Source organism: Sciurus vulgaris (assembly GCF_902686455.1).
Source record: "Sciurus vulgaris genome assembly, chromosome: 11".
In the NCBI taxonomy this organism is placed as follows: Eukaryota; Metazoa; Chordata; class Mammalia; order Rodentia; family Sciuridae; genus Sciurus; species Sciurus vulgaris.
The window spans coordinates 98,098,815-98,242,993 of record NC_136472.1 but is presented as its reverse complement, the minus strand read 5'-3'; the positions used below and the strand labels follow the sequence as shown (position 1 = coordinate 98,242,993).

General features: G+C 36.5%; 1 protein-coding gene across 12 annotated transcripts; it reads right to left on the bottom strand.

The window, feature by feature from the left end:
* Positions 1-24,025: 24,025 nt before the first annotated feature.
* On the bottom strand, positions 24,026-141,426 carry YAP1 (Yes1 associated transcriptional regulator). 12 transcript variants are annotated; one of them, XM_079101968.1, is made up of 9 exons: positions 140,153-141,425; positions 136,701-136,951; positions 90,631-90,746; positions 68,009-68,128; positions 51,419-51,612; positions 48,294-48,341; positions 37,433-37,563; positions 33,046-33,158; positions 24,026-31,444 (listed from the first exon to the last, which is right to left on the bottom strand). In XM_079101968.1, exons 1-9 carry the CDS (start codon positions 140,471-140,473, stop codon positions 31,206-31,208), a joined length of 1,533 nt encoding a protein of 510 aa, XP_078958094.1. In that variant the 5' UTR covers positions 140,474-141,425; the 3' UTR covers positions 24,026-31,205. The 12 variants fall into 12 exon arrangements, with proteins under 12 accessions (XP_078958094.1, XP_078958099.1, XP_078958098.1 ...); XM_079101973.1 differs by having other exon boundaries at positions 51,431-51,612; positions 140,153-141,423; XM_079101972.1 differs by having other exon boundaries at positions 68,015-68,128; positions 140,153-141,423.
* Positions 141,427-144,179: the final 2,753 nt, after the last annotated feature.

Here is a 144,179-nt window from a genome sequence, read left to right as displayed (position 1 = left end):
GACTAATCTTTTGAGATACATACAATTTTTACTACTGGATAAATAAATGCCATATCACAGAATACTAGGAACACTCACGATGAGCTGTCCATCAGAAAGTGGGTACTGTAATCCCAGTGACTCGGTGGCTGAGGCCAGGGGATCATAAATTTGAGATCAACCATGACAATTTAGCAAGATCCTCTCTCAAAATGAAAAATAAAAGGGCTAGTCATTGATAGAGCACCCCTGGGTTCAATTCCTAGTACCACAAAAAAAAAAAAAAAAAAAAAAAAAAAGAAAGAAAGAAAGAAAAGAAAAGAAAAAGTGCTATCTGACCCTCTAAGCCATGTGGTTGGGCATGTCCAGTAAGATGCAATCATTAAGAGGAAGTAGCATATACAAGACCAGGCCTGAGCAGACCCTGAACACCTGAGCAAGTTACATAGATAAGTCAGACTTCCACCATTTCTTTCTGTCCCTGCCACATGTCTATTCCTCTGTCAACACATAGTAGAAGGCAGAATAGACAGGCACAAAATGGAACAATGTATATATATATTTTTTAAATTAATTATTATTATTATTATTATTTTTTGGCATTGGGGATTAAACCCAGGGATGCTTAACCACTTAGCCACATCCCCAGCCCTTCATATATATATTTTTTTATTTTGAGACACAAACTTACTAAGTTGCTCAGGGCCTTGTTAAGTTGCTGAGGCGAGCTTTGAACTTGCAATCCTCCTGCCTCAGCCTTATAGGCATAAACCACCATGCATGACCCTGGAACTATAGGTCTTAACAGCCAGCACAGGTGCTTGTAAAAGGGAATTAGAGATGCTCTCATATCTAAACTCTTTTACAGAGGGCAATAGAAAAGGCGAAGATACTTAGTAATTATGAAGTCAAAGACAATGACTTAGACCTAAAGAACTCTAACAGAGAAAGCAGGGTATCAGAGAGCAGCCTGGAATAATTCTCCTAGAGTGGACAACAACCAGGGAATTAATTAAATGACCTCCTAAAAATTAGAGAATCATTATAATCAAAAAACTACCCTTTAATTACTGGGGCAACCATATTAAATGGTACAGAATGTTTAGATAGATTTGAGAGCAAAAGATCAAGGAGATAAGTGTAATATACTTGAGAAATTACTAGGTAAGTTTCTTTGTATATACAGTCATTTTAAGTGCATTGAAGGCATTGTACTGAGGGAACCTGTGAGCTCTTAAGGAAAGGCTCTGTATGATGAGACACACCAATGAAGAGTGTGAAGGACAATGATCCCATGCACCCATTTCTGAATCAGATGATGGGCTAATGGGAAAAATGCTTCCTAGAACCAGGTGTGGTAGCAGACCCCTGTAATCCCTGTGGCTTGGGAGGCTAAGGAAGGAGGATCATGAGTGCAAAGCCAGCCTCAGCAATTTAGGTAGGTCCTAAGCAAATTAGTGAGATCCTGTCTCTAAATAAGAGACAAACAAGGGCTGGGGATGTGACTCAATGGTTACGTGCCCCTGAGTTCAATACCACCACCCCAAAAAAATGCTTTCCAGAGAGAATTATTCAGCAAGATATATTTGAACAATGGAACTTTTTTTTTTTTTTTTTTGCAGACCAAGAAATTGTTGAACACTTCATAAGATAAACATAGATGAATGTGTTGATAAACAAACATCTGGGTTAAAAAAAAGGGATTTTTGATTCTGGAAACATAATATTTTCTGGGATGACCAATTTAGGGACTGGAGATGATTTTTCCTCTAAATTCAGTAGGTCAAGGACCAGTGCTGTGACTATCTTGTTTGTATGTTAATTCTTAGACTCTTTGAAAAGGGATGTTCATAAAAGATACTGCAAAAACAGGCATGAAGACCAATAGAACAGAGTAGAAGACACAGAGACAAACTCACATAAGTACAGTTTTCTCATACTAGACAAAGGCACCATAAACATACACTGGATAAAAGATAATCTCTTCAACAAATGGGGCTGGGAAAACTGGAAATCCATATGTAGTAGAATGAAATTTAACCCCTATCTCTCACTCTGCACAAAACTCAACTCAAAAGGGATAAAGGACCGACACATTAGACCAGAGACCCTGAACCTACTAGAAGAAAATGTAGGCCCAACCCTCTATCATGTCAGGTTAGGAACTGACTTTCTCAACAAGACTCCTAAAACACAAGAAGTAAAATTAAGAATCAATAAATGGAGCCGGATGTGGTGGTGCACGCCTGTAATCCCAGCGGCTCAGGAGGCTGAGGCAGGAATATCACAAGTTCAAAGTCAGGCTCAGAAATTTAGCAAGGCTTTGTGTAACTTAGCAAGATCCTGTCTCTAAATAAAACATAAAAAGGGCTGGGGATGTGGCTCTGCAGTTGAGTGCCCCTGGTTTCAACCCCTAGTACCAAAAAAGAAAAAAGAATCAACAAATGGGACATTATTAAACTAAAAAGCTTCTTCACAGCAAAGAAAACAATCAGGAACGTGAAGAAAGAGCCTACAGAACGGGAGAAAAATCTCTGCCACCTGCATCTCAGATAGAGCATTAATATCTAGGATATATAAAGAACTCAAAACACCTACCACCAAAAAACACGACCCAACCAATACGTGGGCAAAGGAACTGAACAAGCACTTCACAGAAGAATAAATACAAATGGTCAACAATTATATGAAAAAATGTTCAACCTGTCTAGCAATTAGAGAAATGCACATCAAATCTACACTGACATTTGGTCTCACTCCATTCAGAATGGCAATTATCAAGAATACAAGCGGGTTTCAAGATGGCGGCCTAGAGAGTGGCTGCATTTCATGTTGCTCCAGGACTCAGGATTCAAAAGAGGAGATATTGAGACACTTGGGACCAACTCAAAGCAGCCGGGTGAGTCTCTCTCATTGGGGAGGCGTCCCGGATGGGACAGTGGTCCCGGAACGCAGGGAACTTTGTGAAGTAGAGCTGCCGGCGAGACGCCCCTCCCCCCGCTGGAGCAGTGAACTCGGACAACTAGGAGCGCCGAAAAGGAGGCCGCTCGGCACAGCACTGGGACTCGGAGCAACCACTGGGGCTCCGGCGGCTGCCCAGGGGAGGAGTGGCGAGGAGAGCTGTGTGGACTCAGGACACCGGGGCCTGCCCTGAGGAGGAGGAGGAGGAGAGTGGCCGCTTGGATTCGGAGTGACTGCACGAGAGCTACAGGCGGTTGCAAGAGGAGAAGCCGCGCGGCGAGCTGTTTGGACTCAGAACGACACTTCTGAACACCGGGGCCTGCCCTGAGGACAAGGAAGAGGAAGAGGAACGCGGCCGCTTGGATTCGGGGTGACTACACCAGAGCTTCAGGCGGTTGCCAGAGGAGGGGCTGTGCGGCGAGCTGTTTGGACTCAGACCACTTCTGAACCCCGGGGCCTGCCCGGAGGAGTAGGAGGAGGAGGAGGAGGAGCGCGGCGGGTCGTTTGGACTCGCAGTGACTGCATTAGCGCTCCAGGCGGCTGCTCAGAGGAGAAGGCGAGTGGTGAGTTGTTTGGACTTAAAGTGACAGCGCTGAACACAGGGGGGCTGCCTGGAGGGGAAGTGTGGTGGGTCGCTTGGTCTTGAGTGGTCGCACCAGAGCTCCGGGCGGTTGCCCATAGGACCCGTGCAGTGGGTCACATGGATTCAGAGCCACTCAGAGCGACCACTCCTGAACACCCGGGGGGTTATCTGGAGAAGGAGGAGGAACGGGGAGGGTCACTTCGACTCGGAGTGATTGATTGCCCAGGGCTACGGGTGGTTGGTGGGAGGTGGAGGCACGCAGTGAGTTTCTTGGACTCCTAGTGACCGCACCGGAATACTGGGCGGCTGTCTGGAGGAAGAGGCGTGTGGCGGGTCTCTGGGACTCAGAGAGATTGTACTGGGCCCCAGGTGGCTGCTCAGAGGAGGGGCCGCATAGCCAGGCAATTAGGGGCAGAGCAGGGTCCCAGGATCTAGGAGGCTTCTGGGTGGAAGAGCCGCACAGAGACAGGCTTAGGGCGGAGCGAAGGTTCCAGGCCTGCGGGCAGATTCTCTGAGGAGGGGCAGCCTAAAGAGATTCATCTGCGAAGGGTGAGGCTCCCAGGCCCAGGAGGTAGGACGGGCCCCTGGGAACTTTGCAGAGGAAGGCAGCCCAGCCCAGGTGGTAGCTGTAATTGAGGGGAACCTCTAGGAGGGTACTGACCAGCGAGACCTCCCCACCGGGTGAGTCTTCCCTGCCGGGTGAGGTTTCCCCACAAGGACGGTAAAACTAGAGACTCAGGCCCAAACAGGCCTTGCCTCAGCCCGCAGCCTAGGTCCCCTTTGGATGACCATTGGTCAACAAGTGGAGGCACCTCTGCCCAATAGCAGGGATTATACCCCACCTGAAGGCCACCACTCCTAGAGAGGCAGCTTCCTTGTGGAGCACCGCATTATCAACTTCCTCCAAGACTTCAGCCTACTGAAGGCTAAGGGGGGATATATATAGAAATCTTCAGGGATATTGTAAGTCAATAGAGGAAATCTGCAATATCTCAGCGGTCCACTGATACCTGAACAATATGAGAAAACAAGGAAAGAAAATGCTGCAAACAAATCTAGATGTTACATCAATAAAACCTAATGACAGCATGGCAGAAGAAATGACAGAAAAGGAGTTCAGAATGTACATAATTAAAATGATCAGAGAAGCAAACGATGAGATGAAAGAGCAAATGCAAGCATTGAATGATCGCACCAATCGACAGTTAAAAGAGCAAATACAGGAAGCAAAAGATCATTTCAATAAAGAGTTAGAGATATTGAAAAAAAACCAAACAGAAATCCTTGACATGAAAGAAACAATAAACCAAATTAAGAACTCCATAGAAAGCATATCCAATAGGTAGAACACCTGGAAGACAAAACCTCAGACATTGAAGACAAAATATTTAACCTTGAAAACAAAGTTGAACAAACAGAGAAGATGGTAAGAAATCATGAACAGAATCTACAAGAACTATGGGATATCATGAAAAGGCCAAATTTAAGAATTATTGGGATTGAGGAAGGCCTAGAGAAACAAGCCAAAGGAATGAACAATTTATTCAATGAAATCATATCAGAAAATTTCCCAAATCTGAAGAATGAAATGGAAAATCAAGTTCAAGAGGCTTATAGGACTCCAAATACACAAAATTACAACAGACCCATACCAAGGCACATTATAATGAAAATACCTAACATACAAAATAAAGACAGAATTTTAAAGGCTGTGAGAGAAAAGAACCAAATTACATTCAGGGGGAAACCAATACGGATATCAGCAGACTTTTCAATCCAGACCCTAAAAGCTAGAAGGGCCTGGAACAACATTTTTCAAGCCCTGAAAGAAAATGGATGCCAACCAAGAATCTTATACCCAGCAAAACTTACCTTCAAATTTGACGATGAAATAAAATCCTTCCATGATAAACAAAAGCTAAAAGAATTTACAAAAAGAAAGCCAGCATTACAAAACATTCTCAGCAAAATATTCCATGAGGAAGAGATGAAAAACAAAGCAGCAAATCAGCAAAGGGAGGAATTATCCTAAAGGAATTGTCAAATAAAGGAGGAACCAAGTTGTGTCAAACAAATAAATAAATAAAATTTTAAAAATGAACCAAATGACCGGGAAACCAAATCATATCTCTATAATAACCCTGAATGTTAATGGCCTGAATTCATCAATCAAAAGACATAGACTGGCAGATTGGATTAAAAAGAAAGATCCAACAATATGTTGCCTGCAAGAGACTCACCTCATAGAAAAAGATACCCATAGACTAAAGGTGAAAGGATGGGGAAAAACATACCATGCGCATGGACTCAGCAAAAAAGCTGGAGTATCCATCCTCATTTCCGATAGTGTGGACTTCAAGCCAAAGTTAGTCAGAAGGGATAAAGAAGGTCATTTCATACTGCTTAAGGGAAGCATGAATCAGCAAGATATAACAATCATAAACATCTATGCCCCAAACAGTGGCTCATCCATGTATGTCAAACAAATCCTTCTCAATTTCAGAAACCAAATAGACCATAACACAATAATACTAGGTGATTTTAACACGCCTCTCTCACCACTGGACAGATCTTCCAGACAAAAATTGAACAAAGAAACCATAGATCTCAATAACACAATCAATAATTTAGACTTAACGGACATTTATAGAATATACCATCCAACCAAGAGCGAATACACTTTCTTCTCAGCAGCACATGGATCCTTCTCTAAAATAGACCATATATTATGCCACAAAGCTAATGTTAGCAAATACAAGAAGATAGAGACACTAGCATGTATTCTATCAGATCATAATGGATTGAAGTTAGAAATAAATGAAAGAGTAAAACACAGAAACTATTCCAACATCTGGAGATTAAACAATATGCTATTATATGATGAATGGATAACAGAAGATATTAGGAAGTAAATTAAAAAATTCTTAGAGGTAAATGAGAACAAAGAAACATCATATCAAAATCTCTGGGACACTATGAAAGCAGTACTTAGAGGGAAATTTATTTCATGGAGCGCATTTAATAAAAGAAGTAAAACTCAACAAATAAACGACCCAACACTACAGCTCAAAGCCCTAGAAAAAGAAGAACAGAACAGCACCAAAAGTAGTAGAAGACAGGAAATAGTTAAACTCAGAGCTGAAATCAATGAAATTGAAACAAAAGAAACAATACAAAAAATTGACAAAATAAATAGTTGGTTCTTCGAAAAAATAAACAAAATTGATAAACCTTTAGCCACACTAACAAAGAGAAGACAAGAGAAAACCCAAATCACTAAAATTCGGAATGAACAAGGAAATATCACAACAGACAGGATTGAAATACAAAACATAATTAGAAGCTATTTTGAAAATCTATACTCCAACAAAATAGAAAATTTCGAAGACATCAACGGGTTTCTAGAGACATATGAATTGCCTAAACTGAACGAGGAGGACATAAACAATTTAAATAGACCAATTTCAAGTACTGAAATAGAAGAAGTCATCAAAAGCCTTCCAACAAAGAAAAGTCCGGGACCAGATGGGTTCTCAGCCGAGTTCTACAAAACCTTTAAAGAAGAGCTCTTTCCAATACTTCTCAAAGTATTCCATAAAATAGAAGAGGAGGGAACCCTCCCAAACTCATTCTATGAAGCCAATATCACACTGATACCTAAACCAGACAGAGACTCATCAAGGAAAGAAAATTTCAGACCAATATCCTTAATGAACATCGACGCAAAAATTCTCAACAAAATTTTAGCAAATCGCATACAAAAACATATTAAAAAGATAGTGCACCATGATCAAGTGGGCTTCATCCCAGGTATGCAAGGTTGGTTCAACATCAGGAAATCAATAAACGTAATTCACCATATTAATAGACTTAAAGTCAAGAATCACATGATTATTTCAATAGATGCAGAAAAAGCATTTGATAAAATACAGCACCCCTTCATGCTCAAAACACTAGAAAAAATAGGGATAGTGGGAACATTCCTTAACATTGTAAAGGCCATTTATGCTAAGCCCATGGCTAATATCATTCTAAATGGTGAAAAAGTGAAAGCATTCCCCCTAAAAACTGGAACAAGGCAGGGATGCCCTCTTTCACCACTTCTATTCAACATCCTTCCTGAGACTCTAGCCAGAGCAATTAAACAAACCAAAGAAATTAAAGGGATACGAACTGGAAAAGAAGAACTCAAACTATCCCTGTTCGCTGATGACATGATTATATATTTAGAGGAACCTGGAAATTCCACCAGAAAACTCTTAGAACTCATAAGTGAATTCAGTAAAGTAGCAGGTTACAAGATCAATGCCCATAAATCCAACGCATTTTTATACATAAGTGATGAATCTTCAGAAAGAGAAATTAGGAAAACTACCCCATTCACTATAGCCTCGAAAAAAATAAAATACTTGGGAATCAATCTCACAAAAGAGGTGAAAGACCTCTACAATGAGAACTATACAACACTAAAGAAAGAAATTAAAGAAAACCTTAGAAGATGGAAAGATCTTCCATGTTCTTGGATAGGAAGAATTAATATTGTCAAAATGGCCATACTACCTAAAGTGCTATACAAAGTCAATGCAATTCCGATTAAAATCCCAATGACGTACCTTACAGAAATAGAGCAAGCAATTATGAAATTCATCTGGAAGAATAAGAAACCCAGAATAGCTAAAGCAATCCTTAGCAGGAAGAGTGAAACAGGGGGTATTGCAATACCAGATCTTCAACTCTACTACAAAGCAATAGTAACAAAAACGGCATGGTATTGGTACCAAAATAGAAAGGTAGATCAATGGTACAGAATAGAGGACACGGACACAAACCCAAATAAATACAATTTTCTCATACTAGACAAAGGTGCCAAAAATATGCAATGGAGAAAAGATAGCCTCTTCAATAAATGGTGCTGGGAGAATTGGAAATCCATATGCAACAGAATGAAACTAAACCCATATCTCTCACCATGCACGAAACTCAACTCAAAATGGATTAAGGACCTCGGAATCAGACCAGAGACCCTGCAGATTATAGAAGAAAAAGTAGGTCCAAATCTTCACCTTGTTGGTCTAGGATCAGACTTCCTTAACAGGACTCCCATAGCACAAGAAATAAAAGCTAGAATCAACCACTGGGATAGATTCAAACTAAAAAGCTTTCTCTCAGCAAAGGAAACTATCAGCAATGCGAAGAAAGAGCCTACAGAGTGGGAGAATATCTTTGCCAATCATACTTCAGATAGAGCACTAATCTCCAGAATCTATAAAGAACTCAAAAAACTCTACACGAAGAATACAAATAACCCAATCAACAAATGGGCTAAGGAAATGAATAGACACTTCACAGAAGAAGTTCTACAGGCAATCAACAAACATATGGAAAAATGTTCAACATCTCTAGTAATAAGAGAAATCCAAATCAAAACTACCCTAAGATTCCATCTCACCCCAATTAGAATGGCGATTATCAAGAATACGAGCAACAACAGGTGTTGAGGAGGATGTGGGGAGAAAGGTACACTCTTACATTGCTGGTGGGGCTGCAAATTAGTGCAGCCACTCTGGAAAGCAGTGTGGAGATTCCTTAGAAAACTCGGAATGGACCCTCCATTTGACCCAGCTATCCCACTCCTTGGCCTATACCCAAAGGACTTCAAATCAGCATACTACAGAGACACAGCCACATCAATGTTCATAGCTGCTCAATTCACAATAGCCAGACTGTGGAACCAACCTAGATGCCCTTCAATTGATGAGTGGATAAAGAAACTGTGGTATATATATACAATGGAATATTACTCAGCCATAAAGAATGACAAAATTATGGCATTTGCAGGCAAATGGATGAAATTGGAGAATATCATGCTAAGTGAGATAAGCCAATCTCAAAAAGCCAAAGGATGAATGATATCGCTAATAAGTGGAGGATGACACATAGTGGGGGGGAGGGAAGGGTTAGTGTTAGGGTTAGAGTTAGGGTTAGGGAGGGGGGCAAGTATGGAGGAAGGAAGTACTGTATAGAGGGTAAAGAGGGGTGGGAGGGGTGGGGGGAAGGGAAAATAAAAAAAAAAAAAGAATACAAGCAACAACAAATGTTGGCAAGGATGTGGGGGAAAAGGTTCATTCATGCATTGCTGGTAGGACTGCAAATTGGTACAACCACTATAGAAAGCAGTATGGAGCCACCTCAGAAAACTTGGAATAGAACCACTATTTGACCCAGTCATCTCCCTCCTCAGTTTATACCCAAAGGACTTAAAATCAGCATACTATAGTGATACAACCACATTAATGTTTATAGCAACTCAATTCATAATAGCCAAGATATGGAATCAACCTAGGTGCCAACAGATAAATGGATAAAGAAAATATGTATATGCACAATGGATTATTAGAAGAAAAATGAAGTTATGATATTTGCAGGAAAATGGATGGAACTGGAGACTATCATGGTAAGTGATATAAACCAATCCCCAAAAATCAAAATCTAAATGTTCTCTTATATGTGAATTCTAACACACAAGAGGTTGGGGACATGGGCTAAGGTAGAAGAGAAGTTCATTGGATTAGACAAAGGGGAATGAAGGGAAGGGATTGGGGATGGGGATGGGAATAGGAAAGACAGTAGAATGTATCGGAATAACTTTCCTATGTATATATATGAATACACATCCAGTGAAACTCCACATCATGTACAACCACAAAAATGGGATCCTAATTAGAATAAGTTATACTCCATATATGTATATAAAAATACAGTCTATTATCATGTATATCTAAAAAGGAAAAAAAAAAAGACTTGGTGCTGAACTAATGCATCTTCTGAGCAAAAGGATAATGCACTTTACTAAAAAGTCAGTTCAGGCTTTCAAAAGAAAATTGACTCCCACCCAGACATTGAGAAGCCTGTAGCTGAGGTTAAGCAGAACAAGCAGCTGAACATTTAAATCATAATTTGTTTTAGACTTTTAAATTTCTTTGGATTTTAATGCTATTGAATTTTAGCATGCAAGGGAATTTAGTTTTTAGACTTTACTATTTATTTCCTTGGGGATTTCATTTTGAGAGAAGTTTAATATACATGTTTGAAACATTTTTAATATTTGGGGCCTTTTATTATTGGAGTATATTTATACGTAGTACTATCTGAGAATCATCATTTCAAAATGTACTGTCATTGTGTGAACTTTATTTATTTGCAGTGCTGGAGATAGAACCCAGGCCTTCATATATGCTGGGCAGGACTCTACCACTGACCTACAAGTCCAGCCCCCTATAGCGTTAATGTCTAAAATGCTGTTTGACAACATGGCTGGGTGTGTTTTGGAGTGAATTTTTAGCTTAAGAGTGAACTTACTGAACTTGGACCATTCAGGCCCCTTTTAGTACCCTTAGGGGTAACATTTACATGCTGGCTTTCCAGTGATCTCAGGACAGTTCAATGTTCAGGGTGAACAGTCCCTACAGCCTCACTTCTATGAATGGTGAAACCTAAAGTGTTAGAAACAAAAAACTGGGGAAAGTTAAGTAGGAAAAATTCCCAGTCCTGATTACCAGGAGGCGGTTGAATTTGTTATCTATAAACCCGGGAAGAACACACTGGGCCTGGAAAGCTGGGTAACTTTCTCTTTGCTTTCCATCTGTGCCCTATAAGCCCAAGTCCTCCCTTGAGTGGCCCCTTCATGAGGAAGTGTGCCTTGGCCCAGAGCCACCTGCAGCTGGGTGTGGAAGTCTGCGTGGTTAGGCCAGTAAAGCCCGTTTTTCTCTCTCTTTCTCTCTCTCTCTCTCTCTCTCTCTCTCTCTCTCTCTCTCTCTCTCTCTCTCTCTCTCAATGTTAAGTTCTGCAACTTAGCCTTTAGTGGAAACAAGGGGGATATTTTAGCTTTGATACAATTCCCTTGTCCTATTTGTCAGTATTTTCAAAACTGAACTGGGAGAGGTGTTATTTATTGACCTCCCGCCTCTTTTTTTTTTTTTTCTTTTTTTTTTTTAATTTTAATTAAAAATCATAAATTCACATAGGGCAATGTTGTTTGATTCATTCTGTTATTTTTTCCCTTCCCCCGTCCCCTCCCAACCCTCTTCTCCCTCTATACATTCCTTTCTTCCTCCATTCTTACCGCCCTCCTTATCCCTAACCCTAAACCTAACCCTAACCCTAACACTAACCCCTCCTACCCCTCCCCATATGTCCTCATCCGCTTATCAGCGAGATCATTCGTCCTTTAATTTTTTGAGATTGGCTTATCTCACTTAGCATGATATCCTCCAATTTCATCCATTTGCCTGCGAATGCCATAATTTTGTCATTCCTCATGGCAGAGTAATATTCCATTGTATATATATGCCTCAGTTTCTTTATCCATTCATCAACTGAAGGGCATCTGGGTTGTTTCCACAATCTGGCTATAGTGAATTGAGAAGCTATGAACATTGATGTGGCTGTATCTCTGTAGTATGCTGATTTTAAGTCCTTTGGGTATAGACCAAGGAGTGGGATAGCTGGGTCAAATGGTGGTTCCATTCCAAGCTTTCTAAGGAATCTCCATACTGCTTTCCAGAGTGGCTGCACTAGTTTGCAACCCCACCAGGAGTGTATGAGTGTACCTTTTTCCCCACATCCTCGCCAACACCTATTTTTGCTTATGTTCTTGATAATCGCCATTCTAATTGGGGTGAGATGAAATCTTAGGGTAGTTTTGATTTGCATTTCTCTTATTACTAGAGAGGTTGAACATTTTTTCATATATCTGTTGATTGCTTGTACATCTTCTTCTGTGAAGTGTCTGTTCATTTCCCTAGCCCATTTGTTGATTGGATTATTTGTATTCTTGGTATAGAGTTTTTTGAGTTCTTTATAGATTCGGGATATTAGCGCTCTATCTGAAGTATGAGTGGCAAAGATACTCTCCCACTCTGTAGGCTCTCTCTTCACATTACTGATAGTTTCCTTTGCTGAGAGAAAGCTTTTTAGTTTGAATCTATCCCAGTGGTTGATTCTTGCTTTTATTTCTTGGGCTATGGGAGTCCTGTTGAGGAAGTCCGCTCCTAAGCCAACAAGTTGAAGGTTTGGACCTACTTTTTCTTCTATAATCTGCAGGGTCTCTGGTCTGATTCCGAGGTCCTTGATCCATTTTGAGTTGAGTTTTGTGCAGGGTGAGAGATAGGGATTTAGTTTCATTCTGTTGCATATGGTTTTCCAGTTTTCCCAGCACCATTTGTTGAAGAGGCTATCTTTTCTCCATTGCATATTTTTGGCACCTTTGTCTAGTATGAGAAAGTTGTATTTATTTGGGTTTGTGTCCGTGTCCTCTATTCTGTACCATTGATCTACCTTTCTATTTTGGTACCAATACCATGCCGTTTTTGTTACTATTGCTTTGTAATAGAGTTGAAGATCTGGTATTGCGATACCCCCTGCTTCGCTCTTTCTACTGAGAATTGCTTTAGCTATTCTGGGTTTCTTATTCTTCCAGATGAATTTCATAATTGCTTGCTCTATTTCTGTAAGGTACATCATTGGGATATTAATTGGAATTGCATTGAATCTATATAGCACTTTTGGTAGTATGGCCATTTTGACAATATTAATTCTGCCTATCCAAGAACATGGGAGATCTTTCCATCTTCTAAGGTTTTCTTTAATTTCTTTCTTTAGTGTTCTGTAGTTCTCATTGTAGAGGTCTTTCACCTCTTTTGTGAGATTGATTCCCAAGTATTTTATTTTTTTTGATGCTATTGTGAATGGGGTAGTTTTCCTAATTTCTCTTTCTGAAGATTCATCACTTACAAATAGAAATGCATTGGATTTATGAGCATTGATCTTGTAACCTGCTACTTTACTGAATTCACTTATGAGTTCTAAGAGTTTTCTGGTGGAATTTCCAGGTTCCTGTAAATATATAATCATGTCATCAGCGAACAGGGATAGATTGAGTTCCTCTTTTCCAATTTGTATCCCTTTAATTTCTTTGGTTTGTCTAATTGCTCTGGCTAGAGTCTCAAGGACAATGTTGAATAGAAGTGGTGAAAGAGGGCATCCCTGCCTTGTTCCAGTTTTTAGGGGGAATGCCTTCAGTTTTTCACCATTTAGAATGATATTGGCCATGGGCTTAGCATAGATGGCCTTCACAATGTTAAGGAATGATCCCACTACCCCAATTTTTTCTAGTGTTTTGAGCATGAAGTGATGCTATATTTTATTGAATGCTTTTTCTGCATCTATTGAAATAATCATGTGATTCTTAACTTTTAGTCTGTTGATATGGTGAATGACATTTATTGATTTCCAGATGTTGAACCAACCTTGCATCCCTGGGATAAAACCCACTTGATCATGGTGCACTATCTTTTTAATATATTTTTGTATGCGATTCGCTAAAATTTTGTTGAGAATTTTTGTATCGATGTTCATTAAGGATATTGGTCTGAAATTTTCTTTCCTCGATGTGTCTCTGTCTGGTTTAGGTATCAGTGTGATATTGGCTTCATAGAATGAGTTTGGGAGGGTTCCCTCCTCTTCTATTTTATGGAATACTTTGAGAAGTATTGGAATGAGCTCTTCTTTAAAGGTTTTGTAGAACTCGGCTGAGAACCCATCTGGTCCCGGACTTTTCTTTGTTGGTAGGGTTTTGATGACCTCTTCTATTTCTTTGCTTGAAATTGATTTATTTAAGTTGTGTATGTCTTCCTCGTTCAGTTTAGGTAATTCATATGTCTCTAGAAACTTTTTGATGTCTTCGAGGTTTTCTGTTTTGTTGGAGTATAGATTTTCAAAATAGCTTCTAATTATGTTTTGTATTTCACTCGTGTCTGTTGTGATATTTCCTTGTTCATTCCGAATTTTAGTAATTTGAGTTTTCTCCCTCTTTCTCTTTGTTAGCATGGCTAAGGGTTTATCAATTTTGTTTATTTTTTCAAAGAACCAACTATTTATTTTGTTAATTTTTCCAATTGTTTCTTTTGTTTCAATTTCATTGATTTCGGCTCTGATTTTAACTATTCCCTGTCTTCTACTACTTTTGGTCTTGGTCTGCTCTTCTTTTTCTAGGGCTTTGAGCTGTAATGTTAAATCGTTTATTTTTTGATTTCTACTTCTTTTGTTGAATGCGCCCCATGAAATAAATCTTCCTCTCAGTACTGCTTTCATAGTGTCCCAGAGATTTTGATATGATGTGTCTTTGTTCTCATTTACTTCTAAGAATTTATTAATTTCCCTCCTGATGTCTTCTGTTATCCATTCATCGTATAATAGTGTATTATTTAATCTCCAAGTATTGGAGAAGTTTCTGTTTTTTATTCTGTCATTTATTTCTAATTTCAATCCATTATGATCTGATAGAGTACAAGGTAGTATCTCTATCTTCTTGTATTTGCTAACAGTAGCTTTGTGGCATAATACATGGTCTATTTTAGAGAAGGATCCATGTGCTGCTGAGAAGAAAGTGTATTCATTCTTTGTTGGATGGTATATTCTATATAAGTCGGTGAGGTCTAAATTGTTGATTGTGTTATTGAGATCTATGATTTCTTTATTCAATTTTTGTTTGGACGATCTATCCAGTGGTGAGAGAGGTGTGTTGAATTCACCTAGTATTATTGTGTTGTGGTGTATTTGATTTCTGGAATTGAGAAGTATTTGTTTGACGTACATGGATGAGCCAATGTTCGGGGCATAGATATTTATGATTGTATGTCTTGCTGATTTATGCTTCCCTTAAGCAGTATGAAATGTCCTTCTTTATTCTTTCTGACTAGTTTTGGCTTGAAGTCCACATTATCTGAAATGAGGATGGATACTCCAGCTTTTTTGCTGTGTCCGTGTGCATGGTATGTTTTTTCCCATCCTTTCACCTTTAGTCTATGGGCATCTCTTTCTATGAGATGGGTCTCTTGCAGGCAGCACATTGTGGATTTTTCTTTTTAATCCAATCTGCCAGTCTATGTCTTTTGATTGATGAGCTCAGGCCATTATCATTTGGGGTTATTATTGTGATATGATTTGTATTCCTAGTCATTGGACTCATTTTTGTTTTTTGACATGATTTGATTTCTCCTTTATTTGGCTATTCCTTTAGGCTAGTTCCTCCCGTTGCTGATTTACATCGTTGTTTTTCATCTCTTCTTCATGGAATATTTTGCTGAGAATGTTCTGTAATGCCAGCTTTCTTTTTGTAAATTCCTTTAGCTTTTGTTTATCATGGAAGGATCTTATCTCATCGTCAAATCTGAAAGTAAGTTTTGCTGAGTATAAAATTCTTGGTTGGCATCCATTTTCTTTCAGGGCTTGGTAAATGTTGTTCCAGGCCCTTCAAGCTTTTAGGGTCTGGATTGAAAAATCTGCTGATATTCTTATTGGTTTCCCCCTGAATATAATCTGATTCTTTTCTCTCGCGGCCTTTAAAATTCTGTCTTTATTTTGAATGTTAGGTATTTTCATAATAATGTGCCTTGGTGTAGGTCTGTTGTAATTTTGCATATTTGGAGTCCTATAAGCCTCTTGTACTTGGTTTTCCATTTCATTCTTCAGATTTGGAAAATTTTCTGATATTATTTCATTGAATAGATTGTTCATTCCTTTGGTTTGTTTCTCTAAGCCTTCCTCAATCCCAATAATTCTTAAATTTGGCCTCTTCATGATATCCCTTAATTCTTGTAGATTCTGTTCATGATTTCTTACCATCTTCTGTGTTTGGTCAACCTTGTTTTCAAGATTAAATATTTTGTCTTCAATATCTGAGGTTCTGTCTTCCAGGTGATCTATCCTATTATGCTTTCTATGGAGTTCTTAACTTGGTTTATTGTTTCCTTCATTTCAAGGATTTCCGTTTGGTTTTTTTTTTTTTTTTTCAGTATCTCTAACTCTTTATTGAAATGCTTTTTTTGCTTCCCTTATTTGCTCTTTTAACTGTTGATTAGTGTGTTCATTTAATGCCTGCATTTGTTCTTTCATCTCCTCGTTTGCTTCCCTGATTGTTTTAATTATGTACATTCTGAACTCCCTTTCAGACATTTCTTCTGCTGTGCTGTCATTGGGTTTTATTGATATAGTATCTAGGTTTGTTTCGGACATTTTCTTCCCTTGTTTTCTCATATTGGTCAGATGTCAGTGGGACTCTGTGATATTGTAGATTTCCTCTATTGGCTTATAGTGACCCTGTAGATTTCCAGTGTATCACCTACCAGCCTTCAGTAGCCAGAAGTCTTGGATAAATTTGATAATGCAGTGCTTCCGAAGAACGCTGCCCCTAGCCCGCAATGGGTTCCAAGGAGAGACACCTGGAGAGGTCTCTTGCTGCCCAGCCCTGGTCCCAGAGGCTGGTTGTAGGTCGGAGGTCTCCACTGGCTTGGGGCCTTGTGGCTGGCTCTGTGTAGACAGGCTCTCACTGGGCCGTTTGCCCCGAGAAGCTAGCCTAGAGAGGCGCTTCCTGCCGGAGGGGGCTGGGCTGCTTGGGGAAGTCCCTGGCGCCCTATGCTGGTCACTGAAGCAACCTGCGGGCGGGCCGGAGCTGGCCGTGCTGCTTCTGTGCAGAAGGGCTCTCACTGGGGGGCCTGCTCCATGAGGCTGGAGGATCTGTCCCTGGGAGGAACCCACCGCCAGACTGCACAGAGCTGCCTGGGGGAGACGCTATCTGCCCTGTCCCACTCTAATAAGCCACTCGAATCCGGGCCTGCCGCCCAGCTGAGCTTCGCTGGGTGGGGGAGACTCACCCCGTGGTTCTATTTTAGTCCGAGTCTCTCAATGCCTCCCCTTCTTGAATCCTGGGTTCTGGGGCAACTGGAGATGCAGTCACCCTCTAGTCTGCCATCTTGGATCGCCCCGTGGAAACAACGACCTCCCCCCTCTTGAAAAACCACAAATTGTCTTATTATTCCTTTCTACTTCCAGAGTGGATGATGGGTACCTAGCAGATAGAGTCTGTGCAACATTTGTTATTCTTGTTCGAATTAAAAGAAAATATCAGGCTGGTGGTTTAAGTCAGTGGTAGAGTTCTTGCTTAACATGAAGCATGCACAAAGACCCTGGGTTTGATCCGTTAACACTACAAAAATAGAAAAAAAGAACAAGAAAATTACCAAAAGATGGGGTGGTGTGCATTGTTATCACATAGGTAAATGAGAGTGGCATTCACATTTAAAATCTCCATTTCTTTAGAAATTAGAAGAGGCTCTTGGGTTCTTTTGTATTGTCACCAAGAACTCTGGGGAGCTATTTCCACTGAACAGTTCCTTTTCGTCCTGATATCCCCTCATAATGGCCAGTAGTAGGAAGTGAAGGATTCAGTGGTATTTAGTACAGAAGGAAGAAGGCTGAGTCAGGACAAAGGCATGAGAATGAGGTTCCTGCTCCTCCCTCCCACTCCTCTTACAGAGCCAGAGGCAGCAGTTGAGTTTTATTCCTCAGATGTCTCACTTGCCATTCACTATTTAACCCACTGTGATCTGGCTTCCACCATGGCAAAGCTGCTTTTAACAAGTTTTCAGTGACTTCCTAACTGCAAACGCATCAGTCTTCAGTCTTCATGTTACTCGACCTGTTGGCCTTAGTTTAAACTGCCGATTCCCCATCCTCCTTGCCAACATCCTTGACATCACTTTCTCCTGGTTCTCTTCCTTCCTTCTGACTGCTCCTTCACTCTACTCCATCTGTTTTAGTCAGCTTTTTCGCTGCTGTGACTAAAGGACCCCACCAGAACAACTGTAGAGGAGAAAAGTGTATTTAAGGGCTCACAGTTTCAGAGTTCTTAGTCCATAGAAGGCCAGCTCCATTCCTCAGGCCTCAAGGTGAGGCAGAACATCATGGCAGAAGAGTGTGGCCGAGGTAAGCAGCTCACACCATGATCAGGAAGCAGAAAGAGTCTCCATTTGCCAGGTACAAACATGTACCCCAAAGCCATGCCTCCAATCCCACCTCCTCCAGGCACACCCTACCACTTCAGTTACCACTCAGTTAATCCCTAACAGGGCATCAAATCGCTCATTAAGTTAAGACTCTCGCAACCCAATCATTTCTCTTCTGAACCTTCTTGCACTGTCTCTCACGTGAGCTTTTGGTGGACACCTCACATCCCAATCCTAACACCATCCATGTGTGGTACTCTACCAGGTGCTGGAAACACGTTAGTAAACAAAGCAAACATGGAGTCAGCCCTCGTGGAGAAAAACAGACATTAAACGAATGCCTACACACTTGACCCCAAAAGTTCAAGATCAGTGTGCAGAACACAGTGAGACCCTATCTCTAAAAATGATAGTAGCAGTAAAAATACATTTTTAAAAAGGAAAAGCATAACAGAGAGTACCTGTGGGCGTGAGAGCACATACCAGGGGTTTGGTGTACACTGGGGCTCAGTGAAGGCTCCCTGAAGAACAACATCTAAGCTAAGAACTGAAGGATGTGTGGAACTGGGAGAAGAGTCTTCCTGGCAGAGGGAACAGGAGGAAAGGCCCTGTAGGATTTTGGATCCTAAATAGGAGCTGCTAAAGGCAGGAAAGTGACACAACCATGTTTCTAATCTAAAAAGATCACTCCATGTCTAAACTATTTCCCTTATGTGACACCTCTACTTGTTGAAAACCCAGAATCATTCTAGACAATATCTCCTTTACCTTCCATTTCAATCAATCACCAATTTTGTGACTTTTGTCTACTAACTATTTCTAGATATCCAAGTCCTTTTCATCATCTCTACTACCACTGACTCACTTGGGCCCTTATTATTCATCTCTTGGTCTATGCAATAGCCTTTTAACTAATCAGCTTCCAAACTTGCCCCTTCTTCAAGTTAACCTGCTCTCTGAAAACTCAGTGCTCTATCTAAATTGCATGCCTGGCTGTGACCAACCCCCTCACTTCCTGCAAACCTTTCTGAGGTTCCCTGGAACATTGAGACACTCTGTACCCTGTCCTGGGGTGTATGAGGCCCTCTGTTACATGGACCTCTTCTATCTCCATCTATATTGCTGCTTCTAGCCTGACACTGGATAGCCCAGGAAAATTGAAATGTTTGAGGTTTTTCAAACAAGTCATACCGTTTCACCCTGTCTTGTCTTTACTTGCATTTCCCTTCTGCCTGGAATCTCTTCTGATTTTTCTTCCTGTGGCTCTCTTACTCAGTTTAACTAACTGGACTTAGGAGACTGGTGTGGTGTTGCACCTCTGCAATCCCAGGGGCTTGGGAGGCTGAGGCAGAAGGATCAAGAGGTCGAAACCAGCCTCAGAAACTTCTCAGCAACTTAGTGAGGTCATAAGAAACTTAGCAACACCCTGACTGATTAAGTGCCCCTGGGTTCCATCCTCAGTAAAACAACAAAAAACTGGACTTGGGTGTTTGTCCATCTTTCATTGGTTTTGGGTCCCTCCTGGTAGTTAACAATTGGCATTTCTGATGTTCCAAACACAGATCTGTTATGCTTCTGAAGTTAGAAGTCTCTTCAGGTTGAGAGGATATGAATAGGATTATTCACAGGTGACCTCTGGATGGGCCAAAGGGATACAGACCATGCACCTACAGCCCTGTCTATAGGGTACACTTATACACTGGTTTCTATTTTTTGCTTGGAAATAACACACATCACTTTTGTCCACATTTCATAGGACAAAGTAGGTCACAGGGCCACATCTGACTTCCAGAAACAAGAATTCACTCCTACCTTTGCTGGAAAGGCAAAGGGCTAAAAATATTTGGTGCTCAGCACTAATGACCACCACCAAGCTATTTCAAAATTGATAAATGAAAGGAAGAAAAATATTAGACCCAAACCCATTTCCACCTATACAGTTACATACTAGCTATTTATTGAACATTTCCTGCATATCAGGCAATGCCTTATGCTAATATTTCACTTAAATGTACCATTAGGATAAGGCATGTTGACTAAATATTAAAATATCATCATATCAATTGGTATGTAGTGCAAAATAACTTCAATAAGTCATAAAATTAAATAATAATGTTAATTTTGATGGAAATCCTTCCTTTTGAGCTAATTAATTAGAATGTTGCAATAGCAAATGATAAGTGAGCTCCTGTCCCAGGAACATCTGAAAAACCAGAACATTTTATTTTGGAGTTCAGCCCTTGTCAAGCTAGAAACCACTTGTGTTGCATCTTCTCCAGTTTGCAACCTGCTCACCAGTTTATAACTGTCCTCAAATGACATAATCATTGTGGCTCCTTTTTTCTCTCCCCCGTCCTTCCTCATCTTCCTTATCTTTGGCAGTACTAGGGATTGAGCTTTGGGCTCAGACTTTTTTTTTTTTTTTTTTTTTTTTTTTTAAAGACAGGGTCTTGCTGTGTAGTCCAGGCTGGTTTCAAACTTGTGATTATCTTGCTTCAGCCTCCTGAGTCACTGGGATTACATGCATATGCCACCAAGCCTGGGCCATTGCTATTTCTTAATAGTTTAGTTTTTATAGTTTTTTTTGTTGTTGTTGTTAATTCTAGTATAAATTGTAAGAATGCTTATAATTAGGAATTCAGGGACTTAATAAAATGTCAAAAACAAACAGATGACAAATGTGGATACTTTTCCTTATTTGCATTTTAAAAGTCATATACATAAGTCTTCTGTGAGAGAACAAAGCAAAATATTATAATAAACCATAGCTTAGCTGGGAATTATGGTGTGCAACTGTAATTTCAGCATTTTGGGAGGCTGAGGCAGGAGGATTACCAGTTCCAGGCCAGCCTTAGCTATTTAGCAAGCCTCTGCCTCAAAATAAAAAATAAAAAGGGCTGAAGATGTAGTTTAGTGGCAGGGGATTTCTGGGTTCAATCTCCAGTACTGCCCCCAAACCCATAAATGAAACAAAAACAAACCATCAAACACCCACCTCCCCAAACATGAAAGAACCTCGTGTTTGCAGTGTCTTCTGAATATGCAAATCTCAGGAGGTCTTTTTTTTTTTTTGGGTGCTGCTGGGGATTGAGTCCAGGGCCTCACAATGCTAGACAAGTACTCTACCATTGAACTATCTACAGCATCTCCCAGGGACTTCTTTTGATTTGTGCAAAACAAAACAAAGCAAATAATTTTATTTGGGGAACAGAAATAAATTATTTCAAGAAAAAAATGATGTTGAGATGTGTTGGATGTAAAAAGATCCTCAAGTCTTTCAGAGTTTCAGCTAAATCCTTAGATATTTCATTAAAATGGCAACTATGTCTAGTTAAAGCTCATATTTTAAAATAAAAGTTGGGCATAGTGATGCATGTTTGTAATGTCAGTGACTTGGGAGACTGAGGCAGGACAACCAAGTTTAAGGCCAACCTCAGTAAAATTACTAATGAGACTCTCAAAATAAAAATAAAAATAAAAAGGTCTGGGGATGTAGCTTAGCGATACAGTGCTCCTGGGATGACTCAAAAACAAACAAAAAAATTAAAAAGAAAATAATAAAACAAAACATCCTTATCACAAGAAAAAAACTGAGGAAACATCATAGTTTTTTATAATTAAAGCATTTAAAATAATAAAAGTATTTCCAGAAAAATATTCTAGCAAAGAAGTCAACAAAGTAAAAAGAAAGACACTGAGAAAGTGTCATAAATATGTTAAATATAGTAGGAAATCTGGAAAAAAAAAAAACAAAAACACCACCTTGAACTATATTAAGTACCCACTGTCCATCTTCCTTCCTTCCTCCCTCCCTCCCTTCCTTCCTCCTTCCCTTTCTTCTTTCCTTTCTTGTACTGGGGATGGAACCCAGGAGTGCTCAACCACTGAGCTACATCCAGAACCCTTTTTTAGTTCTATTTTGAGATAGGGCCTCACTATGTTGCTGAGGTTGGACTTGAACTTAGGATCCTTCTGCCTCAGCTTCTTGAGTTGCTGGGATAACAGGTGTGCACCATCATGTTTGGCCCCTTTAACTTTCCTAAGTTAAACTATATATGCTGAAGAGAAAGAAGAGAGCAATAGAGGAATAATGTTTTCAAAGCCTGGGCAATTCTACTTAACTTCCACTCAATAAGCACAGGCCCCAGGGTAAAACTTAAGTGGTGACTGGACCTGCCCTTCTTTTCATCTGTCTTAGTCCTTGGACCACTTTCCAGTGTGTGAACCTTTTGCTATACTGTCCATAGGCAATGAAAAGGAATTTGAGAGACACTTTGACTTTCTGTGACTTTCATCAATGTAGTTACAGGATAAATTCACCAGGAATGAAAAGTCTAAGGTTATGTTCTTGGCTTAGCCCCTTATTAGTTGTATGGCTTTGAGTAAGTCACTTTGACACTCTGGGTCTCATCTTTCTCCCTCGAATTCTTTAATTCTCTGAATCTGAAACCTGACTGAGCTTCCTTATCTGCTTGTGACCCTGTGGTCAGGTTCCACAGTCATGACAGTGTAGGTCTCACCCCTGACCAGAGTTGGGTGTTAAGCCTCCCGGCCTCCAATTTCCATCTGCACCATTTACTCTCCCCATTCCTGGGATGGTATAGGGCGGTTAACATCAGCCCTGAGTAGTTCTGCAGCCATGTGGTTGAATAAGCGGTTTTGGAATCCAGTTGCCATTTACACCTTAGCTAAAGGAAAATCACTCCACTGTAGCCAAAGAGAATGGGTAGCACCATAAACAACAAGTCTCCTCTTTCCCGGTTGCTGGTTCTGGAGAATAAAGGGAGTTCTAGGAATCTAGCTCAGGTTTCTGGGAATTTCTCCCTCACTAAAAAAATAAATAAAAAGACCATCTGACTTTTCACTCAATCAGTCTGGTCTTTGCCCCAGTTTTCCTATAGAAGGGAGGTTTTCAGCCTAGTAACTCTTCAGGAACAGCTCGGACAGATGCCAATAATAACAGTCCTTCTGCACACAGTAAACAAGGTGTAAAGTGCTAATCAAACACATGTGGCATTTGGTCAATTTGAAAAAGAACAAAAGAGAAATGAGGTCAATTTATGGGAGGCATGACACAACAACATTGTCAACATTACCTTATCGCATTTATTTTAAGTAAGAATTTTTGGGTAAGACCAATTACAATGGGATATGACCTGTATTTAGAAATAGTGAAGTCACAAATCTTTTAAATTCATGTTTTCCATTTGGGCCTGCTGTATACAGTGAAACAATTGTATACATTTGTTTTGGCTTCTCTTGGTTTTGCTCAAATTTTTTAAAAAATGTGTTCTCATTAGTTATACATGACAGGATGCACTTTGACACATCATACATAAATGGAGTAGAACTTCTCATTCTGGTTGTACATGACGTAGAATCACACTGGTCACGTAGTCATATATGCACATAGGGTAATAATGTCTAACTCATTCTACTGTCCTTCCTAACCTCTTACCCTCTCCCCTCCCTTTACTCCTTTCTGCCTAATCCAAAGTAACTCTATTCTTCCCAACTCACCGCCCCCCCCCCCGCCCCTTATTGTGAATTAGCATCCACATATAACAGAAAAAACATTCAGCCTTTGTTGTTTTGGGATTGGCTTATTTCGCTTAGTATGATATTCTCGAGTTCCATTCATTTACTGGCAAATGCCATCATTTCATTCTTCTTTAAGGCTAATATTCCATTGTGTATATACCACATTTTTTTTCTATCCATTCATTTGCAAGAATTCAAAAATTTAACACCAAAAAACCAAATAACCCAATCAATAAATGGGCAAAGGAACTGAACAGACTTCACAAAAGAAATACAATCAACAAATATATGAAAAAATGTTCAACATCTCTATCAATTAGAGAAATACAAAACTACTCTTAAGATTTGATCTCACTCCAGTCAGAATGGCAATTATCAAGAATACAAGCAACAATAAATGTTGGCAAGGATGTGGGGGGAAAATGTTCACTCATACATTGCTGGTGGGACTGCAAATTGGTTCAACCACTCTGGAAAGCAGTATGGAGATTCCTCAGAAATCTTGGAATGGAACCACTACTTGACCCAGTTATACCCAAAGGACTTAGAATCAGCGTACTACAGTGACAGCCACATCAATGTTTTTAGCACCTCAACTCACTATAGCTAAACTACAGAACCAACCTAGGTGCCCTTCAACAGATGAATGGATAAAGAAAATGTGGTAAATATAGACAATGGAATATTGCTCTTCACTTTAAAGAGGTCATAGACTGGTCTTGTTATTTGTGGAGTTTCCTGGATGAGGTGTTAGAATTTAGTACCCTAGACTTGCCCATAAAGTTCGCCATTTAAATCAGTTGTCCTTCATGGTAACACAGGGTCAACAAAGAAGCAAGGTCTTGTGGGCCAGGCAGCAGTTTGTTATCTGTACTTCAGGGACACATTTTCTGTCTGCAGTCTTTAAGCCCAGCCCTGTTCCTTCTCCACTGTTTCCAAGAACTTCCTTCTTCCTTATCTCCCACACTGAATCACTTTCCTGCCTGTTGCTTTTCCATGCCATCTTCACAGCCACAGTGTAAATGCTAGCCAGCCTTGCACCACTGTGGTCAGTTCACCTGGGCCCCACCATGGTCACCCACCCTGATTCACTGTCACAAAGCAGCTAGAGCAATCTTCTAAATACACTGATGTGCCACATCATTCCCCTACTTAAAACTTGTCAATGGCCTTCCATTACTGTTAGGTAGGACTGAATTTCACACACTTGACTGGGCTGGAAGACCAGCCAAATCTACTTTGTGTGCCTCTCACTGTGCTATAGTCACTCCAGTTTGTTTTCAGTTTCATCAGGGTTGATAGACGCTCCTTTCCATTTCAAGGTTACAGGAGATGCTATCCCATCTGCTGCCCAGCCTCCAGCCAGTAATTTCTCCTTCATTCTCTAGATCTTGATTTAAATGTCTTCTTAGAGAAAACTTCCTTTGTATTTTGTATCCCCTTTAAGTTAGGTCTCTTCATGCCCTTATGGCTCCCAAACTCTTTAATGGTACAATGAACATGACTATATAACAAATATCTGGTGGTGCTAGGGATCAAACCCAGGGCCTTGTGCAAGCTAAGCAGTTGCTTTATCACTTAACTACACCCCAGACCCAGCAGATTTTATCTACGTGTTTGAGATATATATACAAACACACACAAACTACATAGCATAGCTTCTATATGGGTCTGTGGAGACCACTGGTGTTTCCACTTTTACTCTACAAATTCATTTATTTCCTTTCTGACCTTACCTATTCTCCCCTTGAAAGGAGGGTACTGATAGAATTTCTTTCCAACTGATCCCTCTCAGGAGGAATTAATTGTGAAGGGCATTAGTAACTTATCATCTCTGCACCACTGAGTTCCTATTCCCACTCTGACTCTTCCCACCCTCAGTGGTGTCTGAGAATTTTTGGAATAACTTGTCTTAACATTACAGCACCCCTGAGAGTGTTATTGGTGAGTCTGATCTTTTTTCCCCACTGGTCTCCAGTGAACCATTCAAGGGCAGAATTATACCAAGGACACTGGCTTGGGATATCTGCACATCTCCAATCACAGGCAGTGAAAAGTTGAGGGAATTTTTGCATAAATGCATACAAAATTCTACTGACTCTTGCTGACATGACCACCCAAAGCATATATTGGACTCTAAGAACATCTGTTTTCTCACCATTAGAATGACTATACCCCAACAGTTGTGATACTTTTAATTCCTTATTTGAGGTCTGTTTTCCCACTGCATTTGAAGGTCCTCGAGTGCAGGGAATCATATATTGGCTTTGTATTTCTAGACTTAAAATGGTAATGTAATAGTCATGTAATAGGTGCTCAAGCACTGAAATGTACCCAGCTCACAGTGACACAGAAAAATCTATGTTGGGCAAGGATTCTCTATGACTTCAGTTTTGTACTTAGTCTGTTCCTGTTCAGATCTCAAAATGGGTCCAGTCTTCAGCTTTTGTGTAGGCTACTCTTGATGGTCTCATGAATCCAGATCTTTCAGTTTTTCTTTCCTTGAGGTAAATTTCACAAATCAGGTATCTCCTAACAACTTAAAAACAAAAACAACAACAACAACAAAAAAAAAACAAGAAAGATCTCACACTGTTACCTGGGCTGGTCTTGAACTTATGGGCTCAAATGATCCTTCTATCTTAGCTTTCTGATTAACTGGGACTACAGGAATTGCATCTTGCTTTTCTAATTTTCAACTCTACACAATGGAAATATTTTGTACAATATACAAAATATACAATCTATAGGTCCTACTATTGGGCAAATGAGTTTGGTTATACTATCAAGGAAACCAGTTACCTTCAAAATCATTACCTCCTCTCCTGTGGCTCAGAAATAACAACAAAAGACACAGCCATAGTATTGTGGGAACAAATCAAAAATACTATGAGTTTAATGTTAATGTATGGAAATGGGTATGCAGTTATCTATATTTTTCCCCTATTTGTGTGTTCAGCCCATTTTGCTACCCTTTTGGGTAAGTTCAGTTACCTTAAGTTTTAATGTGATTCTGTACTTTAAGTAGTTTTTAGTAAGATTACCCTCTAACAAATCTTCAAAGGCCTCCACTACCTATTGGATATTCAAATTTCTCAATCCTGGAATTCAAGCAATGGGTAATATTGGTCTGTGGCATCAAACTATTGTATCAATAATGGAAGACACTATACTAACACATGTCAGTCATTTTTAAAGACAATCAAATCTACTTTCTTTCCCCCTCCCAAATCTTCTTATTTGAGTTTGGGACTTACCACTTACATTTGTGAATGCTTACTTACAAATCAGTATTTATAATTTTCACTAAAACTGTGTTCTGTTTTGGGGACCATAAGAGAATACTCAGGGGAAATAAAACCAAAGGCCATTTTGAAAAACAGTGTCAGGTTGGTCTTAGTTTCCTCTGTGTTGTTACACGTAGTCAAGTCATTTAGGAATGAAGTAGACAGAATTCTGCATAGATCCTACCATGATGACAAGGATGGTATATATGAAGAACATAGAAAAGATTTCAAAGAACTATACCTACATTTTTAAAGTTCCAAAATGCCATGCCTAACTTGAGGAAGTAAACTAACTTTAAACTTAACCTGGCTTCATCTATCAGTTATGAATATAGTAACCTTTTATTTTTAGTACTTCTACTGAAAGACTATTAAGCCAAAGAGTTTTAAATATTAAAACTATTAAAAACAACAAGGAAGGTTTAAGGAAAGAATATATTTGAACGACATAAACAAACAAAAAGGAATTACATAAGAAAAAAATGTAACAATTTTTGTAAGTACCTAACATGAGCATGCGCTTAACATCTAAAACAAAACAAAGGTAACATTGGTACATTGGTACTATATATATATATCTGACAAGTGTGCATTAAAGAAATCTCTAATATAAAACATATAAAATGTGGAGCATACTTGATTTCAAAACAGAAAACAAATGTTAAAATAGGCACACCCACAATTCTTACAAAAACATGCTTGCAAAGATAAAATTCATCTGAGCACTCACTTCTCAGATATACAAAAGCTATGAAATTGTTAATCACTGGATATTGCCTCCTGCTTTTGCACTAAGTTTCAACACTGATTGGTATGAATTCTGAATACACAATTATTGTTATTTTTCATCTTTTTGCCATGTTCTATATAGAATGCATCTATCTAATATGAGTAGTACTGAAAACAGCAAAATTATTTGTATCACAGTCACTTCCTGATGTTCTTTTTTTAAAAGGCACTATATTTAAAAAATCATTACAACGAATAGTGCTTTGGAAGATCTGAAATTCCAAATCAATGTGCTCCATCAATCGTAAGTAAATCTAAGAAGCCCTAGCTTAAAAAAAAAGGTAAAAAGTTGATGGATTTAAAGATTATAAAATTGGTTTATTGTAAAAGCAATTCAAGAATAACCAGTTAAAACCTTATCCCCATTCTATCCAATACAACCAAGAAGCGTTAAACACTTTTACATTAGAAACAAGAACATAAAACAAGAAAGACCACATCAGAGCTATGATTCAAACTCGAAAAGAGAAAGGACTCTTAACATCTCTTTCAGGTCACTACAAGGGTGTGATAAGATCAAAGCACTATATCAGGTACATAGCACTGCTACAACACTGAGGTAACTGGGCTAATTAAATTCGAGGGGAAACAGACTGTATTTATGCTTTGTGGGTGTTCTTAAGTGATTGAAATTTTTAGGAACAACTGCCTTTAATGACAGCAAGATGCAAGACAAGTCTTTATTGAAGAGAAAGTTTATAAAGTTTTCTATCAAGGTCCCACTAACACTTCACAACCCACTCCCACCTTCCCACCCTCCCCCTAAGCTAAAGCTACTCTGCTGATATATAAGATATGATCTTAATTTGTGACTTCCTGGCAAATTATAGGCACTAAGTAGCTCTGATCTGCACATTAAAAACAACATACTGTCTCATCCATATGCTCAATTATGCATTCTAGGTAGAATTTCATTATTGTTCTAAAACTCAATGCATCTGCACAGTGGTCATTCCTTCCCTCCCCCAACTTAATTCAATACTGAATCTTTGTGTTTTTAAAATAAAAGCCTTGAGGCAATTAATATGAATGACAACCCATGAATCATTATATACAATATAGTGACTGCATGTTTTTGAGCACTGAAAAATACTTAACACCTTCTTACTTCCACTTTTGCACTCCTCCAAATTGAAGGGCCAAAATACTTGGATTCTGTAATTGGAGGAAAAAAAAAAAAAAAACTATCTTCCTGAGCTGAAGCTTTTCATAGTAGCCGTAGCCAGGAAAACAGATTTCATCTGTTATAAACCCTTGAAAATAAGGGCTTATTCTAGACGCACTGAAAGACCCTTAAATCATAGAGATGCTAGCTGGTGCCACTCTAACTCATAACCATTACTTCATAGCTTATATTGAAGAGTTAATTCACGCTCACTTTGTTCGTTAAAAAATACTCTTTGGAAACCATTATTACTCCTGTAGACACATACTCTAGTTATATTTCTTCCTGTAAAAATAAAGGTATAATCATGATTATCTCTACTACTTTGCTAAATTCAACTACCAATATACATTTATTAATCTGATCACTTTACCAGCTAACTCATGACCTCACAGTATTCTACAGAGTACCCAGGAGGTTCAATTTTCGGCATATGGAAGTAGAAGCAAGTCTTGTTAAGAACAATCCTGTAGGGGCTGAGGATGTAGCTCAGCGGTAGAGCACTTGCCTAGCACAAGCAAGAGCCCATATTTGAGCCCCAGCACTGGAGTAGGGGTGGAGAGTTTGCTCTGTTTACAAGAACAATTTTATAGGAAATATTTCAATCTAGTTTTCAACTTTTTCATTACAAATGAGAACTAAAGTACCAGAATTTACTTTCAAAACTAAGGCAAGTGTAAATTTCCAAAGCTGAAGGAAGGTGAGTTGCTGTAAAGTTCACTTCTGTCACGTGCATCATAACATCTATTCAGTGATTTCTAAGACTCAAACTTGTACAAGGGGGAAAATAAAGCCATTTCTTGCCTGCTCCTTTCCAATTCATCAAATATTTATCATGTGCCAGAGAGCAAAGAGTACTCCTTTAGGCACTATCCATAGTAACAGCCCTTTCAGAAGACTAACTATCTCAAACATCTGCAGATTGCCCCAACCAGATTAAAACTACTTGTGAGATATGCACTATTAGTCATGTATTCTAAATGTTTACATTCAAAGCTACCATTTTAAGAATAAATTGGAAAGTAGGGATACTTAAGAAAAGATACATTCTGCTATCACCCTATTATAAACACTGTGTGTGTGTGTGTGTGTGTGTGTGTGTGTGTGTTTGTGTGTTTAGAGAGCGGATAGTTAAGGTTTAAATAAAATGGCAAAAAAAAAAAAAAAAAAAAAAATCAGGAAATGTAAATTTTATCAAAAAAACTACAATAAATGTCCCAAGCTAAAACTATAAACAGATTAAACAGATTCACTAGTATGGTAATTTGCCTAAATTCTAACAAACCAACCAACCAAAACAAACAAAAAAACAAACAAACAAAAAAAAACAAACAAAAAAAACCCAGAAAACCCAAAACATCCATAAAAATATCCACCCAAACCTATACTAGAGTATGTGGCAATAATTCAAATATATTTCTATGGAAATTGTCTCATGCCTTAAGCTCCTAAAATAAAATCAAGGTCACTATGTGACTAATGATAGCACTAGGAGGAAAAAACAACACTGAAAAATAAAATAGTCTTCAGCCTTGGTTTCAGCTATCTGTTCAAATCAGCATTAAGTACTTAATTTTTGGCTTGTCAGACCAGTAAGACATGTTTCTCTGTTGGCCAAAATGCAGCTGAAGAAACAACTGTGTGAACAAACTAAATGCTGTGACATAAAGCATCTGATTTCCAAGTCTGAGTCAAATGATTGGTGAGTATCTGACTGGGCAAAAGGAATGACATCCATCATCCAAACAGGCTCACTTCCCCCAGCCCCACAAATAAACAGTAGTTATAATAGCAAAAGAAATTCTTTTTTTTTTGCTTTTTTTTTTTTTTTTGGTGGGAATTCTTTAGGGCCAACTGTGAAAGAGGTCAGCAATATATTAACAGCAGCAATGGACAAGGAAGAGCAAAATAGTGGATGAAAGAATCTCGCTGGACGTTTGATTGTTCATGTTTTTCTGTATTAGCCATAAAATTGCAGCTGGCTTATTCGGAAATTTCAGGCACGTCTTATCTCCTTAGATCCTTCACAGATTTAGAATTCAGTCTACCTGAGGGCTTTATAACCATGTAAGAAAGCTTTCTTTATCTAGCTTGGTGGCAGCCAAAACAGACTCCATGTCATTGAGGATGTCAGAACTCAGGGCTTCCTGCAGACTGGGCATCAATTCCTCTCCTTCTATGTTCATTCCATCTCCTTCCAGTGTTCCAAGGTCCACATTTGTCCCAGGAATGGCTTCAAGGTAGTCTGGAAAACGGTTCTGCTGTGAGGGCAGGGTGCTTTGGTTGATAGTATCACCTAGTTGGATCAGAGGGAGAGATAATAAGATTCTTTTAGAAAAGTTAACATCAAAGCTGCATCTTATGAGCATACAGAAATGAAAAGTGAAAGAAAAGCATTCATGACTGGCCTGAGATCCATTATTTTAGAAAACAACATTGATAACAAAATAATAATGTCAAGTTTATTTGTGCTCCAACATTTGCTCATATATTCAATGGATACCTTGAATGCTTACCATTAAGGACTGAGCAAAGAAAGGGATAGCATAACAAAAATCCCTTGAAAAATTATATGCAGCAAAGGAAGAACAAACACACCACACAACAGTATAACTGCCTATTGTCTTCCAAATATGCACCAATATAATAAGATAAAATATAAAATGAATATTATAGACCCGCCTTTCTCTTACATAAACTTTTTTAAAAAGAGATTAAAAAATATTTTTAGTTGTAGATGGACACAACACTTTATTTTTTTATGGGTGGTGAGGTTTGAACCCAATGCCTCACAGACACTAGGCAAGCAGTCTACCACTGAGCTACAACTATAGCTCTCTTACATATATTCTGAGGAACGATGAAAGCAAAGGACTGCATGAATAATACTCCACTTTTGAAGACTCACATTCATAAAAGCAAAACAAGCTTCCCAGAAATCCTTGCAAAAATAATTTTTCAGTGTAGTTTCTAGGATTCCCAAACTTACCTGGACACAGAACCTTTTTTACATTAACATTCCTTAGAGCTTATGTAATATATGTTTTCGGAAAAACTAACATAATCCATTAAGTGCTACAGGGGTCCAAAGAAGAAAAAAATGAAAATGAAAGGAGTAAGGATAGTGCATGAATTGGGTTTGAAGTGGCTACTAAGGATGGCTTAAGATCTAGGTAAGCAGAGAGGAAGGGATTCTAAAAAGTATCATAGTCATGAGCTAGATAAGCATAAGCACAAAAGACTTGCCAACACTTTCAAAGAAGTTGGCAACCAAAGAGTTAGCTAGCTAGGGAACTGCTTCATTTCTATGCCAATTCCTGCACTCTGACAGTTGTTAAATCCAGGTCAATGATCACCAGGTAAGCCACAGGAGAAACAGTTCCTTAAATATCTCTGTGAAGCAGCAATTTCTTAGCTCCTGCAAGACCTCTACAACTATTCTAACCCTAAGACTTGGTGGCTCCACCACCAAGCCTTTTCCACCCAATTTCCTGGTCCTGTAACACTTAAGTTGGACCAAAAACCCCAGAAGAGAGAGATAAGCAAACAATGAATCATATGTAGAAAACTCTCATCAAAATTAAGAACACAAATCTATAATAGGAGAGACTTCTAATAGGGTCCTCAATTACCTTGCCAATTGATGTGTTAAAATAAGTCACGTTATCAGTTTTATTCAAATACAGCTAAGATATCAATTCATGACATTTAAATAACCAGAAAAATACTTAAATTATAATTCATCATACAGAAAAAAAGCAGGTTCAATTTGAAATTTAAAGGATTTTAATTGGTTTTCTTCTGGAAAAATCTTTGTTCACAATAGCTTATTAAACCTGGTGATAATATTATTTGTGACTGACAGCCAGGTTTCTAAGAGGAATAAAGAATACTAACCTGTATCCATTTCATCAACACTGTTCAGGAAGTCATCTGGGGTCCGAGGGACACTGTAGCTGCTCATGCTTAGTCCACTGTCTGTACTCTCATCTCGAGAGTGATAGGTGCCACTATAAAAAAAATGACAGTTGAAGACTGATGCAAAAAATCTTTTTAATCAATTCAAAGCAAAAACAAACAAAAAGAATCAAAATGATGCTCAGAGAAGATTAATGAAAATTTTTGACCTGAAACAAGGATCCTCCTTCAGGGCCATACGTAACCCTTGTCCTATGAAATGTAATAAACAAGTTAATCCTAAGTGAAGCTGGTAGCTCTAAGGGCCCAAGATCTATCCTATGGTTCTGATTTTGGTGGCAATGAGAGAAAAAAAATGGCAGACCTAGCTGTCCTAGAGACAGAAAATTCTCTGTACAGGTATTCTCTCTGGACATCACCTGAATAGAGGAAATATAAAGGTGAGGGTAGGAGTGCACACTCCACATAGCACAATGGTTCCAAGATTTCAATTACCCAGGTGGGTAGCAAAGGCAGAGAGGTCAAAACCCAAACTCCAGTGGTAGATGGGTCAGACAGGCCTGCACTAGACTCATGTTAAATTCACAGCTCTTGTGCAGAGAATTTAAGCCAAGGAAAAATGAACACAAAATAAAAAACCAGAATTTCTTTTTGAACTGGGCCAAAATAGATGAGTCACTGCTGATAAGGAAGGAATTCCTGTAGTTTGATTTCCTTGCTTCTGCTCAGAGGGGGGAAAATTCAAATACCTCAGTATAAGACAGAAAGCCTTATAGCTCCTACAGGAAAGAACAAAAGAAAACAGTACAAAACACATCCCTTGAGGAAAAAAACTGAGCCAAGTCAGATTTTTTTACTTTAGGCTAAATGAAAAGTTTCCCAGATTTATATATAGGAATTACAAATATCCTCAGAACATTACTTCATAAATAAAACATTTTTTCCTAAGCTAGTAGCACAAAGACATCAGTTGGTATTGACTATAATTTTTTTTTTTTTTTTGCAGTGCTGGGGATTGAAACCAGGGCCTTGTGCTTGCAAGACAAGCACTCTACCAACTGAGCTATATCCCCAGCCCTTGAGTCCTGAGTACTAAAAAAATCATAGGCAATTGTTATTATTCTTAATTGTTTCTGAACATAAATGTGTACTTTAAATTTTCCAATATCTTGGACATTTAAGCAACTGCTTAAAAAACAAAAAAGCAACTAAACTTTAAAAAAACCAGGCTTCCACTGGTTTAATGCTTCTGCCAGATTTTGGCAAGATTCAAAGCCTCACACAGACCCAAGAAAATACAAATTTGCTTCCAAGACAGTGTCTATTTGGAGACATTATAGCCATATATGAGCAGACCTCAGGATGTGGTTTGTTTTTATTTTGAATGCCCTGATTTGGAACAAGGGCCTCTCATCCTAGTCATCACTCTATTCTCACTGCTAAGCATGGGGCAACATCAATGTTAGAGTCCATTACAGAACAGATGGATTTACAGAGTTAAAGAGTTCGAAACCACAGGGGAGCACATGGGTATTCCTGAGAGGAGTTCCCTCCTAGGAACTGCTCCTTGTACAACCCCACCACCTGCAGGTCCCATTCAATGAATGTTCACTGAGCATCTGCTATCCAATACAAGCATTAGATTAGGTTCGGAGGATAGGGTTAACAACAATAATCTACAAATGATGCTGTTTTCCCCTGAAGTGCTAGGGATCAAATCCCGGGCTTTGTGCATGCCAAATGATTTTTTCTTTTTCCTTTTTCTTTTTGGTATCGGGAATTGAACCCAGGGATGCTTAATCCCTGAGTCACATCTCTATCCCTTTTTTATTTTATTTTGAAATAGAGTCTTACTAGGTTGTTTAGGGCCTAAATTGCTGCGGCTGGTTTTTAACTTGCAATCCTCCTGCCTCAGCCTCCCCAAGTTGCTGGGATCACAGGTGTGTGCCACTATGCCTGGCCCAAGTGATGCTTTTTAAAGAAGCTCACAAATTCACCAAGGAAGGTTAACAAATACACTAATGAATTAAGGGCTACATGAACTATATAAGGTGCTTTCGGGATATAAAAGAGGAGGGAGCTCGAAAATTTGTAAAAGGGAAAAGTTTTCACAGAGGGAGACATTTAAACTGGCTTCACAGGGTCTTAGAACAAGAGGGAGATAAAGGGATGGTGCACCACTAGTCAATTCCATGTCAAGTTAGGGGAACAAAAGTGTTTAGAGCTTAAGGAATAGGCATAAATCAACTTGTAGGCACTAGAGAAACATCGGAAGTTTTTTTTTTTTTAAAGAAAACAGCACAGATGTGTATTTTAGAAACTGGGGGGTACAATAGAAAATGAATATATGATTCTGCTCTTAGATTAATCAGATTGATTATCTGCCACTCTGTGATCTTACCAGGAAAGAGAATCTCAAATGGCAGCACAACTCTCAAATTTTAACAATTTTCACCAATGACAGCCTTTCAGTACTGGGGCTCGACTTCACAACTAGGCAAGTACTCTCCCACTGAGACATCCCTAGTCCTTTTTTATATTTAATTTTGAGACAGTGTCTTGCTAAATTGCCCAGGATGCCTTCAAACTTGCAATCCTCCTGCCTAGATTTCCCGAGTAGTTGAGATTTCAGTGCTGTGCCACCATGGCTGGCTCCATTAAAAATTTTAAAAAGTTTAATTTTATCCCTAGATCAACAAAGGTCATTGGTAAAACCGATACTATTTTATCAATAACACTGTTCAGATCAATAATATTGATCTGAAATTTTCCTTGTGGAAGAAAAAAAGTTTTGTGCCTATGACTTTTCCTCATTGGCCTCACTTTAAGTTCAAATATGTAAACTTGTATAAAACCCAAGTTGTACTTAAAATATGTTTTAGCTTCTAAAATCAAAACTCCTGGGTTGGGGATGTAGCTCAGTAGTAGAGCACTTGCTTAGCATGTGCGAGACCACGGGTTCAATCCTCAGCACTGCAAAACAAAATAAATCAAACCTAACTAGGTCACCATACAATCTTAAAACTGAGAGAACAATGTGAAATTCCATTGTTCTAAATATTTCTAGGATAAAATTTTTTTTCCTACAAATCATGAAGTTTTAAATTCAACTGGTGAGAAATTAAAAGGTAGCATAAAAAATAAATAAATAAATAAAAGGTAGCATAGTAGTTTTCCCGTCAGTATACCTTTAAATATTTTTAAAAGTGTGTTGCTTAAAATGTTTGGGGTGGGGGGGGGGGGATGCGTAAAACACACACACACACACACACACACGCACAAATTGTGTATTTTTAAAAAATAAAATATTTCATAGATATAAGCTAGAACAAATTTTAGTCAAGTATCAATTTTAAATGGCTTTTGAGGCAAAAAAACTGTAATCTGCCTGAAACCCAAGAATTATGGTAAGTAATCAAGAATCATCCTTCAAGCTAAGTTATTTTCAAATATGGTCACTAATCTTAATGCATTTCTTTTGTTTTGGTTGGGGCAGGTACCAGGGATTGAACTCAAAGGTGCTTAACCACTGAACCACATCCCTACCCTTTTTAGTATTAGGGACTAAACCCAAAGACACTCATCCACTGACCCACATTCCCACCCCTTTCTTATATTTTATTTAGAGACAGGTTTTTGCTAAGTTTTTGAGGGCCTTGATAAATTGCTGAGGCCAGCTTTGAACTCTCAATCCTCCTTCCTCATCCTCCTATGCCACTAGGATTATAGGCATATGCCACTGCTGCCTGACATCTCCAGCCCGTTTTATTTTGAGACAGGGTCTCACTAAGTTGCTCAGACTGGTCTCAAACTTGCAATCCTCAGTCTTTGAGTTGCTGGAATTATAAGTATGCGCTACCAAGCCCAGCTAATGCATTTTTTTGTTTTTTTTTTGAAGGAGGCACGCAACCTTATATTTTATCTCCTTCAACTACACAGCCTTTAAGAACATGAGGTCTTTACAAGGCTGCAGGATGGAGCCACTCAGGTTGCAAGCTATGTGGAAAATTCCTTCCAATGATCCTTAGAATGTAATCCTAAGTAGGTTTAAGAAGCAGTTCATTTGCTTTCATAGAAAGGCACTCATGTGTTCCTTCATGATTAAGTGACTGTTAGTCAACAGCATAGTCAGAAGCAAACATAATGTATCTTTGAATAAGTATCCCTTCCACAAGTCTGAACAGCTTACTTCCTCTTATAAGAGATGATTTTTAATCCTCATTTTTTTCTTGTGCTTACCGTATATGGAGAGATCCATTTACAGTTATGGTTCTGGCCCACAGATGTTCAAAACAGACCACTCTAAGTGTTAGGTAGGATAAATTTAAATCTTTTTCAGATATTGGCTATTAGCACTCTCACCAACCTGTTAAGAAAGGGATCTGAGCTATTGGTCGTCATTGTTCTCAATTCCTGAGACATCCCAGGAGAAGATACTGGATTTTGAGTCCCACCATCCTGCTCCAGTGTTGGTAACTGGCTACGAAGAGCTAATTCCTTAAACAAAAAACAAGTTATAAAGATAATTAATTTACCAATTAACAAAGTATTGTTAGATTTAAAAGAAATTACAGTCACATTAGAATAGCTAAGTACACATAAAATGCTTATTTTTAAATTGATATATTACCTAATAATAACCAAACTTTCAAGTGACTGCAAATTCTTTAAAGGCAAAGTCTGTCTAGTAATATTAATCCCAAAGCACACATACTTTGCTACTTAGTTTCATTTTGCAATTTTCCTTATTCTAGCTGACCTCAAATCCTTACTTTTGGGTCAGAATTATAAGTCTGGTCTTTAAAAAAATTAATTCTTAAAGTATATATTTACTCATCAGTGCTTACATGGTTTTGTGTGTTTGGGACCAGCAATAAAAAAGTAGAAAGAACATTTGTTAATATAAAGCCACTAATCTTCCCCTTCATCCCCACCACTGCTATCACGTCTCTTTTGACTTCAGATTTTTCCATCTTGAGATGGATAGTGTATGTTTACCTTCTAGCAGGGAAAGAAGAGGGCAGGGGGAAGACATCAGGAAGTAAAAACATGAACCAAAAGTTTCTCTACCCAGAACCACAATATTTAAAATTTCTTCAGGGATATCCAGCAGTTTTGCTCAGCAGAATTTTGCCTGGAATCTGAGCAAAGGCTATTGGCTAGTGCACTAATGATTCCCCAAGGGCCTCCTCAACAGGCTTCTAGACATTCTGGGCTTCAGTGTGTATGAACCAGGCCAATTCGTCTCACTCTGAGGGACCCCTTCCCTCTTCACTACTATCCTTGTACTTTTTCTCCTTTTCATTCATTCACTGTTCTTTATACTGATAAGAATTTTCATTGTGCCTCTCCATCTCTCAAACTGCTAGAGTATCAGTTGTCTCTCCCTCCACATTTTTGGTTTGATTTGAAATAACAGGTTTGTTTTTTTTTTTTTTTTTTTTTTTTAAATCACAAAGCACCCTGCCCTTCCCCACCCAGCAACTTTCAAAGCCACATCTGATCCCTGCATAAAACCCCATCACCCCCAGCTCCCTCATCCCCACATTCACCACAAGGTCAGAAAGTGTGGAAATAACCTCCTAGCTCTTCACTGCCACTTATAGATGATGATTTCTCCCATGCAAAACCCACTTTTGATTCAGGCTTATGCCTTCTGGATATATCATCCTTTAAACCTGGGTTTCTTAATCAGAGGACTATGAAAGAATTCTGAGGTTTGTGACCTTGGATGAGGAAAAAAAAAAAAAATTTACACCTTAATTTTTGCTAGATTCTAACTTAAAATTTTCATTTTCTTCATTTATGAATATAGGAAATACAACAGTATTCATGGTACTTCTGATGTATCATTAATATAAGATACAGATATTTTCACAATACATTGTAATTACTACAAATATCTTAAAATATCATTTAGATTCATTACTATTTCAATGCTATAGTAGTGGCAAGACCTATTTCTAGATCTTGTTAATTTATACATCAAAAAGAAGTGTGTGTTGCCAGGAGGCACACCTGTAATCCCAGCAACTTGGGAGGCAGAGGCAAGAGGATTCCAAGTTCAAGGCCAGACTAGGCAACTGAGTAAGAACCTATCTCAAAAAAATAAAAAGGGCTGGGAAGGTAGCTCAGTGGTAGGGCACCCTTAGATTCTTTTCTCAATATTGCAAAAATAAAGTTATATCACAATTCTTTACTTAATATTTTGATAACTATCAATGAAATCCCCCCTTTTAAAAATAATCCTATACATTATCATCCTTCCTATACCCTTAAAAAAGCCAATATTTTGAGAATGGATCCATGGGTTCAGCTGAATGCCAGTACTACATGCTCTCTGACAAGGCTAATTGCTTCTTATACACAATTTACTGAACTCAAACTATTCTACCTTAGGTATAGTAGAATTTCAAAGGCTGGCTTAGGGACTCTTGCCACTCCAAGTACACACCATGATTCTTAACATGTTTCAAGTACACCTTCTAGAAGACAATGACCTTCATTTCTACCAGCTGCAAAGCTCTTGTTCCTGAAACCAAACTATCCCTAAAATCCAAATCACGTTTGGAATTCACTTCTTCCCAATTATATCTATTATCCTGGAACTGTCGATAATCACATACAAAACTCATAATAACCCACTGTTGAAATTGCAATGATGCTGACCACTTCCCTATCATACTTTAAGCATAAAAGTCCCTCAGTCACATCTTGGAACTGGCTTAGAAATTTCTCTCCTAGAAAACTTATGTGTACTTTTCCCACTTTCTGACCACATTTTTCTTCCTACCCAGTTCCCTCCCCTACTCAACCAGCAATCCAAACTCAGACTCTAGAACCTTTCTCCCTTAACTATTCCAGTCTGTTGGCTCTCTTCTGGTTCCATAAGTTTTATCTCCTTCTCTACGAGCTTGAACTCATGACCAAGCATTTGAAATATACATGCGTACCTTTCAGAGTTCTGATGTACACATAATTTTATCTTAGTCCAGCAAATCCCAACATGAATCAATGCTAAAATGTGCTTGCTTAGTTTTTATACTGAGATTCCTGAGAAATGCTAGGCAGAAAAAAAATCATATGAGTATGCAGAATGGAATAATGACAAATTAATGGTCTTTGGCCTTGGCCCTTAGTACCGTTTATCAACTTGGAGGGGAGTGGGGTAGTTGTTGCTCAGTTCTTTCTCACATTCTCATGGTCAAATATTCCACACATGGCATACTCTCAAGCTCCTAATGGGTCAAGTTCACTTCCATCTCTTTCTCATTTAAACAACAACAACACAGATTGTGAGGCTTAATTTGGGATCTTCTGACTGGTTCTCCCACCTCTTCCTGCTCCCCACAAAGGTATTTTCATTAGTACCATCTTTATAACCTTTCCTCCAGTTTCAGAAAATGAGTTTGTTAAAGACTAACCCACTCTTAGTGCTTCTAGAAATCTCTTCAATTTTTTTTCTTCGTATCCTCTCTTTGACCTCTCCTATTCTCATCTTGCAAAATGAAAAGTAACTTTATAACAAGATAGTAAATAAGAGGTTCAGCACACTTGTAATCCCAGCTGCTGAGGCTGAGGTAGGAGGACTGTCAAGGGTGGCCTGGGCAACACTGTGACACCCAATCTCAAACAAAACAAAAAACAAATAGAAAAACAACCCCAAATGATAGTGCACTCTTAACAGACCAGTAACAAGACAGTTTCACATCACATCTTTCCTTGTACTGTTTTTACCTAGAACACTTTTCTTTCTCCCCTATTATATAAGACCTTGTAGGGATACCACCTTCTCTAGGTAACTCCCCAAGATGATTCTATCTCCATTAGGATTGGACTGGACACAAAGATACCACGTCTTTAACATCCTGAGCATATATAACACATTTATAGCACTTATCATGATATGTAATTTCTTCAGTGACTCCCTAAAAGTAGGATGAATTGCTTTACTAGAGTATAAGAGGCTGATGTACAAGGTTCTAGGATGAAGCTTAAGGGTCTTTAAAAATATGTAAGCATTTGAAAAGATCTTGAAGATCATTTGCTTTAAAAAATTTTTTTTTGTGATGCGGGCGACTGAACCCAGGGCCTTGTACATACTTGGCAAGTGCTCTGATGTGGATGAAGTTATATTCACAGCTCCTTATTCTGCATTTTATGTTTGTGTGCCTAGTTTTGAACTTCTTTCAGCACAAAGGAAGTACATGACACCAGCCTGTAAATTATTAGTGAAAAATAACTGAATTGGCTGTGATTTTCATAATGCTTTATTTTAGCTTTTTTTCATAAAGTTCTTTTTTTCAAGATTATTTTATGAGGTTATAAAACTAACAGTTATGTGCAGATTAGACCGTCCATGATTTTGCTGCTTTGAATTTTGCCACTATGCTTCCTCAAGGCTAATATTTACTTTTTGCTTCATTTAATAACTGAATTTCTACTGTCAGCAGACACCACAGAACCAACTCTCCCAATTTATAAATAAAGGAAGCTTAGAGATGTGATTAAGAAGGCAAACAATGCCAAGTTACCTAAGGAGATAACCAGACTCCAGAAAAAGTTTCTCAATCAAACTTATATGTGAGCCATGAGCAAAAATTCATCTGAACTGAATTTGGAGGGATTAACGAATGGATGCTACTTTATTATTGGTACTGGGTATCAGAATTTCTTGGCATGAAAAAAATGTAATGTGACAAGGCCAATGATATAAATAACGTACAGATAGATTATAGACACCATGCTCAAGGCATGAATGTTCAGCTAAGTTTGGAAACTTCTAGTGACAGTAAACCTAACAGGATTGATTAGATACCTTAAGTAATTTTTTTAATGGATTTACTGAGACATAATTGACGTATAATTCAATATAAAGTGCTCAATTTGATGAGTTTTAAATGTGCACATTTCTGAAACTCACACTAATCAAGATACCCACCCCCAATTTTCTCCTGATTTTTCTTATCCCAATTTCACCCTCAGAAACTAGTGATCTGGCTTTTGTCATTATAGATCAGTATTTTATAAAATTTTCTACAAATGGAATCATATAGCATATATTCATTTTCATTTAGTACAACATTTTGAGATTGATGTTATAACTATATATAGTTCATTCCTTTTTTTTATTGCTAACACTACTGTAGGGATATACTACTATCATTTATTCATCTGCTGACAGAACATTTTGGTTGTTTCTGAATTTTGGCTTTGTGTAGATACATGTTTTCATTTCTCTTGAACATCTTAGAAACTGAAAAACTTAGAAATATTCTAGTGTCTCCAAATTCCTAACCAATTCTATTACCTTCCTTGTTACTTTTCTAAATGATATGCATCAATTTTAAAGGAAGCCTAAATATGGCATGTATTGTCTTAAAAGGTTTTTTATTGTTGTTTTTTTTGAGACAGGGTCTCACTATGTTGCTCAGGCTGGTCTTAAACTTGTGATCCCCCTCTTCAGTCTTGTGAGTAACTAGGACTACTGACATAGGCCACCACACCTGTCTTTTAAAAGATATTTGGGGGGCAGGGGTTTGACGATCAAGCCTGGAGCTATATTTCCAGCTCTTAATTTTTTTTTTTTTTTTTTTTTTAACTCTATGGGAAATTTTATTGTTATTTCAAATGAGAGGAGGAAATAGAAGGGCCAATGGCTTATGGTTGATTCTGGATCCATAAAAGTCCACTATATGAAGCAGGCAAACTTGTTTTTTCTTCGTGAATCATTCTGGGAAGTTCCTTCTAGATGAAGATAAGACCATTGGTTTTACTTATAATGTAAAGAGCTCTGACTCTAAATGTGTCCCAGATTAGCAAAGATTTATAAGCTTAATGGGAAAAGCCACTACATTTTTATATTATTACAGAAGAAAATGAGCTAAAAATACTTACTTCATTTATAAAAAGTCAAATGCTCTAGAAGAACTATTTGACCTTTGAAATACAGAACAGAAACATGACTCAGTTTTGGCTGGATTTCCTATAACTTGCTTATTTCCCCATTTTTGAAAGACTGTCAAACTATTTTACCTTTGGGAAAAGAGAAGTTTAACCAATTTGTATTTTTAGCTCAGTATTCTAATTATAGACACTGTGTTCAGAATTAAACAATCTCAAACTCCTTAGAGATCGATGTAATAGATGTAACTTATATCCTATATGAAATGTTTCAATTTAAATCAGCTATGTAGACAATCTATGTTCCAAAGCTTTTTAAAAAAACATTTATTCTGGATTTACCCAATTACAAAATAATGTTCATATCCATAACATTTCTTTATTATAACAGAATAGGCATTGTCTACATAGGTGTATATATAGATACAGACAGGCTTTTTTTTTTTTTTTTTTTGTAAAGTGGTACTGGGGATTGAACTCAACAACTGACCTAAGTATCTCCATCCCTTTCCATTTTGAGACAGTTTTCCTAAATTGCCTGTGGAAATAATTCCTAAATTGTTGGAGGGGACAACAGGGTCAACCTTAATTATTTTCTTATAGCAATATTTTTCTAACAATATATATGTGTAATATATATCTACAGATATATAACTCTAAAAATAATAATATAATAAATCTAAAGACATCTACTCTATGCATATAATATTTATATTATAAAGAGTTTGTGGGGGCTGGGGAGATAGCTCAGTCGGTAGAGTGCTTGCCTTGTAAGCACGAGGCCCTGGGTTCAATCCCCAGCACCACCCCCCCCCCAAAAAAAAAAAAAAAAAAAAGAGTTTGAGGCTTATGTCAACAATGCTAACAAGAGAGAAAAAGCCATTTCTGGTGCTGGGACTGTGGCTTAGTGGTAGAGTGATTGCCTAGCATGTGTGAGGCACTGGGTTCAATTCTCAGCACCACATACAAATGAGTAAATAAAGATTCATCAACAACTATTATTATTTCTTAAAAAAGTTATTTTTTCCAAATATTCAATACAGGGGCCTTGCCATATCCCATTTTTAAACACAGTTTTTTTTTTCTTTAATAGTCATGAGATATTTCATTATTTCTAAAGTCATGAAAACACTTAGTCAATACTCAAAATGAATTTTTTGGTATCCCAATGCTAGGTATCGAATCCAGGGCCTCAGCATGCTAGCTAAGGGTTCTACCACTAACTTACATATCCAGTCCTGTTAAATTTTGTGTCATTTATCAAATTAAACTTTAGAACAATTTTTTTGACTAAAAAAAATACTTAGATTTGGAGGCAATTATGAGAACTGTATAATAATCCTACACTCTGCAAAGTAACATCCAAAACAGAGGTGCTGGTTAGTGTTCTCAGCAGTATTCTGAGGTTAAACATGTTTCTGACAGATTTCTGAAACTGTCTATTGTAAGCTGTCTCAAAGAAGGTCATCATGGCATTGTTCAAATAACAAAGAAGAGGCAATATTACAGCATGTAGGGTATGAAGCTAAATCTTCCTGTTCCCTTCTTATACAAAGTTTTCAACCTACCCACCAAAAATAAAATATATGTAATAGAAAACATCTAAACAAATTCATGATTTATTCAAAATTAGAACTTCAAAGAGAAGAGAGAATGTTGGAAAATGTGTTTAAAGGATTCTGAAATAGACTTTCTAGTACCTGCTAACATGACAAGAGTTTGGAGAGGGAAAAGCCAAACTGTTTTCTATTATTAAATTTAGGGGGGGGAAGATCTCTAACAATTCTTTTCACATGGCTCTGAACAGTGGTACTACTTTTTCTATCTGACTAAAACCATGGACATCTGAACCTCTTCACCACTAAGAGATGAAGTCTAAAATCCTTAAAGAGTAATACTGTGGGTTTTATCACTCATTGAACCTGTGACTGACCCTGATGGTTGAGAGTTTAGTCTTTATCTTACAGGTATAAGGGAACTCCAGATATTAAGAACCACATCCTTCAGTGTAAAAGAAGACAAAAGCATTCACATTCAGGGGGACGATCTTTCCTTAAACTATTTTTCTTAAAAGACCTTGAAACAGAAGCTGCAATGCATTCCTAAACCCACTCCTTCCCTAAAAAGGTCTCTTTAATTTACAAAGGAGCACTGACATGTGAGGAAGAAATGTGACCTAAAAACTGAGCATTAAATGGTTTCAAAAAGTTTCTTCTAATAGAAATTGCTTTTGAAACATAAAAATAAGGAATAATTGTAATAAAATTAAGATCTTAAGCTCTATATGAACAAAATTTTTCTAGGCCCAGTGGTGCATGCCTATAATCCCAGGGACTCAGAAGGATCTCAAGTTCAAGGCCAGCAGGATGACTAGTGAGATGGTCTCTTTTTAAAAAAAAAAAAAAAAAAAAAGGTAGAGAATAGAAATTCCAAAAACATTTTGAAGTTTGGTACTTTCTCACATACCACAGCATATGAGGTATATAATACCTCAAACAAAAACTTCAAATAATGCCTGATATTCAAAAATTGAGTTATGCCTTTAATACATTTTGTTAAGACTAGAAAGTGCTTTTCAGCTTTCTGGATTATGCTGGTTAATCCTATTAAAGGCATCTTTATTTAAGATACGACTCCTCTTTGCAAAAACTTTCCTTACATTGTTGGGACTTAGAAGATAATATCTGAAAGTGTAGTGATTTGACATGCTGAGTACTTTGAACTGAAAGACACTGGAAAGGCCACGGAAGTCAAGGCTCTTTCTGACCTTCTCCTCCCCTTCTTTCTCTTATTCTCACTTTCTCCCCAAGGATAGGCCATAGAAACTAGAATTTCTTTTCCTCAAGTTCAGTCATAGCAAGCAGAAACCCTCTACTCCAAAGCAAACCATAAAACCTAGAAATATTAAATCTAATCTTACCCTGACTTTCTATATACAACCTAGCTGGGCACAGTGGTATATGCCTATAATCTCAGTGGATTTGGGAGGCTGAGGCAGGAGGATCACAAGTCTGAGGCTAGTCTCAGCAACTTAGTAAAACCCTGTCTCTAAGTAAAAAATATAAAGGGCTGGGGATGTGGTTCAGTGGTTAAGTACACCTGGGTTCAAACCCTGGTACCACAATCAATCAATCAACCAATCAATCATTGACCTACCTCGTCTGACAGTAGGTCATAAAACCTCAACCCAGAAGGAATACTGCACAAAGAGGCCAAGCTGAATCTAAACAGCCCTTTTTGGGTTTCCTCTCTCAGGCTATTACCACTAGGTAATACCCTTTTGTCCAATCAGATTTCTACAAGGCTGTCCATTTTGAACCTTAGCAAAAAACTGATAGCTTTCTCTGATTCTTTGGGTTTTCATAAAACTTTGATTAGGTAATTTATTATGCTTTTCTCTTGTCATACTGTTTTGTTATAGGAGTGTTGGCTGTGACCTTATGATAGCTGAGGAGAGTTGTCACACTTTTCCATCTAACATGTACCTCTAAGGTCTTATAGAAAATATGTAGGGTAAGAAAAACACATATAAATGCTTCCAAATAACTCCAGATTCTGTGTATTTGAGCTACTTTAAATTTAACCTTATACTGGAATTTCATACATTTACTGACTTTTTCAAAATCGTGTAAGATAAACATGCCAACAACTAAAATATACATTAACAAATCAAGTATTTTAATCAGTGGCATGTACAAAGTGAATTTTTAAAACCTATCTCTTTCAGGTTTTTTTCCTATGACCTACAAAAAATTAATGCAGTTTTATCTTAGAGTTTTTTTTACTTTAGTCTGACCTTTTCTTTCCTTTTTTTTCTTTTTGGTGCTAGGGATTAAACTCCAGGTCTGTGCTAGCCAAATAATTGTTGTACCATGGACCTACATCCCCCGAGGCCTAACCTTAAACTTTTCTAAAACTTCACCATTTTAAAAAGCTATCTAAGAATATCTAATAATTTTAATAATATCAACTATCTTCTCTTTGACTATGAAATAAAGACCTAAAAGTATTTATTTGTCAAATTTAACGTAGGAACAAAAGAAGAAATAATTTCAACACCCACTTTTGGCTTGAAGGACTTTTTACTTGAATCCAATTGAGTTAATTCCTGCTCCACTGCACTTATCATTAATAAAAGCCTGCTTTGAGAAATACTTCAGAGAAAAAAGCAAAGAAAAAATGTGTTCATTTTATGAAGTTCCAATGTTATGCTATTATTCCAGTCAAATGTGGTATGAGAGTACCCCTCATCACAAGAATGTCTACGCTCTAATTTAGTAAAGATAACTTGTTGTGAGTTATTCCCTTAGCTGGTCTTTTGATAATGGAAGCATTTATAAAATGGATCAGAAAGAACAGACTTTACTCTTTTACAAAGTTAACTGATTTCTATGAGGACTGTATCTAACTTTGTCAACATGAGGCTCCAACGACAAGTTCACAGTATCCAGAATGAGTGGAATTCTACCAGTTCCCACTTCTACAGCTGATTCTAAAACAATGCACTTATTTAGCCCAGTGCAAAAAGAACAAAACGTAGAACATAAGGTATTTTATGGTTACTTTGCCCATCCAAGAGAAGCACAATGATCCTCTAGTTCCTAGTTTCTTCAAATCTTGTGGAAAATACAGAATCTCTTTGGTTTCAAGAATGAGATTCTTCTCATGATAGGAATTTGTTTTTATAGAAAGGAAAAATTATCAGAATCTTTCCATCTACATCTAATGTCTTCACAACCAGTGTTCCCTGGGGTAAATCAGGGAGAAATGCTGATAAAAGCTAAAGAAACCTGAGACAGGACCAGGTAGAGCCTTCTTTCTTCTGATAGTTTTGATATTCTTCCTTTGGAGCATCTACTAGAAAGAATTTTTCTTTTCCTCATAGTATTATGACTCTTACTAACATTTCAAAAAACCCAGCCTACCCAAGTAAATAATGTGTACTACCTTTTGCTATTGTTCAATCATTAATTCCTTTAAAATATTAAAAATATCTATATTAAACTACTCAAAAATTAGACTTTGAAGCTAACATGTACAAATGAGACATAACACATATCAAATGTGGAATAAAAAGAACTCTGTGGAATCAAAATGAATACTAGAAGCTCTCTGGGAAGAGTGGGAAGGGAACAGATAGTACAGATTCTCTTGGAAAACTAATGTTGAATTAAATGTCTTGGTAGAAAGATATCTCAAAGTTATACTCTGGCTAATCTTCAGTGAGGACAGGACCCTGGAACACAAGTTTCTCTTGTTCCTAATGTGATACCTTTTTTTTTTTTTTTTTTTTTTCAAGGCTGTAACATCATATAAGAGCCTACCTGACATTTTGGAGAATTTGCTGTGCTGGGATTGATATTCCGCATTGCCTAAGAGTGAAAAATAAGACGGATAAAGATTACTTTAAGCCACATGGTTTGGCTGTGTAGGCTCTTACAAATCGTATCCAGACATATCACCATAGCACAGAATTCCCAAGCTACCCAAAAAGCAGCAGACTGAGGAAGACAGGAGCCAATGGAATCACCACATAACAACTGACACCTCAGAAGTTTTTAACAGCATTAAGGATAGGAGAGCAAGACTTCAAGTGTCAGGACTAAGATAAAATTTGCTAACAGTCAGGTAGGTTCTTTGCTTCGAAGTATTAGATGAAGCAAGTAAAATATTTTTGATGTTTCAGTGAAGAGATACTGTCAATGGAAGAAGTTCACAGGAAGCCAGATGACTTGGAATATACTGAATTTATATTGATTGCTAAAGCAAAAACAAAGAATTCTAAAAAATAGACTATTAGTATGAGATAGAGCAGACTGGCCACTCCAATATAAGAAAGACAACACAGTAGGTAGTAAAGAACAAAAATGTTACCCTTAAAGGAAGTGAAGCTATTCTGTCCAGGACCCATCACCCAGAGTTAAGAATGAGAATAAGATTTAGAAAAATTCTTCAGAAGAAAGAATTTTACCAGTAGCAACATTTTGCCCACCAAAACGCAAAAAACTAGACTGATCTATGGCACACGACAAAATAATGACCAGCCCATTTCTAGACCTTAAAAACATCTTAATTATTGCAAGACTTTGACCTTATTAGCAACTTTTTTCTCATTTAGGTTTCTTCATTTTAATAGTTCTCATTCATGTGAAATTAAGACTTGTGTTTACTTAGACCAACTAGGACTCAGTTACAACAAAATGAAAAGCAAACAATGCAAACTGCTTTTAAATTGCCTTATTTCTTCTAACAGCCATGTAATTAAATTCTTGGTGCTACCTTGTTCTGACAATACAGTTTCATATAAATGAAAAAATCTTTTCCTTTAAAGTAATTTGCTAGATAGTCAATCAGAGGCACAACAAACTGTTACTATGCATCCTCTCTCCATCCTTTTTTTTTTTTTTTTTTGGGGGGGGGGGTGGTGCTGGGGATCGAACCCAGGGCCTTGTGCTTACAAGGCAAGCACTCTACGAACTGAGCTATCTCCCCAGCCCCTCTCCATCCTCTTTATAGCAGATGAAGAAATTTCATTTAAGACCATTTCCTGACATCATATGCTGAAACAAACTCTATTACTCTCTCTGAAGGATCATCTTTAATGCCAACCACACTAAAACTACATCGACAGATTACTGACAGAGCACAGTTTAAACGTGAGTCTGTCTGGGATTCCATGACTTATTCTAATCAATTCCTTAGGTACTAGTTCTTCACATCACAAATCAGAGTTCAGTGTTCAGCGATAGCATTAACTTCATGAATTTTCAGTAATACTCAAGTGGTACTTTAAAATATGTATCTTTAAATACATAGATCATGATAATAAAAATGTAGAGTATAACTGATTTTTAATCTTTTTTTTTTTTTTTTTTTTTGTACCAGGGACTGAACCCAGAGGGCGCTCAACCACTGAGCCACACCCCCAGCTCTTTTTATTTTCTATTTTGAGACAGGGTCTTGCCTAATTGCGTAGGTCCTCTTTAAGCTGCTGAGGCTAGCCTTGAAACTTTGATCTTCCTACCTAAATTCCCAAGTCACTGAGATTACAGGCGTGTGCCACCACATCAGGCTGTCTAGTTGATTTTAATTTTATTTTTTTTTTAGTTGTTGATGGATCTTTATTTATTTATTTTTATGTGGTGCTGAGGATTGAACCCAGTGCCTCACACATGCCAGGCAAGCGCTTTACCAGTGAGCTACAACACCAGCCCTATAAATTGATTTTTAAAGGTCTACACTTAGTATGCTATTTTCAGAAGGAAACATTATAGATACATGTATTTTCTTGTTTGTCAACAATATCTCAGAAAAAAGCAAAAACCAAGATATTTACTTTATCTCTAGAGGAAAGAACTACAGAAAGAGGGAAAAGGAGATTTTATTTCTAGCATACATTTGCCTTTTGTATACTTTTACTGCTATATCATTTTTTTAATACAGAAATATTTTTATTACTTCTTTTAGTTATACATATTAGGGTTCATTTTGACATAATTATAAAAGAATGGAATATAATTGCTCTGATTCAGTTATACCATGTTTGAAGTAGGTATACAAAACATGATCATAAAAAATTTTAAAAGTATCTATATTAAAAAAGTATCTATATTACTTAACATACGATCACATCTCTATAATATCTAAAATAGTCTCAAACAAGATAAAGCAAAAATTAATTTTGACATGAAGGATTATCTGTTCTTATGCAACATAAGTACCAATAGCACTTTCTGAAAGAAAATTGGTGGAAAAGGATTTCAAGCTTTCTACTGTCAGGTCCTACCTTTCCCACCATGAAAAAAACACCCATAAGCAAGTAAATTTTCCCCCCAAAGCTGGGGATTGAACCCAGGGTCTTGTACATGCTAAGCAAATGCTCTACCACTGCTATAAACCCAGTCCCACAGTTGGGTAATTTTAAGAAATATTGAGATGTTGTAAATTAGGGGGGCATTATGTTTTAAATAAGAATTCTTAGATTTAGCAATACTGAAACATGTATGCCATTTAAAGAAATACCACTTTAGTATATAAACACACACACACACACACACACACAAACAAAACAAAACAAAACACACATACAAAATAAAGATGTTTTTCCCCAGGTGATGTTCCAGAGTTTCGCCATTAACGAAATCCTCAGAAATACAGTAATACAAAATACCATGTACATTTGAGGAAAGATCCTCATTTTCTTCCATTTTTGCTCAACTGTAATCAATAACCATGACCAAAATAGCTCTTTATGATACAGGATTATGAGTTACATCCCATAGGATCAAAGGCCACTCAGGAAAGAAAATAAGAACAGAACTGGACAGAATAATTCTGTTACTGATTTTACTGAAACAACATTTCCCAGTTATTAATAAATGATAAAATGAAATTAGCCCAACTTCATGTAGGAAAACACACTCCCCAAATTGAAAGGCTGGTTTCTAACCTGTGGCCTCACCTGCCGAAGCAGTTCTTGCTGTTTCAATCGCAGTCTCTCTTTCTCCATCTGCAATTGTTGCAGCCTCATCTGTTGCTGCTGGTTGGAGTTGCCACTACCCATAACACCTCCCTGTGGGCTCTGGGGAGCCAAAGGTGGTGGCTGTTTCACTGGAGCACTTTGACTGATTCTCTGGTTCATGGCTGAAATAAAACAAAAGATCTGTCCTAAAAACTTAGTTAACAAAGAGGATGACTTAGTTATTCAAAAGCAATTGTGAATACTAAACATTTTATTTTTTTAAATTGTTTTTTTGTAGTATGACTAGAAATAACCTAAAAACACGTCAACAGTATAATGGTTATATAACTTGTCACTCATTGTAGTTACATGATGCAAGGCTGTAACAGGAGAAAAGACATATGAGGTAGCACCACAAAGTAAGAACTAAAGAATAGTCAAGAAGCACATTAATATCTGTCAGCTCTGAAGGTGGCACACTTAGTGACTAAAAGAATTGGACTTTTTATAACTTTTGATATAATGACATTAAAAGCAAGCAAGATCACAGACCATACTCTCATAACCCTTGCTAAAAATTCCCAAATAATGTACACTGGCAGTTCTTTTAAATTACTGGCCTCCCAGGCACAGATCAGACTCCTTGTGATGACTTTCATGTGTCCTCTAAGTAGAACTGTGGCTACTTGGTGACCACTACCTCCTCTTGCTCAAATCCAGGAGTGTTTCCCAGAGTCCAACATTAAAAAAATCTTCTTGAGGCTGGGTTTGGTGGTGCATGCCTGTAATTCCAGTGATTCAGGAGGCTGAGGCAGGAGAATCCTAAATTCAGGGCCAGCTGCAGCAACTTGGGTGAGTAACCTGGGATGTAGATTAGTGGTAAAGAACCCCTGAGTTTATTCCCAGTTTCCATCCCCCACCCTTCCAAAAACAAATCTTCTAGGGCTGGGTGTAAAAAAGAAAGAAATCTTTTTCCCTCTGGACATTGTCTCAGAATTTTCCCATTTTGTCTACTGACATTTTTTCACTGTAGTCTAATTTTTTTGTTTAGATTTGTATAAGGATATTGTTAGTGGGGAAAAGATCCCATTCATTTACAAATCCTCAGTGCTTAAAAAAACGAACTATTTCTAAATTGAGCATTTATTCACTAAGGCAGAAATTAAGGTAAAATTTTTAAGTTAAAAAAATTATTCCTTCAAGGCATGATTTTTTTTTTTTTTGGTGGGGGGGGGAGTTGGTTCTTGGGATTTAACCCAGGAGCACTCTAATACTGAGCTGCATCCCAGCCCTTTTTATTTTAAGATAGGGTCTTGCTAAGTTTTTCAGCTTTTTTTCCCCTGCCAATTGAACCCAGGGGTACTTAACCACTAAGTCATATCATATCCCCCGCCCTTTTTGAGACTGGGTATCATTAAACTGCTGAAGGCCTTGCCAAACTGCTGAGGCTGGTCTTGAACTTGTGATCTTCTTGCCTCAGCCTCCCAAGCTGATGTAATTACAGGCATGCCCAGATAATATATACATTTTTTTAGGATGAGCTGGTTCCACAAATAAGCATTATTTTATTTTAAAAGTTATGAAATCACATATTTTAAATATTTTTATGATATGTTTTAACCCAACAGAGTTATTTTGAGCAATGTTCAAAGAGCACCATTTTGGTCAGCAGAAGTCATTTAAAGTGGGTCCTTTTACTATGGTTATAGTGGACTTGATTATCTTCCCTGTTTGCTTTTTCCAGGTTCATCTTTTATCTTTTCCTTGCCCCAGATTTTAGTTGACTTTTTCCAAGAAGCCCTTGATTCTTTTAGTAGAAAATGTTATTTAACATTAATTTGGGGAATCAGGGTACCTATTATTATTTTGTTGATTCTCTGTCACTGCTTTGAGGTGGTTGCTTCCTTCAGAAAATTTTATTTCTAATTCAAATTTAGGACTCATTGTTTTACTTGGAATTTATTTGCCCCTAGACATACTGGGGATCCAACACAGGAGTGCTCTGCCACAAAGCCACATCCCCAGCTTTTTATTTTTTACATTGAGGCAGGCCTTGAATTTGAGACCCGTCTGCCTGTTTCCCAAGTTGCTAGGATTACAGGTGTGTACCACCCACCACATCTAGCTATGTGATCACAAAACAACTATCTTGTGCTGAAAAGTTGTTTCTAACATTAATATTATACTTCCATATGTAGGTAATCATCTAAATAGTATTATTAAAATCTATGAACAAGTGATTACTAAGAAGTATCAGATTTATTTGCAAATTTTATATATTATTAGGTATATACAGTAACATCTCTGTGGTTTAAAGGCTCCTGAAAGAATTCCTCTCTATATGATTAGGCCAACAATTCAATATAAGGGTTTACTTGGGAGACTTTGCCCTTGAATTTTGGAAACCTGATTTCCTCATCTTCCTCTCCTATTCTCCAACAGGTAACAGGAAACTTTTTAAAATCCATTTTTGTTTTATTCTATTTTTTAAAACATGAGTAAATACAGATTTCTTTTTTCTCAAATACATGGTAGCATGCTATGAACTCTTTCCTCCATTTTGTTTTTCCCCCTATTTAATATAACCTTGACATGACTCCAAAGCAATAGAAAGCAGGAGCCTTTCCCCCATTTTCTTTGAAATAGTTGATTCCTATTTTATTCAATTCATTTCCTTTTAGGCTTTCACTATTACTGAAGAATGTTACACAACAAGCTCACAGATCTTAGTTGTTAAAAGCATAAGTAATTTTGTTAGATAATGCCTAATCTGCCCCATTCCAATAAGGACTTTGTTGTTTCATCATGAGTTATGTATGATGAGAGGGCCTCCTCTCACCAAACTCTTGCCAAATTCTTGGATTTTTGCTAGTATGAAAAAACGACAAATGGCATTTAGTCTGATATCGTTTTGGTTATGTCTTACTTTTTACCTTTTTCCCCATGAGCTTAAATTTGGCTATTTTTTAAATAGCCAAATTTATCAATCTTTTCTGAAATTTGGGTTGCATTCCTTGCAGGTGACAGGAATTCACCCATTTTTTAATCCCAGCAGCTCTGAAGTCTGAGACAGGAGGATTTCAAGGTCAGCCTCAGCAACTTAGTGAAGCCCTGAAAAACTCAAAGAGACTCAGGCTCAAGGAAGGAAAAAAAAAAAGGGGGAGGCGGGGGAAGCAGGGCTGGAAATGTGGTTCAGTGGCTAAGTGCCCCTGGGTTCAACCCCAGTACCAAACAACCAAAACCCCTGTATAGTTCTGCTTTATTTGGTAATTGGAATTTACCCTGGTATAAAGCATAAAACGATTTTACTTTTTCCATGGGATTATTCATTAGTCCCAATACTACTCATACAAAAGTATATTTTTGCCCCAATAATCTGTAAGTTTCCATATTTTGTTACTTTATATCTGGATATATTTTATATCTGGACTTTTTATTGTTGAAAAAATACTTATACTAGAACCCCCAACAATCTTTATTGCAGGTTATTTCCATAATTTGTTATTTTTCAATTTTTTTTAACTGTTAATCTAGAACCACAGTATTGCCTTTAGTTTATGTTATATAAAGCATATATGCCCATCAGTACAACCTTAATGTTTTAATTGCAAGTTAGAGCAAGCCATAATTTTGTAGTGAACCTTTCAATTATGGGGTTCTAATTTAATGCACTGTAGATAAACATGCTCTGTATATGGACTCCAGAAAGTTTGTGACTTCTTTCTGACTTGACATATGGTCAGTCCTTCTAAGTGTCTGTATTATAATTGGGCCAGGCCAACCGTATGTCTGGCTTTTACCATGGAGCCTATATTTGAAGCTCCTTCCTTATTCTGAACACTTTTATTCCCTGATAACCTCAGGAACTGAAAGGTCCTCAAAGCTGGAAGGCTCCAGGACTTCACTGATTTGTGTAGTTTTGTTTTCTGATGTACAGAGATACTCTTTAAAAAGTTATAACCCCAGTTATGTCTTTTTGGTTATCTTGTTTTAATATTTTGTCTGGAAGAACAGAGAAGGGATATTGAAATACAATGTACTGCTCAAACTTATTCAAAGTCTTTTAAATTTCTTTTATGACAAAAATAAACAATGCTGACTTATGAAATGTTTAATAAAAGATAAATGGTTAAAAATTTCATAATTATGGCTTATAGTTTAGTATTTATAGGGGAACAGACAAGAAATAAGCTAACCATTTTTGAGAGTTAAATTTGCTGGGCATCAACAACCTTAATTTCTTTTGTCCATCACCAACATAAATATAATTTAAATATAATATTTTAAAAAACAGCCTATAGAGTCAAACAAACCTGAATCAGAGTTGGGCATATCAATTCAGTAATTCATTTAGTCCTCAGTTTCCTGAACTGTACCTGGGGATACTGAAGTCTCCTTCTGGAGTTACCATGAACTTAAGTATTATTTTGCAGACTGGGAAGAGTAGATGCTCCATAAATGTTAGTCTCCTCCTCTCTCCAGAACAGTTCTTTCTAAACTTCTCTACTACCTCTCCTACTGATAATTATCCCATTTCTCCCTCCTCCTCAAGACACCAACCCCCTCAAATCATTTCATCATGACATTCACTGTTTCTAAGTACATCTATGACTCACAGAGACATGCATGTTTATCTTTCCTACAAAATCTAAATGGGAAAAGAGTGGTAGAGATTGAACTGGGGGCGGGGGATCCTTCCATCTTTTTGGTGAAACATGTTCCTGACATTCCAAGAAAACACTAAACATATTTATACATAGAGATACATTTTACACATTGTGTTATGTCAGGTTCAATGGCATGACTTAAATATGAATTAGAGAACTGATTTGAAAGCCATTCTGTACAGCGAACATGCCATAAGCTGAGGCCTAGAGCAAATGACTACTGGGGGAAAATGTTTTCAGTTTCAAGTAATTTAAAAAAAAAAAGGCTAGAGAATAGACTATTATTAAGTTCAGACGTGCTAGAATTATAACTGATTTCAAAATAGCTTCTATACAACCACTATGAAAATCAGTATGAAGGTTCCTCAAAAGACTAGAAATGACTGGGTGTGATGGCACATACCTATAATCCCAGCAACTGGGGAGGCTGAGGCAGGAGAATTCCAAATTCCAGGCCAGTCTTGGCAACTTCATGAGGCCCTAAACAACTTAGCAAGACCCTGTCTCAAAATAAAAAATTAAAGGGCTGGGATATAGCTCAGTGGTAAAGCGCCTCTGGGTTAAATCCCCAGTACCTTAAAAAAAGAAAAAAAAAGACTACGAGTGGAACTACCATATAACCCAGCTATACCACTCCTTGGTATTTATTGTAAAGAATTAAAGTCATCATACTATAGTAATACATGCATAACCATGTTTATCGCAGCACAATTTACAATAGCCAAATTATGGAACCAGCTTATGTGTTCATCAATAGATGAACGGATGAAGTTTTATTCAGCCATAAAGAAAAATGAAATTTTGTCATTTGGTGGTAAGTGGACGGAACTAGAGTACATCATGCTGAGTGAAATGAACAAAACTCAGTCTAGGATTGTATTTTTCTCTCATATGTGGAAACTAGAGAGGAAAAAAGGAAAAAAAAAAAAAAAAAGTGGGTGTCCTTATGAAAATAGAAGAAAAACCAGTAGAGAAGATGATAAAGACCAGGGAGAGGGTGGAGAGGAGGTAAAGGGGAGGTACTGGGGACTAAAATTGATCAAATTATACTGTTATAGTTTACGCATATACCAAAATTTAACAACAAATCCCACTGTTAGTATAATTATGCAAGGTACTAATAAAAAATGAAAAAAAGAAAAAAAATAAAAGCAGAAAAAGGTAAAAGAAAGCAAAAATAAATGAACAAACCCCCACCGGACTCTAAGGCTATTAAATATTTCTTTTATTAAAAAAATTAGGAAAAGCTTTTGAGCTTTCTATACTAGATTTAATTAATGTAACATTTAATAAGCAATATACACTTGGTGAAAAAAATTTGGATAATAACAAAATTGCATGGAAACAAAGAGGCAAATATCCTTTGCTTCTCACCAGTTTACCAGCATTTGGTATCATAAACAGTAATCATTAATGATAATGGTAACTGCTAATGGCAAACTGAACTGGTTGGTAAGGTCTTTTTCAAATCTGGGCTTATCTGATCATTCAAAACCACAGAATGGGGTAACAGGATATCGAAAGATGAAGGAAGAATACGTTCCCAAACTAAATAGTCTTGCACATAATATCCAGCAGAGTCTGGTAACTACGCTGAGCACTTTTGGTTGTGTTTATCTAAATGTTGTTACCTATGGATACAAGCAGCACTACAAGATTTCCATATAAAGAGCTCATTTAAATGACCAATTCAAACAACCTTGTTTATCTACTGAAGATGGGATTTATTCCTCTCCAGAACCATCTTGTTCTACACCTTCTGATTATCTTAAGCATTTCAACAAAGCACAGAGTAGTGCACCCCATGGAGTGCAGCAGGGACCTCACAAGCAGGAAAGAAACAAAACATGCTTTGTTTCCAGGGAAAGGGGGCAGGGCAGCTAGAAAAGAACAGCATTACCAACTTCTTCCCCCATGATAAACTATTGAAATCCCAATGTTCCTAGTTTTTATAAAATTTCTAAAAGGTAAAGACAATAAACTCCACAAAAATGTCCTGAATTTTAAAAATTATGACATTTTAAAATTCAGAAGTCTGTATTACTTGGATCATGAAGTAGTAACTTGCTTCAAGTTTTACTTAACAAATCAGTCCTGACAGTTTTACTGAAATTTCTGAAAAAGAAAAAGGGGTCATCACCATTGGTCTTTCCCCACACCGCCCTGGAGTTTCATTCTAATCATGTGAATTTTCAAACTTCATATAACCTTAAGATTTACATAATCTGTAACCTTAAAATCTTAAAACTATGGAAGAGTATAACGGATTTGTTACTCAGTCTTATAAAACTTTGGAATAACACAAATTCGTATAATATTAAGCACAAATTTAAAATTAATATAAACTAACTCTTCCACAATAAAAGAATAAAAGCACTTCTTTATTGTCTCTAATCTTATTAAAAGAAATGAATGCCTTTCTAAAAATACAAACTAAATATGCCATCTGTTGGTCTTCAAACAGTAAAAACAAAACACAAAACACCCACTGGTGGCTGTGTTTACTACATGACCTATAGGACTGAATTATCTACAAAAATTTGCAATAAATTAGCACAATTTATCTGCTAATCTAGCATTTTATAATGCCAGGTTTTCAGTAAAAATTATTATTTTTAGGGCAATAAAGATTTTAATTTTGGTTCATGGTTCAGTCTATGGTAGGCAGGCTCCAAGGAAGAAACATGGTGGAAGGGCATGGCAGAGGAAAATTGCCCAGGTTAATTGAAGCTGGAAAAGGGAGAGGGAGGGAGAGAGACCTAGCAAGTGAACACATACAAAAATTACTATATGATTCACCATAAAAAGCTCTCTCACAAAAGGAGCAAAATGAATCTTTTTATTATCAACATCCAAAAAATGTTTCCCAATATTTCTTTCCCAAAGAATTATTCCCAATAAGTTATGTACCTAAATGATATTACCACATCTAGGAATCATTTTTACTAAGATAATTCACAAGTAAAAGTCACCCATTTAACATGTACAATTCAATAGTTTTCCTGTATCCATAGAACTGTACAATCATTACCCACTAATTTCAAAACATTTCCATCATTTCAAAATCAAACCTTGTATCCGTCCATTAGATCACTCCACAGTGCTCCTCCCCCTAGTATTTGGCAATGACTCATCCATCCCCGTTCTGTTTCTATGGATTTGCCTATTCTGGACACTTCACACAAGTGAAATCAAACAGCATGTAGCCTTTTGTGACTGGCTCCTTTCCCTTAACCATGTTTTCAAGATTCATCCATATTATATTATGTATTAGTACTACACCCTTTTTTATTGCCCCATATTCTATATTTGGAGGTGCCATATTTGGTTAGTTCATCACCTGACGGACATTGGATTTTCATTTTTGGCTATTATGAATAATACTATTATAATAATGCTATAAACATTCAAGTACAAGGTTTTTTTGGGTGTGGACATATGTTTTCAATTCTGCATATATACCTAGGAACTTAACTGCCTTCTCATATGGTAATACTATAGTTAACTTTTGAGAAACTGCCAAACTATTCTCCAAAGTGACTGCATCATTTCTAAATCCCACCAGCAATATATAAGGGTTCTAATTTCTCCACATTCTGTTCAACACTTACTATTGTTGTCTTCTCCATCCTGCCCCACCTGCCCCCACCACTTTGGTCCAGGGTTGTGGGTAGGCACCCTAATAGTAGTAAACTGGGTATTTCCTTTGGATTTTTGATTTGCATATTCCTAATGCCCAGTATGTAGTAACTAGAGACCTTCCCTAGGTCTTTTTTCCCCCCCTAAGTCTTTTCAAAGACAAACTAATCTCTCCCTCTTTGTACTTCTCTCCCTTATCAAGCCCCCCAAAACTCTGGATTAAAGTACTTTTTTTTTTTTGGTACGAGGGATTGAACCCAGGGGCACTTAACCACTGAGCCACATCCCTAGTCCTTTTTAGTTTTTATTTTGAGACAGGGCTTAGGGCCTTGCTAAATTGCTGAGGTTGACTTTCAAACTTGTGGTCCTCCTGCCTCAGCCTCCTGAGTGTGTGCCACTATATCAGTCCAAGTACTCACATCTTTAACTGCTCAATATAACAAATATCAATATTTAAGGCAATTCAATTTCTTCCTTCTTCAACATTCTATCAAAATATTGGCATAAAAATTGATTATAGTAGTTCTTTTTAAAAAACAAAACAATTGTGGATGAAGCTAAAAAAATAAATAGAATAGTTTCTCCTTATCACCTCATTAAGCATTTTTGAGGCAGAACATAGGGGCTGCTCAATGATGTGAGGCAGAGAAAAGTATTCTAACTGGGCTTTCAGCTCTCTGCCTCCAGAGCACAACACATTTCTCCCACTAAGAAAATAAAGCTTAAAGTCTGGTTTGGAACACAAGTTCAGATCATACGACTACTGCTCTAAAGAGAAGGGAAATCACATTTTAAAATATATCTGCTACCAAGAAATTCATATTAGATTGAGGAGTAAATCAGCCCATTAATTACAGCTTTATTTCTAATTTCATATATTTACCATGAATTTCTTTCACTGGAGAAATTTATAAGAGATGCATACCTTAGAGTTTGTCTTCTCAAGATTCCTTCAAAAATGCCTTCCTTAACCACTTAGAAGTGCTACCTATTTCCTTTTACCACACCATGTTTATTGTCTTTCATTTGCACAGAACATATTACAATGATTTATTTACTTCTTGAGTAGCTTGTACCTCTTCCCAATGGCTCGCATAGGGTCTGGCATATAACTGGCACTCAAATTTTGCTGAATGAATACAAAAATCCTGAAACAATTCTTATCCCTTATTAGCAGGATGCTGTTTGTAATGCACAGGAGAATCTCTAAGTTGAAGCAAGTTCAGAATGAATTCTGAAATGACCTCAGCAACCAGTATAGAAGGATAAAATGAGTATAAAACAAAATAAAAATTCTGAACCAACTCTCGTTCTAAAGCATTCTAATTTATTTCATAAGAGATTTGACTTTTCCCTTAGAAATGCTATAATCAATCCCCCCCCCCCCACCTCCATTTATTTATATAGTATTGGGGATTGAACTGTGGGTCCTGGGCATGCTAGGCATGTACTCTACCCATGAATTAAATCTCCATCCCTTTTTGAGACAGGGTATCTTCTCTACATTGCTTAGGCTGGCCTTTAATTTGCAATCCTCCTGCAAGCCTTTCAAGTAGCTGAGATTATAGGATCTTTATAATTTCTTTTATCAGAATCTCTGGGTTAGTACAAAAAGTGGTAAGCAACACAATCATATTTTATAAGTCATCTGTGTTTAAAGCAGAGTTAATACAAATATAAGTTGAAACACTTTCAGAAATAAAGTAGAGTTCGTGTCAATGTGTTTGATGTAATGGGCTTTAATAACACACATAGGCTTTAATTTAAATTATCATAGTGACTATGATTTTAAACTTTTAATTTTTAAAAATCCTGTATGAATAACTTCAAAAAAACAGCATTTCCTCCACTGTAATCAACTATTTGGATCACTGAACTATCCATCAAGTAGAAACTACATATTAAGGCTGGGATATAGCTCGTGATAGAGGAGGCATACCCAAGGACCTAAGTACGATCTCTAACACTGCCAAAAGAAATTCTCAACTACTGACACTATTCTACTGAATTTGCCAAATAGTAAAACAAAACAAAAAATATCAAGCTCAAGTACTAAACTAATTGAGATATTCAATAATCTTATGTACTAAAATACTCATGTCAGCAAACTTTTGTTTTTTAAGTCAGAAAGAGGGCAAAAGCTGGGCACAGTGGGACACACCTGCAACCCCAGCAGCTTGGGAGGATGAGTTCAAAGCCAGCCTCAGAAACTTAGAGAGGCCCTGTAACTTAGCAAGACTGTTCCAAAATAAGAGATAAAATAAATAGGCTGGGGATGTGGCTCAGTGGTTCAATCCCTGGTACTAAAAAGAAAAAAGAGGGCAACAGTTAATATCTGTCTCTAAGAATATGTTTTAAATCAGGCTTCAGTAAGTACATAGCCTGGAACTTATACCCAAATTCACTCACACCAGATTTTCCATCACTGCTACAGTACAGGTATTCTAAATTTTAAAAACAGCACACCAACAATGCACCATCTTTAAGGTAGTAAAGCTGCACCTGCTAATAACTGCACGAGTTTGAGAGTGTATTCACAGTTTCACTATTCCACCCATCACTTCCTATCCCCCACCAGATTTGGTTGCCTGGGCATACTCATCATGTGATATGGCTTATGTTTAGATTGAATGTTGAGAATTTCTCAACTAAGTTTGCTAAACTTAAATGATACAGTAGTTCAAAAATTACCTCTGAAACCTCAAAGCATTCAAAGTCTATTGAGAAGTAACCTTAAGCAAGGGTCCAAAGGAGTTACTGAAGAACTCAAAATGTAGCATCCTATATTCAATTAATTGAAGAGTGGAAATATTTTTAAGAGCATCTAGTTTAATCCAGTCACAGTTTACATAAGTCAAATTAAGTCAAGAGAAGCCATGTAGCGTTATTTTATGATATCAAAACAACTTGGATTCCCAATTAAGGAGGTAATTTTTTTCTACATTGCAATTTAATTCAATCTAGTACATTATACAACTATTTTATGCAATACAGGATTCTAGCCTTTACTGGAGATTTGAAAAACAGTCTGTTAGAGGTCACAGGAAATACCAGGTCAGAGCAATGCCATAACCATTCTTCATGTTGGATAATGTACATATAAAACCTCATAGACTCACATTTAAAGGGGCAACACTAAAATGAAAGGCAATAAAAGGAAGTGACTGAATTGTTCTATCTACGAAGAACTTAAAAAAAAAAAAAAAGGAAGTGACTAAATTGTTAACAGAGAAACTCCTAACACATGAAAAACTGGGAAAACCACAGAAGAGAAAACAGAAGACTAGGGCTATAGCCACAAAGGGAAGTAGTTTCTGAGTAATGAAGGGACACAAACATTCTAATCACTAGAATTTTCATTAAATAGAATGAACTGCTGTAAAATGCAGTAAGTCTGTCAAGGAAAAGGTCAAGTTGAGAATGAAAGACAATCGCTTAAGAATATCACAGAGGTGAGGAATGAATTGCCTAGACAATTCAACTAGATAGCTTCAAAGTCTGAACCAATCAGAGATCTTACTATTCTCTTCTAAGAAATCCATTACCTTTGGGTAATTTCCTCAAGATGGGTCACAATATAGGATACAAGCACACTACCCACAGTGTTTTCTCTCTGTGAAAGTCCCACGTATTAAGACTGGTATATTAGATGTGTCTGAAAGGTATCTGTAAGCAATCTAAAGATCTTATGAATTCCTAGTGTCAACAGAAATATAGGTACTCTGGTTTCTCTTCAGATGTTATAAATCTTTTGCCTTTTACTTAAGATTTCCATGGAGAGAAACAATTCCAAGTTTTTCAACTACTTTTTTTGAGGCCTTGTTTTGGCAGGGCTAGAGACAAAAATGTTTAGATTTCAGTTCTATTGCTATATAACCTTGGATAGATTACCATTTCCATAGATCTCAGAGAAGCTCAGATTTGGGGAAATATTCCCTACCTCTTCCATCATTATTTTTAAATAAAATTTTTAATAATATGTATTTTATTACGTGTCAGTTGTGTGGAGAATCGCAACAACTGGGTGGCTCTATGACATTTAGTGGTCTAGGGATGCTAAGTATCCTGCAGTGCCCAGACTGACAACATTCCTTCCACTGAGAAATGCTGATGAAAGAATCAAACATTTCTTTTCAGGCCAAATTTTGTGAAACTTAATTTTTAGCTAGCAACAGTTCTTTTAACAAAAACACAATGAAACATATTTTTCTGTCCTAAGTAGTTAGCGTAGTACACCAAATGCTGATTGATTGTCTAGGATTACCAGGAAAAATTTAATAGAGTTGGTAAGAAAACCAAAACAACAACAGAAAACCCTTGTTTTTAATGTATGGATATCATGAGAATTGCCCTTCAATATTTGATGTCAACATCGTAACTGTGATGTCATTAATTTATTTAATTAATTTAGTCATTAATTAATTTAGTTTTCGTTTCTAAGGCTTTTTAGTGGTTTTTTTTTTTTTTCCCCCTTATCACTAAATTGGGCAGATTCTTAGGTATTTAGTTGACCATTAAATGGTAAATTCTCATTGAAAGAAACATATTACTTATAACAGCTACCAGAAATATTCAGTCTTAAAAAGGAAAAAGGTTAATGAATGTCTCAAGAATTACAATTTAAACACATATTTAATTATTACTGCAAAATATATTTACTGACTGAATGACTGATTGCAGTACTGGGAATTGAACCCAGGACCTCACAAATGCTAAGCAAGGGTACTACCACTGAGCTACATCCCCAGTTCTACTCCTATTTTATTTTCAGATAGGACTTTGTTTAAATCTACTGAGGAGGCTCCTACCTCAACCTCCTGAGTGATTGGGATCACAGGTGTGTACCACAGCACATGGCATATACAAAATACTTACCTTTGAAATGAAAGATGTGCTAATAAACAGTTTTTGGCTTTAGGGACTAATTTTAGTAAATTATACATATATGTGTGTAATTTACTTAATATTTTAACTGTTTCTAATTTTTCTTTTTTTTCTTTTTTTTTCCCCCCCTTCAGTGAAGGGGATCAAATCCAAGACCTCATGCATGCTAGGCAAGTTTTTTCTTACTTCAAGAAATATTACACACACATACAGTAAATTTTGGAAAACCTGGAAACAAAGGACCAAAATCAACATCTGAATTTTTATTACTTAACATTTCTGTGTACCCAATTTCTCTGCATAGAACTGTAGTTAGGAATTAAAGGTTATTCTGCTTTTGCCACTGTTTAATTGTTCATTTCTTCCTTTAAAACTCAAAAGTATGCCTTTCTCCCCAAATCTCTGGCTTCAATAATTTGTACCACTTTTATCTCAGTGGTACCATAGTACTTATTTCTAAGAATACAGATCCTTAACATCATTTTAATAGATCTTTTTACATACAAAGGACAATAAGATTACACTAGATCATTTCACTGAATTGTTAAGTATTTGGAGTGGGTCCTTTTTTCATTCTGATGAACAGAAACTAATTTCAGTGTGCTTTCATTAAGGCTTGCACTGGAAAGTATTCGTATGACTATGTTATATAAAACAGTAGTTATATAATGTACAAGGTAATATTTAAACTTGAGACTCTTCATGTTTACTGGCACAAAATTTCTAGCAACAAAAAGTATACCTAACATACTTTCATGAAGTAATTTAATGGTCTGAATAATACTCAGGACCCATATTCTTTTTATAGAGTAAAAACATTCTTAATGTGATTCCTTAAACTACAAACATAAAAGCCTTCTTTTTAAAAAGTTCAACAAATATCAGTGCATCCATATTACTATTTGATATCATTATGTTATAAATTATAATAAATAATCTAAACAATATAAAGATATAGGTAGTAAATGTTAAAAGAACAAAAATTCAGACAAAAAGAACCAATCCACAACGAATTAGTATTTAATTATCTAGATTATATTAATAACTTAGTAACTTCATAAGGGATGTGAAGAAGGGGCAAATTATTTTAAAATTCTAAATTAAAGAATCTGATAAAGAATAGAATTAGAAAAGAGTTGACATTTGAAGGAGGTAAGAAAATTAAGCTTGCATAGTGTGTATTTTTCATTCTAAGATGCCCAAAGACATGTCTACTTGACTTAGCTAAGAACTGGCCAATACTTTAATACAGATTTGGAAAATATAGGAAAGTAAACTCCCCCACCATGAAAGCAATGACTATACCATTTGCTTGTATTTTCATGGCTCAAAGGTCAGAAATAAGAGGCTAGTTTATATTTCTTTGGCAGAGATAAAACATAATCCTTTATATAGAACTTCAGATTTCAAGGAAAACTTCAAATCCAGGAGCTAACAGCTTGTCTCTATTTGCTGTCACTCTAGATCACAGAAACCCACACTTTTTTTTTTTCTTTCCTGCCCCCCTTCAGTTACACTTGAGCTCTCTGACTGAAAAGGTCTGGAACAGATTAAACATTGGGCCACAAAATAAAAAGCGTTGGCATGTTGTCAAGCCTGTCTGGAATACACATACACAGTGGGCCCAAAAAGGAAAACTAAATGCAGTAACAGAATTTCATGAAACTTTTTTTTGGCATATCTAATTGTATTCTTGTGTGTGTGTATATATATACATGTTGGAGGTAGGAAGAAGTATTTTGTAAAAAATACCTTCCCGTGCTTAAAACAAAAGACTAAGTGATGGGTACAATTAATGAATCTACTTAATCTCACAGCAAAGTTATTTTACTTAGTTGTTTTAAGTGAAAACATTGTTTTTAAAAAAGCTTGAGTTCCTGATCTCTGAGGTGAGTATGAGTTAATCATCATCTTTCATAATTTAATGATTTGGGGGGTGTTTTAACACCATTCTTTACATTTTCCAAAATGTGAACAAGTTGAATTCATTAAATACGATTAAGGAAACATGTCCATTATCATTCCAGTCTATACAAATTTATTAGATTTTCTAACTTACTTGATTTCCTACTTCAACTACAGGCTTATTCAAATATTAAATAAAATCTGAAGTTGCAAATTATTAACATGCCCCGTTATTTTAACACCAATACAAGTCTTAAAGCTCAAAAGTCTGGCATTTAAGACAAACCGGATATCTGTCAAATGAGTCTCTGCCCTGACCCCACCTTTGACTCTACTTTGAACAGGGGTTTCAGTTAGTCTAGAAAGCCAACAAAGCAGGCAGTCTCAGGAAAACTGAATACTGTTTGTTGTTGGCAGTTTTTTTTTTTTTTGGTTTGTTTTTTGTTTTTGAGGCATATATAAGAGACGGGAAAACTTGTTCATAACGTTCCTGACGGAAGTTATTTTATCCAACCGACTCCCAGTACTTTTCTTTTTCTTTCTCCTAGGGTTGTGTTTTGATGGCATTCACAGAGTTAATTCCTCTTTCCCATAAGGGCCCCACAGTTGTTGTTAGGTCAACCCCTGTAAAGCTTCAAAGGTTCCGCATCCCTTCAGTCTGACCTACTCAGTGATCTGCACATTGTTTTCATTTAGCTGCATCCAGTCCATGATGAGAGCTTCAAAACCACAATTATCTGCTTCTTTTTAGACTCATTTTCCATGGCTTTGGAAAAATATTTCAGAAACCCAACTGAAGAAACTAAAAACAGTGGTAAAATGTGGATTAAAAAAGGCACTGAACAATTTTTATACTTTTATCACAATGTGCACAACTGGAAGGGAAGAGTTCCTTTGGGCAGTGGTGATTTATCTATGTAATTTGGAGGAAACATGGTGTGCCTTTTGCTTCCTATATAAAAAATAAAGGGAAGTAAAAGAAAAAAGGGCAAAAGAGGGGTAAATGCTTTCATTAGGCCATTTCTAGGGCTACAGGTCTCCCCCAAACATGAACACTTAGAATGGGAAACAGTATAACACCCAGGCACCGGATGGTGCTCACCACTTACAGAAGTTAAACATAAGCAGATACCAGGTCACTGACGAAAAGCTGGTATTCCAGATTTTTGATGTTATGTGATGGTCTGATTATTACTACAGCTAGAGAGACCATTATCAACAAGGTGGATGTGTTTCCTCAAAACATGAAAGGAATAGTAATTCTGATCAGTAAGCTCTAGAACATTCTCTCATCCAATCCAGACTAAAAAGCAGTTTAAACCTAAACTTCTCAAATTGAAACTGAAAGGTAAAAAAACAATATGGAAAAAGTTCAGTGGGCAGTCATTTTTAATACTATGAAGCAATGCAGTTTTAAATGTGTTTCCTAAATTTACACATTAAAAAAGTAATCAAAAATATCTAAAAAGGTTTTGAGATGAACCTTTACCAAAACGAGGGTCAAGCCTTGGGTCTAGCCAAGAGGTGGTCTTGTTCTTATGGTTTATATAGTAAATTTCTCCATCCTGAGTCATGGCTTGTTCCCATCCATCAGGAAGAGGACCTATAACACAGAAAAAAAAAAAAAAAAAAAAAAAATGAGGGTTGGTTTCAATTTGGAGCACCTAAAAAAAAAAAAAAAAAAAAAAAAAAAGTGGGAGTACTAATTTAAAAAGAAAACACATCTTGACATAAGACAATTCATTAAAGCAGATTAAAAGCCTGTGTTCAGAGAAGAAAGGTAAACCTAAATACCTAATTCTTCTCCACTAAAAAGAAACCATCAAATAATAATATTGACATCCCCAAAGACACAGATGAGAGGGAAAAAAAAATCCTTTATGAAGACAAAACCCAAATTATTATTATTGTTAACCCAAGTCATAGAAGTGCTACAGTTCAGGGGCTTAGTTTCCAGTCCAGTCAGTTTTATGACAGTACCTCCCTAGGGACTTCAAGGTTCTTTAACAAGAAATACACCCGGGTGTTTTTAGAATATCTAAAGTACAGTAAACATTTTATTTAATATAGAGCACACTTCTAGCTAGAACTGCCAAGCTCCATTTATTTCCATTATTTATTTGACTAGCTCTCACCAAGAAAACTATAATACAGAAAACTATAGTACACAAAAAGCGTATTTTTTAAAAAGCCAGAAATTGCTAAGAGGTGGGGATTGGTGGTTGGAAGTTTAAGTTTGGTGAAGTCTTGAAACAGGGGCAGGGTTAAATGCTAAAGCTGTTGGAAAGTGAATTTCTCAAAAAGAAAGAAGGACGATACACCATTTCATTTACAGAATTAAGAAACAACATCTGGGAGATAGGACTACAGAATACAATTAATTCTAAGATTTTTTGTTTTTATGAGGGTAGCCAGACAACTGCTTTGGGCAGGTAACTATGGTGATAAACAAGCCAATAGTAGTCAATGGATGCCTTTGAGAGTCTCAACAACCACAAGAAATCTTCATTAGAAGCTTGACTACGCAGATTCTGTATCTTCTGCAGTGCTAGGGATTGAATCCAGGTCCGTGTGCATGCTACCAAGCTATATTGCTAGCGTGATTCTATATCATTCTCAACAGCATTACTCTTCCCCACAGCTGTCCAGGTTAGATCCACAAGAGGTATCTTAGATACACGTCAAACTTTTCCCACTTGCTCAATCCATTTCACCCTGAACATTCCACTTTCAATCTGATTTATCTTCCCTAGTCAGTCTCTAAGAGCTCAGATATCAATATTTACCATCTCTTTTTCTTAACTGTCAGAAATTCCTTCCTTGGTGACTGACTTCTCATCTTTTTCACTCTACTACCTTCTATCAAGCAACCACCAGGGTTTTCTTATTAAAATTATGTCTTTCATTTTTTTTTGGCAGGGGGGGAAAGTCTGGGGATCAAACCAAGGGCCTGGCAAATAATAGATAAGCGCCCTACCTCTGAGCCACATCCTTGAAGTACTTTCTAATCAACTTTTATATGTCACTCATTCTCTCACTAAAAGTATTTCCATTGCTCTTTACCCATCAAAAGGAAAATACCCAAATCCTATAACCAGCTGAACTGCCTTCTTTTTTCTATTTTGCAGTACTGTGTACTGAACCGAGGGCCTCATGTACACTAGGCAAGGTCTCTACAAATGAGTTACATCTTCAAGCCTTTTTAATTTTTGAGACAAGTTCTCAACTGAGTTGTCCAGGCTGGCCTTGAATTTGTGATTTTCTGCTTTAGCCTCCCCTAGCAGCTGGAATTACAGGTGTGTGCCACCATGTTCAGCTAGACTCATTTTATCTTCTTTTTTTTCTTTTCGGTACTGGGGATTTAACCCAGGAGTGCTTTGCCACTCAGATTTACCCACGACTCTTTTTATTTTGAGACAGGGTCTCACTGAGGTGCTGAGTCTCATTAGGCTGCTGAATCTGGCCTCAAACTTGGAATGCTCCTGAAGGAGTGGATCCCTGGGGTAGTCTTCCAGAATGGACGCACAAGTACTGGGCTTTGGAGGTGTACTGATAAAATTCCCAGACCAATTGGGGACCAATTCAGCAAAGAGCCTGGAGGTCTGGGATTACCTCTCATACTCCAGCAATCCAGACGGTGGAGCATGACATTCTAGACAACTCCACCTAAAACCACTGAGAATCTTTTGAACTCCAACAGAAAGAATTCTTTAACTTTTCATCAAGATCTTTCTTAATGGTACATGGATATTTATACATATTCATATTTCTTTTTTTTCTCATTTCTAGAATTTTTGAAGCCAGTTATTTTTCATGGATAAGTGTTTTATGAACTAGGATGTTTGAGTATATAACTTAGTCCTGTTTTGTATTCTTTTAATCTTTACTTTATATATATTTCTTCTGTTTCCCTTGATTCTCTTTTTTCTTCTGCTAACAGCTAATCTCTATTGTTCTCTCTTTCACTATTCCCTTAACTTTTTATGAATTTTCCCTCTTAATCATCACATCCTATATCACTTCTGTTTTCTCCCTGTCCACTGAAATTATAAACCCTTTTGCAAACTCACTGTTTTTACTGTAGGCAATAACTGATCATATCATTTCTGTTTATTATAATTAACATTGTAGACAGTAGGAACTATTTGGTTTAATGCTGTATATTGTTTGCATTGGTTGTTGTTATTGTCCTCCCTCAAAACTGAGGTACTAGAAGCCTTCAGGGACACGACAAGTTCATAGGGCAAAAACTCTACTGCCTCAAAGTCACACTGTTAGATGGGTAGACACACAAACATGAAAAAACAGGAACAATCACCCCAAACTAACCAATATACTCCAATAACAGAATCCATTGACACCACATTGGAAGAAATGTCAGAGAAGTTTAGAATGTACATAGTTAAACTGATCCGCAAAGTAAAGGTAGGTATAAGACATGAAATCAGAGAGAAAATACAGGAAGTGAAAGATTACTTCAAAAAAGAGGCAGAGATTCGGGGGGGGGGGGGGGGGGGACAAGCAGAAATCTTCAAAATGAAGGAAACAATAAACCAAATTAAAAATTCAATAGAAAGCATCACCAACAGACTAGACCACTTGGAAGACAGAACCTCAGGTAATGAAGACAAAATATATAATCTTGAAAACAGACTTGACCACAGAGAAAAGACGTTCAGAAACCACGAACAGAACTTCCAAAAACTATGGTGTAACATGAAAAGACCAAATTTAAGATTTATCAGGATAGATGAAGGCAAGGAGATACGAACCAAAGCAATGCACAATTTTTTCAATGAAATAGGATCAGAAATTTTCCCAGACCTAAAGAATGAAATGGAAAACCAAATAAAAAAGTCTTACAGAACCCCAAATGTACAAAATTACAACAGACCCACAGAAAGGCACATTATAATGAAAATGCTGAACATACAGAATAAGGATATAATTTTAAAGTCTGCAAGAGAAAAATATCAAATTATGTATAAGGGGAAACCAATTCAGAACTCAGCTGATTTCTCAACCCAGACCCTCAAAGCTAGGAGGTCCTGGAATAACATACTAAGTTCTGAAGGAAAATGGTTGCCAACCAAGAATCTTATGTTCAGCAAAACTACCGTTCAAATTTCAAGATGAAATAAAAACCTTCCATGATAAACAAAAGTTAAAAGAATTTGCAACGAGAAAGCTCTTGTAATCCCAGTGGCTTGGGAGGATGAGGCAGGAGAATTGAGAGTTCGAAGTTAGCCTCAACAATGGCAAGGCACTAAGCAACTCAGTGAGACCCTGTCTCTAAATAAAACAAAATAAGGTTGGGGATGTGGCTCAGTGATTGAGTGCTCCTGAGTTCAAACCCCAGCACCAAAAAAAAAAAAAAAAAAAAAAAAAAAAAGAAAGCCTGCACTTTTAGAATATTCTCAACAAAATACTACATGAATATGAAATGAAAAAAAGAAAAAAAAGTGAAAACCAACAAAGGGAAGAGCTATACTAAAGGAATAATCAGAGGAGAAACTAATTCAAATTAAAAACTAGAAATAAACCCAAATAACTGAGAATATAAATCATATCTCAATAATAACCCTGAACATTAATGGCCTAAACTCAATAATCAAAAGACACAGACAGGCAGACTGGATTTAAAAAAAAAGACTCCACAATATGCTGTCTCGGAGAGACTTATCTCATAGGCAAAGACATTCACAGACATAAAAGGATGGGGGAAAAAAATATTACTCATGTGGATAGTGTAAACAATCCAGGATTTCTATCCTCATATCAAAGTGAACTTTTAGTCAAAGTTAATCAGAAGGGACAAATAAGGCCATTTCATACTACTTAATGAAATTATTTATCAATAAGACATAACAAATGTAAATATTTATGCCCCAAACAATGGAGTATCTGTGTACATCAAACAAACACTTCTCAATTTCAAGAATCAAATAGACCACAACACAATAATGGGTAACTTTAACATGCCTCCAAACAAAAACTAAATAAAGCTACAGAAGTAAAAAATACAATTGATAATTTAGACTTAACAGACATACATAGAATATTTCATCTATCAATGACTGAATACACTTTCTTCTCAGCAGCACAAAGATCCTTCTCTAATATGGAATGTTATATAAGCTATCACATAGGTTGGCAAACAATTGTAATATTACCTTAATAAGTTTTCAGCATCTGCAGGGTTATTTTGATAGCTCTTTCCCTTGATAATAATTTTTGTGTTCTTGCTTTTCTCTTGATTAGACTAGTTTGATTTTTATCAGATTTGTCTACATTTCTTCTCTATTTCATAATATATTTCTGCTCCTACTCATTTTTTACTTACTACATAATTTGAAAATAATTTGTTATTCTAACTTCTTTCTGATACGTGTACTTTAAGTTATAAATGTTCATCTAAGTACTGCTTCATCCCAGAAATCCTGACATTTTAAGCTTTTATTATCACTTAGTTCAAAGCACTTTTTATTTACTTTTCTTGTACTTTCTTCCTTGACCTCTGAGATATTTATAAGTGTGCCATTTAATTTTGAAATAGTTGACATGTGGGGGTGGGGTTCTATATATATTTAAGGTGATTGATTCCTAATGTAATAAATCATGCAGGAAATAGTCTGCATGATTTCAAATTTTTAAAAAAATGGAAATGCTTTTTATATTGATTGTATTAGTTACATACATGTAAAACTGATCAAAGTGTATACTTCAAATATGTGCAAATTGTACTTTCATTTTACTTCAATAAAGCTATGGGGAAAGAATTTAAGAAAAAGAAATGCCACTTGCATTATATACCAAATTCTTGCCCTCATTATAGCTTGTTTCTGGGTTTTCTATTGTGTTTTATTGTTTTGCCTAGTTTTGTGTCATTAGCATATGGTTTTAACTATTTAATGTATAATTGTAGCATGTAAAAGAAATTGCACGGATTTACTCGATTCTGTTCTTGTCCCTTTACACAGATGAACATAGCAAGATCTGAAAAAGATTGGTAACTTGCCAGGACAGACAGCAAGTATTGTAAGTCAGGACTTAAACCTGGGAAGTCTCAATGTCTTTTAACCTATACAGTGTACTGCTTACTAAAGATATAAATACATTTCACCCAAAATTTATTTTATGCCAGTGTTTCCTTCTAAAATTAAATTCTAAAATTGAAAGAGTGAATTCATCCCTTTTATACCCAAATTTTAATTATTATATATTAATTTCAATAAAAATGAGGGCTGGGGATGTGACTCGGTGGAAAATTGCTTGCCTACCATGTATGAAGCCCTGGGTTTAATCCCCAGCACACACACACACAAATAAAAATAAAAACTTTTTTTTAAATCCCACTAAAAATGATAGAATTAAAAAGTGAAATTCAGGAAACTTTACATGAATACTATTATTAAAAAGTATAATGTAAATAATCGGAAATAATCTAAATGAAAAAATTTTGAACATTAATAAAGGAGGCAATTAGCATAAATCAATAGTGTAGTGACTACAATTTTCTCTCCATATTTTGAATTAAAATAATTAAATAATGTACATATTAGAATAATTATACTAATAACTTCATAAGCACACAAATATATATCAAAATGTGTACGATGGGGGCTGGAGACAGCTCAATGGCAGAGCACTTGCCTAGCACGCACAAGGTCCTGGATTCAATCCTCACTACCATGAAACAAACACACACACAGAAAATGCACACAGTATGCAGAAAAGAATATTTCATATAGTCATTTATGTCTATTTATGTCTTTAAAACTTTCTATATAAAAATAGAATGTTATATGGAGAGAGAAAGCCCAAGATGGGGATGCTTTTTAAAACGTTTTTATTGATATAATTATTATAATGAGGTTCATTTTGACATACTAATAAATGCACAACATAATTTGCTTCTTTTCAATCCCTAGTACGTCTCATTGCCCTCTCCTCTTCCCTCCCCTGATCTCTTTCCACTGCTTATAGTCTTGCTTCTATTTATTGTTTTTTCCAATTGGTACAATATAGTTATACATAAAAGTGGAATTCATCATGGATATATTCATACATGTGTATAGCATAGTTTGTCTTTTAATGACTAGCTAGAAATGAGAAATAGGTAAAAAGAACTGATATGATCCACAAATTATTTCTGGCCACTTAGCTTCAAATAATTTTTAATTGAGAATTCTACTTTCTCAATGCAAAGAGCCCTTTCTTTTTGTTATGGGAACACTTTCATTATACCAAGGTCATAGCATTTATCATACAGTATTATTTCATTATATGTGGAATTTTTCCCCCCTGACTGTGAAATTCTTGAACACAAAAGCATACATATGCACTTTTCCATCTTATCCAGTATAGTGAGTATTGCTTAGAAAGAGTGGGAATGATAGGTGAAATTAACATAATCAAAATGAAATTCAGTTAAAATCCTTTATTTATGCTTATGGAACAAACTATTCTGTTTCACTCTTTGTAATTTCAATTTCTCCATTATTTGGTGCCAATTAAACCAAGGGTACAGGGATATAGCAAATTCTCTCATTCAATAAGCTCCTACTATTATCAAGCACTACTCCATGCTTAGGAGATAACAGAAATAAACAAAATATCCCGACTTTCTGTTCTAGCCAGGAAAACACACAATACAGTGTACGGTACAACGTTAACAAATGATAAGCACAGCAAAGGAGAAAGAAAAAGGGCAGCATAAATGCGGAGGTGGGGGACTATGCTCATCTTTTAGAAACGCAGATCACAATGGGCAGCGGTGAGTAGGTGGCCATAAGCTTCACTCTGAGTGTAACGCAGATCCAAACACAGAATGATCTGTGCAGGGGACCAAATAACAACAAATGAGGGACAGTGTTTCACCTAGCTTTTATGATCAAGAACAGACTAAGGGCCAGGGTTGTAGTTCACTGGTAGAGTGCTTGCCTAGCATGTGTGAGGCCCTGGGTTCAATTCTCAGCACCATATACAAATAAGTAAAATAAAAGTCCATTGACAATTTGAAAAATATTTAGGGGGAAGAAAAAAAAAGAATAGAAAATTTTTCATCATTTGAACCAATAATGGGTTGAATGGGTAATATTTAAAGAGGATCAGTATTACTAAAAGTTAATAACAATTCCCTCAAATTCATGGACACCTTTTAGACAAGACAGAAGAGGCAATCAATGTTCTCATCCTAATTCACTTGCATATACTTTATAACTAGGTCTTTAGACATGGAAAAGATGGAGCATTTTAACACTGGGTTAATATGAATGATCTCCACACCAAAGCCTTTTAGGGAAGAAGGTAAAAAATAGGTCTTCAATCCAAGGGGAGAGAAAAATAGGCCAAAATTTTAATGAGATGTAAAGAGGGTGAGAAATCTAAATTAGGAAAAGGAAAATATAATTCAAAATTAGAATTATTTAACATTAGAATTATTTATCCTAGGGGAAAATAAAATTTTTATGTAGGATTTACTAGTACTGCTTGATTGGTAACTGATCTACTATAGTAAATACTACTTCCTGCAATATTTTAAAAACAAATAAAATACTGTCATACTAATGCTAGTGACTCAACATTAACTTCCTGCTCTTGATTAAGGATTCTTTTGTATTAGTAATGAATAACTAAAATAATTGGTAATGTCTAATCAAACAAGAAAGTCTTAATTAACTATATCACAAGTTAGGTGATCAACCTCTCCCTCTCATCAGTTCCACAATTCAGGAATAAAGTCCTCATTCAGGACACTGAAAGTTTACTAAACACACCCTGATAAGTAGTTTCAAGTATAGGGTAATCAAGTAGAAGTTTTCTTAGAAAGTAGATTTACTACACACAAGGCACTTATCTAAATTCTTTGTTAGCAAATAATAACTCATTTAACAACCATATGACATGGGTACAATTATTATCCCCACCTTACAGATGAGGAAACTAAGGCAAAAAAATTAGCTTGCCCAAGATCACTTCGTCAGTTAGTAAATGGCAGAGCTGGGATTCAAACTCTAAATATCTAGCTATCCAGAACACTGTATGACAAACAGCAATCAAAAGTTTTGTTTTCAGTCAGGCATGGTAGCGCATGCCTATAATCCCAATGACTCAGGAGGTTAAGGCAGGAGGATCACAAAAACAAGGTTAGTCTCAGCAACTTAGAGGTCCTACACAAATTAACAAGAGCCTATCTCAAAATAAAAAATAAGAAGGGCTGGGGACATGGTTCAGTAGTTAAGTGCCACTGGGTTCAACCCCCAGTACCAAAAATAAAATAAATTGTTTTGTTTAAACATGCTCTTTTTCCTGAAAGTTTCATAAAATCCCATGGCTTCGATCATATTTATACAGATGATTCCCTTATCTTTAATGTCTCTCACAGGGTCAACACTAGGCCTTTTCAACCAACTAGAAATTGACACTTTCACAAAATATGTCCCCATATTCTGAGTGAGTTTTACTCATTTACATTTGTCCCTCAAAACTTTCAAAGAAAAAATTCTCAAATCTTTAGTTGTTTATCTTTTATCATCTTTATAACACTGTATTAGTACTGAAAGCATCCAACAGCCCCGACTCTATTCCTCCATTATCATTCTACATCCCTCCTCACTCAGCCTTCTTTCAGTTACCTAAATTTCTCTTCCTCTCTTCCCTCCAGGACCTTCACTTATGCAGAACTTTGCTTAATTAATTCCTACTCATCCCTTCCAAATGTGACTGTTACTTCCTCATGATTAACCTGGTGGACACAGTTTTCTATCTTTTTGCATCAGGGACCTTCTCTTTGGTAAGGTGATTCTATCACTTTAGCTATTTCGTCATCTGTTCATATCATTCTCCCAGCAACATGACTTGTTCACTCCTGTCTTTTCTAGCACTTACTAGAGTCATTCATATACCCTTCTCCTCCAGGCCTACAAATGTTCTTCACCCCCTGAAATTCCACTCTATTCTCATGCTATACTTTTGTGAAGCTTTTCTCAGTTCTGTCCTAATACGGAGGTTCTTCTCAACCTGTAAAGTGAAACTACATTTGCTTTGAATTCTTGGATTCTTATGACATATTGTCTTATGTTAACTCTTCTAAAGTGAGTTTAACTATAGGTCATGTAGTAGTAGTACAGGAACAATTTCTCACTCTGCCCTAGAATACAGAAGAATTTGTCTTTTCAGCAGTGGCACACACCTGTAAATCCCAGTGGCTCTACAGGCTGAGTCAAGAGGATCATGAGTTCAAAGCCAGCTTCAGCAACTTAGCAAGGCTTTAAGCAAATGAGCAAGACCCTGTCTCAAGATATAAAAAAGGGCTGGGGATATGGCTCAGTGGTTAAGTGTCCCTGGGTTAAATACCTTGTACCCCGCTCCACCCCCACCAAAAAAAGAATTTGTCTTTTTACCACACCCCTAACGGGTATTCAAATTTTTGCACAGTTGCTCAGGACAAAGATGGCAACATTTATCAAAAAAACTACAGCCAGGTAGTTTATAATACTTGGGGATGTGCAAACTTGTGACTTTCAAAACAAAGGGGGACTAAAATTATAATTACCTGATTCTGATGGGGTTTTGTTTACAAAAGTCTTCCACAAACATAAATATCTGAAATTCATGCTCCACCATGTAAGTCCTACACAATCCCTGATAAAGTTCTGTCCATACTATTAAAGTTACGAGGTAGACACAATGGAACAAATTGTCATATACAAATCTGAAGAACTTTAAATATTATCACTAACTTTTCTGTGGTTTCAATAAGTCAAACATAGAATAACAAATGCACATATTGAAGTAAAAGGAGTTTATAAATCAAGTTTGGTCAAAGAAGATTTTTCTCTTGAGTTCCAGGGTAACTTTGTTTTCTCAGGGTGAAAACTGACCAGAAGCATGCAACTTTAAGTCATAAACCCAGAGACTATCTTCTTTTTGTTTAGATGGAGTTTGGGGTGTCTACCTGTGTTCCCTATCCTGGCCTCGAGGGATACAGTGGCTTCTGTCTCCTGAGCAGTATCATTTTTGGGTTCAGGCCTAAAAGCTAAGAACTAAAAATACTATAAAATACACTGATGAAAACCTGCTTTAGGCAAACAAACATACAAGAATGGTATGGTAGCCAGACTCCCAACAGCTCCCTGGTGTCCACCTTAAGATAGGTCTTAAGTAGCTATCTAGATAATGATTCTGCTAAACTACTAAAAACATGTTAATGATCCTCAGTTCTCTCTTTCCTTCAATATGTTCTAATAATATATTCAGCTTCTTAAAACGCACATATAATATTCATTAAAAGGCAGGTTAAAAAAAAAAAAGGCAGGTTTAAGTATGAGTGAGGTATTTGGTTTTCACAGGTCAAATGATCAGATAACAAAAACAGAAAAACCATAGGAAAAGACCCCTAGAGAAGAGCCATGTTTAAAAAAAAAAAAAAAAATTTTTTTTTGGTTGTAAATGGACCTTTAGATTTTATTACATGCAGTGCTGAGAACTGAACCCAGTGCCCCACACATACTACCAAGCACTCTACCACTGAGCTACAAGTCCAGCCCAAGAGCCATGTTTTTAATGATGTCCTGAATTTTTCAGAATAAGGCTCACAATTCTTTGCTTACCACACGAAAGCATTCTGAGGATGTCTTTGGTGTCTCCCTAACATTCTACTGTTAAGTCATATGACACTAAGGTCTAGGCTTTAATAAATGCCCATATACTGCTACTTTCACCCTTCCTTTTCTTCATCACACTCAACTCCCACTCATCAGCTTCTGAACCAAACCATTTCTTACCATTTAACCAGTTCTTAACACTACTGCCCTAGTCATCCTCTCCCCAAGATACTACAAATGCCCCTATTTCCCTTCTTTTAAAAAATTTACTTAGATCCAGTTACCCCTGTTCAAAACCTACATGAACCTATGTAATAATATGGATTCCTTGTTACCTTTCACTAACTCTTCCACAGGACCAACGGGTAGGCCTGTTGTACTATAACGAGACATTCTGTTCCTTTTCCCAAGATATGGGCAAGGCTTTCCCCTCAGTCCCTTCAGGTGCTCCAAGTCATCAGTTACAAGGGCCTACAACAGAGACACTATCTAAAATACCATGTCCCTTAACCATCAGCCAGTCACTCTAGCTTGTAACAGTTTTTCTTCTTTCCATGTTTAACCATCTGAAACATTATGTATTTGTTTATAATCTGCATTCTCATGATTTAGAATTGTGCCTAGCATGCACCAAATATTCAATGTTGGCTAAGGGGATGAATGTACCTATGCTTTCTTAAAGAATTTCTCTATATGTTCCTATCCCACTACTGATTCATTTGTTTCTCATACTTTCTTAGCACTACTCAGTGCATACATCTGCCATGACATTCACTGTCATACATAAAAAGTCTATTGTTACCATACAATCTCAGTGGCCAACACAGTGCGTATTAGAAAGTAGAGCATTTGATATTTGTTAAATGAATCTTTTAGGAAAGAAAAAATACAAGGTCTCAAGGTAAAACTAACTGAATATTATAGTTGGATGAACTTCCTAAGAGATCAAATATAAGCTCAGAAAATCAGGCAACTCAAGTCTCTTAGATTTTAACTTAAAGAAATAGCTTAGATTAAAATCAGCATACTACAGAGATACAGCCACATCAATGTTCATAGCTGCTCAATTCACAATAGCCAGATTGTGGAACCAACCTAGATGCCCTTCAATTGATGAATGGATAAAGAAACTGTGGTGTGTGTGTGTATATATATATATATATATATATATATATATATATATATATATATATATACAATGGAATATTACTCAGCCATGAAGAATGTTAAAAGCATGGCATTTGCAGGCAAATGGATGAAATTGGAGAATATCATGCTAAGTGAGATAAGCCAATCTCAAAAAACCAAAGGACGAATGATATCACTAATAAGTGGATGATGACACATAATGGGGGGTGGGTGGGGTTAGTGTTAGGGTTAGAGTTAGGATTAGGGAGGGGGGCAAGAATGGAGGAAGGAAGGACTGTATAGAGGGAAAAGAGGGGTTGGAGGGGTAGGGGGAAGGGAAAAAATAACAGAATGAATCAAACAACATTACCTTATGTAAATGTATGATTACACAAATGGTATGACTTTATGCCATGTACAAACAGAGAAACATGTATCCCATTTGTTTACAATAAAAAAAAGAAATAGCTTAGAGTTTTAGTAAGCTTATTTAGTAAGATTAGTTTCTCTAAAGTTTTACTGAAGCAAAACCAAATAGCTCATGTAGACTTTAGATTGCTCAAATACAACAATCATGTTTCATTAAAATTTTAACTTAAAAAGCAAGTTTTACTAACTTCTCAGTCTCATTTATACCAAAAGAAAACATTATTTTATAACACTCTATTGTTGCAGGATTTATTCCATTTCATTTATGCTGCCTATATATGGTAGTATATGGACATCATTTTAAAAGAATTAGCATCTCAATCTTTCACACAAATTTTCTTCCTATGAGTCACAAAATTATTGCAGTAATCAAGTTAGCAGGATTTAGAAATCAGTGGGAAAGACAAAAATAATAGTCTAACACTTATCAAGAGAAGAAATAAAACGAATTTGATCTTGTTCTTAAATGTAAATAATCTTTTTCACTCACTGTAAAGCTGAGCAAAGGTTCAAAATTGCTACAAATAATTACTAAAGAAATGTTGAACACAGACTTTTCTATTTTTAAGTTCTATTAACTCATTTTACCAAGAGAATTATCTAGTAGCAGTGACATTTATGCATCTAAATTTTTTTCGTTACAGTCTAACAGCACATCCTCTTATTCTTCTAAATTAGTTTTCATGGTAAAAAAAAAAAGCAGACATTTATATACTTTTCTTCTTTATTAGCCTCAATGTTTATACTAAAAACCTTAAAAGTTTTAGAATTCAAATGAACTTTACTTTCAAAGACTTCTACTACATTAAAAAAAAAATACTCGTGATATGTGCTCTAAGATCAGGTCAAGAGACAAATAATATTAAGCTTCTATTTATTTCCCTTGCTTTAGAAGCTAATTTCTAAAAGAACACAGAGAGGAAAGAATTACTGTACCTGAAATATTCAAGTACCTAACAGTATACAAACATTGTACTCCCTAAAACACTTGAGTGTTAGACAGTTATTTTGGATATCATGATACTCAAATTAAAGTGATCTTTTAAAAAAATGCAACACTGTAAAAATTACTGATAACTCTATATATGCCCACCTCTCTCAACCTAACTAATTTGGGTTTTTTTAAAGAAGGAATAAAAGTAATACTCTAAAAATGCCTGGAATCAGGTAACATGAAGAGTGATCCTTAGGACAGACAGTAAAGGCTCCTGCCATCAGAATAAAACAGAAGACACCAGCTGCTCTGACCTAAGTGGCATGCTTCATTAGGTACCAAATCAAGACCCATGACTTAAAAGTGTTATCAGCTGGCCCTCACTGGGTTTAACAAAAACTTCAGAAGAACTCCTATAGTACCAAAAATCTAATGCTGTCTGTAACTTGATTGGGCATTATCACTGTATTACTTTTTCTGTTTTACAAAAAGTTTTTTAAAAATCTTTGTTTCCCTTTATATTACTGATTTATACCGATTCAGTAAAATGAAATGGACTGATATACATTTTAAATAGGGAAATGATGGTTGTTCCTCTATTACTAACCATTTTCCAGGAACTCAATCATCAAATAAATCAAATGCAAATAAACCATAAATAAAAATAGGACTGGTTATACTGATTCTTGATTATTATGCTTTTGTTTTTATTATTTTCCTTCCCCCACTTCCCCACTCCCTCTTTTCTTTTCTCTCAGTGCTGAGATTGAACCCAAGGCACCTCACACTACCAATGAGCTACCCACCCACCATCTTTTCTTATTTTATCTGAATTTCCAGAATGGGGGGTGGGGGAGTGGCAATTTTGTTCAGTAAGTTTTAAAAGTTATTTGAGATAGGAGTTGAAGAGTAATAGGATACAATCTCAGTTTCTTTACTGACTTTGGGCTCTGTTACTGATTCATGTCTGTTTGATTTCACTTTAGTATAGTCTTGTTTCATATATTATTATAACATCAGACTTTTCATCTTATAATAACCAAGAATTTTCAGAAGAATCAGGAAGTTTTTGACTATACAAAATATAACTATATAGTTATATTATTTAATACTACACTGCCTATACCAAAAAGAGTATAAATGAATATGAAAGCCAGAAGAGAAACCAACTACTTTGATAAGAGTCAATTGCCCACATCAATGTTTACAGCAGCTCAATTCACAACAGCCGAACTACAGGACCAACCGAGGTGTCCTTCAACAGATGAATGGATAAAGAAAATGTAGTATACATACACAATGGAATATTACTCAACCATAGAGAAGAATGAAATTATGGCATTTGCAGGTAAATGGATGGAGCTGAAGAATATCATGCTAAGTGAAATAAGTCAACCCCCCAAAACCAAAGGCCAAATGTTCTCTCTGATATGCGGATGCTAATGCACAATAAGGGAGGGTGGGTTAGAGGGTTGTCCGGAAAAATGTAAGTACTGTGGATTAGACAAAGGAGAATGAAGGGAAGGGCAGGGATGGAAATTGGAAAGGTAACTGTGAATCAGAGCTAACTTTCCTATGTTCATATATAAATGCACTAAATACATAACCAGTGCAACTCCACATCATGTTCAACCACAAGAATGGGATCCTAATTAGAATAAGTTGTATTCCATTGTATGTATAAGTCAAAATACACTCTACTGTTATATATATATATATATAATATATATATATAAAGAATTAAAAGATTAAAAAAATAGAGTCAATTGATAACCAAAAGCCCGTAAAGATAAAAAGCCAGTGTGGTGGCTGGTTTTTTAATGATGGGAGAGAGAGGAAACTGAAGAGTGAACCCAAGGATGCTTTATCTCTAATCTATACTGCCAGTTCCTTTTTTTTTTTTGCTATTTACTTTGAGACAGGGTCTTACTGAGTTGCCGAGGCTGGCCAGGTACTAGGTTGCTGGGATTATAGGCAAGCACTACTATGTCCAACTAAAATTATTTTAAATAAAGGGACAGTGGTTACTAGTTATTATAATAAACTGTCTAAATTATAAAATATCATATCACATTTACTTACATACTATGTATGCAAGACACCACACCAAACACTGCATATTATTACTAATAATTTCTATGTTTCAATTGTGGAATATGGGTTGTCATTTGATTTTCATAACAGATTTAAGAGTTTAGTGATGCTACTATTGCTATCCCATTTTCCAAATGATGAATCTGAGGGACAGGCAGATATAATAACTTGTGCAAAATATTAAAGGCAATAAGTGAGAGTTAGAATTCAAACCCAAGTCTACCCGCTCCAGGAGCCCTTGCTCTTAATCCTTATTCTGAACTGTTCAAAGGTGAAACTTCTGTTTATGAACTGCATCACTAAAATAAAGATTGCCAACTCCTAAAACTTGTCAACTTTGTAACTGCCCACACCCCTTTGCCCTCTGTGCTTTTAAAAGTTAAAAACCTATCAATGTTTTGTTTTTTTATTTCTACATTTCAAATCTATTACCTCTCTTGTTTTTCTTGGTAACAGTCTCTCCCATTCGGTCTTTTGTGTTTTGAGAGATTACACAAAGCAGGAGCAATGTAACAGGTAAACACAGGGCAGCTCTATACTACTCACTTTGCTTGCTTCTGAACATTTTCCCAAATGCAATGAAGGTGCATATTATTAGCACATTCCTCTAACATGCATCATCTCTGATGATCAAGAGGGAATTTTTTCACACCTATCATGAGGTATTTTCTAGGAATTCCATGCAGTTATTCATAACAGGGAAATCTGAAATTGTTACAATGGTAGATCTGGAAATTAGTCAAATAAATACCAAAAATTTTTAACTTTTTAAAGCTAAAAAATAATGAATCCTTTAAAATATACCTGAAATAATATATTTTGGCTTTGGACTGTTATCTAACGTACATTTTTCAAAAGCAGACAAATTACACTGAGCATAGTGGTGCATGCCTGCAATCTTAGCAACTTGGGAGGCTGAGGCAGGAGGATCTTGGGTATGAAGCCATTCTCAGCAACTTAGGAAGATCCTTTCTCAAAATTAAAAATAAAAAGGGTTGGAAGGGGCTGGGGCTGTAGCTCAGTGGTAGAGCACTTGCCTGGCATGTGTGAGGGGCTGGCTTCAATCCTCAGCACCACATAAAAATAAATAAAGGTTCATCAACAACTAAAAAAAGTTTTTGTTTTTTTTTTTTTTTAACTGTAGATGGACACAATACCTTTGTTTTTTTAAATGTGGTGCTGAGGATCAAACCCAGTGTCTTTCAGATTCAGCAATCTTGCAGATTGTATTAACAAGCAACTATTTAAAAAATTAGTATATATCATACGAATAGAGATAGTTACTGGAGAAACTAAGTTTAATAAATATCAAATAAAATTTCTGTTAAAAAAGAGATAGTTAAAAAAGTATCACTTTGCTCTCCCTAAGTCCTTATTTTCTAATGTGAAACACAAATATCACTTCATGTTTATTTAAATCTCAGAAAACTATTTTATACAGATCCAAAGCATGCATCAAAATGTTATTAATTTAAGGTACTATAAGCATATTACTACTTATTTGTAACTTTTAAACAGTAATCACCTGAAGAAATTGAATAGACATGGCTCTACAAATATATTTTACTAGAATAAAGTAAAGGAGAATCATTATCTTACTGAATTATTCAAATTCCCTTTTAAATTTTCTTTACCTCATCTTTCAAAATTCCTTTTACAGGGCTGTAGGGATAGGTCAGTGGGTAGAACACTTGTTTAGTTAGCATGTGCAGGACCCTGGATTCAATCCCCACTACTTCTTCAAAGGAGGTAATGTGCTTTTGCTTCTAGAACCTAACCAGGTACATCTTCTTTTTGAATGATTTCTCAATTATATGTATTTAGAAATTTGCCCAAACACAAACTACAGGTTGCCAACATTTTAAGCTCATTATTTTGAATAAAGACTTATAAAAACAAAATTAATTTCTGATCATTTTGGTTAAACCAAAGTAGATCTAATGGGATTTCATAAAATCTTAGACCTGAAGAAACTTGGAGAAGCTTATTTAGACAAGTCAACCATTAAAAATTATATTGAATACAGGTTTGGGAGTTGAGAGCAAATAGCAGTATAAGGAAAACAGTCTGATCAGGAACAAGCAGTCAGACCAGACCATAAAGGTGGACTCAAATTTTCAATGAAGAATTTGAGCACAGTATAATCCCAGCAACTAGGGAGGCTGAGACAGGAGGAACAAAAGTTTGAGGTCAGCATGAGGAAGTTAACCAGACCCTCAGCAACTTAGTGAGACCCTGGCTCAAAATAAAGGATAAAAATGTCTAAAAAGGACTAGGGAAGTAGCTCAGTGGTAAAGTGCCTCTGACTTCAATCCCCATTACATCACACACCCCCACCCCCAAAAAGTTTTTTTTTTTTTTTTTTTTTAATGAAGAGAAATTTTTTTAAAAAGGGTGAAACTAGGCAGTTTTTGTTACATTATTTAGTCATAAAAATGTAAATTGAGAGGTAGGAGGATTCCAAGTTCAAAGTTGGCTTCAGCAACTTAGTTAGACCCTATTTCAAAAGGTGCTTCAAAAGAGCTGTAGAGCACTGAAGACTTCAGATAAGCAGATTCAGAAGGCATTTCCTTCAGGGTGAAGACTTTCTGCAGATAACCTATTTAACTGGAAGTCATGTGCTGTTTTGTTATAGGCATTTATTTAAATGCCTTCACAATTCTTGTTCACTATCTCCAGGCTTCAGAACTTCCTTAAAAGGTAATTTTTTTAAGCACAGAGGAGTATCACTGTTGCTGCTTTTCAAAAGGAGATAAAGTTCCATCCAAATTCCATATAATCTTTGAACAAGAGTAAAATCATTTTTTTTTTTTAAAGCTGTTTAGGAAACTGTTGTATACCTCACTAGAGAGGACATAGCCACCACATCTCAGGGCTGCTTTCTAAATAGAGAAACAGAAGTCCCTACATTGAAATTTATTAAAATGCTGCTATAATTTTATGTAACTTGACATATATCAAAATTACAGCTACCATGAGGCTGGGAGGGGTATAGCTCAGTGGTAGAGCACACGCTTATCATGTACAAGGCTCTGGGTTCAATACCTGGCACTAAAAAAATTATAGTTTATGTTACACTCATTCCAAAGACTATCAACACCATGTAGAAGTCCTCATTATTCTTAAAAATCCACTGAAATGGAAGAATGACAACAAAGAAGTTCTTATGATTCAGAGGAAGCCCATACTATACAGATATATCAATAGCTTCAGCACTTAATTTCATAACTATGACTCCATTGTATTTTTTTAACAAAATTCAAAATAATCCTGACTTAAATTTGTCTGATTCTGGAAATTTTCATATATGGTCAACCCCCTTTATCCATGAATTCTGCATCTATGGATTCAGCCATGGATGGAAATTTTTTGAGGGAAAAAAACTGCATTTGTACTAAACATGTATAGACATTTTTCCTTGTCATACTTCATAACCAATAGTTTAGCAACTATTTACATTGTATTAGGTGTAAGTAATCTAGTTATGATTTAAAGTATACAGGAGGTGATGTGCCTCGGTTACATGCAAATACTGCATCATTTTATAAACTTGAACATCTGTAGATTTTGATATCCACAGGGTGGGAGGGGTCTTGGGACCCATCACTCAGGGACAACAAGGGATGATTGTATATCCAATGTAACACCTCATTTTTATTATGAAACTTTTGGTGACTCCTTTACCTTTTTAGAATTTTTTTAAAGCTTTTATTAAGGTTAGATACATATCATGTTAATTATAGTCTCTTCCTTTCCCAACTCATTGTACTGTCTGGCCATCTCCATTAAAGGCAATGACCACAAGTGTTTCCTTTTTAAAGGACAGTGTATTTTTATTAGAAACAGCCTCCTTAAGGAAACATCATGCCCATATCACCTACCTTCTGGAGAAGTGGTTCCCCAGTACACCCACCAGTATTTTTAAACAGTGCCTCTAGTGTACTGTATGAGGTCCTATCCCCCTCTGCTTTCTCTGAAGCGTTTACTGTCACTTAGCCTATCCATGGTTCAGATACAGAGATAAGGAGCATGGATCGGGAAGTCCATTACCAAAATCTGAATCTGGCTTCTGTTACTTAAAAGTTGTGTGATATGGGGAAAACTACTCAAGGTTATTTTTTTCTTTTTTATTTGTTAGACCAGGATTGAACCAGGTACCACTAAGCCATAATCCCAGCCCTTTTTAGTTTTTATGAAAGAGGGTCTCACCAAGTTGTTTAGGGCCTGGTCTTGAATTTACAATCCTCCTGCCTCAGCCTCCCAAGTTACTGGGATTACAGGTATGCGCCTAGCCTCAAGTTTTCTGAGTGAGTGATAACAACACCTAATAAATGGCCCTTAGGAGGAGTATATGAGATAGTGCGATGTGACTTTTGCAGAATGTATGGCATAGAAACAGAAATTGTTACTATCGTTACCATTCATAAATACCTCTACCACCATTTATTTAAATATGCTTAAGTCTCTGTGAAGGTGGCCTCATTTTCATTTCAATTCTTCTTCCCAACTCTATCCACAACCCTCTCCTTCATACTTTCTTCCTCTCATTTCTAACCCTCCACAGTTATATTTCTCACCACTTCTGTGAAACTATTTCCAGCAAAGTAGTCTCCTCATTAAATATAGTTCTTAGTAAGGATGTCTATTAATTTATATGAAGAATACAAAAACATTTTAAAAACAAGAGTTAAAATAAAATCTCCACAATTTTAAAACCCACATACCTTTGATTTTAAACATAACTTTGAACCTAAATTCTCCCATTTTCTTAGACTATTACATCAGAAAATGTAACAGGAAAATAATTCAATGTTCTAAAAAAAAAAAAAAATCACAACTCAATTAAGACACAAAATGCTTTGTCTTTTACTAATTTCCTCAGCATACTTTAGATGGTATACTTTTTAAAACTATTTTTTAGTTGGAGATGGATACAATACCTTTTTTAAATTTTTTAAAATAATTTATTTTGATTCATTGTAAACAAATGGGGGTACAACTTGTTTCTCTGGTTGTACATGAAGTAGAATCGTACCATTTGTGTAATCATACATGTACATAGGGAAATGATGTTTGTCTCGTTCTGTTATTTTTCCTTCCCCTCACCCCTCCCACCCCTCTTTTTCTTCTACACAATCTATCCTTCCTCCATTCTTGCCTCCCTCCCAACCCTCAATACCTTTGTTTTATTTATTTTTATGTGGTGCTGAGGCTCAAACCCAGAGCCTCACATGTGCTAGGCAAGCACTCTACCACTGAGCTACAACCCCAGCCCCTAGATGGTATACTTTTAAGGGAATTAATGTGAATCAACTTTTGGAATCATAAATACATGACAAATGTTACAACTTCTATGTGAAAATTTGGTAATTAAAAAAAATTACAAAGTAAAAATATTAGTAAAAACATGCATAATTTTGCCTTTAAAATTTTTAGGATTGAAAATTAAATGATACATAAAACATTGATTCTGAGAGTAAATAAATATATTCATAGTATAGTAACTGAAGACAAGGAATCAATTTTTCATTAAGAATAAATTTATGACAAGAAGAACTTAATTGTAAATTTTGCCTTGTTCATTTTTATCTCTTAACTTTCAGAATTCAAGTTTTTAATCAACCCAAACAAAGCAGAGTCATGGAACAGCTGAAACATTCCTACACACTGGCATCACATTCAGGGGCAAAAAGTCATTTCAAGATCTATGAGCACTCCTACTCAAGGAACCTTTCCCAGAAATCAATAGGACCACTCTCCCACAGTGCAGTATTATTAGTAGTATTATAGTCAGTTTTTTGGACAGAAAAAATGGATAGGCTGTCATGGAGGAAGCCAACTTAACCACTGGTTATTGCTACCTCTGCCCTGAATCAGGCACCCAACACGAGGATTAAGTGTGGGGGAAAGAAGAGTAATCAGAAATCCAGGCCAGAGGAAGAAGCACTTTTCCCTATTATGTACAGAAGTGCATAATGAGCTAGCTATCGCCTTGGACCTACCTAACAAGTAAAAAGAGGCTGGACAGTAACTAAGTGACTGGGGAAGGTAAAGAAATTAACTTCTACTTAGTACCTATTCTATACTTAGTGGTACCTATATTCTTGGTACCTACAGAAGTATAATAAAAACTTTTTTTTTATTTTACATTATTTTACATAATTCCCTTTAATATCTTCTTCTCTATTGTAAGATTATTATTCCCTATTACATAAATGAGAAAACAAACCACAGACTCAAGTATATTACCAAATAATTCAACCTGAGTTTTTCTTAGGTTTATCTTTTGTGACAAAGGTAGAGATGTATTCAACAACACAAGACAGTCCTAGAGTAAGAAAGATTCTTTGGGGTTCATAATTTACTTCCTTCTAGGTATTTTCAGAATGGAATAAATACCTGTTAAAAGGTAGGTTAAGAACACCACAGCCTGGAGTCTAATAATCCCATGAGTTAGGCCTGCAATGCATTTTTTGTGTTCTTTTCCCTCTTTAAAAAAAAATCGTGTGCTCTTTTCCCTCTTTAAAAAAAAAAAGTTGTTAAACTCTTTTAAAAAATTGTGTTCTTTTCCTTCTTTTCAAAAAAAAAAAAAAAAAAGAAAAAAGAAAGAACACCCATAGCTTGTTAAGACCTCAGATATCCAATCTTAGCAGCAGAATATAACACAAGCATGTCATGATTAACAAAATTAGAAATCTGAGATACTTGAGAACCATATGGATTAATGACTAAACAAAGCCATCATACGACATGTGTTATTTTGAAATAAAATGTCTCTAAATGCAATTGGATAGAAATTAAGATCATCATCATGCTCCAGTTTCCTTAAAAGAATAATGACTATTTTTGAGAGCAAATTTTACCAATGTGTAAGCATTATTCTTTGTTCTCTAATTACAGTGTCTCTCTCACCTGAGGGTGTGTTCATCAAATTCTGCTGCACTGGTGGACTGGTGGGGGCTGAAACATTCATCTGAGACAGCATGGCCTTCCTGGGGTCTTGCCATGTTGTAGTCTGATCAATGTGACTGAGACAAAACAAACCACTGCATTAGATTAACAAATACAATGCCCTAAAAACAACAAATCCCCTATCAAAACAGCAGATATGAGGACTAACAATCAATTATTTCACTGCTCCCACCCTTCCTCTGCAATGTTTCTTCATCCTTAAATCATTCAACATTGGCCTTTTAGATTTTTTTAAGTCCAAGATTTGAAAAAGTTATGTCTGGAATTTTAAGTGAAGAAAAATAATCCTTTGTTTAGTAGACAATTATTTCTCACTTCTAACTTAAAAGATTAAAATGCAGTTTGTAAATTAAGCATCTAAACAGTAATCATATGACTAAAAGAAACTCAAGATCACAAGAAACTCACCCACTCTTTTCTCCTAAAGCTAAGATCGTCATATATCATTTTTAGGTCTAAAATACCTTTTTAAAAATAAAACAAAAAATAAAAACAAAACTCTGAAAGTCTAATTATAATAAATATTCCAGTGCCAAAACAATTTAAAACTTCATCTACAAGTTTCCATTTTCTCCTGTGATTTGAGTAACAACATACCCCTATATAAAATTTGTTACTTGCTAAACATTTCCTCCATATTGAGAACTTACTGTAAAATATATGTATCCCCATAAAATTAGGGATTAAAACAGCTAAAGACTCTGAAACATAAACTACAAGGCATTTAGCAGAGTGTCTGGTATATGGACTTTGAATAAATAGTTTTCTTTTTCCAGCAAAGATTCATTGTTTCAGTGAAACAAAAACTACAAATATTATACAAATGAAGCTACCTCAAAATTAATTCCAAATAATAGTCAGAAAAGTACTCAAAGATTTGTACATAAGGTTCTCTTTAGAATCATTTTCAACAGCAAAAATTTGAAGGCCAGTAAATTTCCAATGATAGGGGATCAGTTAAATAAATATGTTTACATATGATGGACTATGCAGCTATTAATATTCTGGAATATTTAACATGAAAAACAACTGTTTTTTAAAAGTAGGTTATATAATAGTATGTACAGCATAAAGTTAATTGTTAAAGAGAATACACAGAATACACACGTATGGAAAAGAAACAAACAACAAAGAAAAAAAGAGTACCTGTGTGCAGTTAAAGTATATGACAAAAACCAACATTAAAATGTTTTATCAGTGTTTATTTCCAAATGGTAAAATCATATTACAATTCTACTGTGCTGGAGATGTAGGTCAGCTGTAGAGGGCTTGCCTAGCATGTGTGAGTCCTGCTCACAACCTGTGGCACAGCAAATATAAATAAAAATCAAGTAATAAATAAAATTAAGCAATAAAATAGAACTCTGTTTTGCTAGGGTTTTCTATTATGAAATCATCATGAACTCATTTTTTAAATGGGAGAAAGAAATGAGGTCGTTTTCTAAGATATTAAAATTTTAAATCTAAGTTTTCACTTTCTGAGTCATCCCATGATAAAATAACCAAGGAAATCCTCAAGAAATTACACTATCATTAACTATCTGGGGATGGAACTAGAATTCTATCTCATTAATAGCATTATTTTATCCTTAGCATAGTAAGAAAGGATCATAGACTCAGAATAGGTCTTAGAGTTGAAGAAGAGTTCTTTCAGCTACTCGGCAAGCAGAAAAGGGATGAATTAGGAAGGATTTATATACTCAGGAATGACAATAGTACCTGTCACTTTAAGGCTATTACAGAACTATAAATGTCAAGAAAAAATATTTATTTATGAAGTATGCAATTTCTCCTCCCAGCATCTCTTTTTTTCAGTGGCTGTATCTGCTTTGTAGCAGCAGCACTAGATTTTGTTCAGGACTAGACAATACAGGCAATACTTTGTTCAAGTTTTGTTATCTAAACACCTTATTCTCAAAGACCAAGTTTTCATCAAGTTCAGTGGTATGTTCCCCCTGCCTTTCAATTTCCATGTGAGCCAACTGCCTCTAGACACATCACTTAACAAACTGTAGGAACATTTTCCCCGCAGAGATTGGGATTAAATCTAGGGTCTTGTGGATGCTAGTTAAACCCTACCACTGAGCTACACCCACAGGCCCCCTTGCTTATTTTTAACCCCCCCCCCCAATTCTTCTGAGACACTCATGAAACAATGGCACATCATCATCCTTACTGTTGAACTGTAGTCGTGGGGAGGTAAGATTTCAGGTGGCATTCAATGGTTTCCCCACCAATTTGATGGCAATTAGAGTATTGTGACTTTTCCTAAGATCCAGAATGCCTGTGTGTTGAAGGTCCAGGTTTGAGTTTCATGGAACTTACATCTCACAGGAGGATAATAAACTCTTTAAATATTTCTATATACTATAGACTTAATTAACTAGTAGGATCATGCAAAGTCATTGTTTGAATGATTTATTTTCAGAATTTGTCTTTTGGGGGGTTTCTACATTTTCTAAGTCTTCCAATATGAAAGACCAAATTATACAGTGTGAAAGATACAAAAATCAGTAGGGCAAGGTGACTATACACAGGAGTGACTGCTGCTGAATGTAGAACTTGGTCCAAGTACAGCTGAGTGAGTTTTATCAGTCAGTATGTTGTTTCCCAACATTAGCTACTCTAGAGTGAGATCACAGGGTTTATCTTGATCTTATATTCAATTGCCCTTTCTTTCACAAAATAGTAGCAGAGAATAATTTATTTACATATCTTCAAAGGAATGCAGAATTTCACTATTATCAATTAGACTATTCTTAGGAACAAGATAAACTAATCCTAATTATTTTCTACTTTTAACTCAAAATACTGTTTTATAAGACAAGTAGTAAACTCAGAGTAGGCTTAGACAACCTATGTTGCTTTAAAAAAATCCTTTATGTAAATCAACAGTGTTGTCAGCTATACACACTTAATATCAATCTTTGATACTTTGGGGACATCTGCTGTTACTTCCTGAAGCTCCTCAGTTAATCAATCTCCACATAAGACCTGATTTCTACTTAACTTTTTTAAAGACCCAGGTGGCTAGAAGAACCTCCTGTGGAAAAGTAAGGCAGACATAACTCTAGCTCTGCCAATGACAATCTAGACCTAGAGTCCAAGTTTTATCAATCTGCTTCATTTTTCATTTTCAGTGCAATGGGACTAACTTAGCTGGACGTGCTGTGCCCACCTGAAATCCCAGCAACTTGGGAGGGTAAGGCAGGAAGATCACCATGTCTGAGGCCAGTCTCAGCAACTTAGCAAGACCTTGACTCAAAATAAAACACAAAAGCACTGGAGGCATAACTCCATGGTACAGTGCACCTGGGTTCAATCCCCAGGAAAAAAAAAGGGGGGACTGACTTACTATTTCCTTACTTCCCAGGGTTATGAGGATTGAATTCAGTAACATATTTAAAAGCAACTAGGACTATGGCTCCTGGTATACCAAAGTCCCTCGGTTTTCCTGACTTCATTCCTTGGCTAGCTCAACATTTAGAATAGGAAAAACTCTATGGTGGATGGGCAAAGAACATGTTTAAGAATAAGAGTTCATTTAAGGGAGATAAGAGATCCAGGGCTCTAAGAGCTTTAAAAGGAATTTGGTTTTCATTTGGTAAGTGATAAAAAGATGTTTTAAGTAGACACTTCAGATTTTGATGCAGGGAAAAGAAACTGTTTCTGAATGATTAGTTCAATCTACACAAAGCTATCTCTTTAGAGTTGGGAATAAACAGCAAGTGTAGACATACTACCTCCTAGAAGAAAAGTTATAAAGTAGGTTGAGAGTAAAAGAATAATCTCATTCCTATAACCAAATGTCAAGATATTAATTGTTGGAAACTTCTCTGAACAAATATTTAACTTAAGCCAGAAGATGGTCAACCCTGTCAATTTAAATCAAGGCAGAGAATAACATTTCTAAGTACCAGCTACAGCTCATCCCAGTAAGTTCTAAAACTGCAAATTCTTGGCTGTTTTATTTTCAAGTACTGAATCCATAACTCTTATTTATGGGACATAACGTAAAGGAAAATGGGTTTATAGTAACAGGAAAATGTTGAGATTTTCTTACATGTATCCTCAAATTTTAGGATCAACTTTATGCTGCTAATTTGTGAAAGTACCACAGAACTAAGGTAAAGTTAGCAAAATAAAATTTAGTGATTAATGTTGATTCTAAAAGTATGATAAAGGTTGCAAACCTCAAAGAATGGATAACTAACAATTCTCTTATACCAGTTACTAGGGCCAGCAGCATTGGTACCAGAAAGCTTGTCAGAACCACAGAACATCAGGCTCCATTTCAATGCACTGATGAAGATCTGCAGTTTAATAAGATTCACAGGCAATTTGTGCATTAAAGAATGAGAAGAACTGCCTTAGAGACTTTTTTTTTTTAATTTTTACAGACTACGTTTTGATTCATTGTACACAAATGGGGAACAACTTTTCATTTCTCTGGTTGTACCCCATGTAGATTCACACCATTTGTGTAATCACACATGTACACAGGGTAATGATGTTTGTCCCATTCCACCATTTTTCCTTACCCTGCCTCCTCCCCTCCCTCATTGCCTTCTACACAACCCAAAGTTCCTCCATTCTTCTCTTACCCACCACCTGCCCCATTATGTATCATCATTAACTTATCAGAGAAAACATTTGGCCTTTGGTTTTTTGGGATTGGCTTATTTCACTTAGCATGATATTTTCTAACTCCATTTACCTGCAAATGTCATAATTTTATTCTTTTTATGGCTGAATAATATTCCACTTTGATATATACCACAGTTTCTTTACCCATTCATCTACTGAAGGGTATCTAGGTTGCTTCTACAATCTAGCTATTGTGAACTGAACTGCTATAAACATTGATGTGGCTGCATTACTGTAGCATGCTAGAGACTATTTTGAGATTTGCTCAACTACACTGTTTTTAAAAAGGATGAAAAATTCCTGGAGGATAAACACTATGTACATAAATAACTGTATGTTTTAAAATATTAGACATAAAGAGGGCAGAATTAATAATTTAAGGTAAGGATCCTCTCAAATTTTCAGTCTGTAAAATAATGCAAACTTGGTCAATATTCTGAACTGGTACCAGTTCTGTTATAAATATAAACCTAACTATATTGGATGTTTTATCCCCTTTTCATAGTTTACTTTTGAAAATATCTTTCTTCTAAACAACAAAACTTGCAAAGCCTATTTTCACAAAATACCAGGAACATAATTTTCTATTATTTGTACCCTCGAACAGCTAGTTCTTCCCAATTCTGCTAAGATTCTGTGACGTTTGATAAGAATTCAATAATTATCACATATGAACTTTATGAACAGAAACATTTTTAAAATGCAGCTATCAAGTGCTGAAGTTCCTAACACACCTTTAAGACTTTCTCCATTGTACTGCTAGAGGAAAAATGAAACCAAAACCAAAACCAAGACCAAGCCAAACCAAACACTTCTAGCAAGAGCAACCAGCTCAGACACCATGTTAAATACACCTTTGTGAACTCATCTTTGCTGCCTACATTGGTAATTTTGGCTGTACTATGGGCATGATTTGAAATTTCTAATTTTTTCCAATGATATAAAGATAAAATGAAAGAAATGTGCTCTGCTTTTATGACAGAGACTTGAGGCAACCAAATCACCCTCACCCAGAGGGTAAAAAAGTGAGAAAGTTACATAAGACCACAAAACTTAACTAGCCAATAGAAATCAGTGACCAAATTTTAGATTCTTTTTTATTAAGAAAAGTTTATTTGACTTTAAGGAAAACAATGTTAAAGTTGGAAAACTAAGAATACAAAATGGGTGTGAAAAATGTTTTAATTTTAAACTTCTATTATTGCTGTCTGGCCCTCAAAATACTATGATGGCAGTATTGGGAGTGGGCAGTCAGCCCAGATTTACTGTTCACTTATCAAGCCCATGTTTGTTGTGCAAGTGTTATTTATAGAGTCACATGCTAGAGGCTGTTCCCAAACCAGCTAACCATACACGCTTAATTGACTCTATGAACAATGATGCATTGTTCAATTTAATCCTTCTATGAGCTACAGTTCCTAAGCCACAACCATATGCTTTTTATATCTGTATATGTCTATTATGTACTATTTTAGAACCCTCAAAAAGTTCAGAGGTATGCACACAGTGTAATTCCTTAATAAGGATGAGACAACTTACATACTTTGCCTCTATGATAACAATTTTTGTATCACCAAAAATCAAAATCTTAAACTGAAATTTAAATGACTAGGCCATTGCTAAATGTGAAATAAAATTAGAAACAAGGGTAGGCAAAAACATTAAAAACAAATATGACAACTGATCATACTCTGCAAATTACATACCACATTGACTAGCCTTAAATAAAATTTAATATTTGCTCACAAATTGAAAATCAGCTTAATTACAATTTAACCATGTTGCCATTTAAGAGTGTCATGCTTATACACATCTCCCCTTGGGAATGATTTTTCCTTAAGGAAGGAATGAGGATAGAGCAGTCATGAGAATAATGCCAAAACTCAAGTCGAGACTTCCTGAAACACATACACCGTTCTCTACATCTTGAACCCAACTGACTTTTATCTGAAGTTATATTCAATAATGTTCTCTTCATAATGCCATAAATGACTAAGACCATTTCTCCCCCTAAAGTTCAAAAACTGTATTTTTCCTTTTATGATACAGAAAATGACAGATGTCACTTACTATAATGAGAACAGAAACCAGAAATCAACACTTTTTTGATTCCCAAAAATGTCTATATAGCTCCTTTTGTAAGCCACCTTAGAGGAAAAAAAAAAACAAATGCCAAAACTACAAAAAAGAGCTCTGAAAATTTTTAAATGTCAGAAAGTCTACCATAAATGTCATTCAAAACGTGGTCCTCAAACACAGCAGAATTCTCTGGGAGGGGTTTGGGGTGTAGATTAACAGTAGAGCACCTGCCTAGTACTCATGAAGCCCTAGGTCTGATCCCCCGTACTCCCTTCTCCCCACCCTCAATTTCCTGTAAGACTTAGTTCATGGGTACTTTGAAAAACAGCAAAATTAAAGATTAATCAACCTAACAATTTTAAATGTTCACTCACAATCTGAGACCCTTAAGAACAATAAGACATTTATTTACCCAAAAGAGTAAGATTAGGGCCGGGCACAGTGGTTTATACCTGTAATCCCAGAGGCTCCACATGCTGAGGCAGAGATCGAAAGCTCAAAGCCAGCCTCGCAAAAGTGAAGCACCAAGCAACTCAGTGAGACCCTGTCTCTAAATAAAATACAAAATAGAGCTGGGCTTGTGACTCAGTGGCTGAGTGGCCCTGAGCTCAATCAATCCCCAGTACCAAAAAATAAAAATAAAAAAGAGTCAGATTAGGAATTCAACCACTTCTAAAGATGGTTCTCATAATCCATTGTTTTGCTTAAACTGATATTCCTGAGCAAATACTGTTTAAATGAAGCTACAAGTCAGATATCAAAAAGAGAATTTTTTTAATACAAGCTAAAGACCCTGGCAGTCTCATCTTCTCATTTTATAACTGTCTATCTAGGGGTTATAAACCCTGTGAAGACATGGGAACAAATGTGTTGAGTACCAACTCCGACCTAATTTGCCATGACATGACTTAGGCCTAAGGCCTTCAATAAAAGACCAGGAAGGAAGACAGGTTTAGGCAGTCAAACAACGTTATAATCAGCTTTCTGTGGCAACATCAGTCATCAGTGACTTCCAAATAAGGATCTGTTCAGTTTTCTGGCTCGTGTCTACTGTGAAGGAATCAGTTAGTTACAAACCTGGAACCACATCCATTGCATATTTATGGCTATATTCAAATTATCAACACATTGGGGCTTAACAAGTTACAAATAAATAACAAATTAATGTAAAAGAGGTGATAGAATCACTTAGGTCAATTAAAAGTTACTGGTGAAAATAATAAATGAATAATTTTTATACAAAGGACTACTGCAGATGGTTGGCCTAAAGTGTGTATTATGTGCAAGGGTAGAGGAATTCTTTTTCATGGCCAAGAAGTCATCCAACATTCTTCATTCCGTTGAATACTTCTGTACGATCACATCATTCTGCCTTTTTTGCTTGTTTGTTTTCCTTTTTAAAGAAAATGAATGCTAGACACTCTTCCAAACCAGATTTATAGGCCTGGCCTACTTAGAATAAATTAGTGGTCTATCAACACTCAATTTTAAATACAGATTAAATGAATTTTAAAATTCATTTTAAAAGAGAGAGAGAGGGGCTGGGGTTGTGGCTCAGTGGTAGAACGCTTACCTGCCATGTGTGAGGCCCTGGGTTCGATCCTTAGCACCCCATACAAATAAATAAGTAGGTAGGTAAAATAAAGGTTCATTGACAACTAAAAAAACATATTAAAAAAGAGAGAGCGAGGAGAGAGAGAGAGAGAGAGAGAGAGAGAGAGAGAGAGAGAGAGCGAGCTGAGTATGGTGGTTCATGCCTACAATCCCAGCTTCTCAAGAGGCTGAGGCAGGAGGGTTTCAAGTTCTAGGTCAATCTGGGAAGTTCACCAAGACCCTGTCTCAAAATAAAAAAGAACTGGGCTTGCAGCTCAGTGGGAAAGCATCCCTGAGTTCAATGGTACAATGCCCAGGAAGGGAAAGGGGAAATGGGCAGGGAGTGTGGTGAAGGGAGAGAAATTCTTTTCTAAATTCTTCAGTTCACCAGAATCAGTACATTTGTTCAGGCAGACAACCAGGATTCAACTTGCTTTTATTATTGCAACTAAAATGTAATCCTGTCAAAAGTACAATTAACAGTTTTCTTCTTTGAATCTTTTTTGTAGCAAATAACTACAAAATTCAATTATACTATGAAATACACTCACCTTTCTGAGGGAGTTTTATGGATAATGGTAGAAAAATCTTACAAAGAGTCCAAGTCATAGTCATTAAAAAGAAATTAATAAAAAGGTGATTCTGTAAAGACTAAGTAACATGATCACTTAGAGACAGTCTCAATCAATGAAAGAAACATGCTAACAGTTTGAATCCTCAATGTTTCCTAAAGTATTGCCCATGTTTCTGGTTCTTAGGGATATATATATTTTTTAAGTTCCTTTTATGGACAGAGCATTTCTCTAGTCTCTCATTAAGATGACAAGTACATATAACCCCAAGCAGGAAGACTGCAAGTTCAAGTTATTTTGTTTCAAAATAAAAAAAGGCTGGGGAAGTAGCTTAGTGGCAGAGTACCCCTGTGTTCAATCCCCAGTACTATTTTTTTTTTTTAATTAAAAAACAAAAAAGAAAGCAAATAAAAAATACCAAATACCCAGTAACTAACCAAGAAGAAAACCAAGCTCTGGAAATCTAAAGTGAGTAAAAGAACTGTTTACTAGACTGAAAAACACATGTCTAAAGGGAACAAATGTATTAGGAGTTTCAATGAAATTTTCTTTAACAATTCTCTTTTTAGACTGATTCTTTACTAATTTATCAGAAAATTCTTGGATTTTGAGGTGAAAAGACCAAAATACTTAAAGAATTTTTAAAATTTCTTTGAATTCTTTAAAGAAAAAAGAAAAAGAAAACCTTTCTACTAGAGTTTTTGTTAAGATATTTTGTCCACTATGACTCTGATGAGGAAGAACAGAGTGGTGGAGATAGCAGTTGACTCTTGCCCATTATGAATTACTCATATCTGTGACATTGTAGAACGTTTTGGTCACTACTGCTGAAATAATATAGCAGTTACACAAGACTAGGCCTAATTGGACTTGGAATAACTCAATCAAAAAATATGAAGACCAAGTGGAGATGTGATTAAAATCACATCTGGAATACCAAGGATTAAACTCAGGGACACTCGACCACTGAGTCAGATCCCCAGTCCTATTTTGTATTTTTATTTAGAGATAGGGTCAAAACTGAGTTGCTTAGTGCCTCACTTTTGCTAAGGCTGGCTTTAAACTCATGATCCTCCTGCCTCAGCCTTCTGAGCAGCAGGTTTACAGGTGTGTGCCACTGCATCTGGCAAGATTCTAAAATTCTTAGAATGTGAAAAACACTTCATACCTCAAGAAAAACTCCAACTACTAATCACTATTTCATGTCTCCATGCCTTTGCTCATAGTTTCTCTTCAATTCCTTTCCTTCCCCACTCCTCTCAGAAGTCTTCAAAACCACCTCAATGTCCACTCTTAAAAGGCTTGCCTGGGGGCTGGGGTTGTAGCTCAGTGGTAGAGCGCTTGCCTAGCCTGTGTGAGGTACTGGGTTCAATCCTCAGCACTACATTAAAAAAAAAAAAAAATTAAAATGAATAAATAAATAAAATAAAGGTATTGTGTCGATCTATAACCGAAAAAATACAAAATTTTAAAAAAGACTTGCCTGGTAAGGTTGTAGGGAAAAAGGCACACTTGTACGCTGTTGGTGGGACTGCAGACTGGTACAACCACTCTGGAGACCAGTATGGAGATTCCTCACAAACTAGGGATAAAACCACCATATGACCCAGCTATTCCACTCCTTGGTATTTTCCCCATAAGATCCAAAATTGGAATCAACCCAGTGCCTGTCAATAAAGGAATGGATTAAGAAATGGTGGCACGCACACGCACGCGTGGGAACACACACACACACACACACACACAAATGGAGTTCTACTCAGCCATAAAAAAGAATGAAATTATGGCATTTGCCAGCAAATAGATGGAAGTGGAGAATATCATTCTAAGCAAATGAAGTCAAACTCAAACTCAAAGGTTGAATCTTTTCTCTCAAATGCAGAAGCTAAAGTAAAATAAAGGAAAGAGGGAGAGAAGCATAGGATAACAAAGATAAAAGGACAATCAGTAATGTGGAAGATCTACAGGCAGAATGGAGGGATAGGTAAGGGGAGGCTATTCTAAAAAATCATGTTATATGCATATATAAATATACTACTGGGAACTTCACCTTTATGCACAGGTAGAAAGAACAGGAGGAAAAAGTGGGGAGCATGACTGAAATTGAATTCCATGCATGTGTGAGTCTGTTGGGATGAACCCAACTACTATGTATCACTATAAAGCTCTAATTTAAAAAAAAAAAAGGTAGTTTGCCTGAGCTCTCCCAGTCCCCACTGAGCCCCTAACAGATTGAATGCAATGTTCTCACTGGTGTTTCACAGAAATTTCTTTACAGAGCTACCAACTAGCAATGGATCAAAGGGTTATACATATAGTCCTTTAACCACAACTATATTATAAGCTTATTAACACTCAGTACTGTGTATGATATACATTCATACATGTTTTAAGAACAAATAAGGACATTCATGAAATTTTTCTATAGATTTATGAAGCTCTATGAAAGTTCGAGGCATTGTGAAAAAAAGTATTATACTAGAATAAATCCTAAGGCAGTGAATACAACTAAGGATCTGAAATCTTTATTAGTATTAGGCCAAACTAATTTCTATTATATGAATAATTTCAGATACATAAATTAAGACAGAACCATCTTTATCAAAAGGGTTTTTATGGCATTAGCCAAGAAGCATGGGTAGGGGTCTCAGTATTTGTTAGAACTTAAGATTTCGGAAACATACACCCATATCCACAAATTAGGAAAATGACAAACAAAACTGATGTTTTTTATACAATTGAAGATGTCCAAATAAGCAACATGACAAATAAGTTTCTGTAGCTGCAAAAGATGAGCAAGAGTAGAAAAGGGGGGAGAGAGCAAAACAAAATAAACAAAAAAATCCCTGCTAGTTCAGACATCCTCCAAAACCATGTAAAACCTCCAGGGAAATCATCAACAGGAAGCAATAATCTGTTTAGGCCTGTCTTATAAAACTTTCTTAATGACTTTAGTCATTAATGACTTTTCCAAAAGACTTATGGTAGTTATAGTGTTATTTGTCATCCAATTATTGAAACACTCAACTTTCTAACACTACACATAATATTAGGTATAGGAGAAACAAAGATGAATAGAAATATTTCAGTTATGAGGGATTCAAAGCCTACTATGGGACAACTGTTTGGTATAGCTTATCTCACCATCAACCTTCATCAATAAATTTCACTTTCCTTTCTTTTGTATTATGGGCGGCACAGAATATCAACCTCAAGCCATTAGTTGAATAGGAGGGGGGGAAAAAAACCCAACCCCATAATATGCATACAAGTAGTTAAGGTTTTGCTTTGCAGAATTTCAGTTATGTGAACATTAACCTGGCTCAACAATCTTCCTTTTGATGTACAGACAGGTCGATATGTAGTTTCGCTTACTTGCAAGGGGAATATATTCCTCACCCACAGTGGATGTCCAAAACCACAGATAGCATTCAGCCTGGTTTTTCAATCCCTTTTTTACCTTAATTTGAGCAGTTATCATGCACACTGGCTTAAACTCTTTGAGGGGACAACAGCAAAACTAGCTGGAAATTCTTTCTTCAAATTGCATAGATTTCAGAAGATTTATTCTTATTGGTTCTAGCAATCTCAGCATATTTTTTTTTCCTATTAAGTCAAGAACTTTTTTACCTTTTCACTTACAAGAAGTACTTTACAGATTCTCTTGGGCATATCTGAATTGCTGACATCACTACTCTAGCAAGCTGGGCTGTTATTAAGTAAGGGTTACTTTGATACTGTGATGCTCTGATACTGAAATGGCTATTATTGACAAATAGCATAGATGTGCTGGGAAAAATACAACTGATACCTAGGGGATGAAGGAATGGGACAGCAAGAGATTTCATCATCCTACTTAGAAGAGTATAAAATTGAAAACTGATGAAATTCTGGAATTTCCATTCAATAATTTTGGACCACAGGGGCTGGGGTTATAGCTCAGTGGTAGAGCACTTGCCTAGCATGTGTGAGGCACTGGGTTCGATTCTCAGCACCACATGTAAATAAAGAAATAAAGATCTATCAACATCTAAAAATGTTTAAAAAAATGTTTTGGGACCACAAGTTGATCATGGATAACTGAACCAGCAAAAGGAAAACCACAAGCAAAGGGGACTACAGTAGTAGCCCAATGTTACATCACAATGTTTACATCATTCATCTTACTTCATCCCATCACGTAAGCACTGTATCATCTCACAACATCACAAGGATGAGTTCAGTACAATCTGGAGACGCCTCATATTCACCATACCTTCATGAGTGTATTACATACTATTATAAAAATAATTATTCTAATATTAGTTATTGTTAATCTCTGCCTAACTTACAAATTAAACTTTATCATAGATACATAAGTATAGGGAAAAAAGTAGTATATGTGTGTGTGTGTGTTTCAGTTTTACTTGCAGTTTCTGGTATCCACTGGGGGTCCTGGAATGTATTCCTGTAGATAAGAGGAGACTGCTATTATTTCCAAAATGGGTTGTTAATATTTCTCTTTAATTAACCAGAGACAACACAACTTCTACTAATTGATGAAGACCCTAAAATATATTCAGATCACTCAATTTTTCCCTAGGCATAATTTGAATCTTCTGAATCATTTAATGGCTGAGTTTGATGATTAAGCCAATACAAATAAAAATTGCTGCAATCAAAGTGCAAACTATATAGAGGAATATGATGTTAGAACTAGAAGGAAACTTGGAGGCCAGCAGACCAACTGTTTTGTTTTATAGATGAGGAAACAGTCATTTATCTAAGTGCTTGCAATGAGACTGTAACACACATTTTCTGATTGAGTAGCACAGCTTTCCTTAGGCAAAACACAGACTGGCATCTCAAATTAGAGTCTGGTCTACAGAGACCAGAGTGAAAGGTGCAAGGGTATTTTCTGTCACTAGCTCAACTGTAACACCAACGTTACTGGCAGATGCATCTACAACTACTTCGATGCCAATGACTCAGATGTTGAAAACAACTCAGAACAAAGCCATTTCGTTAGCATCTTAAAGCTAGTTCTTCATTAGGTGAGAAATGCTTACTGAAGACTATATGCAAACCTGATGGAATACAGTAATACTTTACTTATTCAGGTCATCAATAAAAAAGAAAACATAATCCCCAAAATTCCTTCACAAAAGAAGGGACCTCTTCATTTGGATGCCAGTTGTGTGGTATTTACTATTGTTTCTAATCTGTTGTCCTAACTATAGGGAAAACATCCAGCAATTACACTTAGGCCTCTTCTTTTTACTCCTGGATACAATACTGTGTTCAGTAAGGCTGTCTGGTCTTAGTTAAGTGGACTGTGATACAGTGTTTCCAAGTGGAGTGCTCTTCTCCACCATTTAGTCCAATCCTCCTCACTCACTCTGGAGGTGGTACTCGTGATGGTCATTAAACCATGCCTGAGGTCATGACACTAGTGGGTGGCAGAGCCACAACTAGAAATCAAGTCTCTATCAACCTTCTGTGTAATGACAACAATGGCAACAGGTTAAAATGGCAAAGTCACAGGGGAGATATATTCAGGATGTATAAATCTCCACTAAGAAGGAGCACCCTGGGGAGCCCCAACACTACAAAAAATACTTTGTGAGAAAAAAGTGTTTAACTACTCAGGGTTCTTATTGCACTGTTATCCAGCATCACCTTGTCTATCTAAATACACAGTAAAGTGATGCTTATATGATACACCTATTCAGATGTTTAAGACATAAGGGCACTTCCTGAAGAATATTTATAGGTTCTGAACTCCATGAACATCACACAGAAAGAGGCAAGAGTTCAAAATTTTCACAGTGAATATTAAATTTGGTTTAAAAAGGTAAGGAAGGACTTGATTAGACAGACATCCCTCCAAAGAACATACAGAAAAGGTCAATATGCACATAAAAGATGTTCAATATCACTAGCCACTAGAGAACTGCAATCAAAAAAAAAAAAAAGGTAGGGCTGGGTGTAGCTCAGTGGTAAAGTACTTGCCTAACGTGAAAGACCCTGGGTTCAATTCCCAGCACCACAAATTAAAAACAAAAGGAAAGCAAGAAAATATCTCACAAGATACAACTTCATAACCATTGTGATACCTACTATCAAAAACTATGGAAATTAAGTGTTGGCAAGGATATGAAGTCACTGCAACCTTTGTGCACTGCTGGAATATAAATTGGTACAGCCATGTGAAAACAGTTTACTTAAATAAAAAAAAAAAAAAAAAAAACAAACATAAATCACCACATAATCCAGCAATTTTACTTCTATGTATACACCCCAAAGAACTAAAAGCAGAGACTCAGATCCTTACACACCAATGTTCATAGCAGCATTATTCACAACAGCCAAAGATAGAAACAAAAGATCCATCAATAAATGAATGGATTAGCAAAACTGATATGAGTATAATGGAATTCAGCAATTAAAAAAGAAATTAAAGTGTACTACAGAAAAGGACAGATACTGTGTTATTCTACTTATATAAGATACCTGGTTAGAAAAATTAATAGAAAGTAGAAAAAAAAGTTACCAGGGGCTAGGGAAAAAGGAAGAATGAGGAATTATTATTTAATAAGTACAGCATTTATATTTGGGATGATTAACAACTTCTGGAGATGGATAGTGGTAATGGCTGTGTAACAGTGAATGTACTTAATGCCACTGAATTGTGTACTTTAAAATGCTAAATTAACGTATCACAGTTTTTTTGTTTTGTTTTGTTTTGTTTTTAAGATAAATAAGCTAATCATGCAGACTACATGTTTCTTTTTCCTTCACAGCTAAGACCTGGTGAAAATCTTTCTAAATGTGCTATCAAACCACATTTTCAAACCTGTCTTCCAAGAATTGTAACAAATGGAATTCAAAACTAGTTACTGCCTTATAGGTATGGGGAATATTCGAAGAAAATCAAGATCTCTGCACAGCTGCTACTGACTTCATAAATCCATCTGAATCCACTGGAAGATCTGGGCTTTGGCAATTATAAGCATTTACAAGTGAGGCAGGAGAAACTCCAGAGGAACAAAGGCTGGGCCATAACCAATGAGCTCTAGCCACAAAACTAGAATGACAAGCAGACCAGCCTTGTGAACAATCAATAATGGGATATGCTCTGTTTCGGTAAAGGCTTCTGGCTTATTTCATATTCCAAAGGCACAATCTTAATTGGTTCTGGAAATAACAGTACAAGTCAAATAGAATATTAAGCTGTACTGGATGGGAGACTGGGTACACAACCCTATGACACTCCTACACAATCATTAAAATTAAGCAGTAAGAGTCTGGGTGTAGCTCAGTGAAAGTGCATTATAATCCTGGATTCTGATTATAATAAAGAAAAAAAAAGAAAGAAAAATCAAGTAAACATCTCCTAAATGGAATCCTAAGCCATTAAAAGTGACAAAGACCAAGTACACTTTAATTAAAGTTTGATAATTTCATTAAGGTAAAGAAAATAAAATTTTACCACACCATGATTACAACACAGTAAAATGCTATTTGGTTACATGCATTTTCCTAAGGAAATACAACAGAAAAAAAAAATTCACCTGTCTATGAATTTTTCATCATTTGCAGTTCTATTACATTTTTTTTTTTTAATTTTGTTGTAGATGGACACAGTCCCTTTATTTTTTTTAATGTGGTCCTGAGAATCGAACCCAGTGCCTCACGCATGCTAGGCAGTGTTCTACCAATCACTGAGCTACAACCCCAGCCCTCTATTACTATTCTGAATCTAAGAAATAAAAAATGTTTTCAGAATTTAAAGCATAAATTAAACCAATATACACACACATTTTTTTAAGTTACTAGAGGCCATAGCAATTCCATAAACATTGTGAGAACAAAAATAAATAATACAAAATACGATTGTAACAAAGTAAGTTGCAAATTGACCCTCTTTAGGATACCACCCAAAAGGAGACAAATATTTGAGTGTAACTGTTAGTAATCAAATAAATTATGTAACTCAGGCTTAGCAAATAAAGCTATTTGCCATTAGATTTTATATCTCAACAACTTGCTACGCCAGGACAGCTGAGTACTATGCCATCATTTTAAAAGCTCCACAATACTGAATGGCAACACTCCATTCAACCAAGATCAAAACTTTTGGAGACTTTAGACGAACACAAGGGAGTCTAAAACGATACCCCTAATTTCTGTGTAAGAAGTGAGTACAAGTGGGGGAGTAGCTGAGGGGTAGAGCACATAGTTATTATGCCTGTGGCCCTAGTACACAAAGATCCCCAGTACACAAAGAAAGGAAAGGAAGGAGAAAGAGGAGGAAGGAAGAAGAGAAAGGAAGAGGAGGGGAGGAAAGGAAAAGATGAGAATAGTGCATTGTTCCCAATCTCTTAGGCAAATACTACTAGAGGAGTTGAAATGTATCCTCCAGTGATCTATATCCTTCATTTATGTAACTAGTTAATGAAGAATGGTCCCTGAATATCTACTATGGGCAAAGTTATCATGTGGATAATATGTAGGTATTAGCATAAGAGAGATTCAGTTCCTAACCAGAGTCCAAAATCTCAACACAACAAGGGTTTCAAGGAAATAACTTTCCAGTGTTCCCTCTCAACCAACCTCTGGCTTAATACTCACTCTGAACCCCTATTTCACCAGTTTGTTACCCTCTTGCAGATATGCTATTAACTTCTATCCACCACAAAGTTCATATTAATCTTGTTCCTTCTCCCTGAAACAAACCGTGCCTCTTCTTTCTTTTATCCTATTCTGGCTACAAAATACATCTTGTTCAGGAAGTTGTAAATGAACTCCACTGGTAGGTGATCTATCTAAATGTGCTAGGGTTGTACAGTTTATTAAATACTTTTAATTTGTTGCTTTACAAAAACAATCTGAAGTTTTCCTCTATATCCTCCAGAATGGCATTTTGCTCAGAGGGGTCACTTTAATAAACCTAAAGAACACTTACTTTAAACATAACCAAGTACATCTTTCCTCTCTGCTTCTCTCTCCTACACACTTGCTTTTCCTCCTCTGGCTTTCCACTCTCTCTAGCACACGCCCTTTCTCTTTTCCTCTCATTTTCTCTCTTACCCTGCAGGGAGACACTCTGTTTGCCTTGCTAAATTCCCCTATGTGATTTCCCAAAAAATAAATAAATAAAATAAATTATAACCAAGTAAAACTACAAAATAAGACATAATGAGGTAAAAGACAATATATTAGAATACCACAAAGAGAATAAAAAGGTCATACTGTAATAGGATCTATCATAACCTGCTAATGGGAAGACAAACAGTTTAACTTTACTGGAGAGTTGTTTGGCAATATTCAGACCACAAGGCAAACCGTTGAAAATAATATGACCAACATGTTATTAATGAGTAATGAGATAATTATTTATTTGTTCTTTTGGCCTTCCTATGTTTTCCAATCACCCCCTCCCCATTAAATCTGTGCAATAAAATATATAATTTTAATTCATTTTTAAAAGTGAATTGATAAAATGACCAGAATGGACAAAGATGAGCTAAGGCACTTGAGACATTGGGTAGAATGTCCAGAGAACAGTTAAGAGCCTATTTTAAAAACATACCAAATACTCATAATGGTTCTAGTGCTATCTGGTTACCCTCAAACTGAAACCATACTGGGTATCATTAACTCAGTTTCTTAAACTTGCTACGTTAACACCAACCAGAAACCATCAACATGAACACACAGACTTACTGCTAAACCATGTAGGCCTCTAGTTGTAGGTCTTGATTTTTCAGTTCTATGTGATATACAAGATAATGAATCCAAACCCATTCTCCTTCTAAAGAAACACAAGCTGTTATGAATGTATACTTATTTCAGCTTTCAATCAATGATCTTAAGCTCTTCAAAAGCCCTAAACCCATATATTTAGAGGACATATTGTTACTTGCTGCATAGAGATCAAAACTGCAGTCTCCCTTCCAAATCATCACCAAAAATACCAATTCCCAAGTTTAACAAGTATCAATTGAGGTTATGAAAAGAACAAGAGGATAAGAGGTGAGGAAGGAGGAGGGAACTGCTAGGGAGTGATATTGGTCAAATTATATTGTTATATATGTATTCTGTTCATGTACGAATTATGTAAAAAGAGTCCCATCAGCCCAATACAACCTATAATGTACTACTTAAAAAGGGGGGGGGGGGAATTAAAAGTAAAAAAAAGAAATGAACAAGAATTTAAGCAGAGTTCAAAATTCTTAAGGTATAATACAGACCATACTGTGCTAATTATTCTAAGTAACCAAGGGTAGTCAACTTAATACAGACAAAATTCACAAAGATATCTTTTTGTTTTTTTGGTACTGAAGATTGAATTCAGGGGCACTTTACCACTGAGTTACCCCCAGTTCTTTTTATTTTTAATTTTGAGGCAGGGTCTCACTAAGTTGCGCAGTCTGGGCTTGAATTCAAAATCCTCTTGCCTTAGGCTCAGGAGTAGCGGGAATAATAGGCATGAGTCACCACACCCAGCACAAAGAGGCTTTTATAATCTTTTCTAAAGCTTTATTTTACCAACATTCCATACTAAAATAATTTTTCAAACCTACATAGTAAACACTGTTCATTTTATTTCATTATCATTCTAACTTCTCTAACACTACACCAATTTTTAAAGGGATTTTTTAATTAAAATTTTTTATTTTTACAGACTACATTGATTCACTTATATATAAATGGGAGTACAACTTTTCATTTCTGTGGCTGTACACAATGTAGATTTCACACCATTCATGTAATCATATATATACATAGGGGTAATTACTGTCTGTCTCATTCTACTCTTTCCTTCCCCCACGCCCGCTCTCGTCCCATCTTCCTCATACACCAATTCCAGTAGTTCCTCATTTGGTTGCTTCATTCTTTCCTCCCCCACCACCCCTCCTCATTATGTATCGTCATCCTACTTATCAGACGAGCTGTATTCAGTCCTTTGCTTCTGGGGCTTGGTCTATTTCACTTAGCATATTTTCCAACTTCATTCATTTATCAGCAAATGCTATAATTTTATTCTTCTTTATGGTTGAGTAATATTCCACTGTGTATACATACACCACAGTTTCTTTATCCATTCATCAATTAAAGGGCATCTCGGTTGGTTCCACAATCTAGCTATTGTGAATTGAGCTGCTATGAAAATCGATGTGGCTGCATCACTGTGGTATGCTGATTTTAAATCCTCTGGGTATAAACTGAGGAGTGGGGATAGCTGGGTCAAATGGTTGGTTCATTCCAAGTTTTCTGAGGAATCTTCATACCGATTTGAAGAGTGGCTGCACCAATTTGCAACTCCACCAGCAATGTATGAGTCCTACATCAATTTTTTAAAGTCCATGGTACAGTTGGTAAAGAAAAACTTGTGGCTCATATTAAATATAATTATTTATATAAACATATAAGATTATAAACTTTTTGATAACAGCTGTTGAACATCAACCAGTTGCATAGGAAGCAACAGATAGCAAATGATTTTTAGGGTAATTCAGTGCTACAAGAAAAGAATGGTTGAAAAAAAATACTTTCTAAATACCCTAAAAATAAAAAAATAACACCACAGATGACTTGATTGTTTAGAAATCATTCCTAAAGGTGAAGATTCAATGCTGAGGTTGAATTCTGCCTGAGCTTTTTATTGAATCAGATCAAATAATTTCTTCTCCTTGAAATACTTGAATTTACTTTCCACGTCTGTAAACTGAGATAATGCCCTTCTCCTTTAAGAATAAAAGAGCTCCAAGTTAGACCATTTTCTGCAGAATCCAGATTAATTTCAGCAGTTCAATTTTGTAATTTGAAAAGGTGGAAGAGACCTAAAAGATCATCTTACCAACCTTCATGCCCTAGTATGTATAGCATGTGCACATAGGAACTTATTGTATCTCCTGTATCTCTCTGTATTATCAGAATAGCTATTAAAATTTATATCTAAAGATGACTAATGGAGTGATGCATTACACAGCAATATAAAACTTCATGAGGTTGTGTGTGAGAAAGATTAAATGAGAAATGCAACTAAAGCAAAAAGCATATATTAGCTAAATAAATGTTGAAATATATCTTATGTTTATAAGCATGGACTCTGGTGCCAGACTAACCCAGCTAAAATTCAGTGTTTGCCACCTATTAGCTACATAAATTTGGTTGAATTATGCCCTAGTGTCCTCATCAATAAAATGGCAACAAAAGAGTTACTGTGAACATTCACTTAGTTACTCCAGATAAAGTAACTTATCCTAGTAACCTGGCATATACTAAGCAGTCAATAAATGCTAATTATTATTGTTGATATATTTCAGAACTAATCATGCACTTGAAAATTGCCCAAAATATAATAAAAGACAACAAAGAGATCAAAAGTTCCAAAAGAAGGGCAACCACAGAAAAAAACATCAATTCTCTATACCAGATTAGAGATTATCTTAGTCAAAACTAAGATCACATGAATTTTAAGTACCCTAATGTCAGAGGTTAAAATGTGAAAAATATACACATTAGAACTGAAAAAAATGCTATAGGATAAAAAGTTAATGCCACAAGAGAGGTTCAAATATTATCAGTACATATTACAGGAAAAACAAATGATACTATCTGAGCTAGAGTTAAGCCTTAAATCTTAAATGATAAATGAAAATTCTTGATATAACTAATTGAACTAACAACTGAATTTTAATTAACTACTTGGGTCAGATTAAGAGGTCTTCTATTCTCTTTTAATTAATTTTTTAATTTGTTCTAATTTGTTTTATGTGACAGTGCATTTATACATTTTGATAGACCATGCATAAATGGAGTGTAATCTCTTTTATTATATATATTGTAGGATCACATCAATCATGCAGTCGTATATGTACATGAGGTAGTAATGTTTGTTTGATTCTACTACCATTCCTACCTCCATACTCCTTCCCCTTCCTTTACTACCCTCTACCTAATATAAAATAACTATTTTTCCCTGACCCTTGACCCCTTATTGTGAATTAGCACTCACATATCAGAGAAAACATTTGGTCTTTGGTTTTTTGGGTTTGGTTTATTTCATTTAGCATGATATTCTCTAACTCCATCCATTCACCAACAAATGCCATAATTCCATTCTTCTTTAAACCTGAGTAATATTCCATCAAGTACATATACTTATATATATGACATTTTCTTTATCCATTCATTGCTGAAGGGCATCTAGGTTGGTTCCATATTTTTGCTATGGTGAATTGAGGTGCCATAAATACTGATGTGGCTGCATCACTGTAGTATGCTGATTTTTAAGTCCTTTGGGTATAAACCGAGGAGTGGGATAGGTGGGTCAAATGGTTCCATTACAAGTTTTCTGAGGAATCTCCATACTGCTTTCCATAATTGCATTCCCACCAGCATATGGAGTGTACCTTTTTCCCCACATCCTCGTCAATACTTACTGTTGCTTGTATTCTTGATAGCTGTCATTCTGATGGAGTAAGATGAAATCTTAGAGCAGTTTTGATTTGCATTTCTCTAACTGCTAGAGAAGTTGAACATTTTTTCATATATTTGTTGATCAATTATATATCTTCTTCTGTGAAATGTCTGTTCAGTTCCTTGGCCCATTTATTGATTGGGTTATTTGTCTTTTTGGTGTTAAGTTTTTTGAGTTCTTTATATATCCTAGAGATTAATGCTTTATCTGAGGTGCATGCTCTCTTGACAATGACTTTATAACCACTACTGTCCCAAGACTCCCAAAATATTCAGGCATCGAAATACTAATAATTCTGAAAATGTGCAAAAAACAAGATGAGTGAGCAAAGGAATAGGAAAAGTAGAAATACAGATTAGACGGCTTGGATCTAAAAATAGGAATCCTTAATTTATTAAGTATTATTAATCCTGTCCATCAAAAGAAGACCTGTAATGGTTACTATTTTAATTCTGAAGAGTTTGAACTAATAGACCGAACATTATTGTTAACATTTTGCAATAATTTCATGTCTCAAAGATGCATGAGAGACCTAGATAATTCATTTCTTATGTGTTTCTTTTCAAGTTGGCTACCATAAAAATGGACGTTTCTTTCCACACTTTATAACAACTTCTATGGGGAAGGGGCAGAGGTAGGCCTTATGTACTGGTAACATTTTTAATGCTGTAGAATTTGTTCATGAACCCTTTGAAGGAATTATTCACATTTTATCTCCCTTCCTCCACACACACACACAAAAAACTTATGAGCTAGAGATATAGCCCAGAACAACACTTACTTAGCAGGAACAATGTTCTGGATTTAATCCCCCGCCCCGCCCCCCAAAAAAACAAAAAATGACAGCAGACTTGTTTATCTACTCACAACACATACATAACAAATACATGCCATCTGGGATTCTGACCAATTATTGACGAACACAATAAGCACTGAGTTGAACTCCAATCATTAAGCAGAGAACTTCTATTCTTAGGAAACAGCAGGGTTCAGTTTGGTTGCCAATATTCCTAGCCTCTGAATCAAGAGGTCACAGTCTCATATTTCACATAGGAACTCCAGTTTACAAACCCTTGCTAACACTCCAGAATAATTCAAGAGGCATTAAATGATAGTCACATCAAAACCAAGTATCTTATAAAATTTCAAATTTATAAGTATATTATAGAAAAAAACTGGACATACTAATCCTACTTAGAAACAGTTAAGGAGACACCGTGTATGTGTGCACATTGTATGTATTCGCTGGCCAAAGGTAGAATAAATGAATTATATTTCATAACTATATTGATACATGTTTTTAAACACTGTCCTGTTCTAAGATGGGTAAGATTATACCTGCAATACAAGCAAGCTTCTAATCTGTAAATATTTCTATTAAATAAATTAACTTTGTCATGGTGGTGGGCTAAAAATACAGGAAAAATTTTTGCAGAAACGAGAGACCACATCAAGTGATTTCATGTAGACAATCCATAAGCACACTACTCAGACAGGGCGGCACCAAGTGATTAACAGCCCTCTACAAAAATAGATAAATAATGTTGCAATACATGAGCTCTCATTTGAAAGACTAACCTGAATTCCTAAAAGCAGCAGCTTATTCTGTACTTTAAAAATAGGCACCCAGTAAGATCAATAAGCCACATTGAAAATTCACACTATAGGTGACTGATTTTTAATAGTATCTAGAGATCCTAAAGTGTCATATGGCAAATTTCCTTAAATAAAACTACTATATTCTCTATGTAAAATTATGATTAAATATGTGTCCCTAAGATCATAACAAGAACTATATAACTTGCCAGGCACAGTGGCATACACCTATAACTCCAGCAAGTCAGAAGGCTGAAGCAGGAGGATCAAGTGTGAGGCAAGCCTCAGCAACTCGGTGAGATCATCTTAATTAGAGAAAAGATTAACTGAGCAAAGATTACTAGGATTTCTTTGTGTGCAGGTATAAGTAATCTTTTCTGTATATGAAAAATTTTTACTTATTTAATATGGGTTAACCTGAAACCACTATTTTTAGTGTTCAAATACTTCAGTCAAGGACTCTTTTTTTTTGGTGGTGATGGTGCTGGGGATTACAACAAAGGCCTTGTGCATGCAAGGCAAGCACTCTACCAACTGAGTTATATCTCCAGCCCACTCATGGACTCTTGATGACAGGTGTGAAGCCAGGAGACACCCAGGAAGTCATCCTGTCCTCTTCTCAGGCTTGCTTACCAACAGTAGTCTGCCCTCCACAAATACACTTGCCAGTCTCCCTATTTAGTCATCTTTACATGTCTGTATGATGAAGTTCACTTTATTAGCTACTATGAAAGAAATCATTCCTGTTGGGCATGGTAGTGCACACCTATTAATCCCAGTAATTAGGGAGGCTGGGGAAGGAAGACTCCAAGTTCAAGGTCAGCTGGGACAATTTAGCAAGACCCTGTCACAAACAAGCAAGCAAATGAACAGGGCTAGGGATATAGCTCAGTGGTAAAGCACCCTTGGATTTAATTCATGATACTGTAGAAAGTAAAAAAAACAAAATAAAAAATTAAATCAGCTAGGCGTGGTGGCGCAAACCTGTAATACCAGCAGCTCTGGAGGCTGACGCAGGAGGATTTCAAGTTCAAAGCCAGTCTCAGCAACTTAGTGAGGCATTTAGCAAGATCTTGTCTCTAAATAAAATATGAAAAGGGTTGGGGATGTAACCCGGTGGTTGAATGCCCCTGGGTTCAAACCCCAATACTAAAAAATAAAAATATATCAATTTCCAAAATTCCCTCTTGTTTATCATCTTCATGAATGGGATTCCACTACGACAGGTTCATTAAGAAAACTGTAGGGCTGGGGATATAGCTCAGTTGGTAAAGTGCATGCCTTGCATGCATAAGGTCCTGGGTTCAATCCCCTGCACCACAAAAAAATAAAGAAAATTTTAAGTGACTCTCAGTTTGAATATGCAATTTTCTTGGTTATCATATAAAAGTAGAGCAACGGAAGCCTAAATGAAATCCTCATCAAATTCTAATATAATATGTAAGTACTAACAAATAATTTGTCCGATAACAGTACTGGTTTTCAGATAAAACATGATGTCTATGTAACCTCTTCAGTATCTACACCATGTGACCTTCTGTTAAGCAATAAGCATAACTAGGCTATAAAGGACATTTGTATAGTTCTATAACACATTATCACAAATGTGTATAAAATAATAAAAGAGAACTTAAATCTATCAGCAGCACTTAAAGGTTGGGCATAAGGGAGAAGGGCTGGGATGCTGGATGAACTGTAAACATTTCTGCATGCATCAAATGAGGATCTATCCACCTCACAGTTTGATGCGTGTGTCTAATGATAGGAAAGAGTAACGAGTATAGGCTGAATTTGAAGTATTTTCAATTAATTCAACAACTATTTGGTAAGTGAATACATATTATCTGAATCACCTGGAAAGCATTTGAACAGTTAATTCATTCTTACTAGTGCTATTTCTTATAAAGAACATGAGAAGTACTCTAGTTTAATTCATAAAGTATCTTACAAGACAAAAATCAAAAAAATTAAAACCTTTAATGGTTATAAAGAATTATTCATAGTTTAGTAGAAATGGCTTATGACTTAAAGTGACACAGGCCTGGATGTGAACACGTGTAGGTAACTTCACTCCTCCAAAGCTGATCCCCCATCTATAACACAGTTATCTATGGGGAGAATTAAATGGCATAAGGTATGGTAAGATATTAACATACACTTACGTATCCAAGGCATGGCTGCTTTCATTCTAAAGCAGTAATAGTAAATGCAGCACACAGGTTTTGCATGCTCCAAAGGTTAAGTTTCTGTAGCAACCAAATACTAATGAAGACTAAAAATTATATTGTTTTATTAACTACCACAAACGCTTTTTTTGAAATTAAATCAGAGTATAAATTATGAACCCACTCAACAAAATAAACATTCTTCCCTACACCTGAATGAATAAAGCAACTAAACAATCACCAGCAATTTGATGACTGCCTATAATGAGTTAAAAACAATTCTAAATTGTATTTGATAATCAACCATCCAAAATTAAAACTGATTATGAAAAACAGATTCCCAAAGATATGGAAAGTATCTGGCTCTGACATCAATGAATAGTTCTCCTCCCAGAACACTGCAAAAAGTCTTTTCTGGCACTGAGGGATGATGACTGCCTCTCAGTTTTTGTGCTAACAGAAGAGGTACAAATGAAAACCAAACAAATTTAAGTTTCAAACTTTATTTCTTCTTTATAGCCTGATAGCTGATAAACAATTGGTGATACGCTAGTATTTTCTCAAACAGGTTAAATATTTTTTAAAATCAGTTTGCATTTCTTGGCAAAACTACACCCAAAACAGATTGCTGACTCTCCAGAAAGGGTAGTCCTCTTTCCTAACTCAACCCTATCAAATCCATATTAATTTCTACCTAGACCCTGCAATGCCACCATTAAGAGCTTTCACTTTTCATTTTCCTCCACAAGTTAAACTAGAAAAAGAAAAATTCCTCTTCTAAAACATTTCCATTTACCAACATTACTAGGGATTTTGCTTTTTTGTTTGTTTGTTTTTGTTGTTACAGGATAGTATTTATAGATGAAACAGTATTACTTTATTATAAATGAAAAGCACTGTAAATACAATATTACCACAGCAGAAAACACTTAGTTTGATACTCAGCTGGGAATTCATAGGAAAATTTTTCATTGAGTTTCACAATTTTTAGAACAGGAAAAATTCTTGTAAATCATATAATCCACTAATTATACAGATGAGGAAACCAGTCCTGTCAGTCAGAAAACAAAATTATTAAACATCCATTATACACCGGATACTGCGGATACTGTGCTAAGTTTGAGACACAATGGTTAAACCCAGTGAGTCCTACAATATCTAGTGGAGATAAGCAGGCAGCTAAACGTCAAGAGGGAAAGGGAAAAAAAGGTGGTGGGTGAAGTACAAAAGTCAGGCAGAAAAGTCCAAAGGGTAGTACTCAAAAGCCACGATCTAGCTAAACTGAGATTGTCTCGGCACCACACACACACACACAAGTAAAATAAAAGTCCACTGACAACTAAAAAAATATTTTAAAAAAATTTTCCTGAAACAGAATCAGAACAATGGAAAATATTTTTTTTTAAACAGGGCTAGAGAATACCATGAAATACCCAAATTTTTTAATAGAAAAGCTATTATGTTTTAATAGTTTGACACCAAAGAGAAGTTGTAAAAAAAAGTGCCTGTTTAAGATAAAACCCCTACTGATTTTATTCTGAGCAGACTCAAGCTCACTGATTTTCAGTTTATTATGTGCAAATATCACAAGCCAATTTCATCCCTTGATGACAACACAAATGAAACCAATTTGATTTCATTTTCTACACTACTTTAAGAAACAAAAATAAACAACAAACCTACAGAGAAATGATGTTTTCATAGGTAGGCAACAGAGTTACCTAAAATTTGGAGAAATCAAACTCCTCCCTAAAAACACACTTTAGGTCTAAGGGATATGATTCCTTTGACAGACAACCCAATGTCTGTTTGTATGAGTTTAAGCAAAATTTTTGGTGTACAAGTTCAACATTTGATAAGATGACTTAATTCTAATTAACCAAAAGGGAATAGGAGATAGAGGCATCACTGTATTCTTGGAAGCTGAATGATTTCCTAAAACCCCCAAACTTAGCTTCTATCCTACAACTGCTTAATCTAGCTTTTAACAAAGTGAGTTAAGGATGCTTGATACCCTCTTTGTTTTTAAAAAGTAGTTAACAAAAAACTTGAAGAGGGGGAACTTTGCAAAGCAGTAGTTCTGAACTCTCACTCCACACAAGCTGCAGGGCAGGGGCCTCAATGACTGCTAGTGTGCAATCACTGACTTGCTCAGCAACTTTGCTATAATGGCTTCAAATTGCAGGCCTGAGGAAATGCTCCATAAATAGCTGCTCTTTTTTCTTATAAAGCCTCTTCATAGATCCAATACAACTCCACTACCAAAAATGGAGGAGTCACCATGAACTACTGTTTTTTTTTTTTTTTTTTTTAAAGTCAAGAGAACAACTAGGATATCCTGTTAATCATATTACTCATTACTCATTTGGGGAGTATGAATCACAGTACTGAAATCTGATTCACTGTTTAAATTCAACTTTTAGTTAACAAAAAATTATGGATCAAATCAGTCTTTTAATTATTTAATTAAAAATTGAATAATTTTTATAATTTTCAATTTCACGAAGAGGAAAAAACTTATTTTTATAGATACATATGCTTAGTTTGGAAATTAAATGAGTGTGTCTTTATTGTCTGGTGAAGGAAGATTAGGGTTCATTCATAAAAAACCTGGAAACATGGACAAGTGTGGTGTGATCACACAAAGTACTTCTGGGAGTAGGAACAATATAACTAAGCAATCATGCTAAAGTCACTTTAAGTATTCACTTCCTACATTACTTTACATGTATTTTATATATAAACACACATACAGATATGTAACTTGATAATTCAAATAACCTACCAGTCTACAGAATAACCCAAAAATTCAATGAACAGTAAATTAATAAAGACTCATCTATCAGTAATAACAATGAACACTTTTTACTGTTTCCATTAACATCATGCTCTGCTTTGACGTTCTTAGGGCCCAGATAATTTCTCAACCATGAACATTATTTAATAAAACTTTTAATTAAAAAACATGGTCACAATCTTTTGTAGTTCCTTAAATTCAGCAGGCAGGGGCTGGGGAGATAGCTCAGCTGGTAGAGTGCTTGCCTTGGAAGCACGAGGCCCTGAGTTCGATCCCCAGTACCGCAAAAAAAAAGAAAAAATTCAGCAGGCAGAATCATTTCCCAGCCCCTTGGAACTGGCCTAACTTGTCATTTGCTTGGACCAATGATGACATTGTATAGTGACCTTCAGAGGCCTTAAAGCTTTCTCTATCACTCTTTCAGAATGCTCCCACGAACATGTAAGGGAACCAGTACTAGATAAGTGAATGAGACCATGTGAAAAGAAAGCAGACTAGCAGATTAGTAAAAAGCACAATTTATATAGAAAAAGCACACAAATACAAAATTTAGAGAGAGAATAGCCAAAAGGCCAAAAAGTATACGAAATACACTCAGATCCACCGGTGATCCAAGTGATGTTAAAACCACAATGGGCTGGGTACAGTGGCGCACATCTATAATCCCAGCAGCTCAAGAGGGTGGGGCAGGAAGTTCAAAGTCAGCCTCAGCAATTTAGCGAGGCCCTAAGCTACTTAGTGAGACACTATTTCAAAACAAAATATAAAAAAGGGCTGGGGGTGTGGTTTAGTGGTTAAGTACATTTGGGAATGAAACCATCATTTGACCTAGCTATCCCACCTAAAGTACTTAAAATCAGCATACTACAGTGACACATCCACATCAATGTTTATAGCAGCTCAATTCACAATAGCTAAGCTATGCCTACATGCCCTTCAACAGATCTATGGATAAAAGAAAATGAATATATACACAATGGAATATCACTCAGTCATAAAGAAGAATGAAATTATGGCATTTGCATGCAAATGGATGGAGGAGCTAAAAAATATGCTAAGTGAAATAAGCCAATAACCCAAAATCAAAAGTTGAATGTTTTTTCTGCTAAGCGGATGCTGATATATAATGGGGAGGTTAGGAAGAATAAAGGAACTTTTGATTGGGCAAAGGGGAGTGAGGGGAGGTGAGTGAGTGTGGGGGTGAAAAGGATGGTGGAATGAGACAGCCATTATTACTCTATGTACATGTATAATTATACTTCCAGTGTGACTGCACCATGTACAGCCAGAGGAATGAGAAGTTGTGCTCCATTTGTATACCATGTGTCAAAAAGCATTCTACTGTCATGTGTAACTAATTAGAACAAATTTTAAAAAATTTTTAAAAATCAAATGGGGAATGAAGGAAACATTTAATACAGGTTATTTTCACACACCATATACCAAAGTAAGTTTTAGGTTAAATTTTTAATGAATCTTTTTTGAAGTTTCGGTTTTTGCTTTCATTTTTTGTTTGCTTTATTTTGTTTTGCTTTTCTTTCAGCTAGGGATTGAACTCAGAGCCTCACACTTGCTAGGCAAGCACTCTATCACTGAGCTACAGCCCCAGCAGAGATAAGCTTTTAAAATTAGAGAATATGCAAATAAAAAGGATCAGAGACGTCTCAAGATAGATAAAATAAAGGAAAATATAAGCTTCTCAAAGGTCACATTTTTCTTGTTCACTTGATAAATCCACAATGCCATCATTAGTGTCCAATAAATGTGTCTATGAATGACTCAATATATTAGGTTTCCTAAGAGAGGGACTTTACAGCAAAGACAGTGAAAAAATAAATCATAAAATATCTTTTAAGCTGGGGAGATAACTCAGTTGGCAGAGTGCTTGCCTTGCAAGCACAAGGCCCTGGGTTCAATCCCAAGCACAAAAAAAAAAACAAAAAAACAAAAAAAAAAAAAACAGTGAAAACATTGGCAGCAGCATACATATACACAGATAATGATTTAATAAATTTGGTACAGAGAAAATTCATAGGAAAAAAAGTATTGCATACATAATGTGCTTTGTACCCTTCTCATTTACTGCTTATCATAATATAATTAGAGACATTCTAGAAGACAATCTGATAAGATACATCAAGTCTATTATGAATACTGTTCATTCCAGTTATTTGTGCTAAAGATTCAAGTAAGTATTTGGGTCTGTGATAATGTATATGCTAGGATAAAATAAATGTTCATGGCTTTTAATAGATGAAAATATTGGAAACATCCAAATGATCATCAACAGAGAGGGACACCAGGTCTCAGACCACAATGGAAGCCAAAGAACCATTAAAGAATTGGAGACTAAGGTAGGAGGATCCCAAGTCCAAAGTGTGCATCAGCAATTTAATGAGACACTCAACAATTTAGTGAGACTCTGCCTCAAAATATAAAAAGGTTAAGGATACAGCTCAGAGGTAATGCACTCCTGGGTTCAATCCTCAGAATCTGCCACCCCTAAAAATGTGCCTGGTTTTTATATGAGAAATTATGGATGTAAATAAAATAATTCAAACTAAAAACATGTTTGTACAATACTGTGAATATGCATAATACCACAAAAATGGATACCCAAAAATGATTGAAATGGAAAACTTTATTTAAAAAAAAAAAGGGGGGGGGAGCTGGGGTTGTAACTTAGTGGTTAAGTGACCCAGGTTCAAGCCCTGGGTCCAAAAACAAACAAACAAACAAACGAAAAACAGAAAACTAGCAAAAAAAAAAAAAAACAAACACTGGAATTCTTTTCTACTTCCTCTTTGCCCCCCCCCTTTTTTTTTTAAATCAAGCAGTTGTATAGAGTACTATTTTGTTAAATCCACAATTTTGCAGATTTATTTGACTGTAGATGCCTCGAACCCACAAATTCTTTTTTTATTAAAGTTTTTTTTTTATTTTTACAGACTGCATTTTGATTCACTGTACACAAATGGGGTACAACTTTTCATTTCTATGGTTGTAGATTTCTATGGTGTGTATGGTTACACACCATTCGTGTAAATCATACATGTACATAGGGTAATACAGTCTGTTTAATTCCTCGTCTTTTGCAAGGCTGAGCATAGAGCCCAGGGCCTCATGTATGATAGAGAGGCATTCTTTCACTGAGCTACATTCCCTGCCCACACACAGGAATTCATAAGTTGAAAATATATATAACTGGGTTGGGACTGTGGCTCAGTGGTAGAGCTCTTGCCTAGCATGCATGAGACCCTAGGTTTTATCCTCCTCACCACATAAAATAAAAATATTGTGTTCACCTACAGCTAAAAATCTTCTTTCAAAAATCTACATATAATGCATGACCCATGGCAATTTCACTGTTTGTATATAACCTAGGAAAAGATCTCTTTACATAAGCATATGAATGTTCACTCAATATCCATTACATAACAACAACAAAATGGCTTAAACTGTAGCCTAAAAGGGCCATACAGCAATGAAAAAATCTTTACCAACATTCATGAGTCTCACAAAGTTGATAAAAAGCTGCACATTATAGGTGCACACTTGTAATCCCAGCTACTTGGAAGACAATCACAAATTAGATCTCCATTTGAGAAAAAAATGCAGCTCTCCCATTTGCAGATGGAAATAGAAAGTTGGAGGCAAACCTGAGCAACTAAGCAAAACCTTGTCTCAAAATAAAATTGGCTGGGGGAATAGCTAAATGATACAGTATTTGCCAAGCATCAAGAGGCCCTGGGTTCAATCCTCAGTTCCATCCACCTGCCCCCAAAAACGCAGCAGCAGCACATTATAAACGTTATCCTTTGACTTGGTTTATTGACCAAACTGGTCTAACCAACAGAATGGGATGTACAATTTAGGCTCTAAGAAGCCTGAAACCTCAGCCTGAGCCTCTTTATGTCTCCTCTCCAGGAATCTTCAGTTGCCATTTAAGAAAAAGAACCACCTTGAGACTGAAACACTAGATAGGCCACATGAAGGCATTCATGTGGATAGACCCAGCTAAGTCAGCCTTTTATCCACACCCAAGCCCAAACTTGGGAGTGATGCCATCTTTGGACACAAGTCTGGCAGCTACACGACCTCCATCAATACAACATAGAAAAGAATCACTCAGCTATGTCTTGACTGAATTTCTGATTCACAAAATTATATAGACTGGGCATGGTGGTGCACGCCGATAATCCCAGCAGCTTGGGGGACTGAGGCAAGAGGATCTCGAATTCAAAGCCAGTCTCAGCAAAATCAAGGCACTAAGCAACTCAGTCAGACCCTGTCTCCAAATAAAACACAAAATAGGGCTGGTCACCTGTACCCTCCCAAAATATAAAAATATAGGTATGTATACACACACACACACACACACACACACACACACACACACACATAAAATTTGTCTTAAGCTACAAGTTTTAGGGCAGTTTTGTTATTCAAAAGCAGCTAACTGAAAGGGATACAGATGTAAACTAAAAAGTAAAAAAATTAAAACAAGTTATACCTCTGAATGGAAAGAGAGATAATTAAAGAGCAGCATAGAAGGTTTCTAAAAAATTAGCAATATTCTTATTAACCTGGATAGTGATTATATAAGTTTTTGCATCACAAACATTTTAAGTATGTCTTATACATTCTTCTCCCTATGTATTTCAAGTTTTCATAAATAAAAGAAGGTGCATAGCAGCATAGCAGCACACGGTATATACCGCTAAGTAATAGAGAAATACTAAAAATTCTCACACCATACATTTATACATAATGTATATGCTGTTTATAATACCTTGATAAATCAGGAACCATAATGTATAAGTAAGGCAGTAAGTTGCTAGTCTGGTACCTTCAAGTGAAAAAGTAAAAGGTTTCCCTAATAAGTCAATGCCAAGGAAAATTAGAGACCCTTAACAATACTATCTAAATAGCTGGCCCTTCTGAATAGCTGACCTAAATAATTTAGGAAAAGAGTTCTGACTGCTGTGTGTTCCATAGTTTTATTATAAATTAAAATTATATTAATAAATTTAAAATACTAAAAGCCAGGTACTGTGGCACATACCTATAACCTAAGTACATAGGAGGCTAAAGTAGGAGGATCCCAAGTTTGAGGCCAGCCTGGGAAACTTAGTGAAAAGAAAAAGTAAAAAGGTCTGGGATAGGGGCAAGGGTTGTAGCTCAGTGGTAGAGTGCTTGCCTAGCACATGTGAGGCACTGGGTTTGAACCTCAATACCACATAAAATAAATAAAGGTACTATGTCCATCTACAACTAAAAAAAATTAAAAAAAAAAAAAAAAGGTCTGGGATATAGCTCAGGGGTAGAGCATGCCTAGGTTCAATCCCCAGTACTAAAAATAAATAAATAAATAAATAAAATGTTACAGGATACAATTATTTGACGAAGTTCATATAACCCATGGTCTTCATTTTTTTTTTTTTTTTTTTTTTTGCGGTGCTGGGGATTTGAACCCAGGGCCTTGTGCTTGCAAGGCAAGCACTCTACCAACTGAGCTATATCCCCAGCCCCAGTCTTCATTTTTAAACAAGTTGTTTCAACAGTAAATACAACTAGGTCATTCAGTGTGGTTTTTTTCCTAAATATTTTGATTTTTAAAAAATGAAAAAAAGATGCCAAAGTCAGAGGACCGTTAACCATAATCAACAACATCAGGGCGGGCTCTCAGTTGGGCATGTGAGTATAATCCTAGCTACTTGGTAGGTTGAGGTGGGAGAACAGTTTGAGCCCAGGAATTCTGAGCCAGCCTGGACAGCATATCAAGCCCCAACCTCTGTTAAAAAACAAAAGGGCTCTCTTATGACACAGTACCATTCGAGGTCACCAGAGCAAGCCCGTTGGTATTACTAGAAAATCTTTTTGCAGCTCTGTCTTTAACTCTCTACCTCCTCCATTCCCACATTCATTGAGTTGAAAATGTTAATTCCGTAAGCCTGATCTGAATACTACCTCTTTGCCTGGGTCCCACTTTTACTGCCTCATTACTTATCCCTTGGATTCTAAGTGTGTTCACATTTCTGACAGAAGTGTTAGAAGTGTTAATTATCCTGATTTAATCATCACGCACTGTAAACATGTACTGAATTATCACACATGGTACACATGTACTGAATTATCACTGTATACATGTACTGAATTATCACACTGTACCCCCAAATAATACACTCTTCATGTGTCAATTAAGAATAATTTATCTTTTCTTTATTCTAAAGTAGTAGACACTGTGTACGTGACTTGTAACTCTCTATGGTAGAACTACTCGTTAATTTACGTCAGAAGAAAGCAGTTCTGCTGGGCACAGGTGGCGCATGCCGTAACCCCAGCAGCTCAGAAGTCTGAAGCAGGAGGATTGCAGTTAAAAGCTGGCCTCAGCAAAATAGTGAGGTGCTGAGTAACTCAGTGAGACTCTGTCTCTAAATAAAATACAAAATAGGGCTAGCTAGGGATGTGGCTCAGTGCTCAAGTTGCCCTGAATTCAATCCCTAGTACCATAAATTAAAAAATAAAAAAAGAAAGAAAGAAAAGGAAGCAGTTTGTTTTTTTGTATGGCAGTACTAGGAACTGAATCCAAGGCCCACACATGCTAGGCAGTGCTCTACCACTGAGCTACATTTCAGTGGGTATTTTTAATTTTAAGATGGGTCTAAGGTTGCCCAGGCTAGCCTCTAACTTTTATGAACCTGCCATCTCAGCCTTCCAAGTAGATGGGATTAAAGGCATGCATCACCATGTTCATGTCAGCAGTATTATTTATATACATATAGTTCTGGTACTGGGGCTTTGAAGCCATGGCATAATATCCTGAGTTACATCCTTAGTTAGTCCCTTTTATTTTTAGGTTTGAGAGAGGCTGTTAAGATGATGAGCCTAGCCTCAAACTTGCAATACCGAGGCCTCAGTCTCATGAATCACTACTATTGCCATGCTTTTTTTTTTTTTTTTTGCTTTTGGATTGCTGAGATGATCAAACCCAAGGCCTCAGACATGCTAGGCGTACACAGCTCTACCACTGAGCTACATCCAGAGCCCAAGCTTGGATGCAAATTCTTGTCTGTAGTATCATGGGCACTAACTGAAAACTTAAGAATAACAGGCAAACTAAGGGCAAGCTTTCTCCCCAAATATAGATGATAATATTTAGATATTGTGAAGAAACTGATTATTTTCTCACCCATAAGAGATCTGTAAGATGTGGTGCACGCCTGTAATCCCAGTACCTCGGGAGGCTGAGGCAGGAGGATTGCAAGTTCAAAGAGAGCCTCAGCAAAAGCAAGGCACTAAGCAACTCACTGAGATCCTGTCTCTAAATAAATTACAAAACAGGGCTGGAGATGTGGCTCAGTGGTTGAGTGCCCCAAGCTCAATCCCCACAAAAAAAAGCTAAATACAGGAGATCTATAACTAGTCCTAACAGGAAAGTCCACACACCCTCCAGCTAGGAGGGGTTAAAAGAGATCCTATTACATCATGTGGCGCCTATCCAAACTACAGGATTTCGGAAACATAACCTGTATCAGTCTGAACATGTGTAAAAGAAAAACAGAAACATCTGTATTTGGATAACTCTTCACCAGTTTGTTTTTTAATCTTAAAAAAGAGTTATCCAGGAGAGCTTGGTAAATTTAAACTGTGACCCTATCACAGGTAAGTATAAATTCCAGGCAGGGTCTCAGAATCTCCAATTTGTTTAGCTCATTTCTAAACCTTAAAACCTTGGCTATTTTCAGCACATTTCTTTGGTTCTACATGTTTACTAAAATGTATGGATTCTATTCTTTTCTTCGCCACATTATTCAATATTTAAATACCTTTTTAGAACTTAGAAGTATCCACTTTGGGGGTAACAATATCCATTGTTATTAGTGCTCTGGTCTGGTTCTGTTCACTAAAGTTGTTTTTTTTTAATGTGGTGCTGGGTATAAACCCAATACCTCACATCTGCTAGACAAGCACTCTACCATGGAGCCACAACCCCAGTCCTCACTAAAGATTTTACATAGTTTTCAAAGGTTTGCTTTCTCTTTTTCCACTGTAGATTTCCCTATATAACAGATTTTTACCTAAACAAAAAGGAGATTGTTTTGAAAAAAATAGAGCTGGAAAAATTCAATTTAAGATTACAACAGCAAAGGGTCCTAACAAAGTGAAGTCCACAATCTATGGGGTGAACATATCTATACATAAACCCAGATCTTCCTGAAAATTCTAGCGTCTAAAAATTGCTTACATAACAAAGAATAGTACATAGGTGGAAAAATATTATTCTATGACATTGACAATGGTCTGATTAAAAGACTGAGCACAAGGTACTTTTTCCCCAGTTATTAAAGCAGAACTTGCAGGGAAAGCAAAAATATAAACAGATAAAACCACTCACAGCGCTAACTTAAGCAAGTTAGTAGTTACTGAGTTAATTTAAATATGGAAAATATTTTCTATTATCAATATATACTGAAGAAAGAATGAAAAGAAGGGAGGAGAGCTGACCACAAATTCCATAAAGCCTATTTTACTTTAATTACTGTCTGGGGGCTTAGGAACTGGCAACTTATGTAGTCAACTTAATAAACTGGATCCATTCAGCTATATACAACTGCCCAGCCCAAGCAGGATATGGGATGTATGTGTGTCAGACTAGTGAACCCCAAGGTTTGGATTCAATCACCTGGCAAACCCCATAACCCTGATGTCCTCTTGGGAAGAGACTGACAGTGTTAATCTAGAGAAACTGGGCATAATTAAGAAGAAATAACTACAGATGCTCTCAGCAACTTCCGGGTTTGGTCCCCTATTATATTACTCACCAGTGAAGCCCAGCAAAAATAAATCTAAAAAAAAAAAAAAAAAAAAAAACACCAGTATAATATCCTCAGATACTATATTACCACACTAATGAAATAGAACAGTAGGATCTCAAGTTCAAAGCCAGGTTCACAACAGCGAGGACCGAAGCAACTCAGTGAACCCTGTCTCTAAATAAATACAAAATGGGGCTGGGGATGTGCTCAGTGGTTGAGTGCCCAGAGCTTTTAATCCCTGGTGTGTGTACACACACACACACACACACACACACACACACACACGAACCACTGGAAATTAATGAAACAGCTTCTTAAAAAATCCAATAAAACATTTAAAAGTCAAAGTTGAAGAGCATATCCCAGAAAAGCAGGGCAAAATCTAAGTGAAGGAAAATAGGTGTGGGGGGGGGGGGGGAGAATAGCAGAGTTCTTCTGACAAGCAGGTATTACAGAAAAAGAGAACAGATAAAACCAGACTAAAAGAAATTATCTAGGAAACTTATAAACGTTTTCTAAGGACTAAAAGATAGTCAGGGAGACTGTACTGCAAAACTTAGGAGCATTCATTACACTGAAGACCAAGTTTTCCCACCATGTATCTTTAAAACGAAGTTTAAAGGTCATACCATGATAGATGAATTTTCAGAATCCCAAAGAAGAATACAATCCCCAAGGTAAGCAAACTGGGTTTAACTGCTCAATAAGAAAACTTGGAAGTAGGGAGCACACCCTTCAAACTTTCCAGGATCAGAAACCACTTGAACTCTACAACCAAACCTGCCGGTCAAATGTTAACAAATAGATATTTTTAGGCACAAAAGAACTCAACAACAGTTAACCAGCCCAATACTCTTTTCTCAGCAAATTTCTGAGGGATAAGCAAATTCTAAGTGTGAACAAATCAAGAAAGAGAAAAAACAGAATCTCCAACCAAGAAAACAGATGCATGGAACTCTCAGGATGAGAGTCAAAGGATATCCTGATGGGACAACTCTGAAGCCAGAAGTCCAGGTAGTCCAGAATAGGAAACACAAAGGATTCTTAGGTAAATGGGAGCAGAGGGACAAAAAAGAAACAGATATGCAAATGAAAAATAACAAGGTAATTAACAATTCCACAGAAAATATAAACATTTTTCAAGAAAATCATAGTACTTATAAGCTCAGGTGGAGGAAAAACCTAAATTGTCATAAAATGAAAAATAACCCACCCCCCAAAATTCTAGTAATTGTGCTGGGAAGATTAAGGAAATGAGGATTGTGAGGGATGAAGGAAATAAATAAGTGAATAAGCACATAAAATATTAGCAGGGGCTGGGGTTATGGTTCAGAGGTAGAGCACTTGCCTAGTACACATGGGTTCGATTTCCAGCAGCACATAAAAATAAATAAAATAAAGGTATTGTGTCTATCTACAACTAAAAAAAAATTGAGAAACTTATAGTAGCCAGGCATGGTGGCACATGCCTTCCCAGAGGTTCGGGTGGCTGAGGCAAGAAGACTGCAAGTGGTGAGGACAGCCTCAGCAACTTAGTGAGAGTCTCAACAATACTCTGTCTCAAAATAAAAGGACTGGTGAAGGTGGCTTAGTGGTAAAGCTTCCTTGAGTTCAATCCACAATACAAAAAAAATTTTTTTTATTAAATAAAATAATCTTAATAGTATTGAGCTAAGAAAGTAGCTTAGTGATAGTGTTTGCCTGGCTAGGCAAGGACTCTGGGTCAATCCCTATTACCAGATAAAATAAAAACCAAAACCCACATATCAAGAGATCTTCTAAAAACAATATATATTACTCCATTAAATTCCAAAATATATGCTTGTAAATGAAATGATGAAAGCAAGTATTTTCAAACACCCTAGGACCCAGGTGCTACTTCTCCTTTCTCCTTTCTAGAATTTTCTGATACTCTAATGAAAGTGATACTTCTATAAAAAAAAAAAAAAAAAAAAAAAAAACCATAAAATCAGATTCATGAAGAAGGAAAATGAGGGAGGATAGTATTATAAATAACCCCACATTCATGTCTTGTACAAAATAATGCACATCTTGTTGCACCTCCTAGATTAGAGTTTAATTCCCCAAGAACCTATTACACAGTAGAGTGTCTTCAAGTATGTGAGTTCAAACAACTTTCTAATATACATTGATTTTGTCAAGCATATAGTAGTACTTCAAAAAAAGGTTATCTTTACTCTAAACCCCTAATAAAATATTCTGCAGTAAATTTATCATGCATTTATCAAAAAGCACATCTCTAATATATTGGTTGGTCAAATAAGTCCCTACCTTACAACAAACAAAAAAAACCCTCCTCAAGTTAAATGACAATAACAAGGAGGAGGAAGGGGTTTTTAACAAAATGTCCCCTCACCTACCCCACTAAGTCAGGACTCAGTTGAAGAGTTTAGTAAGCCTACTAAAATTATTCCATGAACAGGGAAGCACGAAAGATGAAGTAATAAAAGCATTAATCACAATAAAGCACTGAAAATATTTGAGAACCTGGCTTTTTTTGCTTTGGCTTGTTGTTTTTGGTTTTGTTGTTGTTTTTTGTTTGTTTTGAGGTTTGTATATGTTTGGTACTGGGAGTTGAACCCAGTGCTAAGCAAGTAGTTGGAGCTATACCTCCAGCCCTTTTATTGAGACCAGGTCTCATAAAATTGTCCAGGATATCCTCCAACTTGTGGTCCTTCCTGCCTCAGTCACCCAACTAGATGGGACTGCAGACCTACACCAAGGCCATAGCAAAACCTGGTATTTTAATTGATACTTCCATTTCCATTATTTTGTTAATTTGCAAAAATAGCAGCTTGTCATTGAATATGTTAAGAGTATTATTCTTCTCATGCTAAGAGCCAAATAAGAATTAAACTATTTACTACTTTTCCTCATCGAGAACATGAGGGGGTGGGGGAGGACTGTTGTGATTAGTACGAAACTTCTTTGTTTTCTTTTAGAAGGGGTCAAGTCCTACATAAATAAAAGTGCTTCCCCGGTGGCATTACTTATTCCTGGGAATCTTGGTGCTACAGTACTTGAGCAACCAGAACCATGAAGCAATTCTTCTTCATAAAAACAGCAATGTCCCTTTCATGGCTTAAAGGTCTGATTAATCCTAGAATCAAAAGCCCTTTTTTTAAGAACTTTATCACTTAGTAATCACAGCTATAGAACGACAGTTTTTTTTAAGAGCTCCCTTTATACAATGCTACTCAACTATTATTAAACTTTCAAGTCATAATTAATGGCTAAATTATGCTATTACAGTAGGGAGCAAATTAATTTTGAATAATTTTAAATATTAACTGATTTCTAAAATGACTTCGATTTTTTCTAACTCTAAACTCCATTACCCATTCTGGTAACTAAAAAGTTACATAAATTTAGAGTTCACCTCTCCCCAAAAGCCTTAAGGTAAAAATACAGAATCATGACTGCGTTATTGTTAGGATGCTAATCTACATTCTTTTCCCAATCATAAATAAAATGTATTTCTTTATATTACTAAAGAACTGATCTCAGGGAATCAAAAAGTTTTCTGGGCTTTTTTTTTTTTTTTTTTTTTTTTTTTTTTTAATTTCAATTGCTCAAATACTACCTAAATTTTTAATTATTTTAGTATTTAAAAAGTGGTTAATAAGAGGTTTGGGGGTAGTTTTTTGAATGTTACTATCCTACCATCTTGTGACATTAGGTTGTGGTATTAAGCATCTAGTTTCTTAATATATTTCTTAGTTCACCTCAGAAATACCCATGATTTTCTCCAGGAAATCAGTTAATCTTTATGTTCTATTTACTCTGTTGCATCCACTATCTTCCAACTATTTTTCTTCTGCCCCTAGCGAATATGTTTCCTTGAGTTCTTCTCCCTAAATCAGTATGGCATTGGGGGGCCCTTTTTCCCAGGGATGCCCACCTACTGAGCAGAAGCAAGCACTTTTTTTCTGAGCTGAGGGCATACTTTAATCTTCTCTCTCCACTCAGTTCCAAGAGCAAGACAAACAGGCAGAGAATGGCCCTCCCCTCAGAGAGGGAAATGATTGCAATTTGAAATGTTTTTGTTATGTTTTGTTGTGATATGTATTTGTAGCTTACACGATGTTTAATGGCTAACTAAAGAGCTTTTCATTTTTAAATGGAAGTCATTTGAATTATACTAGGTACAGCAAAAAAAAAAAAATAGCATAGTCATATTCTTTATGAAACTGTTCCTTTTTAAAAAATAATCTGATCTTTATTATGATAGTATGCACCCTATGGGTTTATGATTTTCCACTGGGAAAGTGTATGAGAAGGGTACATATGACCAAATTATAACAAAAAAGTTTGTTTCTTTTAACTGAAACAATTGTGATCATGGAAGCTTTAATTAGGGCAGTGGAGCATTTGTTTCTAAAATAGTTGCAGCAAGAAGAGTCAAACTACTGCACTTACAGGGATCAATCACATCGTCCAGGCAAGTTTTATTTAATGTTGGTATATGCCTAAATTATGCTGCACGGTGTCAAAAAAAAAAATCTGAAAAAAAAAATCTTTTTTAAACTATGATCAAGATACTCAGTATGACTTTTAAGTGAATTCCAGACACAAAAAAATCTTGAATCTTCAAGGACTAAAAACACTAACACCATTATTTGGAAGATGATAAATGAAATAAAACTACCCTTTAAAAATTATTAGAACAGCAATATTAAAACAATGCAAATATACAAGCTTGTTAAATCACTGGATCACATTCTTTAAATTGAATTATTTGTACCTTATGTACAAAAAGTTCATTGTATGTGGTAATAGTTAACAAGGTATTAGAGTCAATAAAATCAACCTAAGAGGTAAAAACACTCCTAGTAACCAAAGATGTTATAGAATACTAATTCAGGAAGTTATTCAGCAGCTTATAAAGAAATAGGAAGTTGTTGACCAACTACTTGAAGAACTATTTCCTGTAGGAAAACTATAAGACAGCTGAAGAAGGCAGTAACTGAGTTGTAAAGAGAATTCTTTTAAAATAAAACTCGAGGTACTATGTGTACTATGTGAAGAAATTAGTTTCAAAACAGGAAGTTCAGTAGGAAAGGTATTATATGTAGTATATAATGACTAATCTTTTTCACATATATCATAATCTTCTCAGAGCTTAAATATGTTATGGTTGATAACTGTCCCAGTACCATATTTCCATTATATCACTTGCCAAGACAAGGGTCAAGTCTTCTCCAAAAGGTCTCAATGACCGATGGAGGGCTTTAAAAATACTAATGATGGCTATAATCCTTAGTATACTGCCTTCAAAATGGAGTATGGGCCAACTGACTTAAAAAATGCATTTATCTACAAAGTTAACAATTAGTTGTTTCCAAAGTCAACATTTCTAAGAGTTCTCTCAAATTACATCACCTTGCATGTTTGGACCATTTATAGTCAAGAGTTCTTACTGTCAAGTGTAAATCTCAATAAGTGATATACTTTGTAACTTAAAAGTTCCATCAAATATTTTAAATGACATACAAATTTTTCACTGTTCAAATAAATGTAAAGAATATAGTAAGTTTAAAACTTTATTCTACACCTAGCTGGTAATAATAATCTTTAGATACAAAATACATAATAAACATTCATCGCAAAGAGAACCATTTTTTGTGTATGTGTGGTGTACTAGACTGAATCTGGGGCCTCCCACTTGCAAAGCAAGTGCTCTACTGAATTGCATCTGTAGCCCTTTTTTCTATTTTATTTTGATACAGGGTCTTACTAAGTTGCCCAGGCTAGCCTCAAACTTGATCCTCCTGCCTCAGTCTCCCCAGTAGCTGTATTACAGGCATTGGCCACTATGCCTAGCATGAGAAACTGATTCTAAAAACATTAAAACTAAGACAAAAATGAACTTAAGTTTAGATTATCATCTTTATTCAGTGAGGAATTAATTCCATTTAGCTGTTAGTACACAAAAATAAACTGTTCGTGGTAACTATACAGCCTGTAAGATAGCTAACAACATGAGAAGGTAAACTAATCTTATAACATTTCTTCAAATTGTATTTTGTTCATAAGGCAGAAAATGTTTGAAAAATATGAAATTTTATAAGCCCACAGCATCCATCTTCCACATATAATGCTTAGAGGCCCTCTTTATATCCCGACAGATATCAACTAATTCAAATCATCTACTATTACTGACCAAGATTTACTTCTCAGGAAAAGCACTCTAGTTCTGAAAAGTGATATGAGAAAGTTCTTCTACAGAATAAACCTCCTCATGATTAGCCTAATCTTACTTTCACATGACAGTCTCTCAAGAATATGGAGAGAATATTAATGTCTAACCTCTCCTCTTTACCAGTTTTTCCTTCCTGTGGAAAGCTCTCCCCAAATTTGCAAAAATTTCTCATATGGCATAACTCCTACTTTGGCCTAGTTTACCTTTTTCATGGGCCCCCTGAGCGGGATGAAATGAGATGAGCAGGGAAGATATGTCTACCCTTAATCACTCTATCCACATATAAATACCTTTAAGAGAAACATTTCTTCTCAAAGGAGGACCTATTGGAAAATTTTCAAAACAAATATCTAGAATCTTTATTTCAGCCAAGAAAAAAAAAGACCATTCAAAATAATGAAATATAGGCAGATGTCACCTACAATTATGGTAAGATACAAAAGAAAAAGAACGTAAATGTTGCCTCTTTTAACTTTATACTTCAGCCACAGCATCAAGAAAGAAAGAAGGCAAACAGGCTATAAGGCTGTTTAAAAACCTCCCCAGGTCAGCATGTGACCCAGCAGGGAGAAGTTCAAAAAAGTACAGCTTTTTCTTTTTCTTCCTAACAACCTGGTTTGTTTCCACTCCTCTCCCCTTCAAGACACATCCCTCACAGCTAGCAGCTCTTTCAATCATTTACTTTGGATGTCTGCTTGAGAACAAATGATCTTGCTCATGCAGATGAGTTTGCCAGACTTGTGTGTACTTTCCAGTCTCAGGCTCTTTATTTTTCTGGTTGAAACCTGACCCTTTGAAATAGATACCAGGACACCAGAAAACAAATTTTTTTAAAAGAAGAAAAAGCTGCAGGAAAAGAGACAAAAAAAAAAAAAAAAAAATCTGTAGAAACTTATCCAAATCAAACCTTTTCCTCTGCTCTTCTTAAAAAGTCTGTCATAAAACATTTTATTTTACAATACAAAGTAGTAACCTACCCAAAGAGTCAATACAAAACACATTTTAAGACTCACACAATAAAACAATATCATTATCTGACCTAATAAATATCTTGTATTTGCTAGGAGTAGACTATTCAATATAAATCTGAATCAAAACATGAATTTTCACTTTATTATCTCAACCTCATTATTTAAAAAGAATTTTTAAAGAGCAATTTCAGCCTCAAACAACTAGTTTTGGACAATATTAAGTGTAAGGATCCAAACAAGCCAGATAAAATTAAAGTCTTACCTATAATTTCAAAATTAGACAGGATACAATTCTACTTAGGTCTTTTCAGCCTAATGTAATTTTTCCATTTCATTAAAGACAAAAGACTGATAAAAATAAATAACCCAATGACCTTGTGTTCCCAGGAGAGATTGTTTGGTGACCTTGAAAGAAGCTTACCACTGACTGTACATCAAACCTAAAAATATATTCCTCTTCACATTTTGGGGAAAAAACTGATAAAGCATATCAAACTACAGCTAAAATGTTTGTCACATGACAATTTAAAATACTGTACAAATAGACTCCCCCAAAAGTCCTACTTATTTTATAATTCTTCTCCACCAATAAAATATATATTTAAAAAAAATATATGCAGCTGGGCGTATAGCTAAGTGGGAGTATGTGTTTGGCACGTGCAAGACTCTAGGTTCAATCCCCAGAACTAAAGAAAGAAAAAGAAAGCAATTATATAAATATTACCATACATTTTTCATATGACTACGACAGTCCTTTAGCTCTCAGAATTATTTTGTGCTAGGCTAACATGTTTGGCATAAACTCAAAGTGAGACTATCCAAACTGCCCCCAAAAAGACTCTGAACCATGAATTAAGCAAGCATTCAATATTAACCATACTAAATAAAGAAGGTATACAGGTATTTGGTATTTCATACCAAACTGAAAAAAACAAACAGAACACATTATGAAAGACAAGAGCTTGACATAAATATTAAGAAAATATAAAAAATAAACAGTATTCTGTATCTTGACATTTCAGTATGTTTTCCAATACATGCTTTTAGATAACTACCTCCAACATTACTTTCACTTACTTTAAGAAGTATCTCTGACCAGAAGATGTCTTGGCCATCTCCCAGCCTGCTGGCAGAGGAACATCATCAGGTATCTCAAAAGAAGACTGCCGAAGATGTTGAGCTGTAGGTGTAGCTGCTGGGCCAGAGACTACTCCAGTGGGTGTCAGTGTCCCAGGAGAAACTGCTCCTAGCTGCAGGGAAGCTGGAGAGGAATGAGCTCGAACGTGCTGTGGAGTCAGGGCTCCGGCAGTGCCTGCATCAGTACTGGCCTATTAGGGATATTAAGATGAAAATTTACAAAACAAAAAACATTTTAGAAAAAGATCCTTCAAATTTCCTAGATAGAATTTTATTGCAATCAAATATCTAAGGAGCAAAAGCAAGTTTCAACATTTAATATCTGATACTAAGGAACACAGGCTTCCAAATACTTTAAAATTATGTAATTTTAAACCAGCTGCAGTGGTCCACACCTGTAGATCTAGCTACTCTGAGGTTGAGATGGGATGATCACTTAAGCCCAGGAATTAGTCTGGGCAACAAAGCTGAGACCATCTCTTAAAAACTTAAATGATGCGATTTTAATATGCACAATAAACATGTAATTTTATTGATCAGCAGTTCATCTAAATGAATTTTTACTGCTACAAATTAAACATGTCTTCCATATCTTTTAGAGACAACTAGTATAGAATAAAAGGTTCCTAAATAATAAATATTGAATTTTAAAACCTAATTTCTAAAAGGGCAAGTGGAAGACTGGAGTGTAGCTCAGTGGTAGAGCACCATTTAGCATTTGAGAGGTCCTGGGTTCAGTCCCCAGCACCAAATAAATAAGTAAATGAGATGTCAAAGCAGTATGGGTGCTTTTTCAAGTTCTAAAATATTCCAGGTGTAAACACAACCCAAAGAACTGCAATGTACTTTTTCGCTAGTTACTATTTACTATTTCGCTAGTTACTAGTTACTATTTCTTCCTAGGCCTAGAAAACACAAGTCACTATGAACAAGTTCATATTTTTCACTATCAACAAATGCCGTCAATAAATCAGTCCTCAAAAGTTATATGAATTCAATAGATTCTGAACTGTCCAAAAATGAATGGAATGAAAAACCAACCCTCTCTGTACCTAGCAGATAGATTCTATCAGTTCGATTATGATATAACCTAGGAATTTAAACACATATTTACAATTATGCAACAGCAGAAAAATTCTGCACTCAATATCCCAAAGATGTGAGTTCCAAGTCCAAGCAGCATAGTGTGAACAAATTATCATAACCTCTTCGAACCTCAGTTTTCTCTTTTGTAAAATAGACTTTTTCCATGATGGGAAAATGCAAATATGAGAATTTATAGTTTCCAATTTGTGGAAAATAATATTTGCAACCCAGATTTGTAACATCCATTGCATATTTTTAAAATTCCTTCATTAGAATTAGGGCTTGATCATCCAAAAACTTAGGATTTCCTAGATTCACACAGGCAAGGAAAGGAAACTGGAAAAAATCAGCAATCACACCTTAAGGCAAAGTCATGTACATTTCTGAGTTTCCAAACATTAAATTTTAATAAAGAAATCATTAGCAGACATAATTTTTCAGATGCATAACAGTTTAAAAAAGTTAACAAACTATAGGGGATTATGAATAACATGTATCTGCAAATTTCTAGATATAAATTCTTGTGAAACCATGTACTGAAAGAGTAAGTACACTTCAGTTGCAATTCTTTTTTGGCTTACAGATGCCACAAAATGAATAGTGAAATCTCCTGTGTATATTTTCAAAGGCTATTATGTAACTAACAGCATCACTGCGTGGTCTACCGGGTACATGCCAATATATATTTACCCATGAGTCCAGAAACCCACTTCCAGGGATATGGAAAAAAAAAAAAAAAAAAAAATGCCTACCCAAGTCTAGTTTAACCAATTGTTTAGGCAAGCAACTAAATAGTTTTTCCTTCCTCCTCCTTAACCCAAGTTTTTGTCATCAGGTTAAGTGAGCTCTTTCTGAGTTCCAAAAATCCCTTGGTCTGCAACAGAAAGTACAACAGGCCTGCAAAGAGGAGGGGAATCGGAGTGGAGGCGGTACCTCTTCTTTCCACTCAAGTTACAGTCCGAGTGGGCTAACTACATTGCAGTATTCGGAAAACCAATTAACTCTTGGGCAAAGTTCCTTGCTGGTTTAGCCTGAAGCGAGTTCTTTAAAAAAAGAAAAATAAAGAATAAGAAAACCCTACACTAAATAATTCTACTACTAGAGCCTATCGGAATTTTAATCGTTTCATTTCAATGATGAATCAAGTTGGCAAAATAATCGAACGATGTGTATGTAGAAAAGCAGCCATGTTCATATCCTCAATAGGAATTAAAAAGCAATGGCGATCCTAGAATTAGTCATCGCTTCCCAAACATTAACTTTTAATCACAGTTGAACTAGGCAGGACTCGGCCTATGAGTCAACCTGCAGTGTATTATCAAAGGCTTGTGTTAAAACCTCGGTATTGTAATGCGCAACTCAGTTCCTGCGCAACGTACAGATGTGGCTAATTTAAAAAGCATTTCGGCAGACTGTAAATAATAGTCTGCAATTAGGGAAACTAACACGTGAACTTACTAAGTTTGATAAGGGCGAGCCTGCCCGAGTTCGAAGGCAAAAGGGAAGCGCAAGGATTTAAAAGAGAAAAAAAAACAAGCAAACAAAAAAACTCCATCAACAACTTCCAGGAAAGTCTGGGCAGGGAAGCCCAAATCCTGTATTCTCAAAGTGCCTGGGCCGCGAGGAAAATTAATGCTTTCGGGAGCTGGAGGCGGAGGGGAGGGAGAGAAGGAGCAAGAAACTAAATGGACCGGTTCAACCCCCACCCCTAATCAACACTGGAAAACAAGAGAACAATTATTTGACTCCCCAGGAGACTGAAGTGGACCGAGAGGCCCCGAAGGAAAAGGGGCCCAGGGCTCAACTTCACAAACTCCGCCGCCGCTGGCAACTCACCCACACACAAATGCCAGAGGCCCCCCTCCCCCCTCCCCGTCCCGGCCCGGCCCGGCGGGAGCGAAGGTGCAGAGCGCGCGGAGGCGCGCGCATTGTGCAAGCCCACCGCGGCCCGGGCCCGACTCTCCCCACCCCCTTCCTTCCTCCCCCACGTCCCCCTCCACTCCCGCCAACCTCCCGGGAACCCCGGGAAGAAAGAAAGGAAGAAGGGGGAAAGCACGCCCCCCCGGGGCTGCAACCACAGAAACTCCAAGGGGAAAAACAAATCTCGGCTCCGGACTCTGGGAGGAGTGGCCGGCGACCGCGGCCGGGCGCCTCCAGTTCCTCCACTTCACCACGAGACACCCCCCATCCCCCGCTGGAGCTCCGGAACCCCCTCCCCGGGCCCGAGCTGGCGGCCGCGGCTCCCGAGCGCCCCCCAGCCTGGGGCCCGCCCGACCGGGAAAGAGGGAGAAGGGTGACAAGGTTACCTGTCGGGAGTGAGATTTGGGCTCCGGCGGCTTGAAGAAGGAGTCAGGCAGTTTCCGGAGCCTCATGGGCACCGTCTGGGGCACGTTGGCCGTCTTGGGGTTCATGACGGCGTTGAAAAGGGCCTCTAGGTCGGTCTCCGAGTCCCCCCGGACGTGCACGATCTGGTGCCCAGCGGGGGGGGCCTGCGGCGCCGCCTGGGACGCCGGGGGTGCCGGCTGCCCAGGCCCGGACGGCGGGCCCTGCCCCTGGGGGGGCTGTGCGGGCGGCTGCCCTTGGCCCTGGGGGGCCGGCTGGGGCTGCGGCTGCTGCCCGGGATCCATGGCTTCTGCCTCCCGCGACGCGCACCCCCTGGCCAGGCGGCGAGGGCTCCGCCCGGACGCCCCGGCTCGACGGGCCGAGACGCGAGAATCGGCGAGGGCGGCGCTGGGCGGCGGGAGCGGCGCTAACCTCGCTCTCAGGGCCGGGGGGCTGCGCCGCGGCCCCGCATCCCCCGCCCCGGCGCCTCCGCCCCCGCCCTGCGCCCCGGCTCCACTGGTCTGGCGGCTGCTCCTCGGGAGGGGCTGCGAGAAACTCGGACCTGCAGCCCCTGAGAACTTTTTTCCTTCGACTCCCTTGACTGAGGCCGAACAGCTAGTTGCCTTTCCCCTCCCCCTTTCTCTTTTATTTCCTTTTCTTGTTCCTTCCTTCCTCCCTTTCTTTTTCCCGGCGGCGGCTGCGCCCGACTGAGACAGAAACTCGCCTCAGACGCCAAAACTAAAGTTGAGAGAACCGCCCGCCCGGGCCGCTTGCGGGCTCCGCCTCCTCCCGGCTCTTCCTTCCTCTGCGCGCCCGCCCGCGCCGAATCTGCTGCCGGCTGTAGAGGAAAACTTTCTCTGCAAGTTACTACATTCCTCCAGACTCCCGGCCTCCAGCGACTCTCCCGGCCACACGTGACCTACTCGTCCCCAATCCAGTCTTCCTCCAGCGCTTCACCGGGCAGCGACCTGGTGTAGTGCTCCTCGAGGAGCTTTGAGTTCGGATCCCCCAGATCTCTGCAGAGGACTCGGCCGCCCTTGGCCGCAGGAAGTCCTCCCACCGTGCCTGGACCCTTCCCGGCCAGCCGTCAGGAAAGGCTTGTTGAGCGCACTGGGACTTATGAAACGACCAAGACCGAAAGAAATCGGGAGAGAACGTGGACATGCACTTACACCCACTCCGCGGAGTGGCCGTCCCGCCTTAAAGCCGCGAAAATAGGTTTGAGTTAAAAATATAACCATTAACAGGCAACGATTTTTATTAAAAGTTCATTTTTAAACATTGATTTTGTAATTTTTTCACTTACCTTTTAATTTGGAAGAAAAAAAAATTGAATAAATGCTGTATTGAAACTTCAAGACTAGGTCTTTGACCCTACGGAACTTACTGAAACAAAAACATTAAGTTGAAAATCGCTTCAGCTTTTTTAAGCAGTGAAACTTGCAACGTAGTCACTGGAAACCTCAGCACACAAACATCCAAAATCAGTGCTTAACTTCAGTTACAAGCATTCCTCTGTACTTATCGTTCATCCTGGAGGCGCTGGGAGTCTACCTCTTAGTTGAATTTCTAATATGAACAGAATAAGACTAAATGGGTGAGGAAGTCACCTGATTCCGATGTCTCACATGCAAGGAGTCCATTTGAAATCTCAAAAACTATGAAATTTTTTTAAAGTTATATATTCCTTTTTGGAAAGTAACTTTACAGAGATAAAATTCACATGCTATACAGTTGGTCTATTTAAGCAATTCGGTGGTTTTTTTAAAGTATATTCGCAGATTGTGCATTTTAAAAAGTGTATTCACAAGATTATGCAATATCACTAATTTTAAATCCACTAGCCCTTTCTAAAGAAACCTGGCTGCTTATTTTAATGATTTTGTCTGCAATGCTAGTGAAACAGAGGTATAAATAGGATTAAGCAAGGAAAGGCCCCTGAGCAAAAAGATAATCTTCTTCCAGTCAGGACATGCCCCAGAGAATTCTGAGGAGAAATCCATATCACTTGGTGGTAGAGCTGGGTGAACAGGCTTCAGACACAGAAGATTCTAAACTGCTCTGCACCCCCATTTTCCCCTATAAAGAAAGAAATTGGTGTAAATGGTCCCCATGACTGCTCCTTGGATTCATTCCCAGCCCTGCCCCCAAATGTCAAGTGCATTTAACCACAGATTTTCTAGATCTGGAGCTGGAGCTTTGAGCTTGTTTCCCAGTTCTGTCGTTTACTAGTTGTAAGACACTGGACAAGTTACTTATTTCCTGTTCTTTAATATGGGCGTCAGGGGTAATAACACCTACTTCATACATCATTGAGGCATTAAATGAGTCAATGGATATAAAGTGCTTAGCCCAGGTTTTGACATATGGTGAGTTCTGAGTAAATGTCAGCTATCATCATTGTCCCTTGTTTACTGGTTACTTCACAATAATGACACAGCCCTTTCTAACACAGTCTCAGGAAGCCTGTAGGCACTCCCTTCCAGTGATCAATTCAAACAAAACCTTTAGGCAAAAAGTATACATTGAACACTTCAACTGAAAGAAAACTTCAAGAACCAAAATGCTTAAAATGCTGAGGTTGTAATGGAAGCTATCACTTAACTAGAGCATTTACTACTATGAACACTATAATTAAAGTGCTTAAGATACAGCAGAGTTTTCTTTGTTCAATACTGTTTCATCTGACATTAAATTGAGAACTAAATTACTTTGATAAGTGGATCGAAGCCTTTTGGGAGTGATTTTATGTTCTATAAGCGCTTCTGTATCAGCAACCAAGATTTTGTAACTTAACTGTTCCTTATCTAAAATTTCAGTCACATGTAAGGGACAAAGACAATATGTGATTCTTTGTCCTCTCTCTTTCTCCTCTATCCCCATTTTGAGTAATTATCAGTTTAAGGCACCTTGAAATGGGGAGGCATCTTGCTCATACAAAGATACACTAAATCCTGGATCATTAAATCTATGAAGATAATTGTCTCAAAACATAATTCTTAGAAAATTCCTTGACCTCTCAACTGCAGTGGACCCTCATCTCTACCTCACTTTAGCTACCTGTTCTTATATCTATTGCCTGTCATCATTCAGAATTACTCCAGTTGTGAAATCAGACTGTTAAGACATTCTTTTAATAGCCACTGGATTCTATTGTTTCATTACTCAACCTAATTTATTATTAACCTCTCTCTCCCTTTTTTTACAATTTATCACTCCCTCTTTTCTGTTGTGGTTTAAATGTGTCCCCCAAAATTCAAGTTGACATTTAACCCATTAGGTCCCAAGTTTTCAATTCTGTGAATATTTCAATGAAATTGACACAAGTGCATTAAAATAGGTTGGAAATTGTAATGTAGGTTTTATGTATAATGTTATATTAATTAATAGAAGTACTATATATTCTTATTACAGGTTGTATGTTATATAATATATTATATACCATACTTAAATTTTTATAGGTGTTCCAGATCTGGGAAAACTGAACAAAACAAGTTAATTTCTAATGCATTAGTGTTGAGAAATGGGGCCTTTTGGAGGTGATTAGGTCATGAATGGGATTAAGGCTTTATAAAAGAGTTCTATTACACCTCCAATCACTTTTTGTAGCAACTACAAATCATATTCCTGTTTCTATTGTGATTTGGCTCCATCAATCTTCTATTCTGTTGTCAGAATGATCTTTCCAACATGCAAGTTTGATCATGGTATGGTACCATTTAAGACAAATATGGGTTAACCTCCACAGTATGACATGGAAGGCCTTTAACCACCTAGTCCTTGCTTCTCTCCTCAACCTATCTTTTACCATACATCTGTTTTGTTTTCCAGGCATACTGAATCATTTTTGTTTCCTTGAGTAAGCTGTTTTCTCTCTCACCCTTTTGCCTCTGCAGGTGTAATTACAGCTGTTTGTATCTCTCTTACCTACCTTTCACCTGGTTTCCCTTGATACTCAAGGTTAAGACTTAACTTCTAGCAGGAATCCCTCCTTGGCACTTCCCTTTTCAG

Excerpts from the sequence above, each read along its gene's own strand:
- YAP1 (XM_079101968.1), bottom strand. The coding sequence starts at position 140,473 with ATGGATCCCGGGCAGCAGCCGCAGCCCCAGCCGGCCCCCCAGGGCCAA. Across the intron at positions 33,159-37,432 it reads TCAGATCCCTTTCTTAACAG|TGGCACCTATCACTCTCGAG; the intron begins GTTGGTGAGAGT and ends TTTTTTTTATAG. Across the intron at positions 31,445-33,045 it reads TGTTGATGAAATGGATACAG|GTGATACTATCAACCAAAGC; the intron begins GTTAGTATTCTT and ends TGATCCAACTAG.